The sequence below is a fragment of the Vanessa atalanta genome, chromosome 1, assembly GCF_905147765.1.
Source record: "Vanessa atalanta chromosome 1, ilVanAtal1.2, whole genome shotgun sequence".
Taxonomy (NCBI): domain Eukaryota; kingdom Metazoa; phylum Arthropoda; class Insecta; order Lepidoptera; family Nymphalidae; genus Vanessa; species Vanessa atalanta.
The window spans coordinates 12,436,690-12,580,868 of record NC_061871.1 but is presented as its reverse complement, the minus strand read 5'-3'; the positions used below and the strand labels follow the sequence as shown (position 1 = coordinate 12,580,868).

The 144,179-nt window shown below is 32.3% G+C and overlaps 2 protein-coding genes across 2 annotated transcripts; both read right to left on the bottom strand.

The window, feature by feature from the left end:
- Nucleotides 1-17,928: 17,928 nt before the first annotated feature.
- Nucleotides 17,929-21,037, bottom strand: LOC125077866 (secretory phospholipase A2 receptor-like). Its single transcript, XM_047689961.1, has 4 exons — nt 20,794-21,037; nt 20,509-20,709; nt 18,722-18,970; nt 17,929-18,110 (listed from the first exon to the last, which is right to left on the bottom strand). Exons 1-4 carry the CDS (start codon nt 21,029-21,031, stop codon nt 17,929-17,931), a joined length of 870 nt encoding a protein of 289 aa, XP_047545917.1. The 5' UTR covers nt 21,032-21,037.
- An 18,179-nt stretch (nt 21,038-39,216) lies between these two features.
- LOC125064458 (lachesin-like) lies at nt 39,217-137,421 on the bottom strand. The gene is made up of 9 exons (XM_047671492.1): nt 137,290-137,421; nt 119,352-119,557; nt 83,694-83,827; nt 80,084-80,269; nt 78,952-79,144; nt 69,923-70,051; nt 52,994-53,113; nt 41,901-42,071; nt 39,217-40,519 (listed from the first exon to the last, which is right to left on the bottom strand). The coding sequence occupies exons 2-9, from the start codon at nt 119,431-119,433 to the stop codon at nt 40,296-40,298; spliced, it is 1,239 nt and encodes a 412-aa protein (XP_047527448.1). The 5' UTR covers nt 119,434-119,557; nt 137,290-137,421; the 3' UTR covers nt 39,217-40,295.
- Between the last annotated feature and the right edge of the window lie 6,758 nt (nt 137,422-144,179).

Genomic DNA, 144,179 nt, shown 5'->3' with positions numbered 1-144,179 from the left:
TGTAGTTACACTGGCTCACTCACCTTTCAAACTGGAACACAACACTATTGAGTACTGCTCTTTGGCGGCAGAATATCTGATGAGTGGGTGGTACTTACCCAAACGGACTTGCACAGAGCCCTACCACCAAGTACTGACAGACGGAGTTACTGACTGTAGTACTGACTGTCGAATTTATAATATTAGTATAAATAGATGTCAATCGAATATGTCCAAGGCTCAGTGGAGTTTTTGAATTGTATATGAAACGAAAATGTCACGAGTCTTGGCAAATTAATAAAATTTATTTTATCGTTATTACACGTTGTTAAGTTTGCATTAGATTCACATTCATTAGATTTACGAAGTCAGTTTTAATATTTTAGACGCATTTTTTTTTTTTAATTATTCTTAACAAAGTTATTTTTATAGTTTTAATAACTTCAGTTCAACAAACTGGTAAGTCGAATGCCTTCGTAGTGAAGGCTATTATGATGTACTGTTTCACAATAGATTTTATATTGCTTCAGTTTGCTACAGTTTTCAGTTTCCAGCAGGTTGCTTATTGTGCGGTGTCTATTATCATTTAAAATTGAACGGATGTGCACCGGCATCAAAAGCCCTGAAGGCAGCTACCTCAAAGGTGCTAATGATCTGTTCAAGAGCTTGAGTATTATAAAGCTAATACTTTCTTTGTTACTTTGATACTTTATAGCAATAATGCTGTGAATGATTAATATATATTTTATGTTACGTTAAAAAAATATTGAGTCAATATTAAACGGTTCACTGATTTGCTTTCGTAAATATTATCCGCCGAAATATAAGCGTACTTGAAATGAAATTGCAGTCAAGCCAATAGGTGTAAGTATTCATCATTCGTCATATTATTTGTCAACGGCCCGTCATCGGCAGGCGCCGCCGGCCGTCGAGTGCGAGGGACGCATAGCGTATCCAATTACGCATTCGCAATATTTTCTATACCATGACGTTTGTGGAAATGCAATCAATCTGTGCATGTGTGTGTTATGGCTGACAAAATACTTTAGTAAAATCAAAATATACTTTATTCAAGTATACTCAAAGAAGACTTTTGAATCATAATTTTACAGGATCATATTAATCCTTTCCATGTTATATGCATCACATATTGTTCATGTTTATTGTTTAATTATTGTGTCGACTATTAGGACTTGTTTCGCGAATTGCGATTCAACGGGGAAATGCTGCTAACATTCTTGCCACCATTCCACGCGGTCAAGATTTATACAGTAACTATTTTTAATTCATATTTGTATATTAAGCACGTAATGTTATCAATTTTTATGTTAATAAATCTTTTTTTTAGCTTAGTGTAATGACTCAATATAATAATATATAGATGATAAAAATGCATGAAATTTGTATTCGTTGATTTTCACGCAGGACAAATAACATACTGTGGGCAAAGTTTGGCTGTGGATCATTGGGTTCTGAAAATCGGGCAACTGAGAATCATTGAGGTTTTATGCCGAGAATTTCTTAATAATAGCTTAGAGTTAGGAAACTGGTTCTGGCCTGAGGCCCTGAAAGCACGTATAGCCATTGATCATGCACTTGGCACAGCAATATTTGGTGTCTTTAGTTGTGTCGGCTTGCTATCAAACGCTTGTGAATTTAAATAAGTCCTATGCAGTTGACTGGGCTTCATTGAGACTAGCCCCCGTGTTTGAATTCGTTTAGACGGACATCAACATTATGCTAATTCTTTCACCAATCATTATAAATTATCCATTTGAATCTATGTCACTGTTCTATCTTCTCCTTATAAAATAAAAATGAACATTTATATATTTCTCCTTTATGCGTTCCTAAATTACTCATTCGATTGTTTGACTTGGTGGTAGAGTTTCTGCTAGTCCGTCTGGGTATAATAAAAATAATAATAAAACAGCTTTATTTGTTCCACAAACATAAATTGTAACCAACAAATTTAGTAACTTGAACCATTTTGATTTGTGGTAAAAGCCTCCTCCAAAGAATTCCATTTATTTCTGTTTTTGGCAGAGGTCATCCCTTCCTATGTAGGCCACAATCTCGTCCTGCCACCGAGCGCACGGGCCACCTCTCTTTCTAGCGCCAAACGGTTCTTTCCATCTCGTGATGTTGATAGTCCATCGACTGTCGTCATATCTCGCCACACGACCAGCCCACTTCCACTTCAGACTTTGAGAGAACTGTAGAGCATCCTTTAGCTTAGTTATCGTTCGGATTTCTGTGTTTCTTATTCTATCTTTTAGTTTTATATTTAAATAGCTCCTTTCCATTGCCCTCTGAGTGGTTTGTATTTTATATCTCGCCTTGTGGTTATAGATCCACGTTTGGCAACCATAGGTAAGACAGAGTAAAATTGTAGTGTCTAAAATTATTCTTTTCATTTTGATTGGTAGTTTTGACTTGAGAATCTCTTTTTGGGACCAGTACTTTTTCCATGTTATAGCTACTCTGGGTAGTACCCGTCTGGGTAAGTACCACCCAATTATCAGATTTACTGTCAAACAACAGTATCCAGTATTGTTGTGTTCCAGTTTAAAGGATAAGAGTGAGTCAGTGTAACTACAGGCACAAGGGCCATAACATCTTAGTTTTAAATTAGTGGCGCATTGGCGATGTAAGGAATGGTTAATATTTCCTACAGCGCCATTCCTATGAGCGGTGGTGACCACTTAAAATCAGGTGGCCCATTTGCTCGTCATTGTGATGAAACTTTGGTGAGGTGTTCTTGCCAGAGATGGCTTTGGCCTAAATTTCCTTCAATATAAACGTGCAAATAGATCGTTACTCTAAACATGTGACGCTGGGATGGGTAGCTAGATTATACGATGCGTGCGGTTTCACCTGCGTTAGATGTCACTGCTACGCTCTAGTGAGTCGAAGCGCGATGTTTTATAGTTTCTAATTCTCAATAATATATAGTTAATATTTTTTTTATAGTCTATACGGTTCATTTATCCCTCGCAACAATTGCTTCGACACGAGACTTATTAAAAATAGAATCAATTATTTATTCAAAAATACCTTTAATAGTTCGATTAATAACTACCACCTCCCAGCATAGAGAGAAGAACTTAATTATTTTTCGTATGATTAACTTATTATGTTAATGTATAGACTAGAAGATAACCAGTTTGAAAGATATCACGAGTGCATCTTAACAGATGATTGCGGGTTCTAACCCAGGCAAGCACCGCTGAATTTTCATGTGCTTAATTTTTTGTATTTATAATTCATCTCGTGCTCGGCGGTGAAGGAAAACATTGTGAAACCTGAACGGAGCAGCGTTTGGAATATGCTCCAAACCTTCTCCTCAAAGGCCCAGCAGTGGTAAATGTTGATGACTATTGTCATTTGTGTTATTATTAAAAAAATGTATCGTTGCGTTGTTATTTACGATAAAAATTGATTGATGAGAATAAAAAAAGTATTTTATTTTAAAGGAACTATTTAATGTCAATTTATTTTAATGAATTAATTCCATAAAAATTTGTAACATAAGACCTTAATTATGTACAAACTAAATAAAAAAAAAATTGTAATTAAAAATAGATAAAATTGGAGTGCGATATCGTTGAATAATTTACATGGAGCGTATTTTACGTCTATCTTTACTAAATATATTTTATTTGGTCATTACAATAACTACTATTAAAAAATGTATACCACATTTTTAACCAATTTTTTTTTAATTGCTTCCAAATTTAAACTTTGAAAATAATTGTACGTATTCAAATTATTTGTTGCTATTATTTGTTGGTCTCGATGTGGGATTCTAAAATTTGCTCCGTCATTTGTTTCCATTCCAACATTATCGGACGACCTGTGTGTCCCGAGTGAACAATAACAAAAATAGCTCTCTCGCACTTAAAGCAAGGTGAGGTCGAACTCGAATTGAATCGAAAATTCGCCACTTGTTTTATCCATGATCGTAGACTTACACTGACTCGTTTCTTAAATAGGTAAACTCGATGATACTATTTATGTTGTTTGTAGTCAACTATTTGAAAAGAAAATGTTTTTATATATTGTATATAATCTTATTGTGTTATCGTTTGTTTAGATATCATAATCTACTTAATCATTTGTTTAAAACAAGAAGTCTGTTTAACTTTATATACAGATAGCTAATTCGATTTTATTAGATTGAGTTTTATTTTGTAATTCATGATTAATTTCTTATTTTTTTTTACCTTCGTTAATTATATAACTTATTAGTATTCGTATTAGGTACATATCGAATCACAGTGGAGTTATTCGTTTAGATCAAATTCGAAATTCGATTTCGACCGTGTAATGTCTGAAAGTGAGATGACGTGTGACGTGTGACTACTCAAAAGCGTAATAATAAGTCGGTTCTCAATGTGTTACAGTCGAGTCGAATATTGATTTTTGTTTTTTTAATGGAACAATTACTGATCGTGGTTGAGCCAGATTTTGACGTGGACAATTTTGGGTGATAATTTTTATTTCCGATTGTATAGTCGAATGTTTTCAAAGAACCGATTCTACTTTACGTCCCCGGTCCCCCCGCCCGCATGTCTCGGCGCCGACTCCTATTGTGGAAGCAACTACAATCGCACATTATTGTTTCGACGTTGCTGTACGTATTCCTTTTTATCCCGGCTTCTATGCAAAACCGTATCTTTATACGCTCGAGTAATGGAAATGAAATTAAAACGGGCTTTTAGTCAGGGGTATTGTTTCTTTCATCGCGATGACTTACAAGTAAACAGTACTAAAATTTATTTTATATTTTAGTGTTATTACATAGTTTTTTTTTTTTTTTGGTACGGCTGACTTCATTCTTCATTCATAAATTAAAATGATGTTTTGTATAAACATAATTAATTATACGTTTTAATTAATTTCATTTTATTTAATTTTAATTTACGTTGAATCGTTTATATATATAAGAATGATTTATTTAAAGTCGCGCTTCGTGATTTCATATATCTTATTGATATTAAAAAGGAACGTTAAATTTTACATTTTATATAATTTTATAATTGACTTATACCACGCATATATTAGTTTAGTTTAGGATATTTCTGTCCGCAGGTTTGTATAGCTGCACTGCAAATCATTAGCTGGATAGAGACGGCTGCGGCCGACCACACTCGCTGTTTGCATTTGTAATTAATACACTGTTTGCACTCCTGATTTACGATACCGTCCATTCTACACTCCTAATGTGTTAATAGCCTTGATAATTAACTCTCGAATTCTAAAATTAATTCTTAGAAACATGTACCAGTGAAATGAGTAAAAGAATTAGCGTTCAGAATTATTTTATATTAAATTATTAGGCATTTAAGATTATTATGAATAATTTATGATATTATATTAATAAAAAATGTAGATAAATAAACATGAGGTATAGAGGCTAAAGGATAAATCAATTGAAACGAATAATTATTATTTAGAAAAAAAGGACAGCTCATTCGGCCTAGTTCATAATATTCATGAAATGATTCAGAGTACGTACGATAAGGAACATTTTCTTGTTTCAATAAAATGATGTTAAAGACATGACCTTTGGGGGCGTCTGTTGTTCATTTGCTTCGGTGAAAAATTATCCTTTCTTCCAAGTCTTCTGTCAACTGTTGGCGTAGCGTCGTATCGTCGAGGGCGTGGTGGCAGTTCGAGAAATTTGCATTTTTAGCGTAAGTACCAAGACGCACGTCGCCAGCAGACAGATTGTGCTCGAGACGAATGATGCTAGGAACATCGACGACATTGCTTTACATTTTTTTCAAGTGAAACGATTTGTTTTGAGTGCGAGAGATATTCTTTAACTTAACATAATATTGATGGAATATCCATCGTATACAATAACGACTGAGTTTTTTTTTAATAGTTTATTAAATACTTTTTATCGGTGAAATAAAAAGAGTATTTAATAGGAAAATATATTTGAATAATAATAAATTAACTGGTCGTGGTTTTGAGCGCGGAAAGTTAAGCTCAAAATTTATAATTATAATATTGATTTATCTTTTTAAGTGGGTTGATTGGATATATTAAAATAAAGCGGTGCAGCGTCTACTTTTACTAATATTTTCTTAATACTTAATATAATGTCTCTTCCAGAAGTATTTATGTCGCAAAGTTTGACAACGTCATAGATATCTTTTTACCAGTAAGAAATTTATGACGTTGTTTTAAGAAATATAAATAAATTTTAATTTAATATAAAAGTAGAGCTTGTATTCCTATTATTACTTTAGACCTTCGTTGTAATATTCATGCACATACTCAGTAAAATATTAATATTATTGCATCTCACGTACTCTAAAAGCAATAAAAATCTAAAACTTTGTTTTGCTTGGAAAGTTTTGCTTTGCTTTCAGCTTACGCGGGTCGGGTGGAGTGGAAGGGAACCCGAAGCCTTACAAGGAGTAGGCGTGTATGGAATGCATAATAAGAAGATTAAAAACTACAAAAAAATGTCAAAGCCATCTCCGCTCGCGCTGGCAGTTTGAGATTGATGGATATATTATTTTAAATTTAGAATTTGAAATGAAAAATTTACTTTACTTGTTAATTATTATTATTATTGTATATGCTGAGATGGCTCATTTAGATTACGTGAATCATAATCGAAAATTGAGACTTACAGCCCGTGCAAGTATCACATATTTTCCTATTTTCAATGTTGGCTTAAATCATTTTGCTTCATGTTTGGCAAAACCGTATTGAGGTAATGTTAGGCTCCAAGGCTTCTCCTTAAGGGTTAGAGGTTTTTGCCCAGCTTTGGGATATTGACCGGATGATACTTACGTAAATGTTTAATATTATGTACAATGCTCACACGAATATCTTTGGATAGCAATATTTATTTAGTCTCTGCTACAGGTTCGTAGTATAGATATTTTTTTTGTTTATGCTTACTATTTTTGAGTTTCTGTTCTGTGTGTAATATTAAAATAAAAGACGTCTTGATAAATATAAAACTTTGTGGTTCATTAAGTATCATATCAGTAAAGCTTGTTACTATATATCAGAACAAAACATTAACTCCTATGTTTTCTCTTCGAAATTAACTATTATAGGCACAAACGACATCACATTTTAGGCTTCGTTGGTGGTGTGTTGGCGATGTAAGGAATGATTAATATTTCAGACAACAATGTGTTGGTAATAATTTTCCGTCAGGTGGCCCATCTGCCAGTTCGCCTACCTATAGTAAACTAGCTGTAAAACTATGTACAGTAATTAGTTTTCATAGCGTAATTACTGAGTCTCTTGTCAGTCTTAGCGGTAGAATCTACTTGTCGAATCAGTGGAAGGTTTTAAAGACTGAAAAGAGGCGGCTATAGCCCAGCAGTGGGATTCTGGCACAGGAAACAGACTGTTACTTTTTACTTTATTTACTTAATACACGATAGACGTCTGTCACTTGGGCGATGAGCCACGTTTAAATCCATATAATCATATCACGTTAATAAGCAAATGGCAAACAAACAGACACTTTCAGCGATGTTAGTGTTAAATTTAAATCGAATACAGCAAAGTTCAAGAATAACATTATATCAGGCTACACGTCGAATGGCACACGGAACTCTTCCTGGACATTTGATCACATGAATTTTTAATCTTTCCTCCGAAAATTGGAGCAAAGTAACCGTTCCCGTTCTAGAAACCATTACTTTGAGTGCATGTTTCGTATTTCGATCTAGCCACACCTTTGTCCTTTTAGCCTTTAAAGTACAACTATTTATATCGTCCACCACATTTCGAAGATAAAACAACTACTTTGTCTGACATCGTATCGCTTATTTATAGATTGCCAAACAATACGAAAGTAACAATTATAACTTTACTTGGTGGTAGTGCATATATATTTTTTATATTGGCCAGGTATATTATGAACCCACTCCACCTGACGGTAAGTAGTGGTGGAGTCTAAACAGGAAGACGGCCTGTACAGTCAGGAAGAATGAAGTCGCCCTCAATTTACCGACTCACACAATGCTTCTTCACGCCTCGTTTGAAGGAACATATTATGTATGTACCGGACCATCATACATTCTAGAGCCAAACAGTAATACTTAGTACTGTTGTATTCCAGCTAAAAGAAAGAGTGAGCCACAAGTACAGTGGACATGATATCTTAGGTCCTAAGGTTGCGGTCGCATTGGTGATTAGGGAACTGGTTTATAATTCTAAAAGTACCAATGTCTATGGACAATGCTCTAAGCATCAATAGTTCTGAGGTTTTGTAGTGGTGGAATATGAGCCGCCTAGCGATGTGAAAATTCGCAGCGTCGATCCTAACGTCTATAGTTATTGTCGTCCCCATTCCTAGCCAACTTTAAGCATAATTGGATGAGTAAATATAAATATAAGTAGTTCAATGAAATGACTTATTGATACTATATTGATACCAAAAAAAAACAACACTTATAAAAAAATTCAATCCTTATTGATTCATTTATAAGTACAATTAGTACTTATGTTAAATACATATTAACCTTTTATTTGGTACATCTGCACGTCTTTAAATATTTCTTATTACTAAATATATTATAATTATATATATCGCAGCCAACTAGGTTAATTAGCCTTTAATTAACAACCTAGCCTTTTAACTAAGCGATGCCTTTCGACTAGCGGCTTGAGTGATATTAGGCAATACATCTTCCATTCATAGAGTGGTGTAATTTTCTTTAGACTCTACCGGGAATAAAAAGGAAGCCGAGATGGCCCAGTGGTTAGAACGCGTGCATCTTAACCGATGATTTCGGGTGTGCTTAATTTGTGTTTATAATTCATCTCGTGCTCGGCGGTGAAGGAAAACATCGTGAGGAAACCTGCATGTGTCTAATTTCAACGAAATTCAGCCACATGTGTATTCCGCCAACCCGCATTGGAGCAGCGTGGTGGAATAAGTTCCAAACCTTCTCCTCAAAGGGAGAGGAGGCCTTTATCCCAGCAGTGGGACATTTACGGGCTGCTAATGTAATGTAATGGGAATAAAAATATTTGTATTGGTTAGATTAGATTTATTTATTAAAATAAAATTTTATTCATAAATTTTGCACATTTTAGTATGTATATTATTATATTTAATTTATTATTTAGTATATATATTTATTGTATAAATGCCATTCAGAGCGCCGATTGAACGGCGGCGCTTAATAAAAAAAGATTAGGTTGTTAATTCAATGGCTTATTAAGCTAGTTGCCTGCGACATATATATAATAGAAAATAATTATTGATAAGAATACATTGTAGTAACAAAATAAGTAATACGTTCTTTTATTTTAACTAATAATAATAGAAAAATAATTGGAGCGCGAGAAAAGAAATCTCAGGTAACACTTTTTTGTTTATATCCAATATACTATTTATAAAACAAAACTTAAAATTGAATTGAATTCGAATTTCGATTGCCAGTAAAAAGCAATGTTGACAGTAATTTATCAAAGCGATTTCATAAAATGTTCAATATTGGATTTCTTGTTTCGCTAAAGCGCGTAATATTTGTAAACTACTTTGAGTAGTAAAAAAAAAAAAAGAAATTTAATACAAATTAAAATGTCTGAAGAAATATACTTAAACATTCTGAATTAGAATCATAAAAACACATTATTGTTTTATTATATTAAAATAAAAATCGTAAATTTTAATCTTTATATCACGTGACCTAAAACATTCGCCATGGTGTCACGTCATATAGGCAAACACTGTCAGTTCAGTGTAAACAGCTTTCTAAAACATATCTATCAAATTTCATAGTAATTGTAGGTTATGTTACCATCAACTTATTTTTACATATACAAGAAAAAGGGCAAAGTATTATTAGATTTTAATAAGGGTGTTTTATTTATATTGAAATGATGCTCACAAAAATACAATTGACTTTTTGTTGATAAGGACGTTTCGCGTGTTCCAAACAAACATTCCTCATTCCAATATCATTAGGCAGTTTGATAAAAACTTTTCTGGAATTTTAATACTAGTATTTACACAACTAGACGCTACACGATTCTAATTATTATTTTACAAAAACACCAAATATTTATAGCTGCTCACGTTGAATGAGTGCGCGTCGTATAAACACGACTGTTGTTTCTGCCAATACGACGTCACCAAAATGACTAACAGCGTTTTAGTGGGAATAAAAAAGGTTTAAAATTTAATTTAATTTTATGTCAAGGAAGCGTGTTTATTTTGCCAAAATATATTTTTTATGGCTATTTATTGAAAGTACGTTTTCAAAAATAGTAGAATACCATATTACATTAAGAGTTAGTTAATTTATCTATCAATATTTCTGATTATGTTATCAGATAACCCGATACCGATCTACGGTTCAGCGTAAGTCAATTGTTGTTGTTATTTTGTTTTAAAACGTCATGTTTCATAAATCGCATAAAGTAGAGATAATCACGTTATAAATATAATGTAGAACATCATTATTTAACCAAGAACAATTTAAATATATTTTGAATAAAGAATGAATCATTTTTAATTGTCCTATATCGGGGACCATTATTTTCGTTATAAATTGATAGAGTCGTTACGTTTTGTTTATATAGAAATAAAATTGTTCTTCATTTACGAGAAAGCAATATAATAAGCATTTTTCAAACTGAAGTGCGATGTCTCAGGTGTTGGCCCGCATTTGAATATCGAAACGAGTGTGATCAGAATCGAGATGCAGTTTATTGTCATTCCGCTTCGGTAAAGTTATGAAATTTTATTGCTTTTCTTAAATTTTCAACGTACTCCGTTCCATGTATCTTTAACTTACTTTACAAAACATGTTTCTCGCTGTACTAGAGGTTATTTTTATGTAACTTATATGTATGGCAAAGTTGTTTTACAATAAACAAAAGAGAATTTATAGGTATTCCTCGTGGAACTCACAGCGTGCCACAACGCATGGGATCTGCAATTTCAATTTATAAACAATTTGAGTGATGGGAAATAAAATATGCGTTCATTAAAAAGGAGCTTATGTAAAGTAACTCGACATTTATATTTTGCAACGTATATTGCCGGTGGATGTCGTCGAAGTGAGAGTTGATGTTAGTTACCGCTTACGTAGTATGTTAGATTATTTTTAAAACAAGATGAATTGTAGCAGTCAAGCAGAATTCCATGATTAATTTAACGATATTTCAGAATTAATTTAAGTTAGGTTATGTTGTTAAAATATGTATTATATTACAGCTTGTTCGCTTAAATATTTTTTTATTATGATATCAAATCTTAAGCTTGATTTCGATAACATTGTGTCTAATAAAATATAAATGCAATTAAATATCAACAGATTCATTTGTTTTTTTCTTGGTCACCGTTAAAAATGTTATTCGATTTTTTAATGTTGTCGTTTATAAAACTGTTCGAAATTCAAAATTTAAATATTATATATGTAGGTATGTTCTTAAAAATAATTTTTAATTAGGTTTAAATTGAAGGTGTATCGTTATTTTTATATCAACTTTGAAAATCACGAGTTTTCTATAGCTGGATGGGTGGAATTAAACTGTAAAAATTAATACTTTTGTTACAAATATTTAAATTATTATAATATAATTAATTACGTTATAGAATTGAAACTGTAATCAAATTAGTGTAAACTAAAATGACCGTCAAATAACACTTACCTTTTTGTTTAATGCCTCAAAGTACGCAGTCTCGTGGAGGGAGCTATTGTTAACTTTAATTACATAGAATAGCTTATTTTCTGTTTAAATAATGTCAGACGAGTAAATAAACATAATAATGGTAAGTGGCTATCTTCGTCCACATTGCAAGAACTAGAGATAAAGTTCTCACATGGAAACCATGGTGGTCTGAGATATTGCGCGTCCCCGTACGTACCCGTTGGGTAAAAGAAATTTAAGGACTTGCCATCCTATAATAAATTAAAAAATATATATATTCTATAAGTATTTCTTATCTTATCAAATTAATATTTGATAGATATATTAATATACATGTTGTATATGTTATTACACTGGTAATGGTTAATACATACAGATAAAAGTGTTGTTTAGAGGCAGAATAATTAATGAGAGTGTGGTATCTTCATGATTGGCCTGCATAGTGCACAGGTCTTGCCAGATCGAATAAATACATTACGTAACGTCTAAAAATGTTCCAAATAAATTAAGATGACAAAAAAATATTTATTATGTTAAATGCAACATAAACAAAATGTTTACAGTACACACACCTATGTACTCGTATGTATTGTTTGATGAAACGAAAATGTGATTTGATTGCAGATGGATTTATTTAAAAAATATTCAATTGTACCATAAGTAAAAGAGCCGAGATGGCCCAGTGGTTAGAACGCGTGCATCTTAACCGATGATTTCGGGTTTAAACCCAGGCAGGCACCACTGAATTTTCATGTGCTTAATTTATGTTTATAATTCATCTCGTACTCGGCGGTGAAGGAAAACATCGTGAGGAAACCTGCATGTGTAAATATCAACGAAATTCTGCCATATGTGTATTCCGCCAACCCGCATTGGAGCAGCGTGGTGGAATATGCTCCAAACCTTCTCCTTAAAGGGAGAGGAGGCTAAGCCCTCCCCTTAAATTAGTAAATTTTCCCACAGGCTGCTAATGCTAATGCTACCATAAGTAACAACTATCTAACAACCCAGTGGCTCACTGGATAGCCCGTGAATGTTAACCGAAGATTGAGCTGTTGCGAAACCGATTCATACCTGCGTAAGCATAGCTGAATTTTCATGTGCTTTGTTTGTTTTCATTTTGTTCGTCGTCCGCTTTGACGAGAAAAAACGTCAAGAAACCTGCATTTGTTACGTATATGTATTTATTGAAACCGCTTTAACCAAACCTTTTCCAGTTGTGAGATATTTATTTTACGTTACGTATAAAAATATTTCGTATATATTGTATCGCTTGAACGATATTATTGCAAGCTAAGTTTATTAGAAGGTTAATATTAAACTATTAACTCGGATTGAGGAAATGAACCGCTGTATCTTCGGATTCACACGCCACTGAATCACCTTACAGATTGTTACGAAATGTGCCGTTACTAACGTACTTAATGTCGTATGAAAGGGGACGTTTTATCGACATCGCGACTTTTCATGTGTCATGATCTATGAATTAGTGTAACATCTGCGTAGATTTATAAGCTCATTTGTAATTTATCATTAGGATAACAAAGGTTCATTAGTTAAATATTGTAAGGAATATTGCCGCAATTTATTTAATTAGGTAATTTTAAAATGACTTCTTTTTTAACCGATTTAAATTCTTCTTCATAATTTATCAAAGTCAAAAGTCAAGTTACTTTGTCGTTGTTTTGATTGTGTTTGTAATTTTATTTAATTGATATATCTATATAATTTAAACGCAAAATAGTAAATATTGATTTATTTATCGGTTCTTTCGGTAGAATTCCAAGTTTGATTTAATTATGCATATTGACTATTAAAAAACGTCGGAATGATATGTTTTGATCTTGAATTACAAACTAATCTATGGTGGTTTGACTTTGTATGAATCTATCTGGGTAGATACCACCCACTCAGATATTCTACCGCCAAAGAGCAGTACTCAGTATTGTTGTGTAGAGTGAGTAAGCCAGCGTAACTATAGACACAAGGGACATATCATCTCAATTCCCAAGGTTGGTTTGCATTATTGTAAGGAACGATTAATATTTATTACAGCGTCATTGATAATAGGCTGTGGTGACTATTTACCGCCAGAGGACCAATTTGCTCGTCCAACTACCATAAAAAAAGAATTATAATCATTGTTATTAAATTTAGCCAAAATTAAATTGTTTCTAGTCGAAGATTGACTGGGGGCTTTAATATGATTCGATGCTTTCAATATTACATGAACGCGAAAATTCTATTAGACTTAACAAAATATTCATGGTGTGTATCCATTTCTGTACATTAATTGCCGCCATCTTTGACAACGGGTAGCGCGACGGCAATACATCAATCAGCCTGTTGTCGTGACGGGCTCGCAATCAAATAAAATTTAACTCAAACCCGACCGTCAAGCGCTTGCAAAAGCTGTTTAATGCAGGTGGTTCCATCCATTTTTAATATAGATATTAATATCAATATAGCGTATCAGCATATCAGTAACTACTCGAATGAATATTTTCGAGATTAATTATATTATAATGAAGATAAAAAATCATATAAAATTATATTAATCAAATATATTTTTAAATGAAGTCAAGCGCAAGCCCGCCTGGCTATGTACCACCACCCGATCGTCACATATGGTACCGTCAAGTAGCAAACATGGAATCGTTGTGTTCAGGTTTGAAGGGTGAGTAATGCAATGTAACTGGGATCTAGACACAAGGGAGATAACATCTTAGTTCTAAAGCTGGCAGTCGCATTGGTCAGGGATGGTTGATATTTCTTGCAGCGTCAATATCTGGGCGGCGGTGATCACTTACCATCACGACCTTTTTCCAATCTGCTTTTTGTTTAATATGTAGTAAATATTTAAGCCCAAATAAATCTTAACCGAAGATGGCTCGACCAAACCTTGTCAAGCAACTCTGAGTCATGTAATTTTGGGATGAAAATCCGTCATGTGAACCGGCCACATTCGAGCGTGGTGGAATAAACTCTAAACTTTCTTGAAGCCTAAAAGTAATATAAGGTACTCGATATTATATATATATTTATTTATTTGTAAATATTGCGCGAATACATACAGCACATTTTTACGAAACAAATAAAGATTTTTACACCCTTATTTGTAAAAATTGTTTTGTCAGTCACATCGTTCGGATCCGGGTAGTTACTTATTACACGACTATCCCGTGGGAGCCTCTTTCAATTTCGAGAACAAAAATAATCCTGTATAGTATACGTATGTATAAAGTAACGTCACGTTTAGTACATAAAATATAGAAATAGTTTCCTTCTGCCCACGGACAGCAAAAGTGTGTTAGTAGACTAAGGAATAATAAAAAAAAAATCGTTAATATTAATGGCTGTGTAAATAAATTAAACAAAAAAGGTCGTGTTACAATTTTATTACAGCTATAAATCTTTTGAAATGAAATCAGAGTCGCGCGATGCATTTGCTAATTATTTATATTTCCGTAAGCCAATACGATAGTAGTTTATTCATCACCCGGAGGGATCGAGGCCTAATGGCACTTGCGAATAACGAATAATTTCGTTAGTGCGCAACATCGATAACAGTGTGCCATTATTTTATGTTTACAATAGACTTTTAATTACCCTTACATATACTATGTGATAATGTACTTTTTATTTAAATGTACAATTTCATTATATCATATATGACACGAGAAACTAAATTGTATACACACATATTTATATTGGTGGTAGGGCTTTGTGCAACCTGATATTCTGCCGCCAAGCAATACTTGCTATTGTTGTGTTCCGGTTTGAAGGGTGAACGAGCCAGTGTAACTACAGGCATAAGGGTTGGTGGCACATTTGCGATGTTACAGGGTGGTTAATATTTCTAACAGCACCAATGTCTATGGGCGGTGGTGATGACTTAACATCAGCGACCACTCAACATAAAAAAAAAAATTGACAGAAATGAAAATAAATGTTAACTAGTCTGACCTAAGATCGTGGGATTGCGATCTACAGTTTTATAGACTAACTTCTATTTGGCACAAGTGGGTTAGAAGCGTAACTAGCTACATAGGTATATTGATGAATCAAAACAGATTTGTTTGAAACAATGTTCAAAATTCTGTTATGTATGTATCCTGCTTCGACAGTCGCCGCGAGCAAGGATAACGGACAACCTTCTAATCATGAACTACCTCGTTCAAACTAACTTAATTGTTCAAGTTCACATGTAAACTTTTCGGCTCCGAATATTTAAGTTACGTGCGAACGGTGTAATTTGTTTTTGCTTTGATATTGTAATTTGAATAACGAATATCAATTGTTGAATTTGAGACTAGAGACGCGATGAGGGCTTAGGGAGTAGATTGGTTGAATTATGAGGTTAAGTATTTCGTTGTGTTGTTTGTGATTCATTTCCTTTGTTGAGTCCACGAAATAAAACGATATTGGACTTTTGTGTGTTGTGAGACGAATATCGACAAGAATTGACTGCAAATTTTTGTACATACATCATTTTTGATTAGAAAAGATAAAACTATTATGAAAAACAATGTGATTAGTGCAGGACAGATGTGAAACATGGATATGGATGTTTATTAAGGAAACATATATTAAGTATTTATATAAATAAAAAAGACTTGCGTTAGTTAAATAAATGTAACAGTATTTATAGTTGCCTGCCAAATTTAATATGGCCTTACTATGATATATGACACATCATTGACATCATTAAGGGCAAAGCTAATAAGCCTTAATTTTCTATGACTAATAAGACATAATATAATAGTATATATTATACATAGATAGCTTACTACCTTCTCATATTGCATCACATACAACCAAATACTTTACGAACAATACCCATTCAGAGTTTCAAGTAAGTAAGAACAAAAATATATGAGTAAAAGTAATTTTTACACTCATATATTTTTTTACACTTCTATATTGAATTAAGATTTTTGACTTTGACTTTGACTTTTCATGCCATTTGAAGTCAAAGTCAAGTCAAGTCAAAGTCAAAAATCTTTAGTGTAAGTGTTTGCACTTGCTTATTGACAGTCAAAAATCTACCACCAGTTCGGAATTTAACACCTCGGACCTGAGAAGAACCGGCGAAAGAAACTCAGCGGGATATTTTTTTTTCCATTTTACATGTACAATAATAATTATATTTTAGTTATTTGAAACAGCCTGGCTGATGAAATCATGACATACGTGTTCTTACCTCCAAATCACGTGAATAGATGTCTCACATCAATAAACATTAATAATTGGTTTTATAAATTAAACGCAAAAACAAACAATACGAGTATTTCACGCTTATTAACTCCTTTCAATCCGCGGTTGTAATCCACAAAGTCGCAATTCATCGAGTCGCGCGCATCACTGCCTTTAAATGTATATTGCAGGCATATTATCGTCAAACGTCAGTGCCTGTCGGGTACACTGAATCCGATGAGAGGTCATGACGAGTGACATTAACTGCCACTAACGTGGCCTCTTATGTCACAGCGTCCATATCAATTTATGACATAATTACATAAATAGATCTGTACTTATTAAACAAATTAACAAACATATGCGGGCAAGCCTGTATACGGACACGCACACGAGCATACTTTAATCCTAATTCTCAGATACTAACTTTTTTTTATTCTAAATGGAATTTTATTTTTTGCTGATTGATTGACCTTCAATTTTTTTTAATTTTTTTTTGTTAAACGTACTGACAAATGGGGCACCTGATGATTCAACTTTTGATGGCGATACCCACATATCACATCACGTATCACATCTGATTTTGGCGCTGTAAGCTATATTAACCATTCCTTACAATGGTAAGGAATGGTGTTGGTACATGGGTACCAACCTTGAGAATTAAAAAGGTATGTTTCTCGTTCCTTTAATGACACGTGGTCAATCACAGTTTAACCCGGAACATATATATTTTAAGCAGTGATGCTTAGCTTAGTACATACTCCATTATAGCCTTTATATGTACAATAGTTTTACTTTGAGCTATATTTTAATTATTAATTATTTTTGTGTTTCCTTTTATTCTGATATTTTGTTTTATTTCCAAAGTAAACTAATCACGACGTGTCAATAAGTTTACATGAGAGCTGAGTAATTTTCAATGGAATGAAAATCCTGCTGGAATTTTACTACCTTTCTCAGCGATCAGGATTTACATTAACTATATTTAATTTTTATTTGTATATAATTGAGGTCATAATATTAAAAAATCTTCAAAACTGTATGATTATTTTAACCTACGATTGTAATCGTTTTTATTACCACGCGTGGATTTTGGTTCTATAATGAATTCACAGTTCCGTTTAGGATTTTTTCACAGAGGAACATTGCCGGTCGATCACAATACGTAATTTTAAGGAAACCAGTTCTAGAAATCGCTCCACAACGTTTTACTTTTATTTCCTTGTTGCCCTCTTTCATAGGACTCCATGATGCGTAGCCGGCGTCGTCAAGGGTTTGACCTACAATGTTACATTACAAAAATTAGGCGTATTGTATGAGAAAAGAACAAAAATAATCGGGTATCTTTAGATTTACGATATTTCAGAGCCGTGACATAACTTAACATTTTCATTATTTCTGTAATATGACGATAAATTTTGATACTTTTTTGCCGTAGTTTATTAATATATCTTAAGAAACTTTAAAGCGAAAGGGTAACTATTATTTACATTTATTTATTGAAGGCAAAATGGTACACGGGCTACTTGACGATGTAAAATTTGCTCCTTAAGCTATTGTTATCTCCCTTCCTAACACAAGCATTGCACGCATCTCTCTCTTTTCTTTGGTCTTTGCAAAGAGAATAGCTATACACACGATATATAAAAATAAATTATACGCATTATTGTGAATATCTTTGATCTCGCCTTATAACAGCAAAAGGTGATATTGACTCTACGACAATTTCATTCGACGCATTTATTTTACATAACAGATATTTTCTTTGAATTCGTTTCTGTTATTTCTGAATTAATTAAAGATTTGCATAAAATATTGTAAAAGAGTCCTATTAGAAGTTCGGTTAGAAGCGTTACAGTTTAGTTATGAAATATATATGAAATAATTTTACCTTCAATAGTTCTATATTGATATGGGAACATCAGATCACTGAAGCCGATGTACAAAATGTTTGGATCTGGAATGTTACTATTTAAATGTTCGCCGAGAAAGCCGACGATTATACTCGCTTCCTTGGGTGAGTTGATTATAGCTAGACGTCCTTCTTCCAATTTACAAGCCAAGTAGGCGTCATGCCAAGACAACGGTTCCGAGTGAAACTTGTAACATTTACCATTTATCGCTTGATGGGGAGCGTATCCTGTGAAAAGAGTTTTTTGTTGAACGTGATTAGTTAAACAATGCTGCGTCTCCTTCTTTCAAAGGTCCAAATTAATTATGACAGAAAGAGAGAAATAATGGTTTTACTAAATACCCGCTAAGCAAGGTTTTTAAGTGAGACTGTAAATAATGAGAAAGCGTGTTTAGCTTCTTAACAGGTAAGTTCATAATTGAGACTTTAATTTTAATTTGGGTCAATTACATATTTTTATATTTTTTATGACATATAGGAGGACTGGATGGCTGATGCTGTATCCCTTGTGCTTAAGTAGCTTGTAGTTAAACTGGCTCACCCACAAATACTCAAACCGAAACACAACAGAAATAAGTATTGCAGTCCATGGTAGAACATAAGATGAGTGGGTGGTACCTACCGGATAGGCTTGCACAAAGCTACCACCACCAAGCTACTACCAAGTGCCTACTTCATTCAAGAATTCAAAAATTTAACAAAACATGGCAACAACAACTTATTCGAATCTCACCATAGAACACGATTGTGAAATGTCAGAAAGTGATATGTGACTTTGATTGTAATCATTATAACATTTAAAGGACACACGCATAAAACAAAGGTGACCCTAAGTCGCCATTCCTCAGAATAACATTGTTGTTTATTGACATATATATGACTTGACATTACCAACATAGAAGCATGTACAGACTTTATCATCATTTATTTATCATGTACAGAATCTTTATTTATAAAAATCAATGTTCCTTGATTTATCCCGTATACGATTGTGACCACATTTTGTTGTATTGTTGTGTTCTCGCCTCTAAAAAAATCCGACATAATACCATACATAGTACAGAGGACATGGGAGTCGCTTCGCATAATTGTATATAAAAAAGGTGTCGGGGCACACTCGGTCGAAACGAGGCTTATTTTCGTTAAAAATTGTGTAATTGTGTACGCTACCGCTTTAGAGGTTGGTCGTCAAGTGTAGCCTATGTTCTTGCCTGGCATTAAAGCTTGTTTCACCAAATTTTTCAAACCAAATTTCACCAAATTCGTTTCAGTGGTTTGGACGTGAATAAGTTACTTTTGTATTTATAATATTAGTATAGATTAAATAACAGACAACGTTTGAGAATAATTAAATAACATGAAACAAAATTGTTATTAAAAACGTGATTTAAAAATATAACAAAAATGTTTATATAATATTATTTAAGACCGTATAAAATTGAAAGAGACACAGAGAAGGACAAAGGGAAAGGTCGCCTGGCCATAACGCTTTATCCTTACGTGTCGATTTCTGCCAGTTTTCGCGTAAAAGAACTTCGTTCCAAAAATTTAAGAGATTGTTATTTATTCGTGCTGCCCTTATCCCAATTTTACATGGGGTCGGCGCAGTATGTCTTCTTTTTCCATACTACCCTATCTGAAGTCATCTCACAAGTAACATTCTTTCCAACCATATCGTCTTTCACATAACCCATCCATCGTTTCTTTGGTTGGAGATTGTTATGTATTAAATAGATATTACTATTTACTTTTTAGTTATTACTTACCTGGATCAAAGTTATCGCATAGCTCATTATATTTCGTCTCGTTTCCTAGTATTTTGCATACAAAAGGATATATATCAGAGCATGGGCGATCATCGAACAAACCTTCTCTTGTCATAACAACGCAATGTTCTGTATCGTTGAGGTTATCTGGTCGACCTTCAGCCCAGAGTAATTCCAAAATAGTGCCAGTTATTGGTTCTCCTTTAAAATTCGATCCAGAAAAAAAAAAATAAAGTCTAAAATATATTAAGTCGCACACAGTACTTTGATGATGTTATTAATTACCTTTAACGGTGACATAATAGCCAACAGAAAATTTATCGTGAATTCCAACAAATATGGCCGTGTAGTGTGCCTTCATGTTACTCATCAGTAGTTTTAAGTTTTCCATTTCGTCCAGTGTATCGGGGATGAGTAATGTTGTGCCTTCCGCTTCGCACATTTGTCGGGCTTCCTGCCAATTGGTAGCCAAGTCATGCAGTCTATAGAAGGTCTTATATGAGTGTGCCCACATATAATCCATTCGAAATTTCTGTGCTGGGAAAAAATATCAATAAAGTATTTATTCGACGTCGAAAATTTATAGATCGGTGGCAAACATTTAAGAGTAAAAGGGAACTTTCTTCGTCTTACCGCCTGTATGATGAATGTATATTACATAAAAAAACACAAACGAAAATATTAACATGGCGTACAAAAGTTAATATGACATTTACGGAACTATAGATTTAACTTCATCATAAAAATAGCTCGTTATAAATTCTATTTATTTGATTGTTGATTGCTTTTAGAGTTCATATTTTATGTAAGAGTGCATAAATAATTAATGAATATGTCTGAAGTTGTACGTTTGTAATAGCTAAGAATTCTAGAAGAATATGGCGGTATCGGTTATTTTAGTGAAAGGCCGCGCGAGCTAGTCGCCTCAGTTGGTCCTTCGACCACGCTTATTTGAATCTCCTTTAAAAGGCTTCCTTTTCTGTGAGTGTCAGGTAATTATCTGTGTGGCATTCCAATTTTCCGATCGAACGGTTAATTCAGTTTAAATCTCTTCGTGTAATACGTAGTCGGCTGTAGGAATTGCCTAATCCGAGTCCCTCGGAGTCAGTTCGAGAGTTTGCAAGCTACAGTGAGCCTAATATGGAGACGGGTTTTATTCAATGTACGCAAATTGTTTTTTTCGATTTTTATCAAATTTTTCTTGAACATTTATTTTGTTCGTATCGGTGCTAGGTGCGTGCAATAAATAATAATCTGTCAATGTCAAGTCTGAAGAAGATATTATGAGAAATAATAAATAATCTTTTAACGGAATATATTTGTATATATTTTTTGCTTACATTTTTTTTTATTTATCGATTTATTTTAACATAAATTCCTAATCATTCTGTAACCGTCTATAATAATAATTAAATTAAATTATTTATTAAAATGCGTTTTTTTATTTTTTTTTATTTGTGAGTTATATTAAACATAGAATATTTTGTTAGGAATTCTTATATTATAAGTGTTAAAAATGGATTGTTAAATTGTTTTAATGTATTGAATAAAACTTATCTTCACTTGAAGTCGTCATGTTTTGTGTAGGAATATTTAGTAATTGAAATGCAATTGATCGTTAACTATAAAACAATTTCACTTACTGATATAATGTCAAATTAAAAACTACCACTACCTAAAATACAAAATACAAATAAAATTTAAAACTTGCATGAGGAATTTCTTTATAAATCCTCCAGTAAACATGTATATAATAAATAGAGTTACTTATTTCAAGTCATGTTGTGATAAAGATAATATTGAATGTCAAGTTGTAAATTTAAATAGTAATTTATTCAAGTAAAGTAATAAAATAAATTAATAAACATCACTACAGATTTTATAATCATCATATAATTTTTATAAAACGTTATCGATTTTCGTGATTACAAAAACGGTAAGTTTGTCTGGCTTCAAAACAAAGGATGGAAATTCGAAACCTCCCAGTAAGAACTCCGACAAAATTTAACTTAAAGGGTTATTTAATTTAAACTCCCCGAGAAGAAGTGAATAACTCCATTCTAATCAAAATGTAATTGACTGTATAATAATATTTAATTTCGATATTATCAAAAATAATAAACAATCAACGAGTTCTCTCTCCATGAGTTCCGATCATCGTTTAGGGCCGGTTGATAAAGTTTTGTACTCATCAACCGCAATGGGAGGATCTGATAAAAGTTGTCGAAAACTCTCTTTTGCGATATCGCCACCTTCGTCATGTAAATTGGACAAGTTGTGGTCTCCCTGATGCTTGTTTCATTGGCTAATACAGATTAGCTCCTAATCTCAGCACTTTTCCCACCAAATTGTTTTCAGATGAGCGAATAAGTTTTAATCAGACGGGGATTCGTTTGTTTAAGTGGATTCGCCTTATTGGAACTGAATAGTTATATGTTTTTGATTATTTTGGTGTAGCCAATATTCTACAATATAAGAAACAAATGATTTCGTTGTTCACTTTCAAATGTCACGCTGCAGATTTATTTACAATTGGTGTATGAGAGCTAGGCTGAAATGGGTGTAGGACTTCAATCGTCGCGACACTTTAATAGCACAGTATACCTGTGTGTGTTTATATGTTTCATTTTTAAATTTTTCATTTAATCGCTCTTAAATTTGTTTATTTATTTAACTGTACTTGTTATTTATTATACGATATATAGTGTAAGGAACTTCGTTCCAATTGAGTTTCTACGGCACTTTTATCTTGTGAATATCAAGATACTTGATACTATATATATGCACAAGATCAGTTATTTCTTAATTGGATTTTTATCCTGTCAGTGATTTTTATCTGAAATAAATTTTTAGATAAAATGATCTCTTAATGTTAAAATGCCTACTGAAAAAGTTTATTCATCTCGATGTCTAATGGCGCGAGTGTCTTCAAAGGATTTAAAGTTTATATTGAACGGATCCAAAAAGTAAATAACTGCTGATACTTTCAACCTTTTCAGCCGGGTTAACCCGTAAACCATCTCAGTTTAAGGAGGCATTAAATCGCAACTCAAACAAGAACCGTTACAGTGAACTTAACTCACATATTGCTTTGTGTCACGAAACGTTAAAGCGAACAAAGTAGAGCGGTGGAGATGCGTTGTCGGAGAGAGATGGTGAATACTGATGGGAGAATGGGTGTGGAGGGTGTAAAAGGAGAAAAACTACATCGCTAAAAGTGAATGCGGTCGAAAGGCGCGCTTATTTCAGCACTAAGTGCATGGATTTTTTTCAAGTGATGCTATGAGTGTAAAACGTTGTGACTTCCGTGAACGATCTTCAAGTCCAGGTGTATGCTTGTTATAACAAACATTTCTAATTTAAATTTAGAATTGTTTCTTTAATTGTTATTATTTTTTATTAGTCCTATTTGAAATAAGAAGTCTTGTAAAGTTTAATATGCGAATACTTAAGCAGGTCTGATGTTAGAAATACTGATACTTGTGTAGTTCAGATACAATGCATTATTGATTTGTTAGATTCGGATTTATATTGTAATTGTTTTTTATTAATTGCGATTTGGAAAAATAAAATAAATAATTATTAACATTAAATCGAATTATATTAATTTACTAAATGATGTTATTACATTTCTGAAAAGAGCAACGACTGAGTTTCTTGCTATTCTCGGTAGAACCTATAATAATCCGAACGGGTGGTGTCTTTGCATTTAATTTAATTCCGTGTAATGTCGATTCAAAAGAGCTCATTAGTGAAATACGCTACTTGAGTGAGATGTAGTCATTTTATATTTATATTAATACTAGCGACCCGCCCCGGCTTCGCATGGATGCAATGCTGTTACTATATATATTACAGAATGTCTTACAACGTTTACAGTTTTTCAGCCATTAGATAACACAAACCGCTATATCCCTGCGCCTTAAATCCTTAAATGTGAAATCTTCGAAAATATTCATTTAAATTACATACTGCAAAAGGCTATATTAATCTATATTAAATTCACAATGTATTTAAGGTTCTTAATTGGATAAGGATTAATGCTGTATTGCTTAAAATCGCTTCGATAATAAGCCATTATTTCTCGAAAAAGTAAAGGTTAAAAAATGTTTATTGTGGGTTATCCCTAAGAGATTGACATATACGATTGTGGACTTTTTTGAAGACCTTTTTAAGGTGTACAAATACTGTAGTATATTATTTTTATATATCTCGCAGGGTTAAGCCAGCGTGGGCTTGAGGGTCTCCATATCCAAAACGGAGGCCCTCCTGTTCCACGGTCCACGGCAAGGACCCCCACGAGGGGCGAGTATCACCGTCCGGGGGACGGTGATCAAGGTGCAGGCCCAGATGAAGTATCTGGGCCTCATCCTGGACGGTCGATGGAGCTTCGGGCAGCATTTTGTCCATCTCGGCCCGAGGCTCATCAACGCCGCCGCCGCTCTCGGCCGCCTCCTTCCGAATGTGGGGGGGCCGGGATCGCTATGCCGGCGTCTATATTCCGGCGTAGTGAGGTCGATGGCGCTGTACGGTGCCCCGATCTGGGTCGACGCCCTCACCGCTGACAACCGGGCCCTGCTGCGTAAGCCGCAGAGGGTCATAGCGGTGAGAGGCATCAGAGGGTACCGTACGGTGTCGTGGGCTGCGGCGACACTTCTCGCGGGCGATCCGCCCTGGGAGCTCCAGGCGGAGGTGCTCGCGGAAGTGTACCGGTTCCGGGTCGAGACGAGGAACCGCGGCGACCGTCCAGGGTCGGCGGAGGTCGGGCGGATCAGGGCTCTAGCCCAGCGAGCCCTGATCGCCCGATGGCAGGAGGATCTGGGGTCACCCACGGCGGGCCTGGCGACAGTGGAGGCGATCCGGCCCCACTTGAGTCGCTGGGTCGAGAGGAAGAAGGGCACACTCACCTTCAGGATGACGCAGGTACTTACCGGGCACGGATGCTTCGGTAAGTACCTGCACGGGATAGCGCGGCGGGAGGTGTCACCCTCCTGCCACGAGTGTGGTGCGCCAGTCGATACGGCGCACCACACCCTGAGTGAGTGTGCTGCGTGGGGGCCCCAGAGGCACACCCTTGCGGCGACTATGGGCGGAGACCTCTCGCTGCCGAGCATCGTCAACGAAATGCTCGGTAGTAAGACGTGTTGGTCGGAGATGCGCTCCTTCTGCGAAAACGTGATGTCGCAGAAGGAAGCCGCGGAGCGGGAGCGGGAAGAGGATGCCGCTGCAGACCCGCTCCGCCGAAGACGACCGGGGAGGAGGAACAAGCGCTACGCGCACCTTCTCCCCCCGCCTCAATAGGCGTCGCGGGGACTAGGGGGGGTCTCAGTACCCCGAGAACCCCCCCTAGGTGTTGGAGGCCCGCCTAGGCGGGCCGACCGTCAGGGCGTCACGGTAGCATGCGCAAGCGATCCCGTGGCGCCCGCCGAAAGACGGAGAGGGTACCGCTGGTTTTTTAGTGGGTAAACCCGGCGTACCTGGGCGCACTCGGCGTCCAGGGCTCCGGGGAGTCCCACACACCCCCCCACCTTCCATCACGTGGGGGAAGCGCGTAACGCGTTTTTCCAGCGAGAAAAAAAAAAAAAAAAAAAAAAGGGTTAAGCCAGCGTTTGCAATGTAAGCGCAAAAATTGTTTTTATTTACGGCATCACTCTAGAAACCTTTAAAGTTATCAGTGTTTCTCTACATGTATTATACATATAAACCTTCCTCTTGAGTCAATTTATCTATTGCAAGAAATCGCATCAAAATCCGTTGTATACTTTTAAAGATTTAAGCATACATAGGAACAGACAGCGGCAAGCGACTTTGTTTTATACTATTTAATAATGATGATAAAAACAAATACGATATTTTTATTTCAGATCAGATCAGATCATATATTATAAACACTACTTAGACTATATATATAGTGGATATAAGTATTTAAATGAAACTTGTATTAATTAGAGATTAAATCTACAAAAGATCTGAAGTAAAAAAATAAAAAGAAGTCGATATGTTATTGATAACAAAGGAGTATTTACTCATTAATTTTTGATGATAGAATAATTTTTTATTATCACACAAATGACGTCACTGCGCCAGTAATTTTATGAAGGCATATATTTAAATTTTAATGTACAACATAACTAAGTTGCACAGGAAGCGCGAATATGTCACCAGAAAATTCAACGTGACGGGACGTTAATAACTTTAAAGCAATTATATAATAATTATAATAAGCCTAAATTATATTAATATGTTCCGAAACGCAATCGATACAGAATAAAACTCTGTACATTGTCTTTATATAGAATACTCTTAAATACGATCAGTATATAGGAAGGCAAAAAAAATGTTTCTACCACGCACAACCACTAAGCGGAACCAGTAGACGCAGACGGTTTTTCCGAACTGCTACGACTTGGGAACCTTCACGAAAACAGCTTACACATTTCTCAAAGGCCGGCAACGCATCCGCAAACTCCTCGGTGTTGCAGATGTCCATGGGTGGTGGTTGTCACTTACCACCAGAAGAGCCTCTAGCTCGCTTGCCACCTATAGCATAAAGAGCCCTTTGTTACAGTAATAGTAGAAGTATTTAATTGATGTTTACAGTTTTTTAAGAAGCGTAAGACGGCTATCGAAATTTGTATATGAAGCTAACTGTGCATTTGCAATAAATAACCGAGTATCTTGATACACTAAAGTACGGTTCTATCATAACATGCCTATAAATATATTAACCTTATAACAAGTTAATTATATCTAGTTAATTACGTACAATGTAGGCTGCGGTCAATCGGCTGTGACGTCGGTAATTATGCTTTTAAACTTTCATCAGATACCTAATTGATCAGTCATTAAAATGCGCGGGTTCATACGTGCACGAGAGTGCTACTCAATTACATCAGACGGTCATCCATTGCCAATCTATATGAAAGGCTAGAGTTAAAATGGCTACTTGTAACATGAGATAACGATTTAGCCTTTATCGAAAAACTATCATTATCTGAACTGACGTTTAGCGACAACAGCGACCTAAATTACTGCAACAGTATTCGACTGAAAATATCTGACGTTATTGTCAAAGTATTTTAAGCACTTTTTTTTTTAAATAATTAACCTTTGTAGCATTACTAGTGTTAAATTTATTGCTTCGCTGTGTCTTATGGCGAGTATATATGGCAGATGATGTCTCTGGTTCGAATCATGAGCCAGTTTAAAAATAGTTTTTGAGAGTTCCTTATAAAAATATTGACGTGTGACTCGGATGCTTTATAAAACTTTGTTTTCGTATATAAATTCTCGTGCGAACTTTGCAAGTCGTCGTTGAGAACTACCTCATAGTCGAAATTGCCTAACCATTATTTTTGTCTGATAATAATCAATATTTTAAACTATAATTATATTACATATGTACATTAATATGTATAAAAATACTTAAAAAAAAATGAAAAACGCCTCATCTTAATACAATTGAATAAATTGAAGCAATAATTAAAGTTTAAGGATAACACTCTTTTATGAAATCGATTTTCATTGCCTCAATTGAAATTAAAATACGTTGTAATTATTATATTTAGCTAATAACTCTTATGAACGAATAATAAGGAAAATAAAAGTTAAAACTTCTAATATTTAATAGAGGAATCACGTGAAAACGCAATGGTAATTGTTATTTTAATGCTTTATTTCAATTTTGACTACGAAGCGATAAAAACGTAAATAAAGGTGAGTATTTTTGACATCCATAGGGTTATTTTAGGTGAATGGGTAAGGGCCGCACCTGGGGCCGAGTCCTTCACAATAGCGCTATTCAATGTGCCCACAAAGTGAACTGAATAACTTTGTTTAAGAACACAATAAACCACTTTTCCAATGAAAAGTATACATTCAGCTAAAAAATAATAGACAATTGAATTATCTTCCATGAGATAAAACGATTAAATATGAGAAATATTTATGTTAGTTTAATTTCGTCGTTTATAATATAAACACACACAGTCGTATAGGATTTAGTTATTGTAAACGGTAAGGACGATTTATTTTAAATCATGTTATATAAAAGTAATGCTCCACCTTTAGAATGGATTAAGTTATATTATTATTCTCCGAAGTCATATTTTACTAAAATTGAACAACAGTTAATAGAACATGTAACTGGAAACACTACTGAACCGTAACGTTTTCATGTGCTTTTATGTGGCCGGCGATCATTTATTTATTTGGAAGAATTACTAAATAAGAATATTTCAAAGACAATATTTAATTTCATCTACCTTAAATCTTAAAAACGTCTTAGAATTTTATTTTAAATGAGAAACTTTAATATTAAACAATACAAAACATAACTAAAAAAACTAATAAAACAAATACATACGGATACAAGATATCCGTATGTATTTGTTTTATTAGTTTTTTGGTTGGGTTACAGAAAATAAAAGTTCTCATTTTTTAATATGATATTTATAACAATATATAATAACAAGAAAAAAAAACATTACTAGTATTTAATCTATGATATGTGAAATGGTAACTGAGACTTAAGAATATTTCAAAAAATAGCCAATGGTATCTATTCCATTATAAGTTTAAAATAAAAGCTATTTAAATGTTGAACATTCAACAAATATTTAACGATAAAATTTAAATATAAGTAGGTTAGTGCAAGAAACGAGCCATTGTTCTGTCTAAATGTCAATTGATTTTTTAATAAAATATTAATTTATTTTCCACCAAAGGAAACAAGAAAACACCAGGTTATGGAAATATAAATTACTTACTTCTCTTTATGACTTATTTTTAACAGTTTCTTAATAACGTAAGCCTGTTTTTGTCCCAGTGATTATGGGACGATGGCTGCACATAGAAAATCCGTTATAGTCTCATTTTGAAGAGCTCCAGCTGTACATGTGCAGAAAATTATAGAGGATTCTTGATTGAAATTTACTAAATTCAATGTATACTCGATATTTATGATGCATTCGGAAAAAGTGAATGTTAGTCCTGTAATAATTTTTAAAAGCGGTATGATTGCGATTTTACCTGTGTAATATTTGGAATATAAAATACTTAAACTATTGTTATATACCTATAAAAATTACCGAGATTTTAAGAGCCAAGATGGCCCAGTGGTTAGAACGCGTGCATCTTAACCGATGATTTCGGGTTCAAACCCAGACAGGCACCACTGAATTTACATGTGCTTAATTTGTGTTTATAATTCATCTCGTGCTCAGGTTTTACTTCACCGCCGTGAAAAAAGTCGTGAAGCACCTGCATGTGTCTAATTTCAACGAAATTCTGCCTCATGTGTATTCCACCAACCCGCATTAGAGCAGCGTGGTAGAATATGCTCCAAAACCTTCTCCTCAAAGGGAGAAGAGGCCTTTAGCCCAGCAGTGGGAAAATTTACAGGCTGATAATGCTAATGCTATAAAAATTTAAATAAAGATAAAAATAATCACTGAATTATACAAGGATTAATTTGAATAAATCAATTGAATTATCGTTTCATCAAATAGTTCACAAGATTTTACATCTGTCATGTCATGAGCGTGTCACTCACTGTGACACAACTTCGATTATATTTCTATATCTAGATAGTGTAAAGCATTACCAAATAATGTAATACAAGCACCACTGAATTTTCATGTGCTTAACTTGTGTTTGAACGACGGTGAAGGAAAACATCGTAAGGAAACCTACATGTGTCTAATTTCAACGAAATTTTGCAACGAAACCCGCATTGGAGCAGCGTGGTGGAATATACTCTAAACCTTCTCACAGGCCTTAGCACAGCAGTGGGAAATTTACAGGCTGTTAATGTATGTAATTGCCAAATAACTAAAACGTTTACGTCATAATAATTTACTAGTGTAATTGGTGATCCACCGTTGGTCACAATATTTTTGCGAGTTCTCGGACATAGGATCTTGGTATTAGAATTTGCCTTGACTTTTCGCACCTGGAATCAATGATTATACTTGTACCGCCCTTCGATGTTATATTAATTTCAGTTAACTAGTTTTCGCTGTCGTAGATTTTAGGTATAAAAGCCTATAGCGTATGTCCTTCCTTTGGCTTCAATCTTCGTTCATGCTAAATTTCATTTCGGTTCAATGGTTTAGCTATGCAAGCGTAACAGACAAACAGGAGTTATTTTCTCATTTATAATATTAGTAAATATGAATTTTATGTTGAAATGAAACAATTCAAATAGAATTGAAGTAATCTCTGTTTCAATTTTGATTGTATTGTATAACAAAACAAATAGAACGGATATTTACAGCTCCTGTATAACACACATCGTAGATCACATTTACACCTTTTTAATTTAAAAAGATTATAATGATCTAAAAACTATATTATTATACTATATATTTAAAAGCTAAACACCCATCTTTGATTAATCACAAAATCTCAGAAATTATAACAAATAAAAACTTGAAATTTATCAGGTACGGATTTAAACGTAAACGGATTTTACGAAACTCAACCCCTAAGGGGGTAAATGGCTGATTGGAAATTCGCGCGGGTAAAGTTGTAGACTCAGCTAGTTTTTTATGAACCATCTTGAACATTTATTACGTATTTTGGTTATTTTCACAGTATTATGTGATATGGCATAATAATTTGGAGTAACGCTGCAGATATTGAATCTGTTTTTTATTTTACAAAAGAGAGCAATCCGGTCTATTTATAATCTTGGAACTAGAGACTCTCTTCGGGATGTTTTTAACAAAGTAGGAATACTCACTGTTGCGTCACAATTTATGTAAAAAAAATATTATGTATATTTACAGTAATATTGTTCACTTTGATAAAATCAGTGATAATCATTGTATGTGCACAAGAAGTAAGGATAAGCTTATAACGCCAAGTTTCCGACTCCGTAAAGTCAATAAATCCTTCTTGGGGCAAGGTATCTGTTTCTATAATAAAATTCCGCAGACATTTTTAACTTTGCTGTTTCATAATTTTAAATCATTTATGAAAAATACCTTGATAAAGAAGGTATATTATTCAATACAAGATTATACAGATGATAAAAAAGCGTGGAGATAATGCTTGTTGACTTCCAGGGAGGATATATAACATACATATATAATTGTATTTAACTAACATGACTGTATTTTTAAATGTTGAAAAAGAGTAACTACTGAGGTTCTTGTCGGTTCTTCTCGGTAGAATCTACAATCCGAATCGGTAGGTGGTGGTAGCTTCACTAAATATAGTTTGTTAATGACGATTCAAAAGTGCTTGTTGCCTACTTGAATAGAGTTTATTTCGATTTTGATTTTGACCTTTATAATAAACGAGTTGTTTTGTGTGACTATTCCCGGCAACTTTGTTTGGGCCGGTTATACATTTCCTTCCAACTCCTCATGATAAGAGATCGTGGTTTTATTCAGATTGTAAGATCTGACCTAAACAAAGATAACGTGTTAAATAAAAGCTTTATAAATAGTTAATTTATATATTGTATTTAGTAATTTTAATTATTGTGTTAATGTATTCTATAGATTGTTATTACCTGGTTATTTTGGCTAGCTAAAAGTGCTAGCCAAAATAACCAGGTTTCACTTTTTGATAGGGTAATGTGCAAGCCTGTTTCGGTAAGTAATACTCACGAATGTCTTAGTGTACTCTAGTGTAGTGTAGTGTAGTGTACAGCAGTAGTTTGTTTAGGGTTCGAAGGATGAATGAACGAGTGTAATTACAGATGCAACCGTATATTAGATGGTTCATTTTCAGTCCAATATCGATTATAATAAAATAATAAGTTTGCACTTTGCATTTATCGAATAACTTTGGTTTAAAATAACGAATGATTTTAACATGATCGCAAATCTTTTAATCGTTCGTTCAATATCAACATAACCACAGAGCCAGTTCTATATCCCACTTACACAGGATATGAATTACGAATAGAACATTACTATCCATCTGGAGGGCGGGTAACTACAGGCGATATTGTTATGCAGATTGTAGCCGGACGTCCCGGTAAGGGTATTCCCGGGACGACGCGCTTGTAAACAAATATACGTCAATGGCGATCACTATGTCCTCTGAATATTGTAATAGGAAATGCAATTGTCAATGCATTGGATAGGAGCTGAACTAAATTATGTATCGGTAGCGATTCGTTTTTACGAAGCAACGACGTGTTAATGTCATCGGAAGAAATGCTTGTTCTTCTTGATGAGAGAGTTAAGAGTTCATTTCATCATTCTCGTTTCCTCGCAATGTTTTCATTAATCACTTGTAACGTGATGAATTACAATCACAATGATGAATGTACTCTACTTAGTACACAGTACGTCACCTCACCTATTTTATCGAAATTGATTTGTGCAAATCTATTATGTAATAATGAGTTACGTGTATTTTATTATTAAATATATATTATGTCTATGGTGCTCGAGCCCAAAAGGGTTCACTCTAAGGCAGAGTTTTAACACTCGCCCCACCGCCCGGTGACGCTGTAAAGGCCAGTAGGGCAACAGCAATACTCAACCATGATACAAAATGGTGCTTGTCTGGATTTTAATTCGCTACAGGGCGCGTGCTCACCTCGGTACTGACGAGATTTTATTTTAATTCATTTATTAGAATGTATTATATTATGTAATATATCTGGCAACTAAGTTTTATAGTATTCTAAATTTAATTAATTTAATTTGTAAATTAAGTAATACATATTTTTAATAATTAATTTCTTCTTTTTATATTACGCTAGACATACATATATATTTTTTAAACAAATTCAGAGGTACCAAATTACGTTATATTAAACATATATATTTCAATGAAATTCCAAACAACGCTAAAATAAATACAATATTCAATAAAATAAAATTAATACTATCTAAGTAAATACAATACGTATTACTTAGAACTGAACACTCCAACTATAACTGGAATTTCCGTCTATTCGGCTATCAATACGCTTTGAGAAAATTACCTCCCGTCTAATTCTCCGCTCGGCGATCCTTTGAGTATTTGTATAGTACAGTGAGCCGGTGAGTCGGATGCAAACTGCGGCTGGCAAGCCGTACTCCGGGGACATTCGGAAGTGTACGCCTATATTGAGTTATCGTGACTCTGGTCCCAGAGATGACGATAATTGTATACGTCTTCCTCAGTTGTTTCTCATTGTGTCGCTTTGGTGACACTTTAGGTAAGTGTAATGAATATTATAATCTACTACCGTCTAGCTCGCCGTCCCGCCATACACGGGTACTATCTACATACAAGTTTTACATTGAAGAACAAACATGAGAGGTTTTTTTTTATTTTTTTCCGATCAGGAAAGTTGAAATTCTCAGCTCCTCTCAAATATAATATGCATGACACATAAACCTTTCTCTTGAACTCTGTTTATTTGGGAGGGGACTTTGTCTTGTACTGTGATATGTTATATGAATGTAGGTAAGTTGTAACGAATATAATAATCTCTACTAATATGGAAAATCTGAAGAGGAACAAACCGTTTGTCTCTTTGAGCCTCGACGATCTCAGGATTCGGCTTACTAGTCCAATTTCAAAATACTTTGTTTGCCTTAGCTAGCTTATTTATTGAGATTATTATAAAACTCGCCGGTATAAACTAGTTAATTATAAAGAAAACAAACACCTCATTATATATGTCTGTATGTGTCTGCAATGGTATATGTCTATCTCTTAGGGATAACCTTCAATAACCATGTTTTATCCTTTGCTTTTTACGAAAAATAATAGCTTATTTTCGAAGTGATTCTGAGCAACAGAGCATTAATCCTTATCCAATGAAGTACCTATACATTGTGAATTTAATATAGATCAATATGCCCCTTTGCGGTATGTAATTTTAATGAATATTTTCGAAGATATTACAGATTTAAAACGCACGGACATTGCGGTTTATATTGTATAATGACTGAAAAACTGTGAACGTTGTAAAACATTCTGTAGTATATTTAGTATCACCATTGCATCCGTGCGTAGCTAGTTTAAAATAAAATTAAATCGATATAAATTAATCGATGTTTTTTTATAATAATTCTTTAAAAAATATATCTTTCTCATTTAATTACATAAACAATTTCTTAGATTTAATAACTATATTAAACGTATAATAAAACACACAAATGTAAATGATATAGCTAGAATTATTTAGTTTCCTACACCCCTTTATTACCCGAAACTCTTAGCTAGGGATGTCGCAATGAAAATAATAAAGCCTCGAGTAATTTCGCTAATGCAAGCGGTTTCGCCCTATCTAGATCACACTTACATACACCTCTCTACTCGAAGGTACCAATTAAGAGGGGCGCTTAGTGATATGTATTATGAAATCTTTGACGTAAGTGTTGTACCTAAGGTCACGTCAAATCGATTTAAATATTGAGATAAATATTTACTACGTTTAAAAATATTTTAGTTTAAATTATATTAATAGGTAAAGCTGACTGTGAGTGGTCACCACCATTTCACAGTCATAATCGAAATTAAATTTGTACGTAAATGTTGTATGTAATCACGAAAAATCGGTGTAAATATTTATCGATAAAAATATTTTATTTTATTAATAATTTTTGTTTTTTTTTTTTTTTTTAATTAACTGTAAGATCGATTTACTTTGAACATAGATATTACATTTTAGACAGCCACCAACTATTGGAACTGTGAAGTTATTCCCCTTGTGTCTCTAATTTGACTAGCGCACACACTCTTCAAATCTGAACACAACAATACTAAGCAGTGCTGTTTATCATTAAAATAAGTGATGAGTAGGTGGATTCTATGAAGAGCCGAGATGGCCCTGTGGTTAGGACGCGTGCATCTTAACCGATGATTTCGGGTTCAAACCCAGACACCACTCAATTTTGTGCTTAATTTGTGTTTATAATTCATTTGATGTTCGGCGCTGAAGAAAAACATCGTAAGGATTTGTCTAATTTCAACGAAATTCTGCCACATATGTATTCCATCAACCCGCATTGGAACTGCGTGGTGGAATATGCTCCAAACCTTCTCCTTAAAGGGAGAGGAGGCCTTAGCCCAGCAGTGGGAAATTTACAGGCTGCTAATGTAATGTAATGTAGGAGGATTCTTATGGATATGCATAAAGTCCCTACGAAATAATATACTCTTATTCATTACAATATATGTAATTTTTACGTGCAAGTAAGAAAAATAATAAATACAAAAATATTTTACTAGCTTTATATAACTTGCGTTTGTGTGTTTGTTTTTAAGTTATCATTTATTTGAATTAATTTTACGTGGAAACTTGACTATTTATGTTTTTTTTAAAAGAGTTTGTTTCTCGAATATATAAACGAATAATTCGAAATGCTTTGATTGATTGATTTTGAATAAGGATTCTAAGATTCTTAATATATTTACTATATTACGTGTCTGAGTTGATGGCAATGTGGTATTAATTCTGCTATTATTAATTTATATAAGGTACGGTCTACTCGATATTCGATAACAAATTTATAGGTTTTGTAATAGGGTTACATGAGATATACCTTCCTGATAAAGGGGCAATCTCATTCAATTATAAGGGCGACGCTACATAAACGGAATTTCATATATTTTGGCTTGAGATGCACATCTTATATTAATATTAATTTTAATGTCATTTTTGCTTTGGACGAACTAAAGAAATGATTTGTGATATATATAAGCAGGCCTAAACATTATTGTCATAAGAGCGGAATAGTTATTTGTTTTGTTAAGTGCCTTTATAAATATCTATGAGCTTTTATTTAACGGCCTCAACGAACTAAAAATTGATATGGACGTACTTAAAATGTAATCAACGTTTAACCAAATAATTATGTTCTACCTTAACCAATTTAACAAAAGTAAATTAAAATATTCAATGAATGAAAGATGTATTGGCTGGATAAGTGCCGTTTAGTTAAATGCCTAGGCTGTTAGTTAAAAGACGTATGTAAAGCGATGAATCAACGTGAGCTTAATTAAGAAACTTGTTGTTATATTAAAAAAAATCTGTAGGGATGTGAAAATTATAGAATCTGAAAATATAGATATAGCCCGTCTAGGTAGGTACCACCCACTCATCAGATATTCTACCGCTAAACAGCAGTACCTTAAATTATTGTGTTCCGGTTTGAAGGGCGAATGAGCCAGTGTAACTACAGGCACAAGGGTCATAACATCTTAGTTCCCAAGGTTGGTGGCGCATTGGCGTTGTGAAGAATGGTTGATATTTGTTATAGCGATGTTGTCTATGGGCGGTGGTGACCACTTAACATCAGGTGGTCTATTTGCTCGTCCACCTACCATAAAAAAAGAAGAGGAAGAAAACAGTTTTGTATATGTAACTGTTTATTACAAGTTGCAAGTTTCTAAATATAATAATACACATTGTTATTACAAATGAAGATCTTAATATAGTTTTACAGTTACTTAATTTAGTTACCGTTTTTTAATTATTTTATAACTAACTAAAAATTATGCCGGCTAGACGCAGTGTAGGTCACTTGGGATACAAGAACGTTTGAAAAATCAACTTATGTAAATTTGAATAATTTATATTATTTAAAATTAATATTTAGGCGCCACTGACGATTACATGATTTTATATTTATTAGTTTAGAGCACGTATAAAAGTTAAAGAAGGTACATCACCAAATTCCCAGTTACACGTGGATAGTGCTAATATTTAAGGGAACAGGCATGCCATCCCTAGAGTAGCACCAGCAGGAATTTGGACACACTCAACCAGGAAACTTGGGTCAACAGACGTCCACACTTAATATTTCAATTTCAAATTTCTAATCCATGTGGTGGGTATAAAAAAAAATCCCCTGCAATACGAATATACAGGTTCAATAATTATGTAAATAACCAAAACATAAATACCTTTATCGAGAGACGTAAGCAGTAATTAACCTTCTGGAGGTTCAAAGTCCATTTATAGTGTATGTGTGTGTTTATGCTTGTGTCTGAATATAATTAAATAAATCAATAATTATATTATATTATTGTCAATGTTTGTTCAATAAATAACACAAAAAAGGTTTTAATCTAAATCGTACGGCAATTTGGATGTTGTACTTTTTATAAAAGAAAACATAGAAGTCTATAGTCGGATGACAGTTTGATTGACATTTCCAGGTGACCGGAGAGAAAACAAACGCAGGATTCTCAATTGTACGCAAAAATAATCTTTTTTCAACCAAAAAAGGCCAGATCGTCAGCTTGTTCGTGTAGCTTACGAAGCACTTGCGTATTTAAAATACTAATGAGGGATAAGTTTTTATTTGCTTGATTTTAATGAATAAATCTTTACGGCATATGAAACTTCAGGGAGTTCATATTGCACTAGAGGTCAGTAGTTATATTGTACGATAGATAAAGAAATATAAAAAACGTATGTCCTTGTATTTATAAGCATTATTTTTAAATGTTAACTTGTATATTATAAAATGAACTATTTTTTAAAATAAATGTTATATATCCGTAACAAAATCAATAAGCGTCTAATTAATTCTAAGCTCAAGTCACCAATTCCATTTATAATTTGGTAGAAATTTGTATAGGACGTAGTGGGTACCACCTATATCAATACAATTATTGTACCGTCACATCAATATGCATTGCTTAGTTCCGCTTTGAAGGGCGTGTGAGCAGTGTGATTACACTAGGGATGTAACATCTTTAGTCTCATGGTTAGCGGCGAATTACTGACGTATCGGCTCAACTTCTCGCTGTCCCTGCTCTATTATATATTTATACTGTATACCATCTATGACTGCCTTGTTGATCTAGTGGATTGATATAAGGCCTCAGATCCCGAGGTTCAGGTCACTAACCCCAAGGCCGATCCGATAAAAAGTTATTGAAAGTTTCAGTCGAAAATTTCTCAGCAGCAGCCCGGAGTCTTGAAGTTGGTATTGTGTACATTCCTGAGTCTCGAGCGGTACGTAAAGCGTGGCCTCTTTCTGGTCATGTTGGAATTGCCGTTCCATCGGATTTTTGAGAGTTATGGAATAGAGATTGCACAGCTGTTTGTGCCCACACCTTTGGACTATAATATGTCCTTTATTGACTAGTCTTCCTTGAAATTGGCCGGCGCCGAAATTTGTCAGAACGGAATTATTTTTATAGATACCTTTCTAATATAAGAAATGAGTAATAAATTAAAAATAGTTTTTTATTAGTAATAAGGAAGTTTTTTATACTATTTGGTAAATAAAACAACCTTTTTAGGTATGTATGTTTATAATGGTTTGCAGGCAATATTACACATTCATTATAAGACTGTACGTAGACACTGGCAGCAAAGGTACATGTTGTTTACGTTGACTGAACGGAACAATAATTTATCAATCAACAAAAAAACATTCGTTCTTTTGAAATTTAAACAATTCTCTAAGCTTAACTAACGGCTATATTTAATTACATTTACAATAGCATATAAATGGTGGTTCATAAATTCAACAATATTATGTTTAACAATTATTATTGTATATCTTATATTTTATAGCTTTTCAATATACATTAATACTATAAGTATGATAATCTGAGTACTATATATATTTTATACATATACATTTTATAAAAAAAAAAAGCTTTATATAGTTCCATAGAAAGCTACTCATTTATAACTATAACATAACGTATATACAAATATATTTTTTTATGTAACTTGAAATCAATGTATTTTTTTCTATTAAATAGCATTGTGATTAGTTCTAGCTTCGATACACTCAATTTAAAATTTCAAATAAATCTATTAGAACGGCTAAATTAAGATAAAATATCAAATTACATATTCTTTAAACATGAATTAGTATAAAGTCGATATATTATGACGGCGAAGTAGTAAGTATATTGAGGAGCTAAGTGGTATACTTTTTTTATATATTTTACATGGGGTGATTTAATTGTTATTATCGCTTGACAATATCACATGTATCTGTTTCCGGGGAGTATAAATACAGGTGACTTATAATAAATCTAGCGAGAGTGTAAACTTCCTAAATATTGTTTTTGCTTGTTATATATATGTTAGTTTTATTATGAAATAGTTGTGAACTATGAAAATAAATATATACGTTTGTAGCAATTAAGTCAATCAAGATTATTAACAAAAAAAATATATTAATTAAGTATCTAAAATACTCGTTAAATTGAACGTTCCGTTATAAGTTTTTTGGCTGTTCATAATCTCGCTAGGTTCATTAAAATCCAACGGTATTTATAATTATCCGGTGACATATCTAAGCATATACAACGATTATTATTTAGCTGGGATCACTATACACGGTCACATCACATATCCACAGTTTAATTGTCACTGTAAGTTCATATAAAACATAGCAACACTGACGTACATCTGTGAGGTAATCTCCAACTATCTGGTCCTTGTTTTCAATATGTTATACAATTAAATCCTAACAAGTTTGCTCACATTAAATATGAAATCGGACAAATATAAATAACAATTTACAAAGGCGATTTCATATTCAACCGTATAGAGTGGGAAGACGCGGTAATGAGAAAATCATGTTTAAAACTTGGAAGAACAATAGATTCGTGATATACCGCGAGGTACTCTTACATGTGATTTCTTGGTAGTCTTGCCATGTTTTCTCTTTTTCCCGGATAGTGTCATTGAAATTTTGTGGTGTTATATTTGGTAAATCAAAACGATCTTCAGGATCGATGTAAATTTATATAACCTGTATTTATTACAATAATTCTAATTCGTCGCTACCTGTACGTTGTACGTTATCCGTTTAAATTTTTCGTGGTTACCCTACTAAGGAGAAAGTTTAGCCCATGGCGTAGACTAAGGCTGATATTAAAAAGATTGCGTACGGCGTGGTCCGGGTCGCGGCGGCGGAGGGCGGCCCTCCTCCTCCAAGGAAGCCTGCGTCCTCCGCACGCCCGCCCTCTCGGAGTGATCCTTGAAGACTGGATCGGACGTCATTCGTCTCTTCAAGATCTGAATCGCGATCATCGTCTGGTCGGTTCTTGCTGTAGGGTAACTCCATTTCTGTTGCGAATAAGTTTCTAATTTAATGTTTGATCATAAATACATATCAGAGTTAACATGTTAATTAATTAATTAAATATTTTTTTCTAAAATCATCATATCGTCTACGCGCTACCAATCTTCGGGACTGTTGAAAGATGTTGTCTTTTATGTCCGTCGTAGTACTCCAGCTCATTTGCTCTTTGAATATAAAACAATACTAAACATTGCCGTAGAATATATGACGAGAGTGTGGTACCTACCCGGTTGATCTTACACAATTTTAAATGTCCAGTCCATAGTAATATATTAAACGTGGTTAGTAATTCCAGATATAAATGTTACAATGTACGGTAGGTATAGTATGCTAAACTTTATTTAATTTTGGAAATCATATTTATAGTCTCATATAGCTTGTAAACCAAAATTTCAATAGTAATTTTGATATTCAGATTAATACAATTCATTACTTTGCGGTGTTTAATTTATAGTAACATATTCCTGATTTATTAGTATTTATTAGCCTAATGTTTAGTCCGTGTACTCATAATATGGTATATTTTAAACAAGCAAATCCACATGCAAATGTTTGTCATGCATTATTAATAAAACCATTTCCAAATACGGTGCATCTTCCGGTATAAGTTTTTTTTGATATTGATCTAGTTGGTAATCAGTTCAATGTTGTTTACACCTTTAAAGACACTAACTATCACTTTGTATGTTACCCTAGTCAGATATTAATTTTAAGTGCTTAGTGATAAGTTGATGGTGTAACTTTTCCAATAAATAAATAAATAAATAAAAAATAACACCAAAAAAAATCATGACAAATCTAGAAAGTCATTTTATTGTAATTCTAAATATCGTATCGATGAAAAACTTTGCAAATATATTTTTATGGATGACAATATAATCATTTGGCGATATAAGCGAGCTGATATAATGGTGACAGTGTACAGTGTAAATCTTTAATAGCTTCTGGTTGCCTATAAAATAGGTAGAGCCATCTTATGGTAAGTCTTACGTCGCCAATGTCTTTAAAATAAATAAAACAAAATAATAAACTATTCGTTACAACAACAATGCGCCACCATCCGTGAGAACTAAGTAATCCATTATGCAAGTAGTTACACTGGCTTACTCACTTTAAACCGGAACGTAACAATACTGAGTATTGTTGTTTGCCGGTAGAATATAATTATATGATGAGTACATATACCCATAAGCACTTCAAATAAATAATCTGTCAAAATATACTAAGATAGATTGATTTCAAGAAATATCTTATATTCTCAAATGAAATGTAAGGATTCTGTTAAGAAGAGCAGCGACAATAGTACGAGTACGATGATAAAAATCAAAATTATAATATACAAGCACCTTTGATTCGATGACTCACCATACAATCTAATATTTCCCTCAGCATCTCCAATAGAGTTCTTCGAGATGCACTTGTATCCACCGAGATCCGTGCCCTGTATGTTCCTTATCACAAGCCGCATTTGCACGCTGTACGCAGAACTGTTGATCTCACTCATGTGGTACTTGTCGTTTGATATTATCATTTCACCTGTGTTAAACATTCAAATAATTCAGTTAAATTATTATTTATTCAATGATTGTTTCAATATAATAATAATAATAATAATGATACGTTATTTTGTCATAATTATGTCAATATAAGGTGAGATTATCACCAGTTCGGAATATGATTATGTGTAAGAGTATCTATACTTCTGTATTAATATTATAATTGCGATATGTTTCCGTCTGTTTGTCTGTCTGTCTGTTAAATTTTCACGACTAAACCAATGAATCAAGTTTGATTAAATTCGTTACGCAGCGAGCTTGATATAGGCTATTATCAATTCAACCTTCAAGGGGCTAAATTTGGGGATAAAAGATTGTATGTAAATTCTTCCATTTTGAAGTTGAAAATGTACAAATGGAAAGCTGAAGATGAATAATAATAATACAGTTATTTTGTCAAGATAAATTAATGAACACTATATAATATATAAGCATTAGCATAAGCGTTCATTTAGGACAGACAAACATTGCAGACATAAAATTAACATCATTGTACGAAAAAAAAAAACGATAAAAAGTGTATATATCAATTTAAACAAAATTTAAAAAAAAATACAACAAGTATAGTGTTGTTCTATCGACACAAATAAAAGGCGTGTGATGATAGTAAGTGATATGAAGGCGTTTTGGAATTAGGCCTGTATTAAATGGGAGGGTGATGAAACTCAACAAATTAAGTGATCTTAATTTTACCCTCGTTACAGCGTCACTTATCGGTTGCAGATTGAATGATTCTCTTAAAAGGCACAGATTAAAAATATATCGTAGATATATGCCATTCTTCATAAAATCTGCAATTTCTGTTAGAATTCACTTCTCACTCGTGCAAATTTGACAACGATATACGATGATAGGCCATTTCGATATGTGTATCCGATAAATTACCACCATTATTACCATTCTGACAATTCACGCCCGTGTTCTGTGGTGAGTTTCGAGATTCTTCTTACCGAATACCTCTACAGTTCTTAACAATAGAATATATCAATAACTGAACTGTACAACGTCATGTATCAGATCCAGATTACCTACTCCACAATATTTATATACACACAACATAAACATAATTTATTGTGGGATAATTAACCCGATCGGCCAATACAGTTCCGCTTCCAGTTTTCGATTCTAAAGTAGCATAATAACTAATAGGCGATTACTTAAATTAGCACGTGATATTCAATTTAATACAATGGAGGATTTTCTTACAATTTATACTCAATTAATTCATGATTAAGAAATCCAATAAGTCTAATAAAAATATTTTGCATTAAATATGCTTCATTGTACACGGGGGGACACACGGGGGCGGAACAGTTGCATTTAGTGTAGGTGAAGCCATCAAGAGCACTTAGTATAAAAATATAGTTGATATAGTCCAGATTATGAAAGAAAAGGTAGATCGAGTACGCAGAAATTTATATTGAAGCAACAAAGGCGAATACAAATTCTCGGTATTGGAAACGCGTCAAAAGTGCTGTCTTTTTAATTACAATATTCTTACAGACCAGCAGTGCGATTATGTAAGAATTCACTTCGAATCTCACTCGCGAAATGTTGACAATCGATTTACGTATTAGTATTTTGAGTATCACATAAATCTTTTAATTGAAATTAAAATTTAACGCTATAGTTCCGCGATGAGTTTCGACATTTTACTTACAGAATACATATACAGAAGTTAAATATGACTGTTTTAAAATTAATGATATTCGATCGTGCGTTCTTTTTTTAAATATGTTACGCCACAAGGAATTGAGGTTTTAGTTGAGAGAATTTCTAATAATACAATGTTTCGCGCGTTCCATCTACCTTTTGTTTTTTAGTATGGTTTAGGTGATAATTAAAAGTTCTAAAATATATACATTTAAATTTTTTTTTTTTTAGTTTGCGGAAAGTTTGTGTTGTAGTTTCAGGATAAAGGCTAATGTTTATATGTATTATACATTTATTGTTACTCGGAGAAGAAAATTTTCAGTCAAGTAAACGTTACCGAGAGCGCATTGACAATAAACGTAATCCCTTATAATATTAAAGCTTATACAGTCAGAGTATAATAAAAAAACAGTAGATAATGAAATCTGTACATTCAAAACTAGTGTCTAATGTATTCTACGTATTAAATAAATTTCATTGACGCTATTATTGGTTCTCCCTTTATTCGATAGGCACGACCGTTTCCGATCATTTATATTCTGGCACTTCCGACCATTGTCCGCCCGATACCGAAGTGAAATATGTTGTTTCGACATGTTATGCTAGCAATATTACATCTGATCATACACTTTGTATGGATAACAACTTGTAAATCGAGACTTTGTCAACTGTGGAACGTAAAAGTATATCCTTTTTATACGATTTATATATACTACACATATACCTGAGTAACAACATTCGTTTGGTAATGGAAGTAGTTATATGTGTTTCTTATATGTATTTAAAATCATATAAAATAGTTAACCCAATTTATTCGATGGTATATCGGAATCCATCCCATCGGAAATCCGTCAAAATTATTTATGAATTAGATCTTTTTGGTATCCTGTTTTGCCCATTCCTTATTCTCCGTCATACTCTGTGTGATACTCTGCTAAAAATATTTATAATTAACAACTCTAAGATTCCTCATACCTGATTTTGTGTCGAGATTTTGGATTCATTGTTTTTGATAAACGGAAAGTGCCATGAACCTACTTAAAAGTACGAATTAAATGCGTGTAACACAATTTATTATCTGGTTTTTATTTAATAAATAAAAAAATAAATAAAAATTGGAGTGTCTGTTTATAATATTAAAATAACCGCTTTTTACTATGTGCTTATGTATGTTTACACGGTACATATACCAAAAAATTTTTTTTTTTAATTTTTTCCATTCGTCTTTTTGTTCCTACTTATCACTGGAACGGCTGAACTGATTTAGACGGGATTTTCACCAACAGATAACTGATCTTATAAGTAGTAACTTAGGCTACAACAATAGCTTCTTAATTCGAGGGCATAGCTAGTCTCTACTAAAATTCTCTTCTTTTAGGAACAATTTTTTTAAACGATTTACTAAAAGTATTAAAATTTAAAAGGCTAAACCATTAATGCCTATTTCTATTTGACTACGGCGGCCATTCCAAGGGAGACCAGCTAATTACACAGAACATAATTATTATAGTGCACAAGTATGTGCTCAAACACAGGGGCACTTTTTATTCCCTCGTTCTCATAATCCGATGGGACGGCAAATCCGACACCACCAGAAAGAGTCGCAGGTATAACGGCTTTACGTATTTTCACTTCCAATTTCGATACAAAACCCATTTTTTTTTGTCATCCTGCCTTCGGGTTTGAATCCAGGACTTCGAGATCTACGGCTTTATCAATTCAATTTCAAAAGTCAAATCAGTTAACACATGAGATGATTTTCATAATTGATCCTGATACACCAGTTGGTTGAAGCTGTGAGTTGTATCTATACCAGTCAGATATTTTTAAATTAAGTAGATTGAATCAATTTTTATTTAGTAGATTACAGTTGCCGTAATTTAAATAAAAGTCTGATCAAACTGCTTTTAATTTAGCAGCATATATGTTTATAGAGTTTTGTTGTTACATAGACTGTTTCCACCGTTGAGGAAATTTACCGTCATTGAGAGAACGATTGATGATTGCCACTAATGGTCGAAATAAAAAGACAGCGCAACGTTTCACGAACAAAGAGAGAATATTGAATGGCCAGCACCCTTAGAAGAATCTATATTCTTCAAAACTTAGTTAGCGTCGGTTTCAGTGTATCGAAGGTAAACTTTGTACATATTTTGAGATACGAGATGGTCCTCCTCCTGATTGTCAATTATTTGATTGGAATATACACAAGAAAAATGTTTTTCGATAAGGTTGACAATATAAAAACCATTTTCAGCTATTACTTTGTCAGGATGAAGAACCGACGGAATGGAATTATTTTTAGATTTCTTGTCGAAAATCGTCAAAAGGTGTTATTTACTATTTCTGATAAGAGATTCCTGAACATTATTTTTATAATTTATATAGCATAGATATAGCATAGATTTGTTACAGCGATCTTTAATAGTTCTAATTGTAATATATTTTGCGTGTTTTTATATTGTCGAAGTCTTAAACTTATATATATATTTTCCATTAGTAATTTAGTCATTTTGGTGTATCATATTGGATTGACCTTTGGAATCACTCTTAGTTATTTTCGGAGCATACTTTTATATGAGGGAATCGAGTACTTTATACAATATAGAAATCATATGTTCAGCATGTAGAACATTACAAGAACTCATGAACTCCCACAGAGCATGTAGAGTATAGATGTAAAGTTTTACTCGGTGGTAGAACTTTGTACAATCCCGTCTAGCTTGGTACCTCATCATATATTCAATCATCAACGGACGGACGGACACGGCCTTACCACCAAATGCGTCATGCATATGCTAAGATATACATATATGCTATACTCTATAGTTCTCAAGATCCTGGGTTCAAACACCAGGTCCCGTCGATATAAATTTATTCGGTTTTTCTGAAGATAAATTCCCAATAGCAGCTCGGAGTCTGAATCTTGGCAGTGCTTACCAAAGCACCTAAAACTGTTGGTCTTTCGCCTGAACTCTTTACGGTCGCATTTCGCGTTCCATTGGATAACGAGAGTGCCACTCTGTTAGCGCTCACCGCTATTAATATATAGGAACACATTATAAAATATGGACCCACTCGGAATGCTTGCAGATAGCACTCAAGAAAAATCATCCCGTTCATAGTCTAATAGATTGCATTATACAAGGATTCATATTTTTAATAAAACATTACTAAACAGATTACTCGGTATTTTTATTCTCATAAATATCATAACGGGAAAGCTTCAGTAGATCATCTTTATCCGAGATATTGTAAGTACCTCGTTACTTTATCCGTTGAGATCGTTTAAAATGTGTAAAGAGCGAGTCGGTCCACCGATTCCGCTGGATTTTCGTTGTTAGCTACATTATTACTGCGGTCGAGGGTCAGGTTGCTTTCTACTTGTCCTATATTAAAAATAGCTTGAATTCTTTATATATTGCTTATTTTTCCTGGTTTTTTTTTTTTTTAAATATTTTCTTCATTTCCATTTCGACGTTTTGGTTTTATTACGAAGTTCTTGCATTCTTTTATTAATTTTATTACGTTTCAAATTATTCTATTGTTGTGTCGAATATGAAAACGATGGTAATAAAACAATTGAAAATAAATAAAAAAAATCCGTTGGAAAATAAGCCTAATAGATATCGTATTTAGAATCTAAAATTTATTTTTATTATTGGTAATTGTGTGGTTTCGTTTATATATATATGCCAGTTGTTTATTTCATAAGTCAATGTCTCACAAATATCGCTATTTGGGGTATTATATATTTCTAATTGAAAGGTTATTTATAAGGCAAGAACGTTGACTGGACAGCCGGCTGTGGGCTTGAGTCCGTATGAATTGACCACAAATCTGCGGCCCACTCGTTGCAACTGACACCTTGCTTGACGTTGGTCTGCGAAGGACACACCCTCTTTTGTTTATAACCCAACAAGTTTATTAATTAACGATTAGTGTCGACAGCCAAGCTAATAATTTCATTTCCATTATACATAGCAAAATAAAAACTAAATTATTTAAAGAATCAATAAATAATAATGATATCGTTTTATATAAATACGTCATCAATTTTCGTATGGTTTTTTGAAAGCAAAGAAGGTTGATGTGATAAATTCACATATTAATATTCGGTGTTTGAGCGAAAATCGATAAGTCTGGAATTTTAATTAGGTTTGACAACAAAATTATGGCAAAAACTGCAGAGGCTGTTTCGGTCGCTTGCGACATCGGACACACCCATTCCATGTCAGCTGCGGCCGCCCTGCCGCTTGTCCCTGCTCGTCACGCCTGTGTATTACCTAATTTAATTTGTACTCCTCGCAATTTATGGCCTACAGAGCCGTCTGACCGTCCATCACCTATATTTGTGACTATTGTAAACAGGCCATAAACAAATCAGCGTGCTCAAATAAATGATCAACAAAATGCAACATATTATAACAATGTTTTCAGATATCGAAAAGTGAATATAAAATTGAATTTTATTTGTGTGGATATTGTGATATGTGTGAGTAAATATCGCGACTGTAGCCTAAAGCAATTTGAAGCGGGCGGCCAGCGGTCTTTGTTGCATATCGGGCGGTAATAGAATTTGGTTCGCTTTTTGCGCGGTCAGTCGCTCCGGCCGCGTAATGGCGGGCTCGGTTGCCTTTGTAACTGCATCTAAATCTGCCCCCACTACAGTTCTAGTCGCGAAATACGATTATGATGTGTTTTATTTGTTGTCTATAGAGCATTTGAACAAAAAAACACCGGACGTAACTATGTGGGTACGAATATCTCTGACAGAGAAAAAAAAAGAAGCACATAGCGTTGTTTTAAATAAATATTTCGATAGAGAAATAAACAAATACAATTTACGTTAAAATAGCCCATTAAGAGTTGAAAAACAGAGGGTAATAAAATTTAACAAATCTTGGGAAGCACTTATGCAAACGGCCCGAAAGTCATCGGTTTAAAAACAATTTAAGGACCGCATTGCGAACAACTTTTGTACGTTTTGTCGGTTAGGGGCAGCTGCTTTTCGGCCACACATGCCGTGGGTGCACTAGCGAGCAACGTAAATCCATTCCTAACTCGACTTTAGTGGCCGGTCGTTGTCGCGTGCTGCAAAACGCACTATCCGGGGATATTGGCGCCTCTGGAATGTTCCCCTGTTTGCATTAGCCGTATTCGAAAATTGTTTCACTTTCGAATTCGGAATGCATCTCTTTGTCCTATTTACATAGAGTGGCGCATTTCGTTAAAAGTTTATACAGGCTGAGCAAAAAATATAACAAATATATCCATATAAATTATTTTACTGATGATATTTGTTATGAAAAAAGCGAAATAAAATTTAGTTTTTCATACACAACTTTATTCAATTACATGTTACGACTTATTTAGAATACTATATGATATTTTTTTCAATATTTATTGAATTCGAAATTAGGAACAAAAATGTACGTCACGTCCATCTTCTATCAGTTCTTTCTTCTTCAGTTTAATGAAAGGTATTATAAACATAACGTATAATTACACTATAAAGTTAATTCTATCTACATCGTTTGTTTTATCCCTCAAAGAAAGCTTCTCATTTAAATACTTCGTACATAGTCATTTCAGCCAGTGGCATTTTTGACCATCTGTCACCTGGGTACTAAATAAGCAACTTTCATTCGCAGGGTGTCGTTGTAATGAGAAGTAATGAAGCTGCCGACCCGTCTACGTTTTCTTAGGCTAAGAGCCTTATTTATATTACTTAGAACGTGTTTTTATACAATTTCCTTACTTACATTCGTTTCGTTAATTATAAAGAAAGTACTGTGTATATTATTTTTGGGTTTAACCTTAATTTATAGTTCAAAAAGATATACGTTTTTGACGTAATGTCAGATAGATTTTTTATCTGTATTTTATATAAATAATAAAAATATTTACATGTGAAAATGTAACCGTACGAAATGCTTCTAAAAATGTAATAAAGTTAATTTAATATTAGAATTTCTTTCAGGTTATTAATTTTTCCCGCTCCGGCAATATTTTACGTTGTCATCCCTTCGTATAATTACGGGGCCGTTAATAAGTTGTAACATTGACGCTATGTAATCAAAGTCAAAATAAATCGTTACGTAATGAAAAACCGACATAAAATCTTGATATATATTTTTTATACACGCTGTATAATGTCTTCAACCGAGTAACTAATATTTTTTTTTATAAATGTAACAATATATAACGTATATATATAAAACCGGAAAAATTATCCCTCCTTTTCTTTAAGGATAACAATGTTTTTGGGAAAAACTTGTGGTAGGAGTGGGACCGAAAATAGTCCAGGGTTCAATTTTTGTTTTTTTTTTTTTTATATTATGTGATGATGAAACTATGCATCGCTATTTTCCCTTTAACAGCTGCGATATTGATGCTTTAAAATTTATATTTTAGTTATAGCTTAGATACTAGTATTTATATATTACTTGGATAACGATACAATAATTGTGACTACATATCTGATATGATAATGGAATCCTTGATTATCAGCTATCTTATTAAATATTAAATAAAAAAATATTGGACAACATCACATACATTACTCTGATCCCAATGTAACAAAGCAGTTTGTTATGAAAAATCAGAAGTAACGACGGTAGCACAAACATCCAGACCCAAGACAACATAGAAAACTAATGAACTTTTTCTCCATCGACTCGGCTGGGAATCGAACTCGGGACCTCGGAGTGGAGTATCCATGAGAACTGGTATACACACAACTCGACCACAGAGGTCTCTCTTGACTATCAAAATCAATTAGTAATAAACATATTATGTAGCTCGTTTAATAAAAACAAACACAAAAATGGGCACCGAGCCGAGTTGGTGCAGTGACACGTGTTTTAAAATTTAAGCCAAATGCGAATCGCATACGCTCACGAAGGGTTTCGTATCTTTAAAAACAGTAAAAACAATCATGTCTGGTGTGTAGAGGAGGGCTCCCTCCTTAAATATTTGTTTTATATTAATTTAATTATTTATATTTAAAGTTAATATATAACTATATATTCTGTAAAATTTTTAAGTGTGTACCTGTTGCCGTTATCAATGCCGAGAAGAAACGAAAGAAAAAATCACGTTTTTTGTATGGGAGCCACTTAAATATTTATTTTATTTTGTTTTTTTTATTTGTTGTTATAGCTGTAATAGAAATACATCATCTGTGAATATTTCAACTGTCTATCTATCACGGAGATATAGTCTGGTGACAGATGGACAGTCAGACGGACGGACAGCGCAGTCTTAGTAATAGGGTTTTCTTAATAATAAGGTCTTAGGTTTTACCCTTTGGGTACGGAACCCAAAAACTGATCACGATTCGCGTTCAAATCTAATAAAAATATAACTGTGTGTATTCACATGCTATTTTTATTTATAATTATTAATTTTTATATAATCTCGAGCTAAGCTTAATTTTGCGTTTATTTTTTAGTATTTTATAATATCATTCTCCACGGACAGTGGCGTCCATGCTTTGGGTTACACGTCTTTTTGTTGCGAATTTAAATTGTCATTTATGACAAGTAATTTATTTAAACCTTTTATAATTTATTCCGCTCTCTAAAATAAATTCTTTTTTAAATCATAACAATTTAATAAGTTGCAATCAAGAACCCTCTTTATTTTTCTGCACATCTTCGGCTGGAGCTTTTCAAAATAAGACTTTTTATATGCAGCTATCGTCCCATAATCACTGGGACAAAAAACGTCTTACGCTATTAATATATAAGATATATAGACATACATACATATATATGTCAATGCAGGAAAACATCGTGAGGAAATCTAACGCCCATTCATTTATCTTATGATGAGGATGAGCCTTGCCTTTGAACATTTACAAGATGTTACTTCCTTTTTTTTTTTTTTTTTAATAAAATGTATTATCTAGTGAGCAAGCTACTAGCCCACGAGGCCTGTCAGGATAGATAGTAGAAATATGAATAACGACCTCTTTAATGACTACTTTAACGCTTTCAATGTTCTTTATGAATAATTAAATTAGTTGCTTATTCCGTTCTTGAGTTTCGTGCCTGAGACTTAATAAGCTTTATGAATTACGAGTAGCTCGTTAAATATCGGACTTGTCTTTATATTTGCCTTTATCAAAGTATATTAAATGTTTTCCCTGCGTTTCCGTATTTGCTTGTACGCGCTTGTGATGTCCGTTGAGAAAATAAAATTCGCTTTTCATTCGCTAGAGCTGTAGTGTTTGTTAAGGACGATGAGAAATTCATTAGTAATCGTTTGATGGTATTATGAATGAGGTATATGAATGGCGTATTTTTAAGTTGCAATTATTATATTACTTTTTACTATGTACACGTTCCGGTCAGACGCGGATAAAAGTTGTATCACAACTTTTATATTGAAGAACTAACATACAAAAAGAAAGTTGATATTCTCGGGTTTTCTCTGATATAATATGCATGTATTATATACATATATACCTTACTCTTGAATCACTCGGTATATTGATAAAAACCTCATTAAAATCCGTTGCGTAATTTAAAAGATCTAAGCGTAAAAGCGAAAACGACTTTGTTTTATACTGTGTAAATTTTAATATTTTATTCAATAATAGGTAAGTAATCATAAAACTATGAACCCGAAAAAAGTTGAATTTGAGCGTCACATCATTTTACTGCTTTTAAAATCGGTTTGTTTATGAGGAAATTGATGAGTTTTTTATATATTTAAGACCTTAATTAAGAGCCGAGATGCCCCAGTGGTTAGAACGCGTTGCATCTTGATGATGATTACGGGTTTAAATCCAGACAAGCACCACTGAATTTCATGTGCTAAATTTGTGTTTATATTTCATCTCGTGCTCGGCGGCGAATGAAAACATCGTGAGGAAACCGGCATGTGTACCTAATTTCCGTATCCACTAACACGCATTAGAACAGCGTGGTGGAATATGCTCCAAACCTTCTCGAAGAGGGAGGAGGCCTTAGCTCAGCAGTGGGAAATTTACAGGCTGTTACTGAAGTCCTTAAAATTGAATAGTTCTGATGCTCATTCTAGACGGATATGCCGCTGTAAATAAATAAAATAAAAATATTTTTCTCAACATATTTATGATATTTAATTGGCTGAAAAGAGTACTGAGACTCTTTCCTGTATTTCTCAAGGTAATCTAAATTCCGATCTGGTGATAAATTAACATTTAATCTATAAAGTATTTGTGTGTCTATGTGTGTGTAGATATTTTATTTGACTTACCATTCTCTCTCGTCCAGTAATTTATGGCTTTAGGCGAAGCTTCCACGTGGCACTGCAAAGTGACATCGGTGCCGGTTGGCGCGCCTACCAGCTGATTCGGCACTTGGACCAGAGGGTGGACTGCAAATAATAGTTCTAATTAATTTTTTTATAGTACGTGGCTAATATGTTAATCATTCTTACTTGTATAATGATACTGATGTGTGGTGTCGTGTCTGTATACTGCCTTACTCACACATCAAACCGAAACACTTCACGAAAAAATATCATGATGATGATTGGCCGAAATTATAAATATATAAATGTATGTCTTATGTGTATTTTATAGAATAACCCTGTCACAATTGAATTAATGTGCAGTATAGTATACAAGTAACATTTTGCGTGTGTTACATGGTTTTATATTTAAATAACTATTCCACGAGACTTCGTCGACTATTTCAAACGCGTTGAATATAATTTATCTACACACATATTTTAATATTAAAACAGTTTGAAAACAGCTCACAGTAGGGAAAATTCCTCTTTTGATATGTTAGTGGGGTTCGTATCACCACCATTGCATTTGATGAAGGAAATCAACAATTATTATCCGTGCACAGAAAATGTTATAATTTATAGAATTATTATATTTATGTTATATCGGTTTATAATTATCCGATTAAATTATGTTTGTATGCGATAAATGCTGAACTGATATCGCTCGTAGAATCGATAGCCTCTGGGGAAGGAAGTTTTCGAGTGGCGGTCACGAACCAAAACACGCACTGTGGGCGGAAGAGCGACGTGCCATGCGAGAATATCCTTTGAAGAGGCCTTTGTCCAGCGGTGGACGCATTCCGACTCAGACGGTGATGATGATTATATAAGATCTCCTTGTTTTAAGATATAGGTGAAAGCGCAAATGGGCCACCTAATGGTAAGTTGTCACTACCGCCCATAAATTCGTAACCACTCATAATCTCTTGATTATTAAAGCGAAAATGAAAAGCAGCTTTATTATAGTTTTTATCGAGAAATACTCGTGTAAATAAAAATCAAGATATACTTTATTCAAGTTGACTTTTACAAGAATTATTTTGTAGTGCTAAACGTTAAACTACCAGAAATTAGGAATGCGGATTCTACCGAGAAGAATCGGCAAGAAGATAATTATGATCATGTGTTGAATAACATATCTTATTTATATATGTTTATAACAAACGATTCGAATTTATGAATTTTATTATAGTAACGAATACCTTATCCCAAGTAGAATTTATTGACTGCGGAGTCGGAAACATGAGGTTATAAGCTTATCCTTACTTCTCGTGTAAACATTACAATGATTATCACTGATTCTACTAAACTGATCAATGTTACTGCAAATATACATAACATTATTGTAAATATATTGTGTCGAAATTTGAAGCATTCCTACTTTAACTAGACTATTAAGTGCGACTTATGTGTGTTATTATGATTTATGAATTATGCACAAGTGTGTGTGCAAATGCAAAAATACTCTATAGGTTCACTCTCATAATCCAATGGCAACTTTATACGACCGAAAAGAGTTACGGCGCACTATATATCAAGAATATCCAGCAACTTTTTATACTGACTCAGACTAGACAAAAATAGATAAGATGTTATCGGCTATATTTTGATTAGTTTCTCCACGATCTGCGTATGTTGTCATTGAAATTCCCTAGATAGTTACTTGAAATACAAGTAAATGGCGGGAGAATGACTTGTTTATTGTACCGAACTATACAGAAAGTATGCAACGGTGTTAACAACATAAAGTTTGTTATATTATTAGTTGCCTTTTTGGATAAAACTGACATGTATGCGCGACGGCAGACCGCGTGACGCTCTCTTATGCCGTTATGCTCCCTCATGCCGTCATTTTCTATTCCCTTGTGTAATATCGACCTCCGTGGTCGAGTAGTGTATACACCGGTTTTCATACGCCACTCCAAAGTCCGGGTTCGATTCCCGCCCGGTTGATGTAGAAAAAGTTCATAAGTTTTCTATGTTGTCGTGGGCCTTGGGTGTATGCGGTACCGTCGTTACATCTGATTTCCATAACACAAGTGCTCTAGCCACTTACATTTGTATCGGAGTAATGTATGTGATGTTGTCCAATATTTATTTATTTTTTTATAATAGAAAAAAAATGTAGTATTGTAACATTAATGTTTTATTTATTAATCTTCTTATGTTTGTTCATTGTTTTTTTTTTTTAAATATATAATCTTTGAATAACCATGAAGTATGTTTCATATACTATAATAAGTTATACTTCTCTTGGCGCGTTATAAAAAATGATGAAAGTGATTTTTTATGATGCGCGCGCACAAAGGACATGAAAACTACATGAATGAAGTTTCTCGCTAAGCCGCGAATTATGTGTCAAATCATTCGAAACTGACAACTTCAAACCTTATCTTATTGAACAAAATAATTTGGATTGAGTGTTATATATTAGTAGAGGTGAAAAACAATAAATTTAATTTTTCATAATAATCATTATTATTTTATTATTAATAATAAAAAAAAATATTATTATTTTATTGTTTGTATTCAATTCGAAACACATAAATAGAACTTCACACGCGTACAAGTACACGCACATTTTTATTCAAATAATTTAAATACAATTGTGTATATTGCCTAACAATTTACTAAAATATAATAAGGGATATAAATTAAAAAACTTTGTAACCACAAAGGTTTTCTGCTATTTCAATTTTGAGTATATGAAATAGCTATTTTACAGTAGCCGGCTAGCGGTTTGCGATGATGTATACTAACCGCAGCATACGTGCAACTGTTGTTGTGCGTACGATTTTCATATTTAAATACTACATATTAAGGTTCGTTATGCACTGGACAGTATTGACAGATTGCATGCGTAGTGCAGTGTTGTAAATACACATATGTATATTGCAGTTTAACCCACATTTATGTTTACACAACTTTTCATTTATTTGCAGCAGTGTTTGCGTTGCTAGATAGATACGGCCTTTTGCAATTCACAGTTAAAATCATCCGTGTTTATAAGCTTAGTATTATTTAATTTCGCATAATATATTAGATGATATGATTTAGATTTAGTATCTAGTATCATCTGGTTGGAATTTGTGCAATTAAGTCTGGGTAGTTACCACCCGTTAATCGTATTCTACCTCCAAACAGCAATCCTCAGTATTGTTGTGAGCCAGTGTAACAACAGGCACAAGCGACATAACATTTTAGTTCCCGAGGTTGGTGTTATGAGAAATGAGAAATTATAAATAATATACATTAAATTGTAACGAATGATGATTAATTGTTACTAATGAAATGTTCTTCGTTTCCAAGGTTGGTGGCGCATTGGTGTTTGAAGGAATGGTTAATATTTCTTACGGCGCCAATGTCTGTGAACGATGGTGACCAATTACCAACCGCTCGTCCAATTGACCATCCGTCTACATGAATTTAATCAAATAAAATATATATTTTATGTTTTTTTCAACAATATTTAAATTCATTGTGTAAAATATTTTTTGAAAAGTTGGACTTTAATGTAAATAATTTCATTAGCATATATTTATATGCATATGACTCATTAACGTTCAAGGGGAGAAGAACTAGAAGAAAGAAGACAAAACAATAGTGAAAGGAAATTATAGTTCTCAAATTTAACTTATAACTTTAAATCTAATATAAATCTTATTTTCTTAACGAAATAGAACCTCATGTATAATTATTAAAAAAATAGAAGGTCATTTGCATTTAATTGTATGTATATACGAAGTTGGTATCTATTATTATAACAATAGATCTGTATTACAATACTTTGCTCATTACCTATAGCTTTTAATTTTATTTGTAATCCGATTCCAGTATACTAAAATGTTTATACGATTCAACATAAAAAAATAGGATGAATTCGAGTATTTTATTTGTTTATTAAAAGTTAAAATGCGATAGTGCATTCCGGTATCCAGAATATTTGCTCAGCACGCCTCGCTTCGCCACTTCGCGGCGAAATTCTGCACTTGTCAGGTGTTTATACCAGGACCTTACTAGTATCGGTATTCTTTTTATTATTTAAAATTACTTCATTGTAAAAATACTTTACACACGCTTAAAACAAATTTAAAACAGAGGTCATTTAAATGAAATCCGATGCATTCGATCCGAACAATGCACTCATTGTTTGATCCTTCATTTTTCATAAAAATATTTTATCATTATATTCAATAGCTATTTTACAAATTTAAGTATAATGGATATTATTATATTGTGACGTACCGCTTTTGTTACTTTAAAATGTCGTATGTTTTTAAGTCGGGAACATTTTTCAAACTTGTTAAACTTATACTTGGTGATAGGGCTTTGTGCAAACCGCCTGGGAAGATACTATAAACCTCTCATATATTCTTTTTTTTATGTTATAGTTTGGCGGGTGGGCAAATGGGCCATCTGATGGTAAGTAGTCACCACTGTCCGTGGACATTAGTGCTATAAGAAATATTAACCACTCCTTCCATCATTAACCAATGTTGGGACCTAAGATGTTATGTCTCTTGTGCCTGTATTTACACTGGCTCACTCACCCTTCAAACCGGAACACATCGATACTAATTGCTGCTTGGCGGTAGAATATATTTTTGCTTTTAAGCGGTATACCGACCGATTAGAAGCAATTTTTTTTTTTATTGCTTAGTATAGTTGTGTTCCTGTTCGAAGCGTGAGTGAGCCAGTGTAACTACCATTAAAAACTATTATTGCTTACAAAATTACTTTTTTTTTTTAATTTTCTTTCCTTTTTGTTGTGATTTGTAGATTAAATTACTACTTATTTTTATACTTTTTTATAATTGTGCCGTGTCCTAAATAAGCATTTCTTTCTTTCAGTAACATGGGACATAACTCAGTTCCTTCATCTCAGTTCCCAAGGTTGATTGTGCAATGGTTGTGTAAAGATTTATTTTCTTTATGGTGTCAATGTCTATGGCCAGGGTTGAGGACTAACCATAAGGTGCCCAATTTGCCCGTCTGCCTACCTATACCATAAAAAAGGCTATTCCAAGTTACTATATATGTATTTGTTAAATGAAAATCGTATCAAAAGTTATATAAACTTAAAGTTTGTGTGCATATTTTTTTACCGTTCGCTTTATTAGTCATATAAATTTAATTATAATCACTTAAAACTATTTATAATCAATGAGTTGTTTTGCATCCAGTGATATTTATTTATAGACTTTATTGATCACCACAAAGTAAATGGAACAAAAATCGGACTCGACTTATATAATAAAACTAAAGAATAAAAAAAAATATTCATACATACACATATAGTATCTACAAAATAAATATCGATCTATACAATCTACGGTAAAAAACATATACTTAGTGCATTATGTCATGAGAATCCTATGAGAGATATGGTGAGGCTTAACATTTTTATTTAATTCCATGCGTAATACAAAAAAAAATGATTGCGGGTTAAACCGCATGACATAGTCATTCTTGTATATAAAAACGGATATCATTTTGATATTAATGAATTTCGGCATCGTTTTGTTGATAACCATGATATATATACGTGTATTTTTTATTTACTTTGTCGTATTCGCAGCTACATGGCCGCTGCAGCACATCGATTTCTATACCGTTCAACCGAACGGCATAACTATTTGTATACACACAGACAGGGAAAATTCAACCTTAGCATAACATACGTATACCATAATAACTAAAAACTCTTTTCAAGAGATCTGTGTTCCATTTTCAAAATGAATTAAACGCGGGTAAAGCCGCGAGGCAGGTTTAGTTTTAAATATTACAACGGAAATTTTAATTAGATTAATATAGTTTTCATCGGCATAATTATTGATATACACACAGACAGGACAACTTCAACCTTAGCATAAAATACGTAGGTTATAATCACTAAAAACTCTTTCGAGGCGGTCTGTGTTCCATTTTTAAAATAAATTAAACGCGGGTAAAGCCGCGTGGTAGGTTTAGTGTTAAATATGACAATGGAAATTTTAATTAGAGTAATATAGTTTTCAAATGTTACTCGGTCTGTTTTCCATCGTCGCTACGGCAGTTCGTGGTAAATTTTCATTGCGTTTGTCAGCTGTTTGCTTAGAGCATTATCCCAGGACCGGCTTCCTGGATTGTGTTTTCGTCGGACTAACCGTTTGTTCGCAAATTAAACTCGTATTCTCGTTGTTTTTACATCTTATGAATTACTTCGAATATTATATTATGGAGTGGTAATGTAATTAGAATTTTTTTATATATTTTGTGAAATCGCGATATAAATAAGACAGAAAGATAATTTTATCCAAAATAACATATTTATCATCAATTACAATAATAGCCTGATAGATTCGGAACATCTCCGGCAAACTGATATGGTCTGGACTTACAAGTAGTATTTCACCTGAAACTTGTAGGTTTCGTCACGATGTTTTTTCTTCATCGCTTAATACGAGACTAATTACTAACCTAAATCGAGCATATTGAAACTTACCTGATCCCTGGAAGTATTTATCTAAAAACCCATCTCAAGGCGACAATTTCATATCATCTATTTCTGCATACCCAAAGGAACAGATAACTAAGAAGGAATATTGTTGTACCGAAACCAATAAATTCTTTATTCAGATACGCTCATTGAGGTAAGTTTTAAACGGCTATTCGACTTGTAGTTTCTATCAAGAAACTACTTTTCAATTATTGATATAAGTATTAAACTAATTTATTCTATTTTAGTATTATAATAATAAAAATCTACATAAATTTTTCGATATTTCTTTAAGTCTGTTAAGAGAGAATTAAGGAAAGAATTTTCCCTATTCGCCTTAGATTGCAGCTTATTTGCGGTTATTCTCTTTGACCGTCGTTATGATCCTTTAGACGGCTTTTACGACTTCAAGTGGCCAATTTAGCGAACAAAATCTGAACAATTATTTTTGTTCTAATTAATAACTCGAAGGGCCAATAAGGATCGCCTTTTGCTTGTAAATAAATCGAAATAATGAATCGAGGAACGTAACTTCAGCGAATATATATTCGAATTTTCGATAAATGTTTTATATAAAATTTCAAAACAAATTTTAACAGAGTTGATTAAGAAATTTTCGAACGTATAAGTAGCTTAGGATTCTCCGCAGCAATCAAAAGTTACGGGAGTTTTCTCGAGAAGGATTCCGCGCGGAATTCTTGAAGTGACAGTTTGATTAACAGAGCGGCGCACACGCTACGCCATTTTCGGATCTCGGTGTTTTGTAGTCAGCACTAGGTTGAGATTTTATCGAGATTTCTTGCTAGCTTAACGAAAACGTATTTGTTGGTTAGAGCACATTTCCTTACTGAAATTTACAGTTACAAAGCACATTGTTCTTATTTTATCTAAAACTTAAAACGTTTGCGGTTTTGCAAGTGTAAAACGAAAAATGTTTGTGATGTATTATTATGAAAAAACTTGAGGATAATATCGTCGTCTGTAAACATCGTTATAAATCCACATAAATAACGGTACTGCAGAGCTTATAATCTCCAAGAAAACGTTTGTTTTAGATTAAACCAAGAGACTCGGGGTAATTGATTACGATTTGTTCACTTCGCTGAAGCGTTTCTTTTCTCTAAACTCATTTACCTGCCGTCTTGAGGCTCCAGTGAATCAACTAAAAGAAACTCACCGCGTTACGAGGCACTTACTGTTACAAATGAATTGCTTTACTCGTACCGGTCCAAAAAGTGTTTTTATGTTCCCGTAGGGCGGCCGCAGGTCCGCGATAGGCCGTTATCATTCGTTTTCGGCGAAGGAAATTTAAATTAAATATTTGAGAGCGTTAATTTTGTCTCCTCATCGAGCGAACACGACGCATTCTTTGCGAAGTAATTAAACTGAGTGAAAGGGTTCCTGGCTGTAGTTTGTTTGTTCGCCTGAAATTGCGTTTCCTATGAAGTGAATTTCTCTTAGTTGTCACTAAGAGAAGCGCGCTTTTATTATTTGTTTTATAGATCCGAGTTTAAAGTGCCATACCACTAAACGTTGTTTTGTTAATGAGACTTACATTGTCTTTGTGCGAGTTTCGTTCGTATTATTTTAAGATTTCATTTACTAATTATGTTTTAATGATGCTTTCGTATTCAGTTAAAACGTTCTGTAGTTTGTTGAAAATAAATTTTAATAAAAACTAATACTGCTACTAATAATATTGTACAGAGTTTTATTTATATAATATACATATTACTAGAATTATATTTTGTTAAGTTAATTTTACTGGCAACATGGTTTTCTTTAGACTCCGAATTTACTTTACCTGGTGGAAGGGCTTTGTGCAAACCCGTCTGGGTATGTGTTACCTACACGTATATTCGACCGTCAAGCATCTATTCTTAGAACATAACATCTCAGTAAAAAATGTGTATTCTCTTTTCTTGAAGGTTCCGAAGACATATCGGAACGGAAAAATCTTCAGCGAAAGATGATTTCACAGACTGGTTGTGCGAGACAGAAAATGTCTTAGAAATCGCGTTGTTGTAGATTTGCGGACATCTTGGCGGTGCGGGTGAAATTTAGAGTGTCGGCACCATGTCCGAAGGTGAAATTCAGTAGCCGGGTTTAATCCAAGAAAATCCTCAGATAATTCCTCGTGAAAATACGGTAGAATATGCAAAGGTAGCCAACATCGAACGAAGAGGACTTGGTCGTCGATAATTCGAGCCGCTGTGCTTGAATACGGTTCAATGGAAGAAGCTGGTACTGGGGAGCACCCGCCCAGAGGAGCAATATTCCACGTGAGGTTGAATTTGAGCCTTGTACAGTTTTAGGCGATGAGTCGACGTGAAGTACCTTCTTGCCTTGATGAGCTAACCAAGCTTTTTTATGCCAATTTGGCTTTACCTTCCAATTGACCGCGGAACTGAACGAGGTTCGAAACATCAACGTCAAATGTTCCGATACTAACTGTGGTAGCAAGGGGAATGTTCTCAAAATGGTGATTGGTGACCACTAACCATCGTTTATTGCACGTCCGTCTGCCTATGCTATAAAAATACTACAATAATACATATTTTGTATGATATAAATTATAAAATTTTGTACGAATTCGTGTTTAGTAAAATCATAGATTAACGTTACTAAAAATGACTAAAGTTAGATAGTCCATACATTTTTATATTCAGTATATAAATAGGATATACTTTTAACATATGTAGGTTAATAAACAACTATGTACACACGGCAGTCCAATCAGTCGAGTGTTTACATCGGTACTGCCAATAACTGAATGCAAATACCTACCGGACAACGCTCGAATCGGCAGTGGCTAAAGCCTCGAAAAACTTTTACACATATTGAACTAAAACCGAAAGTGGACCGATCCAATTCATGAATTTAGAACAGTTAATTAACGTTGAAAAGTATGCCAGCGGTTAATTGAATTAAATGAATGACCAAAGTTTAGATTTTGGTTTCAATTACAAGTTCAGGATGTGAGTTCGAATTTTATATAATGGATTTGAAAATGGAATATTTTTTTTCACATGTACCTTTGTTTGTGTTGTGAAACGAACAATCCAAAACAATTGATATCAACATTTGGCGTGTGTTTGTGAATCATAAGTCAGTTCATTTAGAATACGTATTACGTTTATAATTTTTATCAAAATATAATTTGATATGTAGATATGCTATTTAAACGTTTAAGGTCAAACAGATAAGGTATAAATTCAAGTTTTTCTTGATAAATCTTAGTCTAAAAACTGATTCGATATATTTATAAGTCAAATTGTCTCGCTGTTGACGCACTCGTGAGAGCTCAATGCAAGTAATATGATCGAACGCTTTGTCGAAATTAATTTAAAATTTCATGAATTTTATAAACATTGATGGATCACTGTCCTGGATGCTTCCGATAATATTTTTGGAATTCGGGCATCATTCGATTGTATTATATAAATATACTAGCACCCGACCCGGCATCACATGGCTGCTGTTTATTAATAAAGAATGAATAAGCATGTCATAATTTAGTTTTATGTAAATTTAAGTGATTTTGACTGCCAAGGTCAAAATGTTACTTTTACAACCAGTTACAACCATCTGACCACCCGTCTCGTAGCGTTTTCTTTTCGTAGCACATAATTTGGAAAAGGTGATATGTTCAAATTATTCATCCGAATATAAAAAAAGACAATTTTAATTTATTTGAAATGATCAGGAAAACTAACATAATTATCTGAATGAGCATTAATAATTTATTTGAGAAATTGGTGCACAAATAATCTTTAGTTTTTTATAATATATTATCAATGTACTATAGTAGATAAACATGTATTATCGGAGACCATTATGTGAAAATTTTGAGGACTTACCATTGATAGTTCGTTTTAATGTATCTCCGGTGTTTAGTCAGCGTTAACCGTGTAAACTTGCGAAAAAAAATTAAGTTTTTAGGTAAAACACACCGTCACAGGTGCAAGATTTTTTTATAAAACATTTTTAAATTGTTCATACTATTATATTATATTGTTAGTCCTAACTCGTTTATCTCTCTTTCTATTAGTTAAAACCGCATCAAAATATGTTGAGTGCTTTAGAATACGTTAGTGAATATACTGACGCGTACAGAAAGCGACTTAATATGGCACTATTTATAGATTTTAAAAATAAACGAAATTAACCTCACAATGTCATCAATTTAATTTTATACCAATCCATACCAAAATTATAATATCATATACCACTAAAACGTATGTTTAATTATATTCCATTATATTTATTGAATATATGCAATTACAATAAAGAATCGTTCTCATGTATGCTTAAGCAAATAAATTTTATAAAACGCTTGGAATTAATAATACTAAGCAGTCTATTTTTTTAAACTCTCTGCGAGAATATTAAAACCTACTGGACGCATTTCATTATGAAATATTTGAGTAGCTTAAGATTAGTTTTTAATAAAAATTGTTTTAAACTAGATATAAGTACTAGTTTCTGTCCGTGGCTTTGACTGCTTTTGACGGGAGGAGGTCAGGTTTTAGGTATCCTATATCCTTGACAACGCGTATACAAATTTTCACGATGGTCGATTGATTGGTCAAGAGTGAAGCCGTAACAAAAATAAACAAACTCACTTTCGCATTTACAATCTTAATAGGGGTGATCGTTTACTTGTATCTGTAATTTAAAAAAAGAAAGTTTTGCATTGTTTGGAATGCACGGCGAAAATCAGTCTATCCGTCCCTTAGTTAAAACTTGGCATTGTCTATAAGGTTCACTGACCCAATCATGGTTTCATAGCGAAAATATATTCCGATTTAGAAGGTTGCTTTCAGCACTTAATTTAATAATATTAATTTTTTACGAAAAACATTGTTACCAAATAAAGAGGCTCGTTGTGAGAAAAAGGTTTTTTCAATCTTAATATGCCAAGTTTCAAATTTATTAAATTACTACTTGTTTAATAATATTATATATAAAACCTTCTCCGAAATACGCTGAATCTTCTTGTATAAGTTTTATGTGTATCGGTTTAGATAAAGTTTATTCTAACATTATTGATTCGGGCGAAGACTGGAAATAAACTATTTGCTTAGTCTTAAAATCTATTATATATATATAGTCTATTCGAAAGTACTAATATATAATAAAAATATTTTTAACTTTATAACAAAATAAATACTAAAATGTGTTTTGAAATGTATATTTCAAAGAAAACAAACGAGTGTAGGACGTGCTAATTAATAGTTGTTTAATTGTATTGTTGGTTTGAATTATTAATGAGAAACTAGGGTAAGGTCACACTGTCCGATATTTTTTTTTTACGTTCTGGCCTTATCGTTGTGTTGATCTCACCCATTTTAAGTAAGCGAGGTGTTTCATGTTTAATTGATAGCTGCACTTGGAGAACGAATTCTTCGATATGATGAATGAATGCTTTTACGATAGTTGCCAACTATTCTCTGTGACTCTATCACACGGTACAGGAACTACGTAAATATTTGAATATATGTATATTTATGAAGTTTTTTTTTTTAAATTTTATCGTCATATATTCTACTGGCAGGCAGCAATGCTTAGTAATGTCGTGTTTTGAAGGGTGAATTAGCCAGTGTGGCTGAGGTCATCAAATCTAGCAGGTCTAAGGGACATAAAATCTAAGCTCCCAAGGTTGGTAGCGCATTGGTTGAGGTTAATATTTTTTGTCTATGGGCAGTGGTAACCACTACTATCATGTGGCAAAAAAAATTGGACTTGCACACAGCCCTATCACCAAGTGCTACCAAGGCGGTTTACTATTATAAATTATGATGGTCCACACAAATAAATATAATCGTTAAAACGCATGTTTAGGTTCGACACTCCGGCAAGAATTTCTACGTGCTTAATTTGTTATTAATTCAACTCGTAATCGATGGTGAACGACGTGGTAGAATAAGCTCCAAGCCTTGTTCTCAAAGGGACAAGAGGCCTTAGGCCAGCTGTGGCAGATTTACAGGCAAACTATTGGTTTATTTTATTTATTTGTTTTGCATTTTAATATTCTCTATTTAATATTTTAGATTTTTTTTTTTAAGTAAAAAGGAAGGATTTCAATTTATTTTTGATTCTCGACAAATTTACGATTTTACCATATGACAATAAAAAAATTTGTTATTCAAAGATAAGTTATATGGCACGAAAATGAGTTTCGTGTGTGTTTGTGGGTGTGAGTGCGTTTATATTTGTATATATATTTGAATACTTTCAAAATAGAGAGAGAGAGAGATTAAACCTCAATGGTGTCCGTGTGAAGTAAAGTTGAGTTGTTACTCGTTGAAATTAACGAAGTTTCTCATCGCGAAATGTGCATTTGATTAACTTTTTAACTGCAAATTAAAAGCGTACAATTGTATATTATTTCATTTTCACAATCGTCCGATGAATGAGAAGTTATGTAGGGACGAAATATTAATTTATTTTAGTGCTCAACAACCCGAAAAGAATGCATTTATCATTTGTTTTCATGCGACTGAAATTTTCGTAACTGTATGAGAGGCTTAATGATAGGGATGAAAATAATTATTTAAGTTATTATCGAAATCATTGTTTATGGTTTTTATTGGATTTAAACTATAAACAAGTACGATTTGAACTACTTTTATGACTTGGTATTTTAGATATATTATAAATTTATTATTTGCTTGTTTTAGGGGGTAATCTGGGGAACTAATGATTCGATTTAAAAAAAAAATCTCTGGTAGTAAATTACGTTATTGTGTAGGGTATGAAATATATTTATATCATATATTTTTATTTATTATTGAATTGTAAACATGCGAAGCCGGGGCGAGTTGCTAGTGTGATCTATATACTATTGCTTATGACACTGAATAATATTTATTTTTATTGAACACATTACCAACTTATGTATGTTAAAATATGTATGTAGTCTATTTCAATGGCAGAATGAGTAAAAATAAATAAACTCACTATGACCTTGAATTGGTTTGACGTAATTGATCGAGATCTAAATAATATGTAGTATTTATAATTAATTCGTGGAAAAATTGCTTTTTGAGAATTAATAAACTTGGTATCGGTACAGTAAAATTGAAGATGACATAAGTGTACAAATCTATATTAATCAAGAAGATTGTAGTGCATTACAGCAGAACTATTAGCAAAACGCGTCGAATAACTGAACGTTTGTTTTGTTGTACTTCTTCTACCATGGAAATACTAAATAGTTTATCTATAGAATGTTGCCAACCAATACATGTGAACTTTCTCCAATATCTGTAACCACCAATCTGCATTGGAGCATAATAATGCAATAAGATCTAAACCTCAAGGAGAGGAAAGTAGAAGTTTGCCAACCCACGAGTTTATTAGCAGGCTGTTAGTTTATACATATCTTCCATATTAAATGAGTGATAATTTTGTAATTATTTATTATTAATTAAAGAGCCGAGATGGCCCAGTGGTTAGAACGCGTTCATCTTACCCGATGTTTTCGGGTTCAAACCCAGGCAGGCACCACTGAAATTTCATGTGCTTAATTTGTGTATATAATTCATCTCGTGCTCGGCGGTGAAGGAAAACATCGTGAGGATACCTGCATGTGTCTAATTTCAACGAAATTCTGTCTAATGTGTATTCCACCAACCCGCATTGGAGCAGCGCGCCTTAGCCTAGCAGCGGGAAATTTACAGGCTGCTAATGTAAATTAAAAAACAAGATTTGCTAATTTCGTGTATTGCCTTTAATGTTCAGTTTTTCAATTTAAATTCAAATTTAATACGATATTTGACTGCTAGTGAATTTTTAATATAAATAAATAAAAAAGTCTCCGTGCAGTTTTACGAGCTTATACACATATGACAGATAAGTCTTGAGCTAAAAACAATCTCACACGGAATTTGTAATACTGTAGCTATTTTGGTCTTACCTTTAGCAATATTTTTATGCAATTCCAAATTTAAAACAATGAAATATACGGAGTCTACTTCAGCTTGGTGAAAGCGTCACACAAGTTAGGACTGTCTCAAAATAGATGATCAGTTCAGATGAGATGTTAAGTTCAGTACAGATCAGTCGACATTCGTTTATTTTTTTTTAGACCTCCGATTGTTTATGCTTCCGTTATACTCGTTGTTACGAAAATATTAAAATAATGCATATCGATTCGCGATCATATTAGATATATACGAAACGTGTAACATATTAATTACTCCGTTGCTTTACATTAAACATTAACAACCTGAAAATTTCCCACTGCTAGGCTAAGGCCTTCTCTTCCATTGAGGTTTGGAGCATATTCCACCACGCTGGACCGATGCGGGTTGGTGGATACACATGTGGCAGAATTTCGTTGAAATTAGACACATAGAGGTTTTATCACGATGTTTTCCTTCACTTCACAAATTAAGCACATGAAAATTTAGTGATGTTTGCCTGGGTTTGAACCAGCAATCATCGGTTAAAATGCACGCGTTCTAACCATTGGGCCATCTCGGCTCTCCATGCCACGTGGCTAGCTTATTATGCCGTAGACCCCGAAGTCAGGTTCATTGTCCGGGATACGCCACTAAAAAGGTTTTTGGGTTTTTCCATCAGTAAATTCTCATTAGCAATACGGAGTCTGGACAGTTTTTACCGTACCGTGAATCGGAACTGCAGTTCCATTCGCACACTTGTGTACTACAATATGCAACTACGTTATTGGTTAGTCTCCTCAAGAAAGCCTGCTGTGACCGAAATCACATCACACAATCACAGCGAGGAGCATCTACGTCGTCATCATTATCATTTTCTAAAATATAAAAGATATATAATATAATTAGTTTGAAAGCGCTAATCTAAGGACATACAAGTTCGAAATTAAAAAAATACCTTTTGTTTTAGATAGATAATTTTTTGACAAAGATTTTATACTACATATAATAACAAACTACGAATCACGCGGAGCGGAATAATTAAGCCCGTGTGAATTCTACGCTAGTTAGAGATATTCATTTCTATAAGGGTTGCAGTTAGGTTAGTTATTTCTAAAACGAACGAAATAGTCACTTATTGGTTTATTTAAATTGAACATTTTAACGCCAATATGAAGAAATCCTTGCTTCTTTAACGCCGATACGGAATTTTATTACAATTTATGTAAACTGTATTCAATCCTGCTTTATCTCTCGTCATAAAGAATATTCAACAAAGTGATATTCAATAGCAGTACTAAACACGTCGGCTAAGAACGAGCCTGATCCGTTTCAGATGCGAGGCACGCATCGAAGATGTTACGTGATAACACGAAAATCACCCAAGTGCTTACGTGTTTGAGACGTCGGGCCCAGCAGTTCCCGACATCCCGACCAACCGAGCATTGAATAACTCTGTTATAAATTAGCCTTCGAGATAGTCTGATAAGTAAGTTCGCGACGTAGCTCTTTGCTCATTGGTACTGCACGCAGGTGAGTGGATTTTATCGTTGGATGAATTGATTCATGTTTTGAATTCTTAATGCGATTTGATTCGCTTTTTCTTACAAATATTATACGAGAAATAGAATTGTGCTTATGAGGAACACGATTGAATAAATGATTGTTATATACTAAATATTTAAAAAGTCGCTTCAATGGACGGTTTTTTTATATTTAAAAAAAATATATAGGTACTGTGTTTCGGTTTGAATGGTGGATGGTTCACTGTTACAAAAACAAGTGACCTATTTAATGTGAAAGAATTTTTTTGAGACTGGAAATAAGGTCTTCATATGATAAGTGGTCATAACCATCCACGACTGTCCAGTCCAAACATGGGCACTATTGGTAATAATAATCTTCCCTTATATCCTATCCCTCAATGCGCTACCCATCTTGATAAGATATTATGTCCCTCGTTCCTGCAGTTACACTGGCTCACTAACCTTCAAAGCGGTAGATATGAATATTAATATTGCTGTTTGACGGTATACCACCAAGTAATTTAATTATAAATTTCTTAAAGTACTAGTGTCTTTAGGCGTAGGTGACCGTTAACCTTCGGATGATTTATTTGCTCGTCTGCCTTTGAAAATTGAAATCGTCTTGGCTAGGACAAGCAATGTGTCACCTGATGGTGAGTGGTCACCACCCCAAGTCAATAAATCCTTCTTGGGGCAAGGTACCCGTTTCTATAATAAAATTCCGCAGATATTTTTAACTTTGCCGTCTCTTTCATCATTCATATGTATAATCATTTGTAAAAAATACATTAGTAAAAAAGGCATATTATTCTATTCTATTATAAATACTTTGTTTAGTCCCTTGTGCTGAATTATTTATCTCCAGAACACAATAATGCTAATTATTGCTGCTTAGCGGAAGAATATCCATATAAGAATAGATAAGTGGGTGATATCGGCTCTTATATTTTTCCAACTAGCCTTATATTATAATACTTACAGTGTACGTGTAGCATAATTCTCTTGCTGACTGAGGGCGGGACGCCGTTGGCTGCGATGCATAAATAAGCTCCCATTTCTGACCTCGTCACCTTAGTCAGATTTACTATCTCACCCTCGAGTGACATCACTGTTGGAAGAAATAAATCTTATTAATTAAAACCATTTCATCGACATTGACTTACACAGGGAAATAAATACAAATTGAATAAGACGAATACAAATTTGATTTGACAAATTGATTTGCATTTAAAACAGGAAAACTGCATTTTTTTTTAATTTGAAGTTATTTTTTATGCTATGCACGTGCTTCAGCTAACATTTCAGCTAGAATTGTTTTAGCAGTTTTTTTTATTATGTTTTCTACTTTGCATTCATTTATTTTATATCACGTTTGTATGTGTCGGTGTAATCTTGCAACTGAACTTTAAAATTCCACTCAACTAATTGAGCTAAAATTTTATAAACACTTCTGTGCTGGTGACGATAGAATCTAAAATGTTAAAAAAAATAAAATGAGTACGGAATGGCCGTCACGTAAGCTTGTTTTAAAAAATTGCACACTACATTACAATCCTTTGATTAGGTTGCGAAAATTTTACGGTCGGATTTTACTCGTTTAGCCTGTCAATCAATGATGACAGAAAGAAACATACGTCTCTTTTTGTCATCATTGATTTGACATTTGGAGAAAGGAGACACAGCATTATTTAAGTAATCAGCCACTATATAGGTTAAGCCTTATATGTCATGCGATGTTTGATTGATTTTGAACCAAAACTTATAATTTTCACCTTAAAATTATAATAATTCTCAAAAAAGTCATATCATTAACAAAAAGTATAGTAATCGAACCCATAACAATACCTTCAGAGATAAAAAATATTATAAGTTTTAAAACGAATTTCGAATGTTTTCCAAGACCAACTTTTTTCTCTCTATTTGTCTCTTTCTACGACTACGTATTTTCTTTCGAGAATAATAACGATGACAATGATGATGATGACGTACCGATTAACTCCATTGACTCGTCATATAATGTTTTTAAAAAGCAGAACTCAAACGAAACTGAATTAACTATCTATTAATTAACAGTTTTCACCTATACACTCTCCCTAATATATATTTCTCTCCAATTATGTATGTCGACATATCAAGTTGTTTCAAACAAAAAGTGTAGTACAGTACTAATAGTTTCCGGCCGCGGCTTTGCTCGTATGTTCAGGTATGGTATCTTTTCTGTACCCTGACAAAATGTATGCAAAATAAAATGATGCTCAGTTGAGTAGTTAATTCGTGAAATCATAACAATCAAACAAATTAACTTTTGAATTTATAATATGATTTAGAATACAGCCTGTTTGTTAAAAAATTGTACACTAAATAAAATGAAGTCCATATCAATCAGAGTAATTGTTTTTGCATGAATTCGGAAAAAATAAAACAAACAAACGTAACATAACTCTTTATAACATACCTATGAATATTTTGTAGAGAAAAAAATCTTATATATTTAATACAGAGTTACGTAAATGATCGTTAAATACATAATCAGTAACATGGAATAAGCGCGTTAATTCAAAAATACAAAACAAATATTTGTATACCGTCGTATAGTGCTTACTTTACATTTCACCAAAAAGTCCCTGAAAACACTTCCAAACGCCAAAGTAGACAGGCTTTGATAAACAAGTGCGGTTAGTGGTTTGTACTCAAGCTGTTTTCCTGACACCTTGCTCAAATGGCAACGAAGTACGTTTACAGGCATTATTCAAACAAGAGGATAAAAAGAGGGGCAATATTTTTCGAAGGAGCTGAAGGGAGTGATGGTTTAAAGTGTAGAGCTCTCGGTCGACCGGCGTGCCATGCTTCGTTAGCAAACAATAGCAGGCCAACGTTCACATGGAGTCGTTAATGATTAGACTATTTTTTCAATGATTTAATATTGTTATTTATTGTTATTTATATAATACAGTTACTATGGGCGAATGGTTACTTGATTCCTTTTTATGCAGATAAATCGTGTTTTATTTAGGCATTAAAAATATTTTGTATGTGTTAATAATTAAATGTGTTAAAATAAAAAAAAAAACAAAGTTTCTTACAGCAGATAGTAATTGTATAAATAATGATTAGAGAATAATTCATGTTTATTCTTTGTAGTTATTCATTTAATATGTAACAGTTTTATTATTATTCTTTGAGCTGGTCCAATAACATATTAATAGTAACATAAAATGTTTGTAGTAAGTGTGAAATAAAAATTTTATGATATTTTTGCTACTCCATGAAATTCCTGTTCCCGTCTTCGAGACGGGTCGTTAAATAAACTTGGCCTGTCGATGTGTCACAAGTCAAGTGACGCTCAAACCCTTCGGACACGAAGTGCGGAGTGTTTCCTCAGACAACACGAATTTTACGACATTGTCATCTTATTGAATAAAACTTTTTACTTAATATTAAACGATGTTTACAACCATAATATTATGTTTACAAATTTATAAATTTGTTCTATTCTGTTAGGAATTTTTCTTATATCAAACTTTCCTGTCTCTAAATTAATTATTAATTATACGCCAGTGGAATCAATAATTTAAAGTCGCTACAAGGAAAATGAAAAAGCAACATTTACCTTTGAAGTTTGAATTAAAATTAGGAATATTTTGTTGAATTCGATAATTCTAAAGATGTATAAATTATATTTATACACGCCAAGGGGCTAGAGAATGTTAATCTTAACTGAAGAATCAAACTTGGGGAGTATTAAGGTATTAATCTATAAAAAATATATGCTCTACGGTAAATGAAAACATTGTGAGGATACCTGTATGTTAAACAAATACGTAGTTGAGTAACTTGGAGAAATATGCTCTAAAATTTCCCGTCGTGTAGAATTAAGGCCTGTGCTTAACAATTACATATAATTTTTCATTTATATTTGAAAAAAGTTAAATACGTAAGTAATGCTAAATATAATATATGTAAAATCATATCTCAGATCTAGGGGTCACGGGTTGAAATAAAAAGTTAAGGGACTTTCTGTGTCAAGAATTTCTTGAAGTATTAAGAAGTTACCAGTGTTTATCTTGCCTCAGATATGACGTAAGATATTAAGTGGGTTGCTGATAGAGTGAAGGCTTAGACAGTGTATCCGTATTTGCGCACAAGTAAACTATAATGTGTCCTGCGCAGTTGGTAACAGCAACCGTGGCAGAAATCATTTAAAAGAACATATACCAACCATAGGGCAACAAGTATGAGTTCAGTAATGTTTATTCAATTTAGTGCAACATTATATATTTTAAACAGAAGTGTTAAATATAATATTTCACTTGATCTAAGATTGTGCTCTTTCATGTCATACTTGGTTGTAGGGCATCGTGCAAACCCGTCTGGGTAGGTACCACCCACTCATCAGATTTTCTGGCGCCAAGCAGCAATACTTGGTATTCTTGTGTTTCGGTTTGAAGGGTGAGTGAGCTGGTATAACTACAGGCACAAAGAACATTAGTTCCCAAGGTCGGTGGCGCATTGGCGAAGTAAGGGATAGTTAATATTTTTAATAACGCCGATGTCTATGGTCTGTAGTGACCATTTAATATCAGGTGGTCCATTTGTCGGTCAGCCTACAGATACAGATTTAAATTTCAATTTAGCAAAATCAAAATATCACATATAACATTCATAACTTTTAGACGTAGACGCGTTGAATATAAAGATGAAGGAGTTAATTCAAATGTCTCAGACTAAGTTTGCACCATTCATTCGCGTATCTGCATAATATGTTGTAGAACATTAAACGAAACGGCACGCGGCACGCCGTTGTCACCAGAACATGTTACATGTTAAACAATAAGGGACAAATTTTGAATTATTGCCCATTGTTGGAAACCAAAGTCATTGTCATTACAATTATTACCTACCGCCTAATGTTTGTAAATTTAAATAAAGCGGTACATCGTAATAAATAAGGACCTTAAATATGCCAGGCCAGGCTTTGTATCGTAACTTCAAAGTCGAAATAATGTATTTTAAATCTATAACAAGTTATAAGTGATTTATACAGCCATACTTCCTCGTAACTTCGGCATAACAAATTCGAAAGTGCCGCTCGGCATCGTTGAAAAACTATATTTGTCGTGTCGGACACCCCTCGAAGTTTCCTCATTGGAATATTCTGTAAAGTAACGTTGGCCCACGTAATGGATAGCCAGTATTGTTTCCTGCTCAGATTTATGGAGGTAACTTGTAACGGCTTCTTTAATTAGACTTCTTCACTCAAATTGATGATTGTTGCTGACGTTAGTTAATTTAAAACCATTCAAGAAAGTTAGTACTGATGTTCAATTATGAAGTATCTTCGAGATATTCTAATTACAATAAGTTTGAAAGCGACTTTAAAGTGTAGTGAGTTGAAATTTCATCGTAATGCATCACTTTGATTTAGAAACGGTTCTTATTGAAACGAATTAGAATTCTCTAATCTAAGCAGTTGTATAGCTGTGCTCATTCCTCTGTAGAAGTCATTACCGGTGGTACTTTGTTAGCTTAATGAATTGACTGATGGCAGAAGGAGGTCTGAACAGTGGTGGGGTTAAGTAGGAGCTGGCGATTAATCACCCTGTCGGTACAGTTTCCAATTGCCACTCGTCACGAATTCCCCTCAGTAGTAAGGTATAATTAGTTTCTTGTATAGATAATATTAAGTTCCACGTGATTTATTCGACAAATTCTATCATCTGGGAAAGAGGTTGATATAAACAGGTGTTTGAAATATAATAACGTAATATTTATAGATTATTTTCGTAATTGAGTTAATTTTACTTCAAATAATGATACAATTTTCTGAGAGATTTGGTATTTCGGTTTATTTTTATCTTTGTAAATATATCACGAAAGTTAAAATTAAATTGTTTGCTTACTGTTAAATTTATAGAAAATCAAAATAGTAAAATTAGTAAAAAAATATACTTTTTGTGTCGTAAATATTCATTTAATTTATATTTATTAGTTTTAAAATTAAACTTATCCTTATTAATCCCATCAATATATATTATTGTACGAGAGTCATATTTATATCAAAAAAATAATAATTTATTTATACAATACAACTTACCAACTTTATCACAACATTTCTCCAAATTATGGAGGGTTTTAATTCAGAGATAATTATCATTTTGTAACGCAAGTGCGCACTAAGAAAATGATTTAATTAAATTTGATTAGAAGTATTTTACATATTCCTATTGACTATTATCTTTAAGTCCATCGATCAGACATTCAATTTCATCGATCTGCCATTGAATCGTCTGGAAATCGACACCAGTTGCTGAGTGTGAGCTAATCTTGAAGCCAGAATTTAGGTGTTTACTGAAGTACTCAAACCGTACGGCCTGTATTGTGTCTCTTGCGAAGCTGGCTTTAAGTTTACAACGTCGAGGCTACAGATATCAAACGTCTTGGTCTGCCTGTCGTTATGAATAAAATCCACAGTGTCCGCCTAAATGTCAATAATATTTTAAGTGATTCAAGTTAATTATAGTCAATTTGATTTTTTTTTAATCAATTTCAAGTTTTTTTATATGAGTTTGGGATTGATTTTAATAGCTGACTAAAAGTCATCGCCATTTTTAGACTTTTAATTTATGGTTCTTAAATAAGTAGTAAATTAAGATTATATTGAAAAATTATACTACGACTATTAATACTAAGTGATACTTTCTGCATTTCATCGCGTATTGCATTATGGTTGATGGTAAGTACTTTATACCAAATCATTATTTTCACTTTCTAAACAAATATTCCCAATTCTTACGAGCAAAGAAAACTTGTTCAGGGTTATATATAATTCTGAATTCTATCAATTCTAATTTATCCGTTTATCGTTCGATCGTGGATATTATTTCCACAAATATCTAATATCAATTTGAGATAAGTGTGTTAAGACTACTAATAGACTGTATAACAGAGTATGTATAACAAGGAAATACCATCGCTTTAAGCTTCAGTAGCTAATCAATCAGTTATTTAATTGCCGACCAAATCTATATGAGATGGGATCCATTTGAGAGCTATTTGAGTTCATCAATAGATCCTATGCAAACTTTTAAGAGCACTCTGTATTTTCTCTCTTAAGTAACGGTTTTGTCTAAGCATTTTGAAAATATGTAAATACTACAATATATCAAAATTTTATGATTTCCCAAAAAAAACATCAGAAGAACATCATCACTTCCAAATTTAAATTTTGTTACATAATATCTTCTCGTTTAAGTTATGCTAACACTGACATTATAATATCTATAAAAAAACCAATCTAAATATATTTTATACTGTCAAATTAAAGAGGTAGGTATATATGTCTAATCGTTTCGTTGGTTCTTTATTTAGCCAAGTGCTGAGATGAGTAGGTGAGTAATTATTCCCGGGCGGTATGAGATTGTAATCCAACGGGATTAGAAAGGGCGGCGTGAATGGTAATAGGAGCTCCCCGAGGTGCTGTGGTCTGATTTACTGCTAAGATTCAATAGTGAATATTTTAAGAGTTGATTTATTCCTGCCTCATTTCTTAAACTTCTTCACTGTAACGTTATAAGTTATCTATTTTATATATGTTAGTGGTTTTAAGATCTTGACTTCCATAATTATTGTTTTTTAAGAATTCCCAAGGTTAAGGTCGGACAAAATAAAGAGTAATCTCTATATATTTTCATATATAAATAATACTAGATATTGTAATAAATTTTATTTAAATGCAATCGTATAAGAATAAATTAAATGTAAAACTATCAATGGTTCGTTTACAAGATTCTATTAAGAAGACGCGTTGAGTGAATAAATGAGTTGGGTAAATCTTTGCGGACACGAAATATTGTTAATATAAATGTATTAATAAATATTTATTAGTTTAACTTGAATTATGCAAAAGTATATATAAATATGAATATATAATATTTTTAGTATAACCTGTATTCTGATTTTTTATATCTATGTTTTGAATATTCTAGAAACTTATACATGTAAGCTTGATATTTTAACAAAGGGAATCTAACATAGTACAACAGAATTCCTTATCCGGATTAACCTACTTAATATATGCATAGCGAGGCTCTCATGTGTTGAGGGTCAAGCTCTCTCATGTAGTTATATGAGCGTACAGACTTTGTACTGTAAAGTCCACGTTTTCAAGTTTTTAATTAAACACAACATATGGATCATTGATCAATAAACATTTTATTGTATTCATTTATTTCTTAAGTGCCCTAATCATTGATTGGAAAAAGTATGATTTTGTAAATCACACTTATTTGTCAAACAATACTGAGTATACTAATACTAAGTGTACTAGCTTGACGGGTGAGTGAGTATCAAGGCACAAGGGACATAACGTCTTAGTTCCCAAGGTTGGTGACGTATTGGATATGCAATGAAAGGTTAATATTTCTTTCGCTGTCTATGGGGGTGACCACTTACCACCAGGAGGTCCGTTTGCTCGACCGACTACTTATATTATAAAAATAACTATAAATCTTCTCTAATTATTACTAACAAACTCGTATTTTAAGTGTTAGTGTAAATTTATTATCAGTGTTTTTTCTTCTGGATTCACTTAAAAAGTATTTGAACGATTGATACTTAACTTTCATATTATGATGGTTTATACATTCATTAGTGGGTGTATTTATTTTTTATAATTTTTGAGATATAGGTAGCTTCTTATGTCAATAAATAGTCGAAGAGAGAATTGTTGACCTATGCGGTTTGTAGATATTTTAAGAAGAAGCTCAGATCTCACCGCATGAGCGTAAAATATCAAAATGCGACACTGACTATAATAATTATAAACTTGATAGGATACACGTATCAAAATGGCGTATTTAATAATGAACCTACCAATAAAACACATATGTCATTTATAAAAAAGTACGTATCTCATGTACTTTTTTTTACTTTACTATTAGGCCATAAAATTATTGATGGCGTCATGCACTATAACAATTCAATGATAAATACTTCACAGTAAAATGTGAAAAAATATTATTCCAAAAATTACATATATTGACTTTTGTTTAATAAATATTATAAAATGTAAGCTGAATCAAGTGACGGTGTTTGGTTTCATTTCGGTTTTGTGTACCTATTAATAACTTAATTGTGGACTTGAGGGGCACATGACATAATTATATGAATATAAAACATTATAACATAAACAAATACATCTACTAAACTATTGATAACGATCTTCATAAACTTATATTTCCTTTGGGTACCTTATTAATAATGGCGAAGCACGCAAACTGTTAGCCATAAAATTTGCATGATATTCTAGACCCATAAATTTTATGTTATTTTATGATTTATTTTAAATAAACCGTTTTTGTTTCTTGTTTTCATGATTTTTTCTATTGGAAATTATTTACGATCACTTGTAATAGATGGCGATTAAAATATTTAATCACAATCATTATACGCCTGTCCCGTTTAATTGGAATGCAATGTAATAACAGTGCTTCATTTTTTTTGGACATGATGTGTCAAACTTTTGATGCCGTTTACATTTTTAATGACCATTTGGAAAGTCTTTGTCAGTAGCTTGAATCCCCGATGCTACAGGGGTTGGGGTAATTGGAGAACTTACGTTATCGAATCGATGGGCTTAACAAAAATAACCTATACGGCTCTTACGATAACCACTTGAGATTTGTCGAAGATAGAATGCAATTTGTAGAAGATGCCTTTTGACATGACTTTTGAAGATATTCCGATTATAATGGAATAACATACCTGAAGTTGTGGAAATAGTGATTACATATTAGTTGTTCGTGTGAGAATCAAAACATTAAGTGCGTATGAGTGAAATGTTGATGGCGAAGATCTGTAAGTTCGCAGGGCACCTAGTTTTCCGACGGTAGAACGGTCAAGGCAGTAATAAGTCACGTAACTCTTGTGTTCATTTACCGCAGAAGAACTAGTAGAAGACCGACAGATACTATACATGGAAATTTAATATTAATGCAAATCATACGTTACCTTTGGTTTTGCCTTGAGGTCCACCTCTGGATATTAAATCTCCACCATCTTCACGCCTCCAGACTATTTTAGGGGGTGGATATCCGCGTGCTTTGCACACAAGCTTAGCTGACCCCCCTTCTGGCACCATCATATCTCCAGACGTCTCTTCATAAATGATGTCTGGTGGAATTACCACTTCTAAAAATGCTGTCTGTAAAAAAAAATATAGTAAATAGTGGTATATATGTTCAGTAGCCGCAATTATGAGCTCCTGGTCTACTCAGACAAATAGTGCGGTCAAAACTATGGACATTACTCGTCCGGAGCCGATTCGGGTCTTCATAGCATTTTGTGTTTTGGCTAGGGAATTGTTAACACTTACAGTAATATATGTTTTCGTGGTCTTGAAAGTTTTGATTGGTTTAGTAAGAAGAATTTTTAGATTATTATTTTTAAGTCTTAATTAAATAATTTGTCACTAACTTTTCCTACAACACTGTTCACTTCAAATAGATTTTTTATCTCGTAGTAATTATGCTATCCTTATCCTGGTTCAGTCACAGTTACTACTATTCATCTAGAATGCTAGTAAAGTAAATATAAGCAAAAAAATGAATTGTTAAGTGAAATAAAATATGTGATGTCGAGTTTAAGTTTTTATTTTTTCTAATTTATCGATTTATATCGCAGCGGCTACTTTAATTGATTGTACTTTGGACGGAGGTCATTTTAGTTATTGATTGTCAGCCCTCTTATATAATTTTTATTTTTATTTAAATAATATAATCGGTTATAAAACTGGTTGGGACGCAAATCTGTGATTATATTAAATTTTTTTTTTTTTTTTAAATGGTATATTTTTATATTACACAAGACATAAATTAAGTTTATAAAAAATAAATATCGTCATTAACAATTGTCACCCTAAAAGGATTAAAAATAATAATTTACATAATGTCATGATCATCAATTCTCTTACATTTAAATCTTGTATAAATAATAAAACAATACTGTATAATATAATAATATTTTTTTATAAAGGATACGCTATTAATCAGCATATTATAAATATGTCTAAATTTTTACAAACTAAAAATTATACAGTACTAATGAAAGTTGTTAAAATAATTAATGAATCTTATAATGTTACCTGCATTTTCATAGGGTCTGTATTTACTTGGCACATGTATTGTCCTCTGTCCTCTCTCTTCACACCGCGGATGATCAACGTCCACGTGTTGTAGTCGTTGTGTGTTACACTCAGACGTGCGTTGTTCGTGATCACATGTTCGTGTATTGCCAGAATCGCCTTTGTATCCGCTTTGATCCATGCAACCTGTCTCGAGGAATTACACAGAATATTCTTCAGATATGCATGACTAAAATATTTCCGCAGTTATTTTATCTAACCGTCGTTTCAGGGATAGAGAAAAAAATATATATAACCAGTCCCGATTATCTCTGATGAAGAACGTTAGCGGTTGTAAAAAACGTAAGCGATGAAGACTTTTATAGCGAACAAGTCTAATTACAAGCGAATACTTCCCAAGAGGCAGTCATGACAACGATCCTCGAGCGCCGGCAACACTATCTTGTTGCGAGCGCCTCGCAAAATGCTCTCGGAATTTTTAATTACATTTTCGTCTGGTCGCCGCTATGAGGCGTACTGCGGGCGTACTGTGAAAACGCCCTCGTTTCGCCCGCTTTACCAAAAGCGTCGACATCGCAATAGAAGCTAATTTCCTGCATAGCGCGTAACAAAAAAGAAATAAATGTCCACGAAAATATGGCGTTACAGATACATTTTGTTGGACGCGGAGCTCAATTTTATTTTAAGAAATGTTAGTCATAGAACTATTTTGTTTGATATAGAAACTCTTTGAGAGGACTGGTTAAAATTTAATAAGAGTCGTATTTAATTGATATTCTATGATATTTTATATATTAGAGTGCAGAAAGAGTGCTCTACGATAGGTGCTATAAGGAAAGTTGACTACACAATCTTAAAACACTGAGTGCATGTCATCAATCACTAATCTGTGCACTTCACTAAGGTTGTGGCTACATCTTAACCTATCAATAGTGCCAAAAGGAACAGGTATAATATAAAAACAACTTATGCTGAATAAAATGAAAATTAACGTGAATTCTTCCAACCCTTTCTCAAGAATTATTAAATTATAACAACTGCCATAATTTAACTTCAAAAGGTTGGAAAGAAGAGAATCTTTTGATGCAATTTTTAAAAACATCGAAATTAAAATTAATTCGTCATCTGCGCGTTATGTTCAAAAACACGTTAAAAAATAATAAAAAAAGCAAAATACTACGATACATCATATAATGTTTACCTTTTATTGGTTAATGGTTTAATTTATAAAATCAACATGTTAATATTTGTTTTGGAAAATTGCATCAACCATTTAACAAAATAAATAAAAGTTTTAAAAACATTGAATATATATTTTAGTATTTACCGGCTTCCAAACTCATCCATACCAGCGGTGCATATCGAAGTCATGTTATTTGTTTTTTATTATGGAATGTGTGTTATTGTATGGAATGATACCATTTACGAACGGTAACATCTTGTATGTTCATCATTTCATCATACCTTACCTATAGCTTAACTATAATTATTATAAAAAATAGTTGTATAAAGATTATGTGCATATTTCTGAACTCAATCATAGATGTAGTCTATTTCTTAATTCTGAAGACCATCTTGTTCCATATCCAATACCGATATTAATGTTTGATTATCAGTTCAGTCCTTGTCTTTGGGGAATCCCTCGTATTACTGTGATTGTAATTACAGAATACGATCAGTATTGGCGAGCAAACGAATGTATCGATGTCTATAAGACTTCGGATATCTGACCTGTTTCTTAGCGATATACTTACTCGGTCACGAGAAGTCGCTTGGGAGTCGATCGAAATGATTGTTTCGAAACTGAGAATTTGAAGGATTTTGCAGATTCGTTCTCATATTTGGATTAGATTCACATTGATGTGATATGTTTTCACTGTAGAAATTGTTAATAAGCTTACGTCGGAGACAGTTGTGTTTTTTATTTCGTTGTTGTTTTTTTTTTAAATAATTAAATACACTTTCTTAAGAAAAGTGTCCGCGACGATGCAGCAGCTTTATCGGGGAAGTAATTTGCTTAATTGAAAACAATTAGTTTTTTTACCAATTCGTTCAGCTTTTTACCTTTGTAAATGTCTCGTTCAATATTATTTCGAATAACTCAACAATAAGATACCAACTGTAGATTAACTGTGGGGACAGTCGAGAGCACCGCCTCTCGAAATGATTGAACGGGGACTAAGGGGGTTTGTCCTGGCTTTATTTTAATTTCGTAAAGTGACTGTTTTGCAAGGTCTCCTTGCCTAAATGGAATAGCCTCGTAGTGGATTAGCGGTTTCGCTTTGCAAATTAATTGATACCCGAATGCATACTACATTTCCGCTTGTTTGATGGCTTTCGAAGCGTATTTCATTTCACGTTTATTCATTTATAGTTCGCTCGATGTTTGGTGAGCTTTTTTATATTTTATAATTTCATATTTATATTAATAGTATCCAATTATTTAAATAATAATAATTAATTGGATTTATGTAGGGGTCTATTCAAATGAAATGTCTTACGAGGAAGGGGACGGTGCTATTGATTTTCAATATACATGCTTCATAACTCGCTTATTATCGACATAGCAAAGTTTGTGCATATATTCAAACCCAAGAATACGATTACGTCATTCGTTTTAATTTTATATTCTTGAGTTTTTATTCTATGTGCAGGTGTAGGTGTCTGTGCAAAATGTGCCTTGTATTACTAGCTATGCTACAGTGAAATAACTGTGCAATTCAGTTCAAGTGTTACTCTATGCTAGATAGAGATAGTTTCTATTAGGTGAGTTTAGAGGTGCATTGAAGATTGTGTACTAAGAAGTGTGAAAGTTGGTGCAGAGGACTATTCTGTTGAGGTCTATAATTGAAAGAGCCTTCATTGATTTACCGCGAATGTCAACTCACTCACAGTGTCACTTTTAAATATGTTGATTAATAAATTTAATTCTTATTTTAAAAAGTCACTGATCGATTATAAATTAAAAAAAAAAAAATTTACACATGATAAAATGTTTGGTTTTGTATATTGAGTTGAGGCATCAAAAAGAGTTACTATTTAGTTTGTATATTCCGAAACTATAATCATTTTCGCTTAAACTTCACACTTAGTTTGAATTAAAATCTATATGAAAATTGTTCAAGCAACGTCATGTTTATTTTATGACATAATTTTCATACATATAAAACATATAAGTTCAATAAAGAGACTGTATTTATACTTATTTAGGCGAAAACAATCGATTTATTAAATTTTATATTCTTTTCAGGTTTTCTGGAAGAGATTAATTCTTGGGAAGAGAAATTACAAAAAAACTCTATATTGTAAATAGTTTTTGATGTGCAATAAAACTTGTTTAGTATTTTATATTATAATGAAGGCTTTTTACTAATCACTAATAATATCAGTTCTGGCAGAACCTTTGATTTACTGCCTTGCTATAGCCCTCAGACCTTCATTACTATTCAGTTCATTCTATGCAATCGAGACCCCGCTGAAAATCAATTTGGCTTCTGAATAAATCATGTTAAGAGACTACCAGGCGTACAACTATAGACCTCAATATCAAGTGCTGAGTGAGGGTGCTCGTCTATTCGATCTAGCTGTATTGAGTTGGTTTGATACACACCCTGGCGGTGGCGGAGTCGCCACTCACCCTATAACCACCCAGGTTATTGACCACGCAGGTGAAGGTTGCGTCCCTCCCCTGCGCTATCGTCACGTTCTCCAGGGGATACAGGAAATCCGGTTCCAGACCTAGAGCTGAAAACATAAAAAATAAAACATTTTTTTTTATTTTATTAAAAATATTTGGTAATTAAAATCGAATTGCTATAAAGTACGTGTATAACAGATATATTATTAATAATAGCATTATCATTAAGCTACGTTCACATCTTTGCAATAAAACGCAAATGAAAAACAATGTTTTTAATCGACGTAATCTGTACGTGTCTGTTTTTAAATAGGTGTATCTCCGCATTAAAGTAAATCGAAATGAACGCAATCGCTTCCGTATCGCACTGTCCATCTGTTAATTTATTGTTATTGCTTTATATCTTTAAAATCAGCCTCTATGAAATAAAAAAGGATTATCATAGTGTTAATGATATTGTTTGAATACATGTTCATTTCCCATTATTCAAATAATGGACCGTTTTTTATAAAAATATACACAATTCTTCAAGGTTATAGGCTTTGATTAAATGCATTGTAAAATAATAGTATCGAATTATATGAATTTAAGATGACTCAGTGTTAGAGCTCATGAACCTTAACCGAAGATAGCGATCAAGTCCGAACAAGCACTACTGAGTTTTGATGTGCTGAAGTTGTATTTTTTTTTCATGTCATTTAGATTGGCGGACTGGCAAAGATCCCACCCGATGGTTAAGAATAACCACGTTATCTAATTTAAGTTTCAATCCAAAAACAACAATACTAAGTACTGCTGTTTGGCGGTAGAATCTGATGAGTGGGTGGTACCTACCCAGACGGGCTTGCACAAAGCCCTACCACCAAGTAAAAAAAAGTATTGCAGTTTAACGGTAGAATATAAGATGAGCCGGTGGTACCCAGGGTTGAGATGATGCAAAAAAACCTACCTAAAAGCACGGTAGGTAAAGTTAGGACATGTACTGTACATGTACTTATCCTTTAAGTAGAGCCTTACCCAAGCAGTGGAATATCTACAGGCTGCTGTTTACTAGATATATAATTTAACAAATTTATATCATGAATAAATAAAAGGGCTCCATAGCAAACGGTACTAGCAGAAATTATGATCAATGCAAATCCGTTTCAATTCCTCACAAAGACGACTAATGTATATGATTAATTAAATTATATTTATAGTATGTTAATGTTACCGGATAATTTTAAGTATATATCGTTAGTTTGTAATAAATCTATCCGGATTGTAAGCTGAAAAATATTGTAAACGGAACATTCAATTCTTGTAGGATTATAAAATAAAGTCCGTATGTTTAGTATTACTCAATCAGGTATTAAACGTACGTACGTACGAACGTATGTGAACGGCTTTGATTTAAATTGAGACTAGAGGTAGCTTATGCGTATATTAGAGGCTTAACACTCTTGTAACTTATAAATAATATTATTTATTTACTTATAAGACACACTAACGACAAATCCATAAGTATTTACTATGCGTGCAAACTATAAACATTGTATATAACATGAATCATTTTATATACACAAGTTTTATAGGAAGACGTATTCAAACCTTGCTACAATTTTTAACTCAATATAGCACTCACTGGAATATTCTATTAATTTAGTTTTTAACAATTATTCCAAAATTTTAGTATTAGAAACAGCAGTAAAATAAAAATTTTAAAAGTCACTCACTACCTCTTTTTGTAACTTATTTTATACCACTTAACGGACTTCGATGCGATTTACAATAATATCATGAAATAAACGAGGATGGCTTGTATATATAATTAGTAAATATTTTTTTGTCAATAAAAATCTATTTTAGTACGCTCACGTGGCTAACACTGGCTAAATTTTAGGAGAAAAATCAAAGCAATGTAGTAAAAAAATTTAAGCCTTAAAATGTCCTTCAGAAAAGTCAGGAATAGTATGTCTTTATTTTCTAAGGTACACCTGATAAAACACTATAGAAGTTGGAAAGCGTATTTTCGTATAATATGGTGTTATAATAAAGATTAAAATGATTCCGATCAATCATTCGAATAAAGACTTTAAAATCGATTCCAAATGACGTGCAACCGATTCATTCGCTGAAACGAGTATTGGGAAAACTGGCTGTAACATTACACCTTAAACCTTATGATCTTGGCAGTTATACTACTCAAATTTTGAAAATAATTATGTTTCAATCAATGGTTTCGAAAAATTAAATATCATACAAATGTTGTTTGCATAACTTTTATAAAATTACTAGTAGAAGAATATTACAGCAGTGCGATAAATACGGACAATAATATAAAACAATTAAAGCAATTTAAAAAAAAATTGTGATCGAAAGATATATTCTTAAAGATAAAATCGAGAATCACCGCAAAACACAGTCGTGTATTGCGGGTTAACGTCAGAATCTGAAGTAACATTTATAGGATACAACATTCGTCAACATTCCACGAGTGAGATACGAAGTGAGTTCTTATAGAATGACAGTGCTGATACAATTGATGCGGACAGTGTGTATGGTCTTAGCACTAACATGCGTGAATGATTAACGACTGACGTATTATAAATCATGTCATACACGGTCAGTGCGAATAGATCAGAGAACATTTGTATGAATTTAAATTTTGGGAATAATTCGTGAATTAAATTAAATTCAAACTAAAAACGAACTTTCTAAAATATTGTATACCATTACAAACAAATAATTCGAAATATAATCTTCATTTTTTTTATTACTATGTTGTACTTGGAATACAAATATCAACCGAACACTTCTCTTTTTAAAACCTAAAAATAATATATCTTGGCTGAGATACCGTATTTTGCCCGGCAAATGGATGGCTCGAGGCGTCAATATTCTACGTGACCAGTGCCTCGTGTCCTGTCCGAGGAAACATGTGTCGGAAGTGAGGACTATCTATTTGCTCACAGAATAGCGATGGTTGAATTATTTGTAGACACATCTAGCGGAAGATTGGCTCTACATTCATTGAGTTGGATGCTGCGCTGACTTGCATTGCTCTTTGTAATCAATAATGGCTTTAATTTTAAAATAACTTTGTGTTTTATTATCGTAAAGTCTAATAAATTATTTAAACTTTATTATTTGTTGAATTTCGATTTAATTTCAACTTTTGTTAGTGACAGCACCGAATTACGTGAGACAAAGGTTTTTAAATAGCTTCGTTTTATTTTAATTGCGTTTGTAACTTAATAACACAACAACGTGGCTTGTTTAATAAATTGAATAAAACATCATGATATTAATTATTTATATTTGGAGACAGAAAAAAAAACATTTCATCATTAAGAAAGAATTATTTTTGTTTAAGTTTATCTATTTATATATTCTAAACTTATTAGGAACATATAACATCACAGAAATAAAATACAAGTTTAATTAAAGATAGACAGATAGACAGACTAGAATATATTAATAAATAAATTATTTACTGAAATTTTTCACACTCAAGTGAGTAAGACAAAAAATAATAATGTGTACTTCATTCAAGTAGAGTCGAAACACTATTGAATGGTAATTTTACAAGATTAATTATGCATACAACTACACGTGGAATGTAGATTCTACTGAATCTAATCGAACAAAAAAGTATTTAATTATTATTTTATATAAATTATACATTAATATATATATAAAAATGTCGGACCAGTAAATGAGCCAACGGATGGTAAGTGCTCTCCACCGCCCATATATATTGGTTCTCTAAGAAATATTAACCATCGTCATTGTCCCTTGTGCCTCTAGTTACTGACACACTCACCTTTCAAACCGAAACATAACAATACTAAGTATTTTTGTTTGGCGGACAAAGCCACTTAGAAAGTTTTGTAACAGTTACACGGTCAAATGTATACGATCGAACTACATATAGATCGGTCATATATAGTTTAAGACTTAGATGACATTTTGACAGCATGCTATAAAAATATTTCTTTGAATACCTACAAAGTTTCTATTTAATTTTCATTGACAGCCACGATGTAAATTATTGAAATAAGCACACATGCAAGCATTATAGAATAATAATTTTACAAGAATTACATAAAGAAACCGCTGGTTGAAATGTAGATTCAACTAAGAAGAACCGGCGAGAAAGTCTGTGTCGCAGTTAATCTTTTTAATATTTTAAATAACAAAATCCACGCTTTTTTAATCACCTGTACAGTCAATTCCATAGACTAAGAAAGTTTTTTTATTAATTTCTAGTATAAATTTATTAGTACGAAATCGGTACAGAACAGCTTGTGTACTGAAACCTTATTAATAACGATTAAGTGTATTATAAGCAAAATTAAAAATATTTGTTTTTATTTATATTGTGTTTATACAAAAAGAAGACTCAAAAGCGACTCGATATATCGCCGTTGTAAGCACGTGGTGAGCCCAAATGGGTCAATTGAGGCTTCAGTGCAAATGTTGCCACATTCAAATGCCAGCGCATACCTACGAATATGTAAGCCGTTTCTATATTGGGTTCGGACAAATTCTCATTTGGGCCTTATGAATATTGTTATCTTTAATGAGTTTTTGTATAATTGTTCTAATGGAACGTTTCGTTAATTTTTTAAATTAAAAATATATGTACCAAATATTTGTTATATTTATTTACTTATATATATATATCTTTTCAGATATAGTCGGTAGAATCTTCGCTTCAAATAAAAATTCAATATTTGAAATCACTTGAATTTGAAATGAAGTTCGTTATAATTTATATTTTTGAATTACTTATTAATGCTTCGTTATATATTAAAAGATATTCCATTTTTGAAAATTCTGTATACATAAAAGCGAAACACACACAGACGTGATGTCCTGCTTGACCATGTATTAAATAGTCTTCTCGGAAATAAGCTCCTTCTTCTTTTATTTTGACGTAAAATTATTTAGAAGTTTTAATAGTTTACAAAAAAACGTCTCTTTATTTATTAATATATATTAAAAAAAGTAATGTCTTCAAATGTAATTGATTTATAGTCAAACGATCTGTTTCGTCTACACTATCTTTACATAGTATAAAACAAATTCTCTAAGCAACGGTTTTAATGCGGTTTCCATCGATAGTCAGATTCACGCGAAAGGCTAGAATGTATGTATGTTTTGACATTTGAAATGCGTTGATATTCATTAATTAATATTTTACGGGTGTTTCTTGCACGTGGAATATTTGCCAAGGGAGTAAAATATATATATATATTAATAAATTATGACAATTGTATCAAACTCAGTTTTGAATCCAGTTAAACAAAATGTTTATGATTTTTTTTTAACACAGACAATGATATAAAATAGTTTATATATATTTTAAATTCTAATTTCAAAATACATGCAAACATAAAGTTATGCATTACAGCCTAAGCTAGGCTTAGGGGACCATTCCTTTTCGAAACGGTCACAAGATCTTATATTGCACACCACCATTATATGCAGGTGTGCTCACGATAATAACCTTCACCTAGCACGAGATGAATTATAAACACCAATTAACCTCGTGATAATTCAGAGATGCATATCCGGGTTGAACCCGCAACCTACGGTTAAGATTGTACTAACGACTAGTATAAATAAATCGACTTACATAACGGCTTCTTTATATAAAATTTGAATACCGAGAATAGATTCAAGAATAGTGACTTTACGTTTATCAGGGTCATGTGTAACACGGAAAAGTCGAACATGCTGGTGAAAATAGAAGATAAAAATAAGTCTGTTTGAGTCGGATCGTTATTGCAAGTGTTGCTTTACATTCCCTGAACACATTTCTATCGAACGAAATGATTCCGGACTCCAGGGTGAATAGTAAGTGTCCGAGCCTTGGCGACGGTCTTTGTAAATAGAGGATCAGGGCGTTAGATTTCAACGTAGAATGGTAATGTTTTGATTGAAAAGTTTGATGTTTCGTTTTTTTTTATGGCACGGCAATATTCATGACGAAGGCATTAATTTAAACAAACCGTGATTACAATACGTGTTAGAAAATGTTAAACGTTTTGTATAAAAATTAACGTTCCAATTTTAAATTATTATTCAATTTTGTAAAATCAATTAACTATTTAAAATTGGAACGTAATCTTTTTATAACACATACGAAAATATAATTCTAAATTAAAAATAATTGATCCTGTATTGTTTTAAAAGATAATCCTTTAATTAATATATTAATAACAGCTCATTAAAAAAAGTATTCAGTTATTTATTTTAATGAAGTAAAATACATGCAGACTTGAAGATCCGATACGGGGCTGAATACTGTTTCATTTGCAATTTGGTTCAGTGATTCCGTTCAGTCTCTCGACGGGAGCATAGTGAATTATGTGCTATTGTTGTTACCAGTAAACGATGGCCTACTGTATATCATGAAGTTACGACTAGGAAAACGTTTTACTAGAGAAAATATTTTGTTAGACTTTTAATTTAAGTCACATTTTACGTTACAGGACTTAAATTTGAAATCTTATCAATTAAAGATGGTTAATTGATTCAAACAATAATAATATAATATTAGTGAAACTAGATATCCTTGAAACTCATATGATGATTTATCATGTCTTTGAAAATAGATAAAGTAACAAAATGTAAAATCTCTCTGAATGTACGAAATTAAAAAAAAATACAGGACATTTTATTTACAATCATTTGAAATATAAAAAAAAAATATATAAAAATAATGTAGTTTTGAAATCTATCAATTTCTCAAAAGTATAAGTTTGTGACTAAATTTTAATATGTGCTTAACTGAGTCTACGGACGGCTTATATTGAACCCGGTGGCGCTGCGACCGGTGTTATGTTTTATATATATAAAAAAAAATGTATTAAAATAAAAATAATTCATTCTCACGTATTTATGTAAATAGTATAGTATAGTCCGTTACAAGTTTAAGTATAATAAGATATGATTAAGTTCCGAACGAACTTGCATATTACATATTAGAATAGCATAAATAATTGAGCTACAATAGTTTTCGATACTCATGTTTCGATTACTCCCAGTCTATAAATCGTCTAACGGAAATTAAGCAACATTATTCTGAAAACTTTGCTATGAAATTATTTTCAGTTCTCTTGTTTGCCTAAATATAACTTCTTGACTATTTCCGTGAATATTAATGTGTGAATAAAGATATCTCAATTCGTTTACAAATCGACTCTTCACTTGGATCAAACCTCGGTTTAATTTGTAAGACTTTGCAAACGCACACAGCTACGAGATCCACGACAAAAAAGGTTTATTATTGGAATATAAAAGAAAAAATTCTGGATATATACAGATATTCTAGCACCAAACAGCATTAGCAACTTACTATCGTTGTGTTCCGGTTTGAGAGAGCCAGTTTAACAACAGGCACAGGGGATATAACACATCGACTCCCAGGGATAACCGAACATTGGCTCAGTAAGAAATGGTTAATGATTTTACAGCTAGTGACCACTTATCATATTAAGTTGACCCATAATATCTGCTTAATAAACTTTGATATTTACACTATCATAGACAATGTTTCATTTATAATATAAACATGTTGTACCTCACCACTAGAGGGCGCTGCAACATTTCATAAAGAAAAATCTAATACTACTTGTTTTTATCGTAATATTTACACAAATGAGTTTGTATATCTATTGGATTTTGTGTGAATGTTTCTAGCATATCAACGCAGAATTTTTTTGATTTGCGAGTTGTATCGTGTAATCGCTTACAATTAAATAAAATCAAAGATCTGTTGAAACAAATTCAAGACTATCATGAAATAGCAAGCGTGGAATATATGCTACACTGTTTTAAAGAATCACTTTGAATTCGAAAGTTCAGTGAAACCAAAACCATCGTTTATCGTCCCTAACAGACTTAGCTCCGCATACGCTGTTAGAAAAGGAAGGTGAGAAGATTAGAACTATCTGATAGTGATACTGCTGTATATGAAGTGATACTGATATTTATATATTTTGTTTATTATAGTCATGGTTTTTTATTATATTCCTATCTCTACAGACATGTTGTCCTTGCTTTTGGTCAATCTACCTTTAATTTGTGTCTGGTGTGCCTGCATATCTTATTAACATACCGGTACATCAAAATGTCTTGCTTAAAATCTTGAACCTTTAAAGTTGCGTCACTATATATCTGATATAATATTATGTACTTATATTTATAATTATATATTACAATTTATATAACAGCGGCAATCATTGTATGAACACTAGAAGTAAAGGTAAATTTATTATACTAAGTTTTCGACTCGGCAAAGTCAATACGAACATCCTTCCCGGGACAAGGTATCCGTTTCTATAATTAGGTACTGCAAATTTTACATTTATACAGTTTTCAATTTGAATTTCATATTAAAAAAATATAGATAGGACTAATTATACAATACAAGAATACATAAATGTTAAAAATATTTATTGCATACGTTTCATTATATACACTTAGTACTTTCATAATTCGACTGGTTAGAATTCAGACACAACACCAAAGACTCAGCAAAGCACACCTGGATATAATTTAGATGTTGTGATACATTTTACATTTTTTCTGAGGCTTGGGAGTGTAATACATCCTGTCAAATTTGATTTCGGGTTGTTTCTGAGAATTTCTCGAAAAAAATTTGAATTGCTGTTACAATCGCCTTTGGAATTCTCCCTCTGTAATCTTATCAGCTAGATACTAGAACTGTATTTAATTATCCTGTTAATCAGGTTGTTCAGTAAAGTACAGTAATAGCATGTAAATTTCCCACTGCTGGACTAAGCCGCTCCGATGCGTCTTGGTAGATACACATGCGGCAGAAATTCATTGAAATTAATATTATGGTTTCCTCGTCATGTTTTCCTTTATCACCGAGTTTGAGATAATATTTAAACATAAATTAAACAAATGAAAATTCAGTTTTACTTTACCAATTATTGTGAACCCGAAATCATCGGTTAAGATGCAAGCGTTCTAACCACTGGGCCACCTGAGGTTATTCAAAATTTTCATAAAATGGTTGGCCTTGAAATTCAGTTATTCATTGCATTTATACGTATTCCTCGTGTAACAAAAGTAAGAAAATATAAGTATTTAACTTAGCTGAAAGTTGACTTTTTAGGATCACACAAAGTTGAACTTTCAAACGACATGAATTTATAAAAACTTTTTGAAGTCGTTACGCTGTTTGAAGGAGGGCAAGGCTGCAGTTTGTGCCACTAGAGTCACACTTGGATTTGTTTGCCACAACTAGTTAAATGTTCGCTGAAACTTTATTTAGGATACCGAAGTATAAGAGATGTCGTAGTCTAGTTATTGTTGTGAAGTCCATTTTGAGAGGCTGTAGGGAAAAGTTTATTTATCGCCTATTGTTATGACATTCTGCTCATATTCTATGTTAGATATACGACATATCTTGAAATTAAAGTGATTTACTGAATAATTTATTTGCAGAATAAATTAAGAAGTTTAAAAAAAAAAGTTAATGTACTCAAAACTTTATTCTATATGTACGAGGCATTAAACTATACGTATTGATTGGTCTATGACTCCTCGGACCTGAGAAGTACCGGCGAAAGAAACTCAGCACGATTTTCATTCTTCTTATTTTCTTACTAAATATGACCGTGGAATGAGAATAAAAAAGGTACATAAACTGACTAATTTATATAACAACATGTAATAAAAAAAAAATTGAATTTGGAATTCTAATTGAAACGATAGATAAATGAAATTTATCAAATTCAGTTAAAGAAAAAAATATTATAAATATTATCGTATAAAAAACTCCTAAATACGTTTACTGAATTCGTAAACAACAAAACATCCGAGTTACGTTATTTACTGAAAAAAGCAAACCACATTCGAGTTTACAAACATGATCGCGTTAAAGACTCCCGCGGGGGAGCGCTGCGGAAAAATAAATTGTAAGATCAGAAGGCAGGCAATAAACCTAAAACAATGTAATACAAAACCAAGAATTTTGGTTCTGGTTTGCAGAGCGCAGTCGAAGTAGGGAAATTCTTCAACAACATTGTTTCTAAATTAAAACAATCTCATAATTGCACATTCTCCAACTTCTTTGATGCAGCATATTGTCCGAGGGTGGGTGGGGTGCGGGGTAGCAAGGGGGGAGGGGTCGCTTGGGGTAAGTTTTGAGGCAAAGTTAAGCCGATTAAGTGTCATTTCCGCCGCGGAACTAGCACTGTTCATTAAATATTTCGAGCGACTTAATTGCTGAGGCCTTAGTCTACTCGATTTTGAAATGTGGACAGATCCGATTGATCAATTACTTATTTCGCTTTTCAATTTCAACGACAGAAGAGATTTAATCTACACCATTCATAGGACACCAATTCATACTTTTTTGTTTTGTTATATGTAGTTTTTTAATAATATGAAAATTTGATAAATTTATGATATAGTATGCCCATCAATACGTTGGCTAGTTAAATTTCAATCCCTTATCAAAAGATTTAATTTAAAAAAAAAAAAAAAAAACAAATAAAAAAGTTAATAATCTGTAACACAAATTATTATCAGTTACCGTCAGGGACTTCACTAACCTACCTATTCCTTTAATAAATTAATCTATACTAATATTATACATGGAAAAGTAACCATACAATCGATGTTTATAAAATTTGCTATGAAGCTTGAGCCCCAAGGACGGATAGAGGCTAATTTTTAACCTTAAAGTTGAAGTTGTATATTAAGGCCTGTATGCAATTTGAAGGACTCTTCTAACAAATTTAATTCATCACGTATAATACCGCAGTTTCAGCTAGTAATATGTAAATACAAAGCCTTCACTGTCGAATCCTTAATCATCAATAAATAGATTATGTAATATACATGTTCTTTTATAATTCATGATTAATTGTAAGAATAATTCTTCAATTTCTTTACCAGTTCTATTTAGTAAGAATCCACATTGCGAACGAGTAGTAGATTCGCGTTTAAACTTTTTTTTTAATAATATAGCGTTGGTCGACGGGCAAATGTGCCATCTGATGGTAAGCAGTCAATACTGCCCATAGACATTAGTGCTGTTAGAATTATTAACCAAACCTCACATCTTACTCACCCTTCAAGCCGGAACACAACAAGACTAAGTATTGCTGTATGGCAGTAGAATGGTAGGGTATTATAAAAGGCTTGTACAAAGCCCTACCACCAAGTAAGAAAAAAAACTAACTTAAAAAAGATCCAAATATAAAAGTGCCTTATAGAGCTTACTTTATTATTATATATTTTGACTTGATTTTATGCTTACTAGCGTCGCGAATTCGTGAGGATTAAATAAGGATTTTACCCCGTCCTGTTGTTTAACTAACGAGATATAAAAATTCAACTACGCTCATACACGATAAAACACGTCACGCGTATTTTTAAAAATATCGTAACATTACCAAAACCAGCAGCGTTTCCTTCAAAAGTAACCAGACCGATATTTTTTCTCCGACTTCGCTGCCATATTTATTAATTAACATACTTAATAGCTTTTATAAGTCATAATATTATAAACTAAAATAATATAAAAGCTGTATATCTAACATCTTTTGCGTGAAAACGAAAAAAAAAAAACAATATTAACTTTTTAATAATATTAATTAATTTTTCTATTCTAAGTGTGTGTATAACAGTACTTTATAAATCTGATTGGTCGTTGTTTCTTTTTCATATATAGAATATAATATAGCAACGTTATAATGAAATATCCGAACAATTATAGTAAAACTGACTTCCCTTAGTAAATAAATCGAAAAAGCCCAGAAAGTCCATTACAGTCAATTGGTCTAGACAAGGCACGTGTTGAAACTATTCTCACGGGAAAACGAATTACTCGTGTAAGATAAATAAAAGAACTACACTACGGATAAACCGAATACCAATTAAAAGGTAAAATAATTTAGTTTGACTCCCGTTTCCTTTATTTACTTCTAGGTATTGAAATGTACGAGAAATAGCGAGTAAGATTTGGAATGAATCATTTATAAGGTAACTTTGACTACTTTAGATTTATTCATTTAAATTGTTTTTTTTTTTTATATAGAAATATAGGCAAAGGAGAATACATGTAGTATTCTATTTGATTAAATGCGATGGATATCTGCAACATACATTTCGTAATATTTGTTATTTATATGTTACGAGAACACGAAATTCAGGTTCTCACGTCAATAGTCTAAATTTAAACTGCAAAGCCCAAGCCTATTTATATATCAAAACGCGCTACATCTTCTGGTATAAGCTTAATATACATATATTGATTTAGGAGTTTTTATCAGATAGACATTTTAAAAAAACGTCTCATTTATTTCTTTATTTACAAAACATCTCATTATCATATAGATGTATTATTTCATTAATGTGAAATTTTATAAGTTTCATTTAAATTGATAAGTCTAGTTGAGATAAAAGACTGGAACACTTCCTTTCCTATTTATAATATTAGGGGATACGATAAATTATCTGAGAGTAGTTTGGTTTGTAAAAAAATAAACCGAGCTCAGTTTCCTGCATGTGTGTGCAGCCTAAGCGTGTTTGGCGTATCACTTTTTCAATATCCCGATCCCGGACCTAATGGCCAACAGATGGCAAGTTTCGAAAGTGATGCTATCAAAAAGCGATAGGCCGCGGTTTCGCCGGTTATCGAAGCACTTTGCGCTTCTGACGGGGGTCAACTTACACCATGTTCTACGCGTGTAAAGGTTCACATAAATCTATTTGGTTCAACTTGGTGAGTATTGTATTTTTGTTCGATGTTGTTTTTTTATGTTATCTTTTAACGGTTATAAACGTTTACTATCTTACATGAATTTATAAAAATCACTTATAAATTAAATACCGTATTATATATACATAAAAAATTGGCGCTTAAGAGTATTAGTGTAATAGTTAGATATTAATTATATTTTGTTTAATAAGTGTGAATAGAATATAATTTGTGTTCATGAACGCACAGGCTTTATAATTAACATTTTCATTTTAATAATGACAAAAAATATCTTTTTCTTTTAAAATAGCTTAAATAACTGTTTGTTTTAGACACATTTTAATTTATAATAAAACTTCAAGTACATGTACATACAAAGTTGAACCTGGGTTGTTTTTTTAAATCAACGTAAACTTGCTGGGAAAAACGGATTTCATTCCATTTGACGAGATGGTTTGACATTTAAACCACTAACCCGTATTTGGGGTAGATCGAAAAAATATTATTTTCCGACTTAAATAAATAATAATACAATATCGCTTTAGGTATTAGAGACGTACTCTCAATTAGGAAGCAAATTACATTTACAGCTCGGCAGCTTAAGCTTATCTTATCTTCTGTATTTTATTCCCTGTAAAATACAGAAGAGAATTTTCTTGTAAGTGAATTCTTTTAACTTAATTTTGTTACGCGTCAAGCGTCAAAGTATTGCGAGTCGATTTACTTAAAGTGTATAAAATGTTGCGACTAAAGAGAAATGTATAAAGTGTCCTTTAGAGTTGTATGAATAATTTTCTTAAATAATGGTAACATTTTAGCTACCCATGCATTGTTATTCAGTCGACGGAGTCTAAGGCGCGCACGCCCCTCAGCTTATCGTCGGCATCCAGCCGTTGTAAATTAAATAAATATACATCTAATGAACGGAAATATAATGCATGACTAAGCTAAATAATTGCTGCATTCAATGAAGATTTTTTTTTTTGTTAAAACTTCATCGAGTGCTTGGAACTTGGTTCTGTAATATGAAATGGGTTTTTCGTCTTTGAAAACCGATTCGTTTTGCATTTTAATTTACTTGTATTACATGAAGTTCTCGTACTGAAAATTTCCCTCTGATTATGTAAATTCCAACAAGAATATTACTTACTTATTTTAAAATTAAAATACGATTATGTATTAAAAGAAAAAAAAAAGTACGAAGCGGAAAATTGCTGCGAAAAATTATTTCTGAGTAAAAAGTTATATAAAGTGATTGTGATTTTATTTTTGTTTATGAAGATTAACGAAGTACAATTGTTTCCAATCTTAACAATGTACAGCTTTCTGAAACAAAGTTGGGAAATTTAGTATATTATGGTACGTAAAGCTTTGTTTACTTGGTGGTAGGGTTTGAGCAAGCCCGTTTGGGTACCACCATCATATATTTTATCTATATATCATATAGTCTACCTAAAGGTAAAAGGAACATAGCATCCTAGTTGGAATGGTTATAACCACAAATACATATGCATTGGCGTACGCGTGGTGATAACTACTTACCATCAGGTGGCAAAATTGCCCGTTCGTCCACTTTTATAGAAACAAGGAAATTTACTCTTTGATTATAAATTCCGCAATTTAATTTGGTAGAATGTTTATGGTGATTAACGTAAACAGACCAACATACATTACAAAGACATATTTTTAAAGTATAAGTATAGCCACTCATTGCGAAATTTTACCATCGTTTCAGTAATTCCGGCAATCTTTATAATTCATTTAATTTATAAATTACCATTTATCAAAATTAATGCATGTTTTCACTATCAGTAAAATATTATACGAATTAAAAAAATACTCGTAACAGAATTTTTATTGGCTGTATGTGTATACTCTCGTATTTAAAGTTGAGTAACATTCTGTCAATCATCAATAAAATCTGTTGAACAAAGATACAAAATAGACGATATAGACTACTCAAACAGAATGTATTAAGGTTATTCTTGGTTTGTTTTCTCTAAACATTTTCTTTTTTCTTTCATATCTCTCACCAACAACTTAAAACATTTATATCACATCTATGACAGTTTAAAACTTATAAAATACTAAAACAAAATGATAAGCTAAGTATACTGTAATCAACAATTGCAATAAACAATTAAAATAGTAGAAATTAATTAACAACAAATAAACACATATTTTAAACTTAATTATAATAAAAGTAAAAAATAATTATTATCTGAAAAAAATATAATATATTTATTTGAAAAAATAAACAAACTAAGTATACATAAATCATAAAACATATCGTGAAACGAAACACTAAGGTATTATTCGTATTTGAGTTTCTATCACAGTACAGATAAGATTCAAAATAAAAGTGGGGACCCCCACGTCCAGCATTAATCTGAGAACGTAACGTAAGGGTTGGTTCGTACGAAGGCTTTGAAGCGGTCGGGCGGCCGGCCTTTGACTAGTGCAGGCGCATTTTGATAGTGCTATCGATTTCAAATATTCTGAATAGACTTTATTTTCTTCCTTTGTCAGTCATGTTGTTTTGTTAAGAGATTCTAGTACCTTGGGATCAATGCGTATTGGAATTTTGTTTAGTCTGTCTTATTTATAGTTCTAGCTAATAAATTTAAAGTTACTATGAATACTTCTGTATTGTTACTTAAAAATTAAGATGGAAAGCTGTTATGTTATATGCTATCATAATTTTTTAATTTTTTTTAAAGAATCCTAGCAGAGGGACACACCGACCCAATAAGTCTTAAAGTTTGTACTAGGAGTAGGGACGACAATAACTCAAGGGGTCAGGATCGAATCTGCGATTTTTACATCGCTAGACATCCTCTAAGCCATTACGCTATAGACGCTTTACCTAGTAAATATCCGCCTGGTCAAGTACCATCCACAAGACATAACATTTATGTAGGAACTACATTTGCTGGTTCTCTCACGTGTATGTAATGTTATATATTGCAAAAAGTAATAATTTTTATAAGCGGTGTATTCGTTCGTTTGCTTACAAGTATAGAAAAAAAAAGATTACGGTATTTTCTTTATACTAAGGAGGCGCAGTGTTTACTAATCGTCACATAGAAACAGACAACATGCACTTCTGTGAACATCCCTGAAGAGCTAGAGCACTTCGTTTTATGACAATTATAAAATATAGGTTATTTGTTGAATTAGACCAAAGAAATATTCAATTACTTGGTGGTAGGGCTTTGTGCAAGCCCGTCTGGGTACCAGCCACTCATCACATATTCTACCGCCAAACAGCATTACTCAGTATTGTTGTGTTCCGGTTTGAAGGATGAGTGAGCCAGTGTAACTACAAGCACAAGAGACAACATCTTAGTTCCCTAGGTTGGTGGCGCATTGGTGATGTAAGGAACGGTTAATATTTCTTACAGCGCCATTGTCTACGGGCGATAGTGACCACTTACCATTAGGTGACCTATTCGCTCGTCCGTCTACCGATATCATAAAAAAAAAGAAAGTCTGTCGTTAACTAATTCTCCTCGATTTAACTGATTCGAATATGCATTGTTGTATTTTAAGCAGTTCAGCGAAAGAGAAAAATTGTTGTAAACAAAGGTGAAGGCGAGATGTTTGCTAGCTGTTTTAAATAAACATTTTTCATACGGATAACGTATACATATTAGTATTAATTTTTTGTTAGAATAACAGTGTAACGGTCAATTTGAATCGCTGGTTTAATATTGACTAATTGAACAAAAAAAAAACAGTCTACATAAAATTTTAAATATTATTTGGAATCGGTTGGATTATTACGAATTTGCTTATTCATAAATAATATAAAACATTCGTAAATAATATATGATTATCAATTTAATTGTATATAATCATTATTTTATTAAATTAATAATAAGTGTTATTATTGAATTTCTATCTAGTTATACTCGGTGGAATCTTTCTCGCTACCTGGTGGTAGTTTTCGTTTAAAGTACTTTTCAGAGCCAAGCAAAAAAAATCTTCGTTCGATTTTAGTTAATAGCAATACCAAAAAGATTATCTGATATATTAAGAAATAATACTAAGAAACAGAGTTCAATGTACTAAAGACCATAAAATGTGCGATTTTCAAAAAAAAAAATCCCGTTTGTAATAACTTTGAAATGAAAAATAAAAAAAGAAAACGAACTTTAATTAATTTAAAATTACAAACAACGAAAATAACATTTTAGTTTTTTTTTTTTTTTTTAAATAATATAAAAAGAAATTTCCGTTTATTAATCCAGTTAGTATTAAGTTTGTGTTAAGAATGAGGATGACAAAATACTAAGGAGTATCGAATCTGCGACGTTCACGATCTAATCGTTCCTTTTACTATTGTACAATTTATGTTTAATTTTTGAAAACTTTATGGGAATAATGTAATAATCATCATTATAAGTTTCATGTGTTACACAAGATTAATGTAAATTGCAACGTTATGTAGCGTTACGGAACCACAACAGGTGTAAAATAACCACAATGGTTACGTTAGATTAAATTAAAACATAATAATAATTGTAATATGCATAACAGAGGCCCATAAGCTCGTTTGTGTAGTGGCTGGTTTATAGGGCTGATTCTAAGGTGTCGGGCTTAAATACCGAACCAAGAGAAAATACTTTTTAAAAATATTCAATATATCTATTTTTTAGCATTAGCAGCCGGTAAATTTCCCACTGCTGAGCTAAAGGCCTCCTCTCCCTTTTTGAGTTGAAGGTTTGGAGCATATTCCACCACGCTGCTCCAATGTGGGTTGGCGGAATACACATGTGGCAGAATTTCGTTGTAGTTAGACACATGCAGGTTTTCTCACGATGTTTTCCTTCACCGCCGAGCACAAGATGAATTATAAACACAAATTAAGCACATGAAAATTCAGTAGTGCCTGCCTGGGTTTGAACCCGAAATCATCGGTTAAGATGCACACGTTTTAACCACTGTGCCATCTCGACTCTTATATCTATAAATCTTACATAAAATATCGTATACCAATTATTGCTATGGAAATAATTGCATTGATTGAAGACGATCGAAAATTTTCTCCGAATGTGTTGAGTAATAAAATTTAATATTTTTTTTACCCTTTTTGTATAACATAGTAAAAAAAAAGTTTTGTTAGGTTAATAGATAAAACAGTCCTTTTCCATGCCGTGATAACTTTTAATTGAAACAACACTCAGCTAAAAATGTAAATTACCTTTATTTTTAACCTATAAATGGTGTTTTGTAAGTTATCCTTAATAAAAAATATATATATCAAGTTTTTGTATAGTATTGATATATTTTTTAATTTACTACATCATAGTGTTTTTTATCCCGTTTCGATTCACGACCTCCGTTCATATTCTGTGTCTTTCGGACAAGGAAGACACAGAATCGACCAACGTACTGCTGTATACAGCTCGCACGTCGAATAATACTTCAAATGTATGTTAGTTTTCTAGATCTTAATCCAATTCATTTAGAATTATCTAAATGAAGTTATTAGCCTATATAAAATTCGATGTAGTTTATACAAATGCCTCTCCTAGTCCAGTGTTCAGAACACGTCAATCTTAACCGAACTGATTTTTGATATGCTTAATTTGTGTTATATCGGAAAGAACATTATCGCGAGCGAAATGTATCGGATAAAAATCATCAGTGCAGCGTGGTGGAATACGCTCCAAGCTTTCACCTTGAAAGGAAAGGATGTCTAAGCCGAGTAAACATATAACATAATACTAAAACAGTGCAACTTGTTAAATAATATGTCAAATATATTTCTTCTTAAGTTTGAATAAAATATAATATTTGATAGTATTAATCGAACATTCTATTTGTCTTTTGGCTCATGACCCCGTCCCGTTTACGAAGGCAGAGCGTTCGAGAATTTCAATTTAGGAGAAGAATGTGCCGACATAACGTGTGGCCCGAGATATTTTGATAGGACATGTTCTCCGTGAATAAATCTCTTTTAACATATTAAAAGTTTTAAACGGTTTTGTTTAATACGATTTAAGGGCGAACCTTAATAACTATAAGTAGGTAACACTCGTAAATGTTCCGCATCAAATGCTAACACTGATTAATTTATATTTATAGAACGTTTTTATTTATTACAGCGATTACGAAAATGTTTGGTGAGATTGAAAAAAAAAATTCGCGCGGCGGATATTTATAATTTGATTTAGTTATTTCATATATAAATCTTATATAAAGTATATTCTTATTGTCTTTCTTGTTCGAGTGTGACACTCTTCGGGATGTTTTTAACAAAGTAGGAATACTCACTGTTGCGTCACAATTTATTTACAAAAATATTATGTATATTTACAGTAGCATTGATCACTTTGATAAAATTAGTGATAATCATTGTATGTGCACAAGAAGTAAGGATAAGCTTATAACGCTAAGCTTCCGACTCCGCAAAGTCAATAGATCATTCTTGGGGCAAGGTATCCGTCTCTATAATAAAATTCCGCAGACATTTTTAACTTTGCCGTTTCATAATTTCAAATAATTTGTAAAAAATACATTGATAAAGAAGGCATATTATTCGATACAAGATTATATAGATGATAAAAAAGCGTGGAGTTAATGTTTGTTGACTTCCAAGCAGGATATATAACATAAATATATAATTGTATTTAACTAACATGACTGTATTTTTAGATGTTGAAAAAGAGTAACTACTGAGTTTTTTGCCGGTTCTTCTCGGTAGAAACTACATTCCGAACCGGTGGTAGCTTTACATAATATAGTTTATTAAATGACGATTCAAAAGTGCTTGTAAAAGCCTACTTGAATAAAGTATATTTTAAATAAGATTTTAAATTAACATGGTTATTTTTATTACTAACAGTATTTAAAACGGGATATTTACATTAAATTTATCGAGCTCCACCAAATAATAATAAAAATCATGGTAAATATCCCGTTTTAAATACTGTTAATAATAAAGTACCTATATTTTGATTTGTGATTCATAAAATTCTATTAAATTGGTAAATTTTGTAAATTTATTTGTTTTGTTCGATAAGCGGTGAACTCTGACACAGAGGTTGAAACCTGACACATTATAATTAACAACTAATTTGAAATAAATTAATTGTTATTCATAAAAATATTTCCTTTGTATTTGGTCATGTTAACAAAAAATATAAGTAAAATTTTCTTGGGACGCAAAATTAAGTATATTTGTTTGTATTGAAACATTTATTAAGCAACTTAAATTGTTTAAATGGTAACTTTCAATCTTATTATTATATATTTAATCATAACAAGATTATGTGTATGTTAAACACTTAAATTCGCAGATAAATTACATTTTATATTGTTGATGTTTTTGAAAAAACGAATCACCTACTCAAGCTAATTTTACAATAGTACGCGAAACAGCGATTAATCGTGGATCGTAGTTTAATAGTTTACATTTAATAAATAAATATTGGACAACATCACATACATTACTCTGATCCCAATGTAAGTAGCTAAAGCACTTGTGTTATCGAAAATCAGACGTAACGACGATATCGCAAACACCCAGACCCAAGACAATATAGAAAACTATTGAACTTTTTCTACATCGACTCGGCCGGGAATCGAACCCGGAACCTCGGAGTGGCGTACCCATGAAAACCAGTGTACACACTACTCGACCACGGAGGTCGTCAAAACATTACAAGCATGTTCAAAGAATTTGAAGTAGTCTTGAAAGACTACTCTCTTGATTAACCCAATGTTATGATATCGATGGCATATACAATCATTTTAAATAATTTACATTAATAAATATAAAAAAATTAATTTCGTCTCCTATGAAAATAATTATGAAAAAAACCCTCTCTTATTGATAAACGCTAACAATTTCAAAATTATTTAAAGCCAAGACGAGGGAAGCATTCTTGAATTTTAATATATTGACTTCGTATCGAGTATATACAGTTATGTCTTTAAGGATAGTCTCGTGGAATTTTCAATTTGATCACGGTATGCGACCACACTGAAGGAAAGGCTGAGATCTGCATTTGGGAACGAACCACAAAATGGGTAAGAATTCAATTTAGAACAGCTATTTTGTGTAAAGATCAAGTTTAATAGCTAAACCGTTTTCACACGAAGGCAGGGTCATTTAGTACACACAATCATAATATTATGTGAAGTATCTTAGCTTACATATATGTATATTAATCTTGTAAATGATTTAACATTTGTAAAACTTGTCTGAGCCCAGGTGGCCCTGCGGTTAGAACGTGTGTCTTGACCGATGATTGCGGGTTCAAAACCAGGCAAGCACCACTGAATTTTCATGTGCTTAATTTGTGTTTATAATTCATCGTGCTCGGCGGTGAAGGAAAACATCGTGAGGAAACCCGCATGTGTCTAATTTCAACGAAATTCTGAATTTATGAAAACCAATGGAGCATCGTGGTGGAATAAGCTCCAAACCTTCTCCTCAAAGGGATAGGAAGCCCAACCCAGCAGTGGGAAATTTACAGGCTGTTTTTATGACTTATATACTTGAATAAAATACATTATTAAGAATAAAATATTTTATTTTTCTCATGTACGAGTGATATGGATGGCCGGATACAAATCATATTTTTGCCAATTATTGTGTTCCGAAATAGAATATCATGTCCTTTTTTTTAATAAAATTAAATGTGAAAGCAAAGAAAAGCCTTATTATAAGTCCAAGAGAGAAAGAGAAATACAGAGAGAGAGACAGAGATCATTAGCGCTTATGCGTGCAAAATTTCAGCGCAATCGGTTTGACCAGCTTATAATTCAATTGGAAGATTTGACCTAAACATACCAATCGTTATGGATAAACGAAAACTTGTTCAAATTAAATACATATAAACATAATATCTACTTACACACACATTGTAATTAAATTAATGCCGACTCAGAAATTCAACATCGGTGTATATATACATTACCCACACAGTTATATAATTGACACTTACGTTTAATTATTGATAGTGTGAAACAGTACTATTCTCTCATATTCATACATACTTATCCATTTCTAGCCTTTGGCTCTGAAAGTGCAAATAATATCTTCCGAATTACGGCAGAAAATTCTACTATGCGTAGAATATAGCGATCGAGTATTAAACGTTTCGTTTCGTGAATAGAAAACAATGTATAAAAATATAAATTAACAAGCGACATGTTAAGATAAGCCTGTTTTCATAAGCCATATCATTCATCCATCGCGTTCATTACGACAATAAACTCCCAAATGTATTTACAAGGGATCACTCCATGAATAAATTTCGTCAACGAAAAGTTCGGTGCGTGAAATAGCGGTGGCAACTTAGACAAAGCTTAAATAAACATTTATGAGCTCCTCTTCGTTTTGAATATTCACCCATACTTGCATTTTTTATTACAAAATTGTTTTAAAAGAAAATTAATTTTCAAACATAAATGTGATCACTGTCGTGCAGATTTGAAACATTTAAATTGATGGAAATTGTAATGATTTATAATTAAAAAATAACTATTATTAATAATTAGTTAATTAATATAAACATATAAAGTTTTCATTATAAATAATTATATAATATGATGCGATAGAGTATAAACGTCTAGAGTTAAATATTAATTTTAATGATATAATGAAGGAAATATAGGAAACGTAAATAACAAATTTATCCAATCACATAAAATGTTAACAAGAAATTTATAGCTTCGGAAATCATTTTCAAAAAAATATTTTGTTTTCTTAGAATACAAACCGCTTTACATTTAATAGTATTAAAGTGCTTCAAAATTCAGATTCACGACTTAGCAATTTTTTTCCATCAACCGTACGTTTGTTTTCTTTAAATTTTGCTTACGTTTGTCAATCCTGTAACGATTTTACATCACATAAAACCGGTTGTCACAGTTCGAATTTTATTAACGCTATAAACTTAAGTGAACAGATAAGACAAAAACGTTACGATGTAGTTTATTGTGGTTTTGTGTTATTCGTATATAACACAATGTTAAATCTGATATGATTGTTTTATTTATTTTAAAAATCCTCGATTAAGGGGACATGGTATGTTTAACTATAATACAGTCCATAATATGATCTGCATATTTTCACTAATCTTTATCTATAATTTTAGATGTGATAACTTGTTATAGGAGGGTAAACCACTTCGTTACGTAACGCGTTACGGTCCCAGTATGTCTGGCTTCCTTTTCTCTTACGCATACGACAGCGGTAGACAGGCTCTTCCTCTCTCAGTCTAACCCACAGCGCTAGCCGTATTTCGAACAGTTCAAGCTATCACTTCTTTCGAGAAGCACTAGTATTTTTTATGCGATAGTTGATCACCACCTTTTATAGACATTGGTGCTGTAAGAATTTTTAACCATTCCTTACATCGCCAATGCACCACCAACTTTGTGACTTACTCAGCCTACATCTTTACAAAATATTACTATGTGGTGGTGAAAAATATGATGGGCGGCTGATACCTCAAACAATAAATAATATTATTAAGCTGAAGAGTATTTTTAACGCGCTTGTTTCAGTGTCTATGTGTCCGTTAAGGTCCCAATATCCAAAGCGAAACATTTAGTAAATTATATGTTTAATGATGAAACACATAGCTAAAAAAATATGTAATGTTCCTAAAATAGGATGCTCTAATAAATGTCTCTAGATGTTCTCTCTGTACTAATTTTGCGCCACTCAATTTCACCAAAAGTATGTATGTCCTAACTGTACAAAATTTCCATCTCTGGACATTTTCACATCTAAATTGTACAACATTTAAAAATAAATTGTAGCAGTTTTTTTCCTAAATACTTAAGAATACAGTATAATTATTTTGTTTTCTGAATAACAAAGCAAAACTATATTTAGTTTTTATGAACAGTATTAATTATTATTTTTCTTTAAAAGAACGACTATTATCTAATTATGATGTCTGTTTACACATTGCATATATATAATCTAGCATTATTTGAATTGTAATTATTTATCTGTGCCAAAAAATAAACAGTACGAAAACAATGAAAGTCATAACAACAACTATTAAATACATACAATTTATTTATGCAGTAACTCCTCTAAATCTGTCTTAGTTTTATCCACGTACAGACAAAATAGTCTAGTGACACGTTACGGATAGAACGGAGGTAATTAAAAACGTGACCGTCGTCACTTGTCGTAGACAACCCTAGGGTTTTATCTTCTTTGCACACCACTCGTTTCATGGCATGTTTAAAAACAAACTTTTACGCTCGGTTTAGAATTTTGAATTTCGAAGGGATTATTATATTTCAACGATATAATAAATAATATGTTATTTTACGAATAAATATATCGCGAGATTAATAATACTTATTTATTTTTCGAGGAATTCTCGACGCGTTTCAATACACGTTAGTGATAACGAAAGAATAATAATAATAATAGTAGTTTTATATCGATCAGCGTGCTAAGCAATGATTGTCGACGTCACTGCTATATATTATGATATAAACCTGTACATACGTTGATTTAACGATCATTGTTCTTTTCACAGGCTATCACTCACTACTCTCTTGCAGAGTGTTGGTTGGCTAGATACAAAAGACAGAGTTGGTAGAGACGGCAGTTATAGTAAAGAGATTCCTCATTCTGTAATCTTAACATGATGGATGATAATATTTTCTTATATTTGATGTTATTATCGTTTTATGTTACAACGTCCAGACATCCGAGTATTTAAAGCACGGAGCAAGATTGCGGGTTGAAACCCGTCAAAGCACCTTTGAGTTCGACCGTGAAGAAAAAAATCGTGAGGATTCCTGCATGCGGCGAATGAAATTCTGATAGATGTGTATCCAATCAATATCGAGCAGTGAGATTTTTACTTCATCTTACATATATACTAGTTGTCACTAATGATTTCACTCGCGTTTAGGGATTAGTATAAAGTCTATGTTGTGTTCATTGGGGCTCCAGCTTGGTTCATACTAAGTTTAATCAAATTCGGTTCAGTGGTTTAACCTTGAAAGACTAGAGGGTTATTCACTTTATAATATTAGTACCTATAGATATACAATTACATACTCGTGACATAATTTAAATTGTAAGAATTCTGACAAGCGAAATGAAATATTATAATAATGTTTTAATTACATTTATATGCGAGGATGTAAATTTTATGTTATTAAATAAATATTATTTTATGATTTTATTGTCACAAAATCGAGATTTATGTTTTCATATGATTCAAGAGCGATTGATCGTCATGCGAAAGTAACGTGTTATTTAAAATTATGTATATAACACATTTATTAATTTATTTAACATATTATTTAATAATCACTGTCTCTAAAATAATAATATAAATAAATATAATTTAACAGCACTTACTTGAAAAACTAAATTTGGTTCAATTACAATTTATACATATCAATAAATAATATTATGCTAAAGACAAACACAATCAGTGTTTGTCTGTGTGTGTGCGTGTGCTCTTTCACGGCTTGATGTGCAAATTTAGTACGAAGAATGCTTGAACTCCGAAGAAAACCTTGGCTTCTTTTTATGCCGACGACTAAACCCTAAAATGAGACCGAACTCGCGGGTAACTAACAGTATATTATATTTAGAAACTGTTCATATTATGTCTTGTCTATAGAATATTATCTGTTTTATTAATTGATACGTCTCGTAAAACCGTTTGTCCTAACCAACTATGAACCCACTATCAAAACTTCTTTGGCTAGAAAGCTGAAATTTGGAAATAAGGTTTTTTTTATAACGAAGGTTGGCTACATATGCTAATTAAAAAAATTTGCAAATTTAAACTTTAAATAATATTTAACAAGCGATTTACCCTTTATAGAAAACTGGATTAACTATTTTTTTGGATTAATACGAGATTGGCAGTTTATTAGCATCGTCAGTGCCAAGCTACATTAGGAGGAAAACTCAGGGAAGTCAGTCAGCGGTGATTATCGACTCGGTGAATGAATCGGTGGAAAGAGAATTCAGGAATCTCTCGAGACCATCCACGAAATTAGCGGTAGATTGTTTGGTCATTATCCAATGTACATGATTATATAGGGTATTTTTTAATAACAATCAGAATTTATTTTTGTTACATTTGCTAATATATTGCGCTGTATCATAAATGACATCAACATTAGCCGCCTGTAAATTTCCCACTGCTGGGCTAAGGCTTACCCTTCCTTTGAGGAGAAGGTTTGGAGCATATTCCAACACGCTGCTCCAATGCGAGTTGGTGGAATACACATGTGGCAGAATTTCGTTGAAATTAGACACATGTTGCTTTCCTCATGATGTTTTCCTTCACCGCCGGGCACGAGATGAATTATAAACCCAAATTAAGCCCATGAAAATTTCAATGTTGCTTGCCTGGGCTTGAACCCAAAATTATCGGTTATGATGCACGCGTTCTAACCATTGGGCCATCTTGGCTCGGTAATCAATGACATCGGTAATAAATGATAGTGATTTTTTATAATTAAATTAAATTCACGCTTGACAATCAATAGTTTTTTAAAGCGGCTGAAACTGCGACACACAGCTACCTATTTATGTCTTCTACGAAACACGCTATGCATTGTGATATTTTTTTATATATTGTTGTAGTAGTTATTTTCAGTTAGGCATTACAACAATTTTCCTCGTCTCATTTATCACTATATATAAAAAAAAAGTAACAATATCGTCTTCATAAAAAATAATTGTTCGAGAATAGCTTTTACTAACATAAATCTTATTGTTTTATTAACCGCTATCCTTCTATAAAATAGCTTATAGCTCTAGGGGAGAGCTTTAAATAGACCTCTCAGTTTAAAGGCAGACTTTAGCGGGAATAAGGCATTAAAGCAACAGACTAACGCAAAATATGTTGTTATGAGGCGTCGAGGCGCAAAACTATTTTCCGGATTATTTGTGTAACTCCGAGGCTTCCCTCGAAGTTCTTAAGAAATAAAAAAATATATATAATCGCGCTTGATATTTTAAAAGGCGCTCGTTCCACTCTGATATAGAAGGTAAATCTTAAATACTTAGCTCCTTAAGTAAAAATGCAATATATATTCTATCATTAAAGTATTCACATTTTTATGAAAAGTTTTTAAGTTCTATATTCACTAACTCAATGTATTTGTTCTTGTTATTGATGTTGCGTAATTTTTTTTTTTTTTTTATTTCAAAATGTGGCAGACGAGCAGGAGGCTCACTTTAACTCTTTCTATATTTTCTATATAGTTGAAATCGTTCATTAATATACAATATACTACGATATTTCTTTTACAAAGTAATATTTAGCTGGCCAGACAGATGGATCACTTGATAAGCGCCAAAATACATTTGCACCGTAAGGATACTTTAACCATTCCTTAAATTGAGGTACCAATCTTGGGAACTAAGTTAACTAAGATGTTATCGTTCTTGTCTTTTTAGCTACAGTACGTCACTCTCCCTTCCAACCTTAACATTTACATTTACACAAAGCCCTACCACCGAGTCAATTTAACTGACAACCAGTAAATTTCGAATTGCTGCGCAAAAGTCTACTAGGCTACGTTAAATGGGAGAGGATCATTTAATACGGGCATAATATCCTCACGATGTTCTCAAATGACGACCTCCGTGGTCGATTAGTGTGTACACTGGTTTTCATGGGTACGCCACTCCGAGGTCTCGGTTTCGATTCCCGGCTGAGTCTATGTAGAAAAAGTTCATTAGTTTTCTATGTTGTCTTGGGTCTGGGTGTATGTGGTACCGTCATTACTTCTGATTTTCCACAACACAAGTGCTTTAGCTACTAACATTGGGATCAGAGTAATGTATGTGATGTTGTCCAATATTTATTTATTTATTTATTTATTTATTTATTATTTAAATGTCACACGAGATATTACACATAAATTGAACACATGAAAACTAGAGAACTATTCAGGTATTTTATTCTCTAAGCATTCACGATTCGTCTACAAGATTTAATCAAGCGAGAAAATAAAAATACACATAGTTTATTTATATAGAGTCAGACAAGTACATTTGTGTTTTGAATTTATTTAAAAATAACTAATTTATTTATCTCCTCACTATTAATAAAACAGATTTAGATTGCAATTTATCATTTAATATTTCAATAATGTTAGTTGAATGTTTTATTATAATTATTACATTTTGATATACAGATACGGATTTTTTTTTTATTCACCACAAATATAAGTTAAAAAATAAAATTATAATTGTTATTATTAGTAATTCACCAGACACGATGGAGGTTAGTTAATAAATTTAAAAAGATAAATGGATATCGTATAAGCTCTTTGACAACTTGCTTACGATATCCGAATCAAACAATAAAAAAAAAATCCAAGCAGAACTGCAGAATACTATATGACATTTGAATATAAAATTTTTACTTCTTCATTCTTTATTAAACCATCGAATCTCGAAATGCGCTCTGCAAATATTTTCAAAAACATTTATGTCTCCTAGTATAAAAATATCATTTACGATTCCAGCAGAAGCAGACTTATATCCTTTGTTTTTGAAATGAATCACGAACTCGAAATCGATTCTTATTTTATTTATTTACGTTCTCGATAATCAAACTTGTACGATCTTTCGACTAGAAATAGGAAAGCATTTGAAAGTGTTATTTTTATGAAAAGTACGTAATTATATTATACTCGCGATGCGCCGTGACTTTGGCTGTCATTTGAAGTTAAATTTTTTTTTGCACTGACAAATTCTTGACTTCTGACTGCTACTTAGTAATTCTTCGGCCAAACCAGTATCGTTTTATTTTGATACTATTTAGTACTAAAAGCAAAATAACTAGGCCGTCAGGCTTATTTTTCTAATTTTAGTATAGATTCGATATTATTGTAGAATCTTTGTTTATAAACTATAAAATTATTTTCACATCCAAACATTTTGACTTAAAAAAGTCTAATACGGTTTGGCTTCAAAACTGTGAATCAACTATTTTAATAAAGAATTTTCCATTCAATGTATATTTTATACGCTCACTAAACTAATTCAGCATTGTATGTAATTTCATATCAAACTATCATTGCCAATTATTTGATTAATTCATATTGTAAAACAATGAACGCTAAAAATAAAATGTTGGTAATCGACCTGACTCACATGCGTGTTTCAAGCTATTATATACCGTAAACCGTTTTCAATAAAGTTTTAAAAACTTTATTGGTATTGGAAAACATGTCAAACATATTTCGATTTCTTTTTCAGGGACACCAAAATGCTGGATGATAACAATTTGATTATAAAATAAGTAAAAACATTATAGCTAATAATAATAGTGTTGCGAACTCATGTATATATAGAAAGTATATTAAATAAATAGTAGATATATGAGGGAAAGCCGATATTATAAAAAATGATATTATTATTAGCAGCCCGTAAATGTCCCACTGCTGGGATAAAGGCCTCCTCTCCCTTTGAGGAAAAGGTTTGGAGCATATTCCACCACGCTGCTCCAATGCTGGTTGGCGGAATACACATGTGGCAGAATTTCGTTGAAATTAGACACATGCAGGTTTCCTCACGATGTTTTCCTTCACCGCCGAGCACGAGATGAATTATAAACACAAATTAAGCACATGAAATTTCAGTGGTGCCTGCCTGGGTTTGAACCCGAAATCATCGGTTAAGATGCACGCGTTCTAGCCACTGGGCCATCTCGGCTCTTTTTTTTCATAAAAAATGATGTTATAAATTTTATAAAATAATATATGAAATTAACTTGTACATATACATCCCTTACGGAAGGAACATTCCCTCGTGCTTATAAAATTGAACAATTTCACCAAGCTGCTTAAATCTGTCAAAATCGTTCAATACAATTAGATTTGATATTCTATGTAAACAAACCTCCATTTTTTTATTTTATATGTATATAAAATTATCTCAAATATAAAATAACATACGTCTTCATTTTAATAAAACATAAGCCCCTATTTGATAAAATTATGCGTTGACACTTTTGCCACTAGACGCTGATTGCTTAAAGAGATTTAATTCTGAAATGCACTCGTAGAAATCTCTCATTCTGTCGCCGCACCATGTCAAGAGGGCAATAAATAAAATAGCTCCCCTTTCCCTCTTTTACATAAAAACGCGTCCCACCAGCAATCTGCATGTTTATGAGTAAATATTCTATAAACAAGTCGGGAGGCAATACGACTCATGGTATATGGAGGAGCAATATTTTGAATTGCATGCAAATAAGATAACAACTATAAATATTCGCATTGTTTCTACATTTTCCTTATTTCAGTTTTCCTTCATAAGGTCATTGAACTCACTATTTTTACAATACAGCGTTTTATGTTAAAATTCTGAAATATTTTATAGCAAGTATAACTTTAATTCAACGCAATGTTCCTGCGTTATCCGCTAGGGAAGGATGGTTCATCAGATATGTCCAAACAAAACGGCTCATTGACTTTCTGATTAATTGCGAGTAAAGCCGCAGTGACATTCTGACGAAGAAAAATATGCAGGAATTTTCTAATTGGTTCCGTCAAAGAATAAAGAAGTATTTTGAATTTTCGATATGGATTTTCATAAAAATGAAATACGCCAAAGGCACGTAATTACAACATTTGCATAGGAAATCTGTACACTGTATCATGGAAGGTATTATCAGTGGCATCACGTAGATACTTGCTTGGTTATTTATTTAAATTACCCGAGTGTGTCGTGTTTCACATAGGCGTAAGTAGGGATTTTGTAAAAAGGTGGTAATAAGGTATGCAAGCCCTTTTTCCTTTGTCGGCCACTTGCTTACAACGTGAGCGGAATCTTCACGAGTCCACGCGAGATTTCTAGACTCGCATACGAGGAATTCCTCCGCAGCCATATTAAACGAATTCGCAAGAATATATGCGTACGTTCTAAAAGCATTTGCCTTATACCTTTGTTTATGATGGCACTTCGCTCGTAATTCAAATTGAGTGAGGGTGATGTACGAATTCTCGAAATTATACGAGGCTTATTATAGACAGTCAAATTTGTATCATAGCGTAAAGGTAAGGGCGGGCGTACACGGGCGGGGTCGAATGGCCGCATCATTGTGCGGACCAGCCGCGGGCGCGCGATTACAATGCCAGCGCTGTGACATTTTCGCTAATGGTTTCAGGGGTAGGCACAATAAAACGACAATACGACGCGAGATAAGGTGGCAAGTGAAAATTTTACAACGAGATTAATTTAATTCCGTCAGTCGCGGTGTACGCTCGGCCGCGCTAGGCAGAAGCTTTTCAGTCCCTATATATATACTTTAAATATATATTATTTCGGAATCAATATAAAAAATATGATAAATCAAATATTCAAATCAGTAAAAGTAATAAATTTTCTGTCTTACTTATTACCATAAGTGACTTTTGATGAGTAGAATAAAAAACGATTTTTGTAAGGACGAAGCTATCATGCGTGTTTTAAGCGATCTGATGTTTTGACCGTATACCGTTTTTCAATGAGGACTTCAAGCAGCCAGCGCTTTGAGTTCTGAAAGGGTTCATCCATGTTACTCTGCCGCTTTTATATTTTTATCAACGTCGAATGAATCGCTTTAAAAATGGCTAAATATTCATTTGCAAATGTCTCGTTCAACGTATTGTATTTATTCAGATGTTTATTTTTTATTTTTTACTTAAAGTAAGCAATACAAATGTTTTCATAATATCTATCTACACAATTTTTTTACGTTTACAAAAGTTGTTCTTAATTTTACTTTTAAATTAGTTATCTAGGATATAAGCCCCTAGTAATGTGTCACTCGGTGGTAGGGCTTTGTGCAAGCCCGTCTGGGTAGCTACCATCCCCTCATCATATAATCTACCACCAAACAACAATACTCAGTATTGTTGTGTTCCGGTTTGACAGGTGAGTGAGCCAGTGTAACTACAGGCACAAAGGACATAACATCTTGATCCTCAAGATTAGTGGCGCATTGGCGATGTAAGAAATGGTAATATTTGTTACAGTGTCATTGTCTATGGACGATGGTGACCACTTACCATCAAGTGGCTTATACACTTAATATACACATATCGACAAATGTTATTCATTGTGTAACAAATAGTGAAATAAAAAAACAAGATGTGTCAAGGCACCCCTGATTGGAACGATATTGTTCCTTATTATATATTTATTAGATTAAATAAATAACCAGTTTTTGAAAGAGATAAGAAGACCAGAAATAAAAATTCTTACTAAAAATCCCTTGTGAATCTAATAAATAACAAAATATTCATTTAAACAAAACCGTATGTGAAAGAAAGAGACGGAAAACGACCATTTGTTCCAGTTCGCTCTACTGTGAGCCGCGTAAAAGAACTTCGTTCCAAAAATATAATATTGCTTATATAGTATTCTTGGAGGTTCATACAAGGCATCTTAAATGTTAGTTTTCTGAATGTTCTTTTAAATATTTTTTTTTTTTTGATTTCTTAAATCGGATGGATAAAAAGAACCTTTATAAGATCACTTTCATGTCTGCCCGTCAGTAACGGTTTGCTTGCTCGGAATCTATACGTTGTTGAAATTTATACAGACAATGTTTAGTCAATCAACGACGTGTAACGAAAATAAAAGATTCTTAACCGATCAAACCCAGGCAATCAACACTGAATTTTCATGTGCTTAATTTTAGTTGCATGTGGTGGATGAGAATCCGCCTAGTGTATCCAATAACCCAGATTGGAGTAGCGTTGTATAAGCTCCTCTACCTTTTCAAAAGGTAGAGGCGGTCTTTGCCCAGTAGTGGGACGTTAACAATCTGTTACTTTTAATAATATACATAGATATATAAAACCATTTGTACTTAATTTTAAAATTAACCAGATTTAAGAAAATTCTTGTCTCTTATCATAACAAGAGTGATCTCTAACAAGCAATCTCGAGTGTAGTGAGATTATACTTACGTAGAAGTGTAGTTGCAAATGTATATCAGATGCGATAGTAATTATCGTTACTAGTGATTCTTATGAATAATTGAAATAAGTAGCGTATGTATTATGCCAATCCTTAATTAATGCCAATGGCTTTATAATGAATGATTTGAGAGACGAATGACAAACTTTTTTATATATATTAATAGTAAAAACTAAAAGTAGAACCAGTAAACCGCTGTTTGGCAAAAAACTTTTCTTCCCATAAGAAAAAAAAAATGATCACAGTTCTAATCTATAAAAAATATGTAAAATTCGACCCTATTTTTATTAAATATGTGCATTTAAAATTATAAAATTCAGTGCTATACTGAACTGTTACTATTTGTGTTTCAATCGCAAAAAGTAAAGTTTTTCTTTCCGGCTTATTATTAAAGAAAATAATTACATTTATTAATTAATTTTCTTTGCCTTGCTTTTCCAGACTCCGACTCCAATACGTAGTAATTAGTTGATTTAAGTATTTAAATAAAAAAAATAATGTATTGTATTGTTTTTTATAATATTTTCTTCGACGTAATTGAAAATCATCTTTTTGAAGTTTAATAAGTTTTTAATTTAGGTGTAGGCGTATCTTCGAAAGTTACTTTTATCGGAACAAAGATCTTTGACGCGGCTCATAATAGACTGAACTGGTAGAATTCGTCACGTGAGGAAAAAGTTTTATGTCCCTCCAAGTAACATTTCGCTCTCTTTCCTTTTTTTCTCTGTCTCTTTCTTATAAGCGGTATTATATACTATTATTTAAACATATTTTTGTTAGCGATTAATTTTTCTTTTTTTTTAATTACATTTTTATTTACTGCGTTTGAATTATTCTCAAACGTTGTAAATTTAATTCATTGCGTCTATCATTTAATGTATACTGACGACCTCCGTGGTCGAGTAGTGTGTACACCGGTTTCCATGGGTACGCACCTCCGAGGTCCCGGGTCCAATTCCCGGCCGAGTGTAGAAAAAGTTCATTAGTTTTCTATGTTGTTTTGGGTCTGGGTGTTTGTGGTACCGTCGTTACGTCTGATTTTCCCTAAAACAAGTGCTTTACCTTCTTACATTGGGATCAGAGTAATGTATGTGATGTTGTCCAATATTTATTTATTATTTAATGTATATAGTGAACGCAACTTCGTTCCCACCGAATAACCCACGACATTTAATTTAATAGTTGTTTTAAAATAAAATAAATTTGGCAGCAATAGTGACAAATAAAATAGTATTCCAAAGTATTTTTTTATTTTTAATAATGTATCTGAAATGCTATCCGTTTCATTGTTGTAATATATTGATAATCTGAATGATGTTAATTCAAAGTTCCTGCATGTTATACTACCAAGTATCACAAACATAATTTTAACATTTCCTTCGTTCAAACTTATTAATTTTTAAGTTTCTGAAACGCTGACAAATGTCATCACGGTTATTGGTCGATATCGCAACTAATGGGCGTTCTGTATTAAGGCAGGATTAATATATATGAAATTAGTAATAGTTTCAGAAACTAGGTAGAGGTTCGTTATGTTTGTTAGCATTCTATTTTCAAATTTAAACTATCATAAAACAAATCAGTCTAAATCAGCTGAAGTAATGAAAAAAAGAATGCCAACACATTCTTTTTTCAAATTTAAATAATAACAAAAACAAATCAACCGAATTATTCTCGTCCTTATTTGTAATCAGGTTACAGTAATTCACATTGAAACCAGAATACAAGTGAAGTTGAAAGTGAATACGTTAACTTACATGACTTAGTTGCAAAACAAGCACGCGTCCATTAAAGTAAATATTTTTAATTTAACTTGACAACTGACGGTTTGCCGCCTCATATCATATAAACCGTTGCCGCTATAATCTTTTGTGTGAATGTTTTTATAACCGCGCAAACGAGCCGTGTATTGTCATAAAGTAGAAATTCACGCAAACGCTGTGAAAGCTTGCACTTTGTTAGATGAAAACTGCAAAACTCTGGATGGACTACACAAATGTCGTAAATGTACGGTACTGTATTATTTGGCAATCTCGCTGTTACATTTACATTTAGTGTGGGCAAAACGCTATCTGCGAAAACGTGGTGCGTCGCTTTATAAAGCGTTTAAAAGTTTCTAATTTTTTTTTTTATATTTATATTTTCTCGCATAATTATATCATGGAAATAATATTTTTATAAACGTGACAGCTGTAATAAATTTAAATTAATACTAGCAAATCTGACAAATGTTGTCATGTAGAACATAGCTACAGGCACAAGGGATATAACATAGTTCCCAAAAGAATGATTGATATTTCTTGCAGTACGAATGTTTATCGAATTGGTGACTAATTACCATTGCGTGGTCCATTTGCCAGTCCTCTGACATAAAAAAAAATCATATTCATAATTATTGTTATTGGTTGAACGGTATGGAAGGTCATGTCGTGCAGCGCCATCTAGCGGAAAGTTACAATTTGGACCGATTATAAAAGAAATATGTGGCTAATTTGGATTTTGATCGGTCAAATAGTATTGAAGTCCTTTAACATAACAATATCCATTTTTATATCATATAAAACTTAGTAAACAAAAACACACTCATATTTTAATTATTATTTGTGAAAGAAAATATTTTTTTCATTGTCGTTATAAGTTCCAGTTGGCTAAATTGATTGGAAACGGAATTTGTCCCAATCTTATAAAATATTTGTATTTCAGTAGAAGTTGGCATTTGGCCATTTGTCTTGGCAGATGGACAGACAGATGGCCACGGTGAATGAATTTATACGAATACTGGAACGCTCACTGGTGGAATACCAAAATTTTAAAGCCAGTCAATTCATAAACAAATTCTAAATGCCTAAATTTACTTATTACGATTTCTTAGCATGTTTTTGAGGGGGAAAAAATTGAAAAAGTTATTTGAAACTTAGGAAATTTTACAATATTGCTATAAATATTTTACCTATAAAATTGACTTGTAGAACAGCCAGCACCAGTAAACGCGCGAGAGGTCCTCCACCTCGCGCACGCGCGCCCGCTGCCATATTGCTTCAGCGGGCTACCGTCCTTCGCTGCCATCTACCACCGACCTTCAGTTCTTTGCATCTTACATTTTCCATTATACTGCATAAACTAAAGCTTCTATTCAAGTCCATTGTTCACGTTCTTCTGCAAAAATGAATTTCAATATAATATTACTGTTTAAATTATATAGTGTTCTTAAGCATTTTTATTATAAAAATTCTTATATAAAGGAATTCCAACATTTTTGTAATTTTTCTTGAGTTTTTTGTTTCTGTTTTGTTTAATAGCATTAGCACGGGCAAATGGGTCATCTGGAGTACCATTTCCCATAGACATTGGTATCGTAATAAATTTTGAACATTCTTTACAACGCGAATGCGCCACAGAATTTGAGAACAGAAATGGTACGTCTTTTGCCTGTAGTTACACTGGCCCTTTCAAAATAGAACACAATAATACTAAATATTGCCGCTTAGCGGTAGAATATAAAATCTTTCAATTAAAATTATGTCCTTACAAAATTACGGTTTTGTTCGACAGAAAAATCTTATCTGAATATCGTGAGTTCAAATGCGAACATATGCCACTGAGTTCTCATATTCTTTTTCGAATTAATCTTGTGATCGATTCTGAAGAAAAACATTGCAAACTAACCTACGTTCGTAAATAATTTCCAATACTTCTTGGTAGGAGAGGGCTTTTGCTGAGCAAATTTAGGTGCACCAGCAAATGGGTCACCTGATAGTAAGTCACCACTGCCCATCAGGCAGGGGATCATTTAATGGATATAACTTTTCAGAGCAAAGACCTTTCATTAGGACCTCTTTACCAAAGAATATTATCATTTAGCCTACCCTTAATAAATACGATGCGTTCTATTTGTGAATATTATAAACGCCATGAATTACAACTAAAATATTCTTACGCTATAGTTATGGTAATGTATTTTTATTCATATACTTACTGCGAGAAAACAGCCGAACGTTATCTAATATATGAGTAAATGTGGCATGGGAGCAACGAGTACGTGCGGTCTGTTCTAAAGGAATTTGATATCAAAGATTCGCTCGCGGCCTCGTAACGTAGAGAGATAAAATTAAATCATATTTTGCCCAAAGTTACGTTTATTAAAATTCACTTAATATATTTTGGTAAAATATGAAGTTTTTCGTGTCTATAGTCTGTTCTCTTATTATTTGAAAATCGAATGGTGTTTCGAACACAGCGTTCAAGAACTAAGTAAACGTGTAGGAGATATAATGATGCACTAGTGAGCGAATACAGTTGCATTTTATATACATTCACTTTTACTATTTGGACCAATGGTTTGCCGAGGCACTACTACCAACTTCCTTACTCCAGGCTGTTACCGAGAATTTCTTCATAGAATAATTAGTTTTGGCCAACATAACTATCACCAACTAAATTTGGTGAACCATTGGTTTGAGCTGGTCATGTAAATTGGTATTGAAATACATCTGAATTAGCAATATAAAGTTAATCACAGGATCACAAATATTATGCCATTTTTACGCATTATTGAACTAACTCACTACTTCAAGCTAGAAGCAGGTAGATCATCAAGTTAACGATTATACTAGAAAATTATAAAACAAATTGTTTCATAGTTTCTCGAGTGTAGTCAAATATATTAAATTCCATTTCTTAAGAAAATTCCTGTAAAGTATTTAAAAATATAACGAAACTTGAGATAGTTTTCAATAAAATACTCACAGCGCTATCCGAGCAACTTCTACGTGTAAGCTTTTAAAGCCAATAGTATTGGTCGACCGTATTTTTACAATGATTCGAAATTTAGCGGAGTTTTCGAGTTTTGGAGTTATCCTGTCGTTTGCGGCGCTAAGAATCCTTCGTGAGAAATATTGTTGCATTTTTAATTTTCTTGGTTAGGTGATTAAGAGTATTTTCGTGTCATTGATATATTGTTTCTCTTGAGAAGTTAAATTTTAAAGTGCTTATAATGCAGGACAAGCAACCTCACCATTCAGTGTTGTAGTCAGGTCAATTTTAGATTTTAACCACAATATTATTTGAAAAAAAGAACAAAATAAAGCATCAAGAATACTGCAATAGTGACAGTCTAAGTATTTAAAACATTTGTTGTTGTATCGCACAAAACTGCATCTCCACGAAAGGAAAATTAGTAACAATTGTTTTGTCAATCTCGCGACAAAAGTTTCTGTAATTATCTTAAAACGTTGATAAACATTTATACAATGTCGAGCAGTTGTTGGCGACTTTACAATTGAAAGCGGTTGCATAATAGATAAAAAAAATAATTATCTATATTCTTGGTGATAGCGCTTTGTGCAAACCCAGCTGGGTAGATTGATCAGATATTCTACCGCCAAACAGCAGTGCTCATTTTTGACAGGCAACAACTTATTACACCAGTAAAAAGACTGTTGGGTTTATTTAATATTTTTTATGACTTATTTCATAGAGTTTTGTGTTCCATACGTCTTAAGTAACATTTAATGATTGCGTTATTTTTTTATTATTTATTTAATATCGATTTGCACGTATAGAATATGGGATCTACATAAAATATTTATATTGAATGGTAAGCGTATAAATTATTAATCTTTTTAAAGTGTATGTTAGTGGACTGGTAAACCGGCTACTTGATGGTAAGTGGTCACGATCGTCCATACTAGTTAAGCATTCCTTACAACACCAATGCGCCACGAACCTTGAGAACTGAGATGTGATGTCTCCTGTGCCTGTAGTTACACTGGCTTAATCATCCTTCGGACCAGATAACAATAATCCGAAGTATTTCTGCTTAGTGGTATAATATATGATGAGTGGGTGGTACCTACCCAGACGGGCTTACGCAAAGCCCGACCGACAAGTAATTATTAAGTATTGCATTTAATATTTATCATAACAACTGATATATGCTTGCGTACTTGTAATGAAGCCGTGAATTCTAAACGATCCTTACACTAATTGAGTTATACCTGTTCTATATTTGTGTTTATAATGTATCAAACTTAGTGTCAAAGATTAACATAGGTTACATAATATAGGTTGTATATTATATGGGAACTTGACAAAGATTATTCAAGCAATACGGTTAAAAAAGATCCGAATCATTCAATCTTAGACAGCTAATCAGTTACGTCACTACGAGTAAAGGCATAACATCTTAGTTCCTCATTCATCCCAAGGTTGGTGGTGCATTGGTAATGTTTAAGCGACCATTTCTTACAACGCCAATGTCTATGGGCGATGGTGATCACACACCATCGGCTTTACCCACGCGAAATTTATTAAGCTTTGCCTAAAGCACACAAACCGTCTCCTCCCAATTTTACCCCTTCAGGGGTGAATTATAAAAGTAGCCTATATCAATCCTCGGAAATCAATATCTCTCCACACCAAATTATATTTAAATCGTTAAGCGGTTTTAGCGTGAAGAGTTAGTTTTGCATTTATAATATTAGTCTAGGTAGACATATGCGAGAGGTCTCATACGAAAAAATAAAAATAAAAACTTAACTTCAAAAACTGCCTTTGTAAAAAAGAGAGAAAAACTGAACGGCCAGAAAGAAGTAAAATTTGGTTTGATTGAGAGAACGAATTTCAAATCAAAAATTCGAAGCTTGTGTTCGAACTTTAAAAAAGTAAGAATTTATGTCTGATTAACACATGAAATGATTCGTTTTGCGTATGGGTTGTCGAATTGTCTACGAGGCATAATCCAATATAAGACCTATGAAAACGTTTCGTAAGTTTCAAAGTTGCGTGTCGCATTTGACATAAAAACTTATAGGATTCATTTAAACTGTCTATTATTAGTAATTCAAAGACGATCGATTACAAATGTACAAGAGTGAAAGTTAAATAAGAACTTGGCATTAGAAAATTAGTTGTGTTTATCAAATGTAATTTCAAACGCTCAAATAGATTAATTGTCTAGACAGATATTTTAGACTAATATAATGTCACTGGCTCATTAACTGTTCAAACCGGATCATGATATCATGGTATTGCCGTTTGGCGGTAAAATAACTGATGAGAATTATTTGTATTTATATTTAACAAGAACCTTCGAAATCCACAGCGCAACGTACCGAGTGCAAGCCAAGCCTCAGCATACACAAAAAATCATCAAAATCGGTCCAGTCATTTAAGAGGCGTTCATTTACTAAAACACATACAGATTTTAAATACAAAAGATTGAGATTGTTTCTTAGTAAAGCATCTTTAAAATGTTGTAACCTTTCAAAAACTTCGGTGTGTTATAAAAAGCGTGAAGAGGATTTAATAAATGACTACCGTGAAGAGTCTGTGAAACAAATTTAACGCTGTCTAAGGGTGTGGAATTTTATGTGTTCCTCTTGTAATTTGCGTGCGCTACAAAGCCTTTACTTATTCTGAACTTAATTGGATTAAAATATACGATTGACAAGGATAAGGCTAAATAATTTCCTCCTGGCCTAGTTTCGGTCGCGGTTGTTAATCTTAACTAATATTAGAAATCCGTTTGTTATTTATTGATGACGTTTTCTCGTCTCAACTTCAATTGCTGATCTTGAAATTTTGCATACACGGTATCAGGGGAACAGAAAGCACACAATACAATCGCGGCTAAAACTGCGGGCAAAAACTAGTCTTTTATGCCATTTGTGCAAAACGTGTTATAGTGGCCAAATATGCGCAAACATAAATGTACTTTCTTTGCCATAATTATTTTAATTTATGGATTAGAATTTACATTGAGAAATCAAGCGAATGATTTCGAAAAGCATTCGAGGCATGGGGGTGCTCCACCAACTTCAAATCCAGTTTTGTTTCCTAGAATTCCATAACAGCTTAACTAAATATTTTATGGGCAGGGAATAAAACGCTGGGACCCCGAGTTGCCGTCCTTTTACACTCGAGTCCGTGAAGCAACGAGACAGGTCGATAAGTCTTAATAGGTTTACAAAAACATTATAATTAAGATTACGTTTTAATACTCTACGTTAATTATATTAAATTTTCCGACTTGTGAACTTGATTATAACAAACACAAAGGCTGAACGTCGATAAACTTTTTCTTCGAACAAAAATATTTACGAATTAAAGGCAAAAGTCTTGAGAAACAAGGAATGCAAACTTTACAAAAACTTTTCTTGAATTAAATGAAAATAAAATGTTATGTTTAAAAATAAAACATACAATGATCGGAAATTATTTAACTTGTACATATAGTATCAGCCGAGATAGCTCAGTGGTTAATACATGTGAATATTAGGGGTTACAGGCTGGCAACAAGTATTGTATAAACATGAGGAGTAAAGAAAAACTTGTAACACCTGGTTTCCGTGTCCACAAATCCAATTTATCCTTCCTTGGGCAAAGTGTTCGCTTCTATATTAAAATTCCTTAAATACTATATAATATACAATTTAATGTCATATAGATAGGGATAGGGCTGGCAAATGTCTCATGTGTATGGCTCACTTACTATTTTAATCGAAACAAAACACTGCTAAATATTGTTATTCGGCGGCAAAATGTGTGATATCATGTTTAAGTCAATAAGGATGTAATCCTTTATCTTACTCATTAGAAAGTGTGGGGTTAGTAGTCGTAGATTTCCAATCAGGATAAACTAAATACCGACGATTTAATAATGTTAATCGTCGGTAAAGAGTAACTACTGAGTTTCTTGGCGGTTCTTCTCGGTAGAATTTATATTTCAAACAGGTGGTAGCCTTAGGTTTAGTTTAATATTGTAAAATGACCAATTCAAAATTGCTTGCTAGAGCCTATTTGAATATTTTGTTTGGATATATTCTGGCTAATTTCCTTTTTAGTAACTAATTATTAATTAAATTCAAATAATATAATTATTAATTGTTATTTAGACCCTGCTGTATGTAGTCATATGTTTTGTTTCTAAATAAATCAATAAATATACACACTTTTTTATATAATTTATTTACATAACCACATTAACATAGCCAGCCTTTACTAAGAGTGAACGCAGTAACGTTTAAGTTGAGAGAGAGAAAACTTAAGTGTTCATTTATTTCACCATGACAAGAACATACATTCTATACAGTATGTATGTTTTTACATAAATAATTAATTTATATATATTTTTTTAAATTAATTAACATTCACAATCCTATGAATTTTGAATTAATGAAATTTGTTTTTTTACCATCAATATAATTAAAACAAATTATTCAAATTGTAGAATCGCTGGATAATAATCTCTCAAAGAGATAAGCTTTCTTTTATAAATCATTTTTTTTTATATTATTATTATTTATATTCTCTACAACGTGAATTATTAAAATATACTATAATAATATTCATGATGTAACTATAAAAATCGGGATAATTATTTTATTATTATATAAATGTTACTCAAACGTTACTGACTTATAAATTTCAGATTCATATCAATGTTATTCGATATTTGAAAAATAATGATATCGTTAGACGTTACCTAAGAGAATAATAAGCATTAAATCAATGTGTTCTTGCCGTAGACTATAACCATAGGAAGTCGTAATTAATGAGAGTGCCATAACGCGTTTCCCTTCCGTGCTGCGTGCATCGCACGACATTATCGTATTGTGTAAAGCCTCTCTATGCTCGTTCATAAGTTACTTTAAAGTTATGCGCTCGGACTGGGTGAATTATTTCAATTTGCGAGGAATAGTTTGAAAGTAATAAAGTTTTTAGGGTTGTTTCGCATGACTCGTTTTTGTTGGCGCATAAAGATGATTAAGATTTCAAATCTTATCTCAACTTAGGTCGTATTTTAAGCTACCTACCGCTTTAAAAACATTGTGCGATAACTGGACTAGCTTATTATTAATCTTCGCTACCACATATCGATTGCGACCAAAATAAATTGTCTCACTTGTACCTAATTCAATCAGTCTGTACATGTAGTTCGTATTATGTCCTGATCTGATAATTAAGTCAGGATGAAGATAGTGGAACTCTTTAATGGCTTTTAGTAAATCATTTAGAGCAGACTAAACACAGACTAAATTGAGATATGTAGTTTATAAATCATGAATTCATGTATCATTGTTGTAATATTTGGTAGCGTAACGAATCATATTGTAATATCGTTTAACGATTCAAAGGGATATTTATGAAAAATATCAAATATTATTTCAGAAGTTTGATCAGGCACATTCACCTCCAAATACGCATCAAAAAGTTATATTCTAAATAACAATACAAAATCAGTCACAAAGCTTACCGCATTGATCAGACAAATGTTAAAACTGACACAATATACACAAATTAATGAACGATCAACTGAAAACATTACAGTATCGGCGTTGGCAATTTCAACTCATTTGTAAGAGCAATTATAAAGCAGTGTAATCAGGCCGGGCGTGTGGTCGCGATCCCTGATGCTTTGGCGCAATAAAGTGATTAGTATGAATACGGAAAATAGCTCTCGTGCGTCTAAATATTGAATGTCAACAAAATGACTATTTGCTTTAAATCGAATCATTAATTTAATTTCACCTATTAACTACGAATCCTACTGATTATGAAGCTACTAAGTAGCATGCTAGTAATAAGCTTATATATAGTGTAGAACATGTTTGCGTAAAGAGCGCTTTATTTAATCGCACGTAACTATATTTTTATGTTAGCTTCAATGCATGCAATTCTACAACTCTAAATATTTAACGATTAAGATATGATTTATAAGAACTAAGTGCTATATTAATCTGACCTTGCGACTCTCATTTAAAATTATTTTTTATTATATAATCTGTTCTTAAAGGTACAACGACAGTCGCTTAGATGACGATTGTAACTCTTTTGTAAGTATAGTTTATTGATTTATTATCATTTTTAAAAAAATATCTAAGTTCTTAAGAAATTACTGACTGGTGGATTCTGACTGGAAATTCTACCATAATGGAGCTAGCTCACTAGTTTTATTATTAAATATATTTTTTTTTAAGTTAAACTATATTTGTTTTTCGAATTTTATTGTTTACAATCTTTTGAACAATTGTAAATATTGTTCAACACGTGCAAGTTTTCGCATCCAAGCTCACTGGTATAAAGACTTAAGGATCGTTCGCTTATAGGTGATAATTAAAGTATCGATCACAACAAAAAGTACGTGTCTTACTTAATACGTACCAAATTTTATTGAAAATTTCTAAGCAATTTCTTATTGAATACATCAAAAATTATTACCGTAGAATTCAATTTAATTTAAACTGTAATGTCGTTTACGATAAATATCAAATTCAGTAGCTTTTAAGTTGGTACTGTACACATGAATATATTCTCACAACTCTTTGAAGGGATTAGTTCCATAGAGTTCAGACCAGTATCAGTTGCTATGCATTCAGATAAAGCATTGTATGTTCAAAGAAATGTTTATATAAGTCTTAGATCTTTATAGATAAAACTTGGCGAGGGCTTTGTGCCAGTCTGTCTGGGTATCATTTACTCAAAATATATTTTACCGCCAATAGCACTTTGCATTTTTGTGTTCCGGCTTGGAGGGCGAGTGAGCCTGTGTAACTACAGATAACAAGGGGCATAACAACTCGATTCTTAAGGTTGGTGGTCCATTGGTGAACTAAGGAGTTATTAAATTTTCTTACGGCTTCAGTATCAATTGCTTCCCCTCAGAGAGAGTACTTAAAGAAATCGAGGTATTAACGGTTGCTTCTTAATATACATTCTGTAATGTTACCGTATCAGTATCGATAAATAGTCTTATTTATCAACCGGTAATGCCGCAGCTAAGTCTACCTACGAATCCGTTTCATTCGACGCTATAACCGTGTTCCATTACTACACGAATATAAAACAAATTAGCAAGATGGCTGACATGTCATCTGCTTTGGCGCCAAAATATATAATGTAATATCAGCAGAGTCTACGTATACGTGGTCAGTATACGGTTTTTATTCATAAAACCGAAAATGTGGTCCAGTGCAATAAATATGAAGCTTAAAACTTTTCTTCAAGTTTATCATTTAAAACCATTTTACAGTCTTAGTATAAAAGTTAATATTATGCTTGTATAATGTTTTGATATTCACTAATCAAAAGCTATAAGGTTTCTTTGAAACATATTTTGTCACATTGTGTGAAAATCATTCGCTTGACCTTACGAATGGATAAATATATGGTTGTTGGGTATTTATACTGCACGGAATGGGAATCCTATACTCCTGGAATGATTTTGCTGATTGGTTGGTTCCCCGAAATGCTTGTTGAAGGGCTTTGTTGTTAGAATTCGTAAATCTTAACTAAAAATTGCTAGCTTAAACTCGTCTAGCACAACTGACTTTTCATGTGATTTTATTGTAATTAAAATTCATATCATAATCGTCGGAAGAAAACATCGTTTACTCAAACCAAAATTGGAGTAACTTGGTGCAATTAGCATTTCTTTTCTATGAAGTCGATATATGTACTCGAAATTACATAAACAATGCACATGTTACTTAAAATTTTATTAATAATTTCCTAATGTAAATAACTATTATTAAAAGTTCAAAGTCGTTTAAGTGAATACATTCTAAGTTACAATAAAAATACTATAATAATCTACAATAAGTATTTTTAAATTCACTTAGGTTTTTTTTTTAAAGTTCATCTTTAACGGTCAACGGCTTTATCTATGTATAGTATTATGGGGGATGTTCTCTTCTTTCGAATGGTAAATCAACGATGACAGAAAGAGATAAATCTGTGTTTAATTACAAGGCGTAAACAATGTTTATCTCACTCCTTACTAATATTACAAATGCAAAAGTTTGGATAGATGGATGTTTTTTATCCAATGACATCAGAACATCCAAGGGAGATGGATTATAGTCTAGAATAATAGGTTACTTTTTATCTCGGAGATACGTACTGAACATATGCATAGTACGTTGTTATTGTCCGTAAGCGATTATATCTATTTACTTATCGTTGCATACGAGGCTTTCGCCGAAGGCATCCCTTAATTAATATCATAGTCGGCGAGGCCTAATGAATGGTCGGTGTAACGTGTCGGACAAAAAGTGGCCCGTCATACAACATGCACGAATATCAACGGTTAGCTTTACAGCTCTGTTGCTATAAGCCGCGTACGAAACGCTGGATGTCTAAATGATAGGCACATATTGGTCGGGCTATTGATTTTCGCCGGACGTTGTCTGATGCCGCGATTTTATTTTAGTTATCAATTTGACGGGAGAGATATTTTATTGCTTCTATGGATTTATTGTTTTATCATTTAATATAATTATCATACACGTTAATACAATTATACGAAATGATACAAAGCTAGTTGGAGATACTTGATAGAGATAAATTGTAATTTTTTTTTTTCACAAGTTAGACTAAATAAAATTGCTTTATTAAATAAATTGTAGATTCCATTTGTCGTTTGTTTTTTTTTATTTTTTTTATTTTGAGTCGTATTGTATAATTAACTTTTATGCTTATTACTCGTATCACACGACCGCTGGGAAGGCAGCGATATAATTGAAAATAACCTGCTCGAAAGAACTATTAACAATTTCATACAACTTCTATAGTCCAAGGTAATTGTACAAAGTGTTATGAAAGTTAATTGTATTTAACTTTACTTTGTGCGAGTGTGTTGAAATTGGCACTATACCAAGAAAAATATTAACCACTTAGACGGAATACATTTAGAGGTTATCTAATTTGTGAAGATTACGATGGTAATAGATTTTCGAAAGCTTCGTTCTGAATTAATCGAATTAAATGAAAGTAAAAATATGATTTATTTTATAACAATACTTACGTATAACATTTCAATTTATACATTTTTAACCGCAGACATTATTAACTTTGCAGTTTGATAAATTTAAAACATTTGTAAAAAATACATTGGTAAAGAAGGCATATTCGATACAAGATTATATAGATGATAAAAAAGCGTGGAGTTAATGCTTGTTGACTTTCAGGCACGATATATAACATGCATATTTAATTGTATTTAACTAACATGACTGTATTTTAGATGTTGAAAAAGAGTAACTACTAAGTTTCCGGTTCTTCTCGGTAGAATCTACATTCCGAACCGGTGGTAGCTTCACTTAATATAGTCTGTTAAATGACGATTCAAAAGTGCTTGTAAAAGCCTACTTGTATAAAGTATATTTTGATTTGATTTGAAATAATGTCATTAATTATGAATGGGCCATTGTTGGATAAAGATTTTCGTAAAGGTTTGTTCTACTACGTTCTATATGGTAGAATTTTATTCGACTCAAACACGTCCTTTAGCAACAATTACATAAACTCGTTCGTGTTTTTCAATCCGTATATATAAATATATTTATTTTATATTTTATAAATATTTGATCGCGTAAGTCTGACTGTTGGATACGAGAAATATTTTTGGAATCGCAAAATTAATTTCTTGGATTATTCTTCCTTGCGTTTCAAGTGGATGAAACTGCTAAGCTTGTATATAATTATATGAATAAAGCCGTACAATTATAAAATTCATTTAATTTATACAACCCTCTTATAAATGATAAATATCGAAAGGTTTGATTTAATCACCGACAAAACAGACATTTAATCGTTCCATATAAATTAACGAGTAAGTATACCTTTTTATAATTTATAACACACCTCTACGTTATTGTTGGACTAATGGATGTCTGTTCCTTTAGATATCAGTGGTTGCCGTCTTTAAATTACTCACCGTTCAGGAAATGTAGCGTTACTCGTGACTGCAAATCTAAAAAGCTGTATTTCACACACTATTAAGATAAGGGACTAAAAACTTCTTCGTGAGGCGTAATAGATATTTATTACATCCTGTTTGTTTCAAAGATTTCTTTTGTTATATATAACGTGGTCCCATGGATTTTTTTTTAATGATATATGTTTTGAATTACATTCAAAAATTCATAATTTTAGGTTGAATTTATATTATAGTGTAACCATGTCTGTCCGCTTGTTATAAATACAATTATGACTTTTGTAAATAATGTCTCACCCTAAACACATTAGCGGTCGATTTAAAATTTATTTGAGTACAAATATCATTTTATTTTTAAAATGATCTCTTAGGAGTGTTGTTGAATCGTCAAGCGATAAAAGCTATTTAAAAGTATTATAGTGTTAAATAATGTATAAGAAACTCTTAGTAAATAAAGTATTTCACTTCACGACATATTTAAGAAATCAATAAAATTTTATTTATATAATAATAGTATCTTATATAAGAATTAATTTTGTAACGTACATAAAACCTTATGTTTCGATTACTTTTCTAATCTTTCAGATTGCGAATCTGCATAGAAAAAAATTTAGTGCTCAAATACTAGACTATCTATACCCCCCATAGCCTGATATGAGGGCAAACTACACAATGAGAATTTACCCGCTAAATTTGCATAATTTTAGAGTTTTAAGATTGACTACCTGAGAATGTGATGATAAAAAACTCAAAAATTTAAATCATGACATGAGAGATTTGAATCCAGGACTTAAAGGTCCGCAGCCTTAACAGCCAGTCATACTAATTAACGATGCATTCTCACACGTGCTTACCATATAAATTGCATAAAAACAAAAACGTGAAATATTTTCAAACTACACGCGAGTATATAAATGCAATATCGTATTTGGTTTCAGATTAAATTAATGATCACATTAAACTATCTCGCTTACCCTCACCGGAAAACATCAATACGACCGTTGTCCTCTGATAAAATAATAATAATCAATTAAACGTACCGTACGATACATTCATTATTAATTATATTCTAAATCACGCTAACAAATATTTGTCCCGTGAATATATAACGCGACGCGTTAATAGCAATTATTTCGATATGAGTACCCATATGTTATTTTCAATATTGCAAAGTGACTTTGTGTCTACGATATGTTACGGCCTTAAGACGCTTTTATCAACTTGACCCTATGTGTAATGGAATCTTATAATTCAATTTTGCACGTTTTCTCGGACTTACAAATGTAATGTAATCGTAGTACTTTTTATTCAACAGAATATACAATTTAAGTGCACAAAATAATCTATTAAAATATAAATTATTGATTATATAGCTAAAAAGGAACTTTCTATTGTACTAACCTAACTATTGTACTTAAAAGTTAACAATTATAATGATATATCATTTAAATGAACTCTGTATGCTCTAGCTTTTACAAATAGCTGGCGACTATAAAACTTAACTACATTAAGCATACAAAGGTATTTTACAATAATTCCATTTAAAAAAAATATCCTCTATGTAGTCTATTTTAAATTAACTTTATTCGAACTTATAAAATGAAAATCATACATATATTACTAACAAAAATAGAAACATTATTCCTAAATCATTGCTATAAATATTCGTAGTTAGCAAATGTATAATATGTTAATGTATAATATGAAAAGTAAATAATACTTTTAATAAAGTTATTTTTTATGAATGATAAAAAAAAAAAACAATTGATGTTTTGAATGTCAATACAAAACGCGATACAACTAAGTATTAATTTGCGTGGAGTTGAGATATTCGGATTAAAGCTAGAAGCATTGAACTGGCTTTTTCGAAAGCTCTTAAATTTTTTCGTACACAGATATTCATACAGAAAATGAATGGAATATTAAATTATGTTGATCCCCATTTTGTATAAAACTGACGAAGCTTCTTGTTCGGCTTTCAAGATGCTTTTAAGTTAATGAATAAGTAAAAAAATCTATTGAATCTATGATATACACAGATGTTTTATGAAAATTAACTTAAAATATCTTTAAGAATAATATATACTATAAATAATACATATTTAATATAAAAACGTAAAAAAAAAAAATATATCAATCTTCAAAATAAAAAATAGAGTAAATAAATTAGCGTATCATTTCATTTTTGTATTCAATATAAGAATATACAAATAGATAATTATTTACTTAAGATTATGAATATATTTATAACACAAAAACATTATTTGTTTTTGAAGGACGTTAGGAGTAAAAGTTTTAGGCATCGACGTTTAGCCTTTTGTGTTATTTCATATCGTATAAAAAGTTAAATAAGTAATTTAAGTGATGTAATTGTAATTTAAACAATTAAAGCAAAAAAAAAAATGGAATCAAATAATATTAATTTTGTACTTAATTTACAATATTCATATAGATATTTAACATATGACAATTCGTAACTAAATATTCAATTATAATTTTTACAAAGAAGTATTTATGGATATTGTCGTGTGTATTTTTTTTTAAGATACTTTATAATTATTTCGAAGTCAAACGTATCTTTTTTTAAATTCTAAGCTTCGACTTGGAAGGGGAAATATGGGATATTAAAGTTCCATTATACATCCAAGTAAATCTCGAAAACTGTTATCAGAATAACATAAGGTTAATACGTGATTTTATATATTATTTTTAAATACATAACAGGGCTCAATAAATTTGCAATATAAATGATTATGTACATTTACAAGCATAAAGAAATAATATATGTTATTATATAAAATGTATAATTGGAAAGCATATTATAAATAAACTCGATTTTATACCTAGCGAGGCGAAATACCGGATAGCTTCTTTGTCGCCCGATACATATTTGACATAAATATTTTTATACTGGAAAGGTTCGTTCGTTCAATTCTTTCGGCTACAATTATATTAGCACAATACGAAGAAAAATATTTTGAGTGATAATTAAAATAACTTTTTTTTAGCTGAAAACTCTAAAATACTTTTTACATCAGTATGTAATCATATTAATGTTTTCTGATATGAAAAACAATCGACTATTTTAAGGACATGTTCGATTTTATTATTAAAACTTTGAAAGGACATACATTTTAAATTTGACACGTTTCAATATTTATTTTTTACATCTGATACAAGCAAGTAGTTTTTCAAAGAACGATACATTCGTTTCCAGGGATGTTTATATAAAAAAGATTACAAATAAAATTCGTAATCTATTTTGCGGCGAAGAAAAAAATCTTTATTTACAAAAGTATTTTCGGAATGGAGTTTAATATTTTTACTATTTATTTTATTTAGTTATTTATCACTAACGTATTTGAGTAGAGTTGCTTGTTGGAATCGGTCATGTTTTTTTATTGTAGCTCAAACAAGGGTAATTTTATACGAAATCGTAGCGACACTGACGTTCGATGTCAAAGCAGGAAAATAATAATTAAGATTTACTTTTATATATTTGGTATTTGCAAGGAAACGCTAATGGAAGATGTCGATTAGCAAATGACAGCAGGTATAATTGTCACTTTGATATCTTTCGTTTTAAATTAATTTGGTATTTTTGATACAACAATATAAGACGATAAGTCTTTTATACACAAACATGATAAGTTTTAGTATAAGATTAGGTAAGTGTCAAAAAAATTAGGGTTACTTCACACTGTGAAGAAAAACCAATCGGTGCTATTTTTGCATTTTGGAGTTATATCACTTTTTTTCGATGAATCAAAATAAAGCGACGAGATAAATAAGAAAATGCGTTGCTTTTGTTGAAAGATCATTTTAAATTATAATGATTACAAACAAAACAATTATACATTAAATCTATACACATAGCAGCTGCTTATAACACACCATCGGTCAGTGGTGTTATGATTTTGTATGATAATAGTTTCATGACTTTGAGGATAGATAAGTGAATAATGAGTAATTCATTATTATGTAATGTTTGTCTCTCTGAGCCGCAAAGGAGATTATAATAGTTCATAAGTCTGAACACAAGCCAAGGGTCACTCTCTCTTCTGTCACTTACACATTTACATGACCGGAAATAATCAAGTGCGTGTTTTACATGCTTTCATAGATTTGTACACACTTGGTGTACATATTGCTTTCTTCCCATCTCTTATTTGATACTTAGATTTTGTGATAGAAAACCTCAAACATAATACTCAAATTCACTAAAATCCTTTGACGGATATAAACCGCGTGAAAAAAATCGCACGTTGTAATTTCGCAGTGCAACCTAAGCCTTATGACGATTTAATATTTTAACCAGTATAATTTACGGAGTACGTAAATTTAAAGTTTTACTATTTGAAAACGAGCGAAAGTTCAATGTTGAAGGAAGTCCTTAATACTTCTTTGCTTAGAATAATTATATGACGAAGTTTTATTGTAGTTTACTAATTAATCTGGAATATATAAAATGTTTCTTCTACGTAATATTATAAGATATTTCAAGACACGTGTTATTATTATTGTTTGAGTTTACATCAAATAATTTAAATCTAAATTGTATTAATTACTTTTATAAATACTTTTACATAGCTTAGAATAGGTGTGTTTTATGACGTTTCATAAATACCTTTGAAAAGAAAATTTATGTGTTAAAGGAATGTCATAAAGGTATTTTAAAAATATTATTTATGTAAAACCAGTGCTCGATTCTCATTCGTATGGATTTGTATATTTTTCTTTTATTAAATTTAGTCAAAGCGGCAATTAATTTTCTTTTCGTCAGTTGGTATTATTTTTTCGTTACTTATAATTATTTAATTAAGTAAATATAGATTAGGTTTATGTGTAGCGTTAGGATGTTCAAACTAATAAAAGTCATTTTATAAATATATCTATACTAATAATACAAATGAGAAAGCAACTCTGTCTGTTAGCTCTACACGTATAAACCGCTAAACTAATTTAGATATAATTTGGTGAGTCATTTCATGTGTTAATCAGACATACATTCTTACTTGTTTAAAGTTTGAACACACGCTTCGAATTCAAATAGAAAATTGTTCTCTCAATCAAACAAAATTTTTCATCCTTCTAATCGTTTACTTTCTCTCTCTTTTTACAAAGGGAGTTTTGGAAGTTAAGTGTTTTTTTTTCGTATTACTATAAGACCAAAGTCTATGATTGAACCTATGAAACTTGTGCGTATGTCTATCTAGACTAATATATTAAATGCGAAAATAACTCTGTCTGTAACCTCTTCACGCTTAAACCGCTAAACAAATTTAGATAATATTCCGTGGAAGGATATAGGTTACTTCTTTAATGCACCCCTCGAAGAGGTAAAATGGGGGTGACTGTGTGTGTGCAAAGCTTAATAAATTTCGCAGGAGTAAAGCCATAAGTTAAGCTTGTTAAAAATTAAAACGAAATTGAAAATATTCGCGTTAGCCTAAGCCCTCTAATAATTCTACCGCTAAACAGTGTCAATACATCTATAATTCGGTTTAATTATACGAACTAGTGTCAAATCAAATGATTTGATATTCCACTTTTTGACAGAATTGTGGAATGTCTCCGCATGGATGTGAAAATATTCACACACATTCTTACTTGTGGTATTAAAAAAAAAGTGTACGAAATATACTCATTAATATATTGATAATATTTAAAAAGCTTAAAATAGATTCAGTGACGTAAAGGAAACTAGAAATTATAAACTAGCTCATATAAAATTTATACTTCAAAATCGACACTATTCAAATAAAATTCATTTCGACGATTATAAATTAAATTATATATTTTCTAGTTTCTCAACGCCTTTGACTACGCGTTTAATTAATTTAATCCTAGACTAACGTAATTTCCATTTAAAGTAATCTCCTGACTTAAGAATTTATCTTCAACTGAACTAAACAAACATTTCGACAAATTCAATTAATTATACTTAGCAAAATTTTAATTACACTTTCTTTTAATCTAAAGTTAAACTGAATTTTATTTAAATTATTTCAAAATATTTATTTTTAATAAAATACAAAATAATAATTCAAACTTCACAGTTTTTCAGTTCACAGTCTACTATGCTTTATAATATAACATTTTATTATTATATAATAATAATAATTATATAATAATAGTTTTAATGTAATAAATTTATATGAAAGATACCTACCCAGATTTTTTATATTTGATAAGTAACATTTTAGAATCAGTTTATAATTATAATTTTTTAATTATACAACACATGCGTTCTTAACACTGCACTCATAGTTTCACAATAAAACTCAAACTTATTTACATTTTATGCTGTCTATAGACACATTAAGAATAAATTATTTATTTTATGTTTTTTGGAAATGTAAACACAAAAAGTTACGTCGCGTAAAATGTGTCACGAGAAGAGTTCTGAAGTAGCGTGCGGATGCGACACAGACCCGGTGCGTATCTCAACTCGCACTGGCCATCGTCTGTGACACGCGGAACGCTAGCGATTCTCAAGCGATGCAGCCGCGATTCATGCGCGGATGACTGAGTAGGAGGAGCCTTGGACAAAACCACGCCTACCAAGGAGCTCTACATTTCTTTTTCAATATGTGTAATTCAATTTCGCTTATGTCTTGGCTGGGAAAGTTGATGCCCCGTTGTCGTTCAACACAATGTTTTTATGTAAAGTGTAATGTAGTTCGAGAACCGAGTCGGCCCGCGTTACTACGCCGTGTGATTTCCCCTTTCGTTTTTTTTGCCAATTTCACGTGCGGTTGCTCATATCTAGTATGGTAATTCGAAAGTACTTGGAAGTTGGAACTCAGAATAAATGTTTTTTTTTTTATACTTTAGATTGATTACAATAAGTATTAATATTGATGTAACATTATTTTATTGATTTTAATTTTTTTTTAATATTTGTTTTTGTAGGTCGTTTAATTCATTATTTCAGTCATAAGTTATGTATCGCGTACATAACGAAGCACCAATAAATCCTACCCAAAAACCCACAACCCGTAGCCACAGTAGCAACGGTGTAGGTACACGGCGAGTGTTGTAAAGGAATTCACTAAATTATAACAGTAAATTAAGCGCTAGTTTCATTTGCGTAACAAAGTGAATTATGTGTCGGTGTCTTAGTTCTGTCACCGCCAAAGTTACTACGGTTCAAAATTAATACAGTGCCATAAGCTAGCGTAATACCCTTACGCCCTCAAGACACCTATTTTACCGTATCAAATTTTGTATTTTTGTTCAATGCATTTTAAACCTTATTTACATCTGTAAGAAGAATTATTGTCAACTAAAAATAGCGTGGCGTGTTAGACATTACACAAATTTTTAATGATTATTATTAAATGTTCGCCTATTTGTTTAGTGTCGTATTTAACAAGGTCCTAATGGCAGTTGACGTCCATGAATTATCTAACGTAAGATCATGTTAACACTAAAACGTTTCGTCATAGATGTTGCCGAGAATATCAAATTATACGACACCTTTGAAATGGAGGTCTTTTAAATTCTCGACTACGAAGCGGATAAGAGGTTCTTCTAAAGTAGATCGCCTCTTTACACTAACGTTTTAAATAACAAAAAAAAGAAACACTGGAGCACTTTAACGGGTAAAGTTTTTCCTATGGCTATAAGATCGTAAGTCCACTGTAATCCGGGTAAGTTGGCAACAGTAGATCGAGTTGAAGGTAAAGAAAGCAAAAGGAGGCCGATCGCGACTCCTCCCAAGGGGCTCGTTTTACTCGAAGCGATTTTCGCGTCCCGTTCTTATGATTAAGTCAACTCTTGCGGGATTCGAAGGCAGTGGCGACGTTAACTCGCTCGTGATTTTAGCAGAGTCCGGAGAAATTGATTGCACAATAAATATAAATCAAATATAAAAGGAAACGTGCAGAAGAATAAAAACGCAATTAAGATTAAAAAAAAAAGGATTATTTAACTCTTTGACAATTTTTATTTGTTTTTTATACTTATTATAAAATGAACTAAATCCAAGGCTTGGTAACAATTAAGGTTGAAATTTCCAAAAATCCTTTCTTAGTGAGCGTCTACGTCGCCAAAAGAGTAACTAAGCTGTATTTCAAGTCAATCGGACCTGTAGTTTCAAAGATCTCGTTATGAATAGTATTTCACTTTTAATGTACACATTTCGATTGGGTGTCAATGAAATGTAATAACTTGAATTACTAAGACTTTTTTTATTTATATAGTATTTTTTTGCAAAGATTTTATTATATTTGTCTTCCTAGAGCTTAGCTGGAAGAGCTGCTTTTTAGCAATATTACCACAGCTTGTAGCGTTTATCTCAGTATTTTCTTTTATTAATCTTACAAAAAATATTATGGAACTTTCTAGATTTGACAGATATTGCAAATAGTAAATTTTAGAAACAAAATTAAATTTTTGTGTAATGATGTATTGACTTTCTCGAGTCGGAAACTTGATTATGAATTTAAATATAGAATTATTACGATTAATTTATTCAGATTTTTATGCCTATTTTAAGATAATTGTAACAACATCGTTATTTAATAACGAACATGTTATATTTTTTCAAAAGAGCAAGCTAATTTCAAGCAGTGTCAATTTAAAAGATTACTCTTATTAAAAAGCATGCTACTTAACCGCTTCCTTGTCTATGGAGAAAGATATGCTCAAAAGGAAGTTTGAACGTTTTATTCGCGAGTGTGCTACTTAAAGTATTGTTTTCGTTGAAAAGCGTTTCAGGCAATTCATTATGATAAAATGAAAGTATGCATATTAGGTTCTATAATATAGTGAAAGTTGCTGCTAGTTCAAACGAGGAGAATAATTTTGTGAACGTGCAGGGGAATTTGGGTAATAACGATGAAAGTTTACCTCGACTCCAGACATTTGAGCATCGTGGATTCATTTAAACTATTTACATAAACGTTCAAATTTCAAGTGGTTATTGAAAACAATTGCCTATTGAATTTTATTTATGTCTCATTTTTCAGTAAAAATTTTTTGAGTGTTACAATGCAAGCCAAGGTCAAGAGAAGATTAACTTCTTACTGGTGAGCTATGATACCAGGGTTTATCGTTTCGTTTTTAGTTTTATAGTGTATTATATACGTTTGCTTAATGCATTTTATATGCATTTATTTAAAATTAATGTCAATAATTGAACGGTTCAATTCTATAAAATAAGAAATGTATAAGTATTTTCTTCTAAGCCGCATGTGTCGAATGAAAATCTGCCACATGTGGACAACTAACCTTAAAGCAGCTCGATAAAATAAGAACAAAATCATTTGCTCAAAAATGTCAAGAGTCCTAATGGATCTTTGGAAATTTACAGGCTGTTACGTTTCTTTTTTTTTAATTTAAATATTTTTTTTTTAAATGGAAAAAAAAACAAAAAGTAAATTTTGCCAAAACCTCGAAAATGTGTAAATTCAACAGCCACGAGATTGTTCCCGCTTAATTTGGTGGTTTCCATGCCGGTAGGTAATTAAACAATTGTTTGCCGTTTTGCGATAATTAATGTTGGTGAGTTTGATTTGCACTAATTATCTTGCATGAATTAAAATATTAATGCAGTCCTATTGCTAGATTCAAATGATAATTTAATTTTTTGGATTAGCTGTTTGTTTACTGGCAAATTAGTTTCGGAGCGATGTTAAATGCGACAAGTTCATATTAATACGTTTATTTACTTGTTTGTATTAAAATTATTTTATGTTAAATAATTAGAATTTGAACGAAATTAGTGTATGCATATATTTACTGTTTTGGCTCTGCGGTTTCACTCGCGATATTTCACGTTTTTTGGTTATTATGGTCATTCGCCTTATTTTGGTTGACGTGCGGCAAATGTGCAACATTAAAATTTATGGTTGTTAAAATAATTTATCGTCAGATAAACAAATATGGAGAAGAAAAATTAAGAACACCTTTGAAAAAATAATGTTTTATTATTAAATATAATACATAAAATATATTCGGTGTAAATTATTCACTTAACACCTTAATATTTATTTATTTAACACTTTTTTGTACACCACAAGCACAATCACAAACGATTACAAAATATACAAACTAATAAACTAATGGTGAAACAAAAGGCGGCTTAATAAATAAATGACGGTTAACCTTAAGGGAAACAGCCGTTTTAGTGCACTCCGTCAATTTTCCGTTAGCAAAAAGGGCGTTCTAACTGCTTCTACAAAAATATGCGTAAGCGCTGCACTTCTTGGTATATTGATAATAACAGCATTACTTTTTCTTTTAAGTGCTAAATTGACCCATTTGATAGTGGGCACCACTTATAAGTGCATTGGTGCTGTAAGAATACTAACCATGTCTTACAAAGCTGCAAATAATATAGCAATACAAAGTTACTTTGTCTCTCTTATAATATGAAAATGTTGTATTAATACTGAATCCCACGGCCTATAAAATAAATGATTCAGAATAAAAATTATATTTCAGTTCAGTCTCTACTCACTCAAATCTACCTAATAGTTATTATCATTAAAAACGTACTGGGACAGCTATCTTCTTAACAAATCAGAAATCATTACAATTTAAATCATAATTTGAATATTTTAAAACCTGACCAATAAATATCAACATTTATATTAACCGAATAATCCCGTTTATTTACACAGTATGCGCACAGCAATGTAAATAAATGTCGTGTTGGGTTTTTAGTTAAACTAATTTCTCTCTTTCTTACTTAATTGATTTGTCATTAGAAATAAGAAGACACAACATTGTTTAACCAATCCCCCTTTAAAAACATTTATATTGGTATAGTTGTAAGTAAGAAAAGTTATATTGGTGCGAACTACCCGCCGTGACTTTGTACAAATGAAAGAAGAATTTAATATATATAATGTTTTATTTATTTGTTTAAAATACTATGTAATTCAATCACAGCGCCACTTATCAGATTCCATCTTAAGCACTCATAATCAAACATCAAATTCACATAAAAAAATCTTCAAAAGTTGTCCAGTCGTTTAGTAGAAGTCTAGTGAAAATATGGAAAATAAAGTTTCATAATACATAATAGAAAAAATTAAAAAATAAACTGTACAAATCACGACCGCGTGAAATGGAGGCAAGAATGCTTGCAGCATTTCCCCGTTGGATCGCAATTTCGATTCCCTGGGCGAAAAGTGACCCAGCCTCCCCTGTCAGCAGTAGAGGCGATAAAACATGTTTTGAAATCTTTGAATTTAGTAAAATATTTAACTGTTGTTGGTTGTCAGTAAGGCTACTTATAAACGTTGTATACTTAAATAATGTTTTGTCTCTTTTTGTCATCACTGTATTGATATGTGAAAGAAGGAGACAGAGTATCGTTTAAATTACAATTCCATATTTAAATGTAAAGACGTTAATCTCCAAGGTCAACGTCGAAACCAAAAATATATCTTGGTACCCTTCGATATCAAAGTCGATTTAACATTTTAATAACTAATCGCAGAGTGAATAATGTTCTTAGCTACTTATATTTTGGGCGAGGTTCAAGTTCTAACACTTTGCTCATATTACGTCATTATTCTTTTGTCGGTACTTAATTTTAAACAGATCACGTCTTACCTTGCTTTGCTTCACACCGACTTAACAAATAACTGATTAGATTCATACTTTTTCGTTTTTATCTTAAATTAAGTTCATTTTTTTAAGTCGAATCTTTTTTCATTTTTTTTTGTGGTAACTAGCTATCATAGTTAATTTCAAATAAAGTGAATTAGTTCATTTAATCTCCATAGGAATATTTGTAATAACAAACAGATCAAATGATTTCATTCTTAGTTTTGACAAATTTAAATACCCTTAGGAATAATCATAAAAGTAAAAAAAAACTTATAAAATCAATAAAAATAAATAACATGAAAATCGGCAAATTTGTGAAGGGACATTCACAAAAAAGGTTTAATTAATGTTTTTCAAGCTCTCTAATTTGGCTGATTTATAGCATATTGTGTTATAAAGTATTTTTTACTAAATTATAAACTAGTGTTGTTTTTTAAAAATGATTTAACCAAAAATAATATAAAACGGTTACTCTTTAGTGAATCTACTGAATTATTTAAAATATATATATATATAAAAATAAACTTTGCACCAAGAAAATTTAAATATCACTTTATTCCTTTTAGTATTGAATTTCTTGAAGTTCCACAGATAACGAAGTAAGTTGCATAGCTGTAACGCCTGTTCAACTTAATAACACCGCAGACAACGCGACGTTGCTGATAATATTGCTACATCTCAAATGCTTACTATGCGACATCTTAAATGTTTTATTCATATCAACTATTTTATTTAAGCTGCCGTTTTACACATGAAAATATTCCGCGTTCAATGAATAAGTATCTCAGTTTTGCCATGTTTTGTTTATTTACAAAAAAACTATAAATTTTCTTAAATTATATTTTGTTTGGTTGTAAAAAGTAACTATGAATACGGACAACATAAACGACGATTTTTTTACTGAGTGAGTTTCGATATATATTTTTTTAAACCGTTCTTTATTATTTGTGCATACAGTTCAATAATGTTTGAATACACTATATCTGAGTCACCGATAAAATAGTCCCATGGGTTCATCGCTAACTTACGTTCGCCTCGTGTTAATTTCAGGACGTCTGACAAATTCGCCAGGGGCTACAAGTGCAAGCGTTCATACGGTTTTAATGGCTCTATAAGAACCACTCACTTGGCTTTTCCTTTTCTGAATTACGTTATAATAGTCATCGCTCACCAGTCAACTTTATAGCAGACTGTTTCTAGACGGAATAAAATAACCTTTAATTTTACTGCTCCATATTCGCATTTCATTTCCCATTATATACTTCATCTAGCTGAATTGAATTTAAATTGCTTGGGAGCTCAGTTGATTCTGATAGTAACAATACATTTTTAGTAGCGCAAAAATATCGTGGCAATAAACAAAATCCCTAGTGTAAAATATATGTATCAAGCTTCATCCACGTTTGATTTATTTCCTTTGTGGTGCCGCCAAAGCATTTTGAAAGCTTTTGTTAAATAAAGAAAGATGAACATACTAGGTGGGAAATATGTTGT

Coding starts and splice junctions, on each gene's coding strand:
- LOC125077866 (XM_047689961.1), bottom strand. CDS start 21,031: ATGGATTATATGTGGGCACACTCATATAAGACCTTCTATAGACTGCAT. Junction 20,710..20,793: donor CTATTATGTCACCGTTAAAG/GTAATTAATAAC, acceptor CGAATTTTAAAG/GAGAACCAATAACTGGCACT. Junction 18,971..20,508: donor ATGCGATAACTTTGATCCAG/GTAAGTAATAAC, acceptor CTCTTTTCACAG/GATACGCTCCCCATCAAGCG.
- LOC125064458 (XM_047671492.1), bottom strand. CDS start 119,433: ATGGCAGCGGGCGCGCGTGCGCGAGGTGGAGGACCTCTCGCGCGTTTA. Junction 79,145..80,083: donor CAGACCCTATGAAAATGCAG/GTAACATTATAA, acceptor TTTTTTTTACAG/ACAGCATTTTTAGAAGTGGT. Junction 53,114..69,922: donor AATTATGCTACACGTACACT/GTAAGTATTATA, acceptor TATTATTTGCAG/TCCACCCTCTGGTCCAAGTG.